At 38.6% G+C, this 142,500-nt stretch overlaps 2 protein-coding genes across 4 annotated transcripts in view; one reads left to right on the top strand and one right to left on the bottom strand.

Annotated features, from left to right (window-relative positions):
- The first annotated feature begins 28,831 nt into the window (after positions 1–28,831).
- Positions 28,832–84,236, top strand: rgs9a (regulator of G protein signaling 9a). Of its 2 annotated transcripts, XR_012051147.1 has the most exons (18): positions 28,832–28,993; positions 29,278–29,374; positions 44,550–44,600; positions 44,688–44,794; positions 45,675–45,726; positions 48,147–48,205; positions 48,492–48,568; positions 48,738–48,819; positions 58,133–58,201; positions 60,375–60,404; positions 60,544–60,605; positions 66,810–66,923; positions 67,140–67,255; positions 71,413–71,500; positions 71,604–71,742; positions 77,501–77,583; positions 80,145–80,483; positions 80,550–84,236. XR_012051147.1 is itself a non-coding variant. In XM_061981615.1 (17 exons), exons 1-17 carry the CDS (start codon positions 28,925–28,927, stop codon positions 80,299–80,301), a joined length of 1,452 nt encoding a protein of 483 aa, XP_061837599.1. In that variant the 5' UTR covers positions 28,832–28,924; the 3' UTR covers positions 80,302–80,531. The 2 variants fall into 2 exon arrangements, 1 of the variants encoding a protein (XP_061837599.1); XM_061981615.1 differs by lacking the exon at positions 80,550–84,236 and having other exon boundaries at positions 80,145–80,531.
- Positions 84,237–96,085: 11,849 nt separating this feature from the next.
- LOC133620273 (uncharacterized) overlaps positions 96,086–142,500 on the bottom strand; it is a 94,137-nt gene continuing 47,722 nt past the window's right edge. The window contains exons 7-19 of one of the 2 annotated variants that reach the window (XM_061981610.2): positions 140,585–140,724; positions 134,034–134,203; positions 133,864–133,967; positions 133,662–133,799; positions 128,443–128,504; positions 119,849–119,918; positions 119,750–119,777; positions 119,153–119,177; positions 118,828–119,082; positions 118,634–118,765; positions 111,049–113,553; positions 109,131–109,251; positions 96,086–96,966 (exon numbers count right to left, since the gene is read on the bottom strand). In XM_061981610.2, coding sequence (XP_061837594.1) covers positions 96,349–96,966; positions 109,131–109,251; positions 111,049–113,553; positions 118,634–118,765; positions 118,828–119,082; positions 119,153–119,177; positions 119,750–119,777; positions 119,849–119,918; positions 128,443–128,504; positions 133,662–133,799; positions 133,864–133,967; positions 134,034–134,203; positions 140,585–140,724 — 4,368 coding nt within the window. In that variant the 3' untranslated portion in view covers positions 96,086–96,348. The remainder of the gene's footprint in view (positions 96,967–109,130; positions 109,252–111,048; positions 113,554–118,633; positions 118,766–118,827; positions 119,083–119,152; positions 119,178–119,749; positions 119,778–119,848; positions 119,919–128,442; positions 128,505–133,661; positions 133,800–133,863; positions 133,968–134,033; positions 134,204–140,584; positions 140,725–142,500) is intronic. The other variant, XM_061981611.2, reaches the window with a different exon arrangement.

Genomic DNA, 142,500 nt, shown 5'->3' with positions numbered 1-142,500 from the left:
AAGTTAAAGTGACAATGATTGTCACACACACACTAGGTGTGGTGAAATTATTCTCTGCATTTGACCCATCACCCTTGATCACCCCCTGGGAGGTGAGGGGAGCAGTGAGTAGCAACAGTGACCGCACCCGGGAATACTGCCCAAAACAGCAATTCAAATCTGCTGAAACAGCTACATAAATGTAAATGGGTTATACTTGTATAGCTTTTCTACCTTTTTCAGGAACTCAAAGCGCTTTGACACTATTTCCACATTCACCCATTCACACACACATTCACACACTGATGGCGGGAGCTGCCATGCAAGGCACTAACCAGGACCCATCAGGAGCAAGGTTGAAGTGTCTTGCTCAAGGACACAACGGACGTGACTAGGATGGTAGAAGGTGGGGATTGAACCAGTAACCCTCAGATTGCTGGCACGGCCACTCTCCCAACTTCGCCACGCCACATAAGCAACATGCTTTGACGAAGCTAGTAAAGAGAGACACAGACTCCGATGCCACTTCACCTCCACCTAAGGATTTTAACGGAGGGACTGCTAGCCAGGACAACCTTGATAGAGCCATTGCAGCGTATGTGCTAGAAGACATGCAGGCTATTTCTACAGTGGAGTCACCCGTTTTCTGGCAGCTAAATAGCATGATACCGGCATCAAACAACAAATGGCACAGAAAACATGTTCCAAGTACCTGGACAGTGAGTACATAAACATGGAAAGCGAGCTAAAGAAAACACTCCAAACTCTGCCTCTGCTCATTATTGAAGGTACACACTGTCAATTCTCTTATATACTATTTCATTCTAGACTTCTAGAGTGTTTGATTATCACATCACTCTAAATGTATAGACTATAAAGTTCACAAACATAAAGAGGGATGCTAGTGGGCCAGGCCAATCTTTCATTTTCTCTAAACTAAAACTGGGGAAATGTGTAGAGTCTTCTGGGCTTCACTACAGTGTTGATCTCCTGAATACATGATTTTATTTCACAATTCCTTGAGAGAAAAAAAATGCCTGATTAGGCTTTGTGTATGTCATGTGTGCCTTCCTTGGGTGAAGCCAGCTTTACAGCTATGTTGTTATTATGCGGTTTGTTACTTATGTATGTTATGTTGCAGCTATTTAAAATAGTTTTGTCAATTTGTTGTGGCCTGAAATAAATTGGCCCTTTGAAACATATCTTTGTCATTGTGTGTTGTATGTAGACCACATTGCTTAGCAGAGTTCAGTGATGCAAATGCATGTCAAGTTGATCAACACATTGTATTATTCTCCAGTGCCATAACAGTACTGAAACGAAGGCTAAAAGGGCATTAATGGGAGCCTTAAAAAAAAGGAGAAAAAAATAAGTAACTAAATAGTTACTTTTCACAGTAACGCATTACTTTTTGGTGTAAGTAACTGAGTTAGTAACTGAGTTACTTTTGAAATAAAGTAACTAGTAACTGTAACTAGTTACTGGTTTTCAGTAACTAACCCAACACTGTATATATGTATATATATATATATATATATATATATATATATATATATATATATATATATATATATATATGTATATGCATATATATATATGTATATATATGTCTTAATAAGGTTATCCAAAAAATAGTGCTCGATACCGTAGTAGAGCGCAATATATGTATGTGTGGGAAAAAAATCACAAGACTATTTCATCTCAGAGATGAAATAGACTTGTGATTTTTTCCCCACACATACATATATGTATATATATATATATATATGTATATATATATATATATATATATGTATATATATATATATATATGTATATATATATATATATATATATATATGTATATATATATATATATAATGTGTATATATATATATATATATATATATATGTATGTATATATATATATATGTATGTATGTATATATATATATATATATATATATATATATATATATATGTATGTATGTATGTATGTATGTATATGTATATATATATATATATATATATAATATAGCTGTATGTATGTATATGTATGGGGTGGGGGGGAGTTTGGTGGTAGCGGGGGGGTGTATATTGTAGCGTCCCGGAAGAGTTAGTGCTGCAAAGGGTTCTGGGTATTTGTTCTGTTGTGTTTATGTTGTGTTACGGTGCGGATGTTCTCCCAAAATGTGTTTGTCATTCTTGTTTGGTGTGGGTTCACACAGTGTAGCGTATATTTCTAACAGTGTAAAAGTTGTTTATACGGGCACCCTCAGTGTAACCTGTATCGCTTATGACTAAGTATGCCTTGCATTCACATGTTTGTGCATACAGACGCCGCACATATTTTGTGATCGGGTCGGCATGTTGTTAGAATGGATGAAAATCAGACGTGACGACAGCTCGTAGTCGACGTTAAAGGCAGTGCCTTTAAGGCACGCCCTCAAGACTGTGGTCCCAGCGGACTACGAGATATAATGACTGATGAACACCTTCGTTCGATAATGAAGGTTGCCTCAGCTTTAATGAACTAGCATCCGAGAAAAGATGGCAGGTATCTGGCTTGGGCACATCAGATTAGATCAGTGTGTTGCAAACTGAGCAGTTTAAAGTCCTGAATGGTTGGTTTATTCATTGTGATTTTATTTTCAAATTTATTAGCCTGTGGAAAAAGTTAATGTTGATATTTACCTCAGAAGGCTGCAAATAGAAAAGAGGCATTACATTTTTATTTAAATTGTATTTGATATGCCATTGATATTTTTTAATTATTATCGTTGTTATTTGAAACTCGATTTTGCATGTCTCTATAAAGTTATATAAGCCTTGCTTGTTCAATATTCAATGCAAAACTTGTTTGGGTCCCTATTAAAAGGTTAATTTGTTCAACCTTGGCCCGCGGCTTTGTTCAGTTTTAAACTTTGGCCCACTCTGTATTTGAGTTTGACAACCCTGCTTTAGAGATTTATTACTCAAGTAAAAGTAAGAAGTAGTCACCCAAATATTTACTTGAGTAAAAGTAAAAAGTATGTTGTGAAAAAACTACTCAAGTACTGAGGAGCTCAGTACTTGAGTAGTGTAGTGTGGAGTGTGGAGTAGTGTGGACAATGCTGAAGAAACAAGTCCATGTCAGAAAATCAACAAATTTAGCTGAACTGCACCAATTTTGTCAAGAGGAGTGGTCAAAAATTCAAGTAGAAGCTTGCCAGAAGCTTGTGGATGGCTACCAAAAGCGCCTTATTGCAGTGAAACTTGCCAAGGGACATGTAAGCAAATATTAACATTGCTGTATGTATACTTTTGACCCAGCAGATTTGGTCACATTTTCAGTAGACTCATAATAAATTCATAAAATAACCAAACTTCATGAATGTTTTTTGTGACCAACAAGTATGTGCTCCAATCACTCTATCACAAAAAAAATAAGAGTTGTAGAAATGATTGGAAACTCAAGACTGCCATGACATTATGTTCTTTACAAGTATATGTAAACATTTGACCACGACTGCTTCCGCCCGATTGTAGCTGAGATAGGCTCCAGCGCCCCCCGCGACCCCAAAGGGAATAAGCGGTAGAAAATGGATGGATGGATGCATATATATATATATATATATATATATATATATATATATATATATATATATATATATATATATATATATATATATATATATATATATATATATATATATGTATATATATATATATATATATATATATATATATATATATATATATATATATATATATATATATATATATATATATATATATGTATATGTATATATGTATGCAGGAACAGAACTCCATTAGCTGTTGCCCGTTCTCATTGACCTTGCCAACTCCGAAGGCTACCGGAGTTGTGTTCCTACCATAACCTTTGCGTGACCAACTCCTACTTTCAGACGAAACCACAGCACAAGGTGACATGGCGCCATCCCCGCTCAAGGCATTTGCATCAGCTAGACATGATCCTGATCCGACAAGCCAGCCTCAAGTTTGTGCTCGTTACTCGTAGTTACCACAGCGCAGACTGCGACACCGACCATTCACTCGTCTGTTGCAAGATCAGGCTACAACCAAAAATGTTTCACAAATTTAAACAGAAAGGCAAGCCCCGCATTGATTCCACCAGCATGCATCTTCCAGAGAAAGTAGAAGAGTTTGCCAAGTCCCTCAACAACATCCTATCTGAAGAACACCAGCACTACTCCGCCTCTGAGAAATGGGGCCACCTCAGGGAGGCCATTCCGAAAACAGCCCTTGCAACTAGGGATGTGCGATAATATTGGACTGCCGATATTATCGGCTGATAAATGCTTTAAAATGTAATATCGGAAATTATCGGTATCGGTTTCAAAAAGTAAAATTTACGGAGTGGTACACGGACGTAAGGAGAAATACAGAGCGCCAATAAACCTTAAAGGCACTGCCTTTGCGTGCCGGCTCAATCACACAATATCTACGGCTTTTCATACACACAAGTGCATGCAAGGCATACTTGGTCAACAGCCATACAGGTCACACTGAGGGTGGCCGTATAAACAACTTTAACACTGTTACAAATAAGCGCCACACTGTGAACCCACACCAAACAAGAATGACAAACACATTTCGGGAGAACATCCGGACTGTAACACAACATAAACACAACAGAACAAATACCCAGAATCCCTTGCAGCACTAACTCTTCAAGGATGCTACAATATACACCCCCCGCTACCCCCTACCTCCCACCCACCTCAACTCCCCACCCACCAACGCCCCAACCCCGCCCACCACAACCTCCTCATGCTCTCTCAGGGAGAGCATGTCCCAAATTCCAAGCTGCTGTTTTGAGGCATGTTAAAAAAAAATAATACAATTTGTGACTTCAATAATAAATATGGCAGTGCCATGTTGGCATTTTTTCCCATAACTTGAGTTGTTATTTTGGAAAACATTGTTACATTGTTTAATGCATCCAGCGGGGCATCACAACCAAGTTAGGCATAATAATGTGTTAATTCCACGACTGTATATATCGGTTTCGGTTGATATCGGAATCGGTAATTAAGAGTTGGACGATATCGGGATATCGGCAAAAAAGCCATTATCGGACATCTCTACTTGCAACCTTTGGGAGGAAGATTTTCAAAAACAACGACTGGTTTGTTGCCAAGTCCAGCGAGATGACCCCCGTCATTGAAGCAAAGCGTGCTGCCCTCGCTGAATACAAACGCTCCCCAAATGAGAAGTCCCTGCAAGCACTGAGAACTACAAGAAGCAAAGTGCAAGAGACTGCAAGACATTGTGCCAATGAATACTGGCAACAACTCAGTGAATCCATCCAGTCTGCAGCTACCTCAGGTAACATCAGAGGGATGTACGAGGCCATCAAGACTGCTCTGGGCCCAACACAGAGCAAAACAGCCCCCCTAAAGACCACCAGTGGGGAAGTTATCACTGACAAGGGCAAACAGATGGGTAGTCGCCTCAGCCCTTGATGCCATTGAACAGTTGCCCATCATTGAGGAATTAGATGCTGAACCAACACTTGCTGAACTTCACAAAGCGATTGACAGCTTAGCGACTGGCAAAGCACCTGGTACTGATGGCATCCCCCCAGACCTCATCAAGCGCTGTAAAGACACCCTCCTGCAGCCTTTGCATGATGTCCTCTGCCAGTGCTGGAAAGAGGGAGCCGTGCCGCAAGACATGAGAGATGCCAAGATGGTTACCCTTTACAAAAATAAGGGCAACAGGAGTGACTGTAATAATTACAGGGGCATCTCCCTCCTGAATATCGTAGGGAAACTCTATGCTTGTCGTGCTTGTCCGCCTTCAGAGCGCGTTTACCCGGAATCTCAATGTGGCTTTCGCGCCAAGCGCTCTAGAGTGGACATGTACTCCAACTTCAGGAGAAATGCAGGGAACAACAGAAGCCCCTGTACATATCCTTCATTGACCTGACCAAGGCTTTCGACCTGGTTAGCAGAGAAGGGCTCTTCAGCATCCTACTCAAGATTGGATGCCCTCCAAAGCTCCATTGTCTCATTAGGTCTTTTCATGACGACATGAAGGCAACCATCCAGCATGAGGGTAGCATGTCCAACCCATTTGACATTAAGAGCGGAGTCAAGCAAGGTTGCGTCCTTGCTCCTACCCTTTTCAACATCTTCTTTGCCCTGCTCATCACACATGCTTTTATCTGACGGCCGACTTTTCAACCTAGCCTGTCTTAAAGCAAGGACCAAAGTCCGTGAGACAATCATCCGGGACATGCTCTTTGCTGATGATGCCGCCGTCATTTCGCACACTTAACAAGAACTCCAGTGCCTTATGGACAGATTCTCCCAGGCCTGCAAAGACTTTGGGCTTACCATCAACCTAAAAAAGACCAATGTGCTGAGTCAGGAAGTGGACACTCCACCAGCCATCACAATCGATGAGTACCAACTCGAAGTCGTACACCAATTCACATACCTGGGATCCACCAATTCACATACCTGGGATCCACCATCAGTGACAATCTGTCCCTCGATGGTGAGATCAACAAACGTATTGGCAAAGCTGCCACAACCCTAGGGCGCCTCACGACCCGCGTCTGGGAGAACCGGAAGCTGACAACTCCTACCAAGATGGCAGTGTACAACGCCTGCATTGTCAGCACTCTTCTCTATGGCAGCGAAACATGGACAACATACTCCAAACAGGAGCGCAAACTGAACACCTTCCACATATGCTGCCTTCTCCGCATCCTCGGCATCCATTGGAGTGACAAGGTGACGAATGCCCAGGTCCTCGAACGCACTGGTCTTCCTACCATGTTTACGCTGCTATGACAACGCTGGCTGCGTTGGCTCGGCCACATGTGCCGTATGGAGGATGGACGTATCCCAAAGGACATCCTGTATGGCGAACTTGCCTCTGGCAAGAGATCTGTTGGCCGGCCAAAACTGCGCTTCAAAGATGTCTGCAAGCGGGACATGAAAGCCCTGGACATAAACACTGAACATTGGGAAGATGCATCGGCTGACCGCAGCAAATAGCACAGTGTCCTTCACAAACAGCTGAAGACTGGCGAGGAAAAGATCCATGCCACAGCCAATGAAAAAAGAACTAAGTGGAAGACAAGCACTCCTGCAGTTGCGCCTTCCAGCTACATCTGCAGTAAATGCGGCCGTGTTTGCCTCTCCCACATCAGACTCATCAGCCACAGCAGGCGTTGTCGCTGAGTTTAAACTTCACCTCTGGACTGGAGTAGTTTCCATAGTCGTTACGACTGACGGAGGCCTGATGATGATGATATATATGTATATGTGTGTATAAATATATATATATATATGTATATACAGTATACAAACGTAATATATGCATATGTGTGTGTATATATATATATATATATATATATATATATATGTATGTATATATGTGTATATATATCATCATCATCAGCCGTTGTCAGTCCACTGCTGGACGAAAGCCTCAGCATGTTTCTGCCATAGTGAACGATCTCTGGCTGCTCTCTGCCACTGCACTGTTCCCCAATATTTGTCTATTTCATCTCGCCATCTCACTCTCTGTCTTCCTCTATTTCTTCTCCCATCAATGGGTCTCCATGATGTCATTAGGGAAGTCCATCTATTATCTGTTCTCCTACTGATATGTCCAGCCCACTTCCACTTACTTAATTTGATAGTTCTCATAATGTCTTGGACTTGCGTTTGTTTTCTCACCCATTAATTTGTTTTTCTGCTTTATATGTGATTTCGAGCATATTTCTTTCCATGTTGTGTTGTGTTGCTGCTATTTTCTTTTCCATTTTATTTGACAATGGCCAGGTTTCAGCTCCATATGTCATGGTTGGTAACACGCATTGATTAAAGACCTTTCTTTTTAGGCTTAACGGTATTTCTCCTCTCATGATGTTGCTCAGTTTTCCATATTGGCACCAGCCCAATCTGATTCTCCTCCCTATCTCCTGTTCTTGACTCTTTTCTTTCAGGCTAAATCTCTGCCCCAGATAGATATATTCATTAACTTCATCAATTTAATTTCCATTAACAGTCACAGGTCCATGAGGTACCATGGAATTTGCCATAACTTTTGTTTTCTTCATATTCATTTTCAATCCACAACATTTGCTGGCATTTGCAAGGTCTTTAAGCATATCTTCCACTTCACTGATTTGCTCTCCCAAGACAACAATGTCATCTGCAAACCTCAGATGATTAAATTTGTCTCCGTTGATATCAACTCCTTTATCCTCCCACTCCAGAGAGCGAAATATGCCTTCCAAACAAGCTGTAAACAGTTTAGGCGAAATTGTATCGCCTTGTTGGACACCCTTCTTTATGTGGATTTTCTCGCTTGGTTTGTGCATCGTAACTGTGGTAGTGCAGTTTGTGTGGATGTCCTTGAGTAAGTTAATGTACTTATGATGAATTCCTTGATCTTGCAGAGCTTTTAGAACCGACTGTGTCTCCACCGAATCAAATGCCTTTTCATAGTCTATGAAGGCCATACAAAGTGGTTTGTTGTACTCTTGGCATTTTTCTTTGATCTGATTCAATGTATGAATATGTTCCATGGTAGAAAAACCACTCCTAAACCCTGCTTGTTCTCTGGGTTGGTGGCTATTAAGTGTATTTTCCATTCGATTTGTCAGGATTCTTGTAAACAACTTGTATATGTTTGAAAGAAGGCTAATAGGTCTGTAGTTCTTGAGGTCCCTCTTGTCCCCTCAAGGATGATATATATATATATATATATATATATATATATATATATATATATATATATATATATATATATATATATATATATATATATATAAAATAAATTTTTAATTACAAAAAATTATTTAAATTTTTTTTTGGAATCAATTAAGAATAATTACAAATAAGAATCGAGATTTGATCGAAAACCAATATATAATACATTTGTAATTACAAAAAATTATTATTATTTTTTTTTTTGGAATCAATTAAGAATAATTACAAATAAGAATCGAGATTCGATCAAAAACCAATACATTTTTTGACACCCCTATTATTCATATATATATTTTTACCAACCCTTACTGAGAAAAATTCTGCCCCTCTGACAAATGCAATTTAGTCAAACTTTCACTTGTTGACTGCAATTAAAATCCAACTAGAAAGAAGTTGTGTCGTCGGCAGAAAAATGTTTGCTATAGAATACCTTTTTTTTGTCATTGTAAAAGAAAAAAACATAATTCTGTGTAGTGCATCTTTTATTTATTTGTGTACATACAGTATATATAGATTTATATATATGTGTGTGTGTGTGTGTGTGTGTGTATATATTTATATGTGAATGTGTATATATATGTATGTATATATGTATGTATGTATGTATGTATGTATGTATGTGTATATATATATATATATATATATATATATATATATATATATGTATATATATATATATATATATACTTTTCATACAAGCAAGTGGCAACACAAAGTACGTTAAACCAAAAAAAGAAAAAAGGAAGACACACATACAGAACTATTGACAATAACAACATATTGAAAAACGGCACCTTTTGAGGCGAACGCCATCTAAAAAAATTGTATAAAACATTTTTTAAACAACATGTGAAAAACTATATATAAATAATACATTATTAAATGAATAAAAACATAACACTGAGAGAATAATAGCTGAAATAATAGCAGTAAATACAATAGAAAGTAACAGACTAAAACTAAAGGACATAAGAAAAGTTGAACATGATTAGAAAAAAGGCTAATTAAAAATTAAGAGAGACACTGTGAGAAAGATGCAGATAAACTAGTTTGTACATTAATGACGATCCTCTCTGCTTCAGCACTCAACTTTAACCTTGAAACTCTTTTCAACCTGCGCGAACAGGAGCTCCTCTTTGGGACGTGAAGTCCTATTACGTTGCAACTCATCTCCACGTACGTGGTAGGACGATTGTATGCCAGTTGAACCACATTTTTACTTCATTGCTCACTGGATCAAAGCGTACTTGGTACACTTTTCATTTATTGGCTCGCACCGGAGACTCAAGATGGGGCTTTCCGAAAAGGGGTTTATTGCCACCAATAATTTAAAAGGTTACAGATTGCACTGAGAATAGTTAGGCACCCCTTAGGAGGAAAAAAAAATGTTAGAAATGGTATCCACACAGGTAAAGGTGTGTGAGAGGGTGTTGCCCGTGCTAGTGTGCCTGCGTGTGTTTTTGTTTCGACGGGCCTGATGGACCACATTCCTGCCAAAAGAGCCTTTCTCACAAAGCTGTACATTCTACAGCAAGTGGTGCATTCTTAAGTGTTTACATTTCCAAAGGCCAAGCTTTTTTTCTGCTCACAATGAAACTGTGTCACTCACACTGACGCAAACGCTGATAAAAGATGTTCTGATCATGTTCCAAATCTCTTATTCATGCCAATATTTGAAAGCGGGGCAATATCCTTGCATCAGATGAAGTAAATACAATAGGGATACAGTCGGAGCTTTTTGTCCTGTCACTCACACATACATACCTGGAGAGGCGCAGCTGTGACACACGGTGACCTGCTCAGAAAAAAATTGAGACGCTAATTAGGGCGAGGCAATATGAACAAAATCTGATAACGCAGTGTTTTTAGTCCAAATGATGGTATACCGTATACAGGCCTCCAATTTGAACTTTTTAAGGTCAAGGCAAGTGTTGCACCAAGTCAAACATTATTTTCTTTCGAGGCATGCATATACAGTGTATATACATACATATATATATATATATATATATATATATAAATAGATAAAACTGCATCATGTATTGACAAAAAGCGGACAAGTTGTTATTAATAATGAATAAAAACAGTTTATATATGTATAAATATATATATAAACTTTTTTTAATATATAAACTTTTTTTTAAATTCATTATTAACATCACTTGTCAGCTTTTTGTCATTGCATGATGCCTTTATCTCTATTTTTACATTTCGATAGAGGGAGGTATTTCTTTTTATTCCATCCATCCATTTTCCTCCGCTTATCTGAGGTCAGGTCGCGGGGGCAGCAGCCTAAGCAGAGAAGCCCAGACTTCCCTGTCCCCAGCCACTTCGTCCAGCTCCTCCCGGGGGATCCCGAGGCGTTCCCAAGCCAGCCGGGAGACATAGTCTTCCCAATGTGTCCTGGGTCTTCCCCTTGGCCTTCCTGCCGGTTGGACATGCCCCAAACACCTCCCTAGGGAGGCGTCCGGGTGGCATCCTGAGCAGAAGCCCGAACCACCTCATGTGGCTCCTCTCGATGTGGAGGAGCAGCGGCTTTACTCTGAGTTCTTCCCGGATGACAGAGCTTCTCACCCTATCTCTAAGGGAGAGCCCCGCCACCCGGCGGAGGAAACAAATTTCGGCCGCTTGTACCCGTGATCTTGTCCTTTCGGTCATAGCCCAAAGCTCATGACCATAGGTGAGGATGGGAACGTAGATCGACCTGTAAATAGAGAACTTTGCCTTACGGCTCAGCTCATTCTTCACCACAACGGATCGATACAGCGTCTGCATTACTGAAGACGCTGCACCGATCCGCCTGTCGATCTCACGATCCACTCTTTCCCCACTCGTGAACAAGACTCCTAGATAATTGAACTCCTCCACTTGGGGCAAGATCTCCTCCCCATCCTGGAGATGGCGCTCCACCCTTTCCCGGGCGAGAACCATGGACTCGGACTTGGAGGTGTTGATTCTCATCCCAGTCGCTTCACACTCGGCTGCGAACCGATCCAGTGAGAGCTGAAGATCCTGGCCAGATGAAGCCATCAGGACCACATCATCTGCAAAAAGCAGAGACCTAATCCTGCAGCCACCAAACCGGATCCCCTCAACTCCTTGACTGCGCCTAGAATTCTGTCCATAAAAGTTATGAACAGAATTGGTGACAAAGGGCAGCCTTGGCGGAGTCCAACCCTCACTGGAACTGTATCCGATTTACTGCCGGCAATGCGGACCAAGGTCTGACACTGATCATACAGGGAGCGGACCGCCACAATCAGACAGTCCGATACCCCATACTCTCTGAGCACTCCCACAGGACTTCTCAAGGGGCACGGTCAAATGCCTTCTCCAAGTCCACAAAGCACATGTAGACTGGTTGGGCAAACTCCCATGCACCCTCAAGGACCCTGCCGCGAGTATAGAGCTGGTCCACAGTTCCACGACCAGGACGAAAACCACACTGTTCCTCCTTGATCCGAGGTTCGACTATCCGGCGTAGCCTCCTCTCCAGTAGACCTGAATAGACCTTACCGGGAAGGCTGAGGAGTGTGATCCCACGATAGTTGGAACACAACCTCCGGTTCCCCTTCTTAAAGAGAGGAACCACCACCCTAGTCTGCCAATCCAGAGGTACCGCCCCCGATGTCCACGCGATGCTGCAGAGTCTTGTCAACCAAGACAGCCCCACAGCATCCAGAGCCTTAAGGAACTCCGGGCGGATCTCATCCACCCCCGGGGCCTTGCCACCGAGGAGCTTTTTAACTACCTCGGCAACCTCGTTGTGGCTTGTGCAGCCCTTTGAGACACTTGTGATTTAGGGCTATATAAATAAACATTGATTGATTGATGGATTGAACCTCAGCCCCAGAAATATATTTTTATTATTTCATAATTTTTTTAAGTTATGTACATTTATATATACATGTAGATGCTGTATCCGGACAGATTTATTAAGAGTTTGAGCAGGAATATGTGGTATCGGACTTAACTTTCCACAATAAAACATTAACAAAATACTGTGTCACATGAATGGTTTTTGAAGTAACACCTTTGTGACATGAAAAAAACACAAGGAATGTAAAAAAAACCATGGTGTTTACTTTTTGATATGAGTTTTGAGTTTATTTGGAACATGCATTCATACAACGTGATACATCACAATTTCCAGTTTCTCTATTCAACATGTTCGAAAAGGAGTAGGAAGAAGCAGAGCTTATTTAATCCTACCCCATTTCTTTTACATAACAGTTGCTAAATCTTTTGTTCACTTCCTGTTCTCAATTTATTCCACAATATACTCCATAAATAATCACAATAAAAATAAATAAATAGTACTCTGTGAAGTAAGTTGTATTTCAGATGGTGAGATGAGTAAGATTATCTTGAAAATGAATGGATGGATGAAATAAATTCAGAATGTGCATCATGTTTCTTCTTCTATGTACTTTGTAAAAACTTTAAGTTTACAGAGTTTCTTGAAGTGGATCATATTACTACATTGTTTGATTGCTTTGCTTAATCCATTCCATAATTTAATTCCACATACTGATATACTAAAGGTTTTAAGTGTTGTACGTTCGTACAAATGTTTTAAATTACATATTTCTGTAAGATTATATTTCTCCTCTTTTGTTGAGAAGAATTGTTGTATATTCTTGGGTTATAGTTTGCTTTGTGTATAATTTTAGCTGTTTGCAAATTCACTATGTCGTGGAATTTCAGTATTTTCGATTCAATAAATAAAGGGTTTGTATGTTCTCTATAGCCAACATTATGTATTATTCTAACTCATCTTTTTTGTAACACCGTGGTAACACTAGCGAGCAGTAGAGAATATGAATTGATTTTTGGTCTAGAACATGTTTTGCTTTATTCATTATTGACGTGTTTCTTGCTACTTTGTTTTATATGTTTTACATGACATTTACAGTTCAATTCATCATCAATCATTATACCTAGAAATTTGGTTTCATTTACTCTTTCAATTTCGATTCTGTCTATTTGTATTTGGGTTTGACTTTCTCTTTACTGTTACCAAATAGCATTATTTTAGTTTTACTGAGATTCAAAGATAGTCTGTTTTTGTCAAACCATCTTTTTAATTTGTTAATTTTTTCTGTTATTTGTATTAGCTTCTGTGTGTTCGCTCCTGAACAAAACGCTGTTGTATCATCCGCAAATAATACTAACTTTAAATCTTTTGTAACTTTACAAATGTCATTTATATAGAGATTGAATAATTTTGGTCCTAGTATTGATCCCTGAGGTACACCACAAGATATATTTAGCGTTGTAGATGTGTGTTCGCCTCGCTTCACGTATTGTTTCCTGTTCGTTAAATAACTTCTTATCCAGTTTAAGACTAACCCTCTGATGCCATATCGTTCTAGTTTTTTGATTAAAATATTGTGATTAATTGTGTCAAATGCTTTAGTTAGATCCATAAACACTGCTGCCGCACATTTTTTACTATCTGTTGCATTGGTAATTTCTTATGTAATTTCAATTAAAGCCATCAAAGTTGAAACATTAGCTCTGTATCCATATTGGTTCTCTTCGAGTATTCTATTTTTGTTTGTGAAACTCTCTAATCTGTTATTGAACAGTTTTTCAATGATTTTAGAAAATTGTGGAAGTAAAGAAACCGGTCTATAATTTGTAAATTGGTGTTTGTCTCCAGTCTTAAAAATTGGTGCAACTTTAGCTATTTTCATTTTGTTTGGAAATGTACCTGTTTGAAATGATAGGTTACTAATATACATTATTGGTCCTGAGATCACTTCAATAACCTTTTTTATCGTTTCCATATCAATTCCATTACAATCAGATGAAGCCTTAGATTTGCATTTTTTCACGATTTTAACTATTTCCTCCTGTGTCACATTACTGAGGAACATGGAGTTGGGATTTCTCTCTATGGTATCATTATAGTCCTCGATTGAAACTGGGTCTGGAATCCTTTCTTCCAATTCTGGTCCAATATTTACAAAGTAATTATTGAAGCTTTCAACTACTTCCTTTATGTTGTCATTATTTTTGTTTCCGTCTAAGAAGTATTGGGGGTAATCCATCTTAGTGCCATTTTTAATAATGCTATTGAGGATGCCCCATGTTGCTCTCATATTGTTTTTGTTCCTGCCTAATAATTGACTGTAATATTCTTTTCTACATGTTCGTAGTATGTTTGTTAACTTGTTTTTATACTTTTTTTACTTATTTTCTGCCTCTGTAGTTCTTTGTGCTATACATTTTCTATATCATGTATTCTTCTTATTACAAGCATTTTTTAATCATTTTGTCATCCATGGTTGATTATTCTTTCTCTGCTTTCTACTGAGTTGTATCCATGGACAATGTTTGTCATAAAGTATTATGAACTTGTTTAAGAAATGTTCATATGCTTCATCAACCTCATTTTCATTGTACACATTGTCCCAATTTTGCTTTTCTAGCTCAATTTTGAAAGCAATCATCCTCTTCTCTGTGCAAAGTCTTCGAAATGTCCTTTTGTCTTCCTTGGTCTTCTTGTAGTTTCCATCATATATTGTGAAAACTGTCAGATGATCACTAACGTCGTTTATGAGTAGACCACTTGTAGTGTTATTATCAAAATCATTGGTAAAAATATTATCAATAAGCGTGGCACAGTGTCCTGTGATTCTGCTTGGCTTTGTAATTTTAGGATATAAACTGATGCTGTACATTGTGACTTTTGCTTGTTAGGGTTCAATACGTCAATATTAAAGTCACCACATAAGAAAATTACTTTTTGACCATTGTCCATGTAATTTGCCTTGATCCATTCTTCAAATGTTTCTATACTTGACTTAGGTGATCTATATATAAAACTGATGAATATTTTTTTGCTTTTTTCCTGACATATTTTAATGGTTATACATTCTAAGATATTATCTATAGCAAATGAAATGTGTTTTTTTTTACCACTTTGTAGTTCAGGTTCTTCATCCCGTCCACAGCTGCTACTCCTCCATTTTTGTTGGTTCTGTTGATGTAGTTTAGTTCATATCCTTCCAGATCAAAATCTCTTCCTTTTTTATCATCAATCCATGTTTCTGTGACAGCGATCACTTTGAAGGGTTCGTTGATGTGTTCCAAAAAGTTCTTAATGTTGTTATAATTTGCATACAAGCTTCTGCTATTAAAATGAATAATTGTCAATTTGTTATCACATTTAAAGTTGCTATTATATTGTTCATCCGTATAATAAAAACAATTATTACTGATGTGGGAGAAACAATTTGTATCTGGATCTATATCATTTTCCAAATCCTGGTTTTTGTGATCTTTGTTGCAGAAGTTTTTTAGTTCCATATTTTCTTGTTCAACAATCTTTGATGTTGTTTCAATAATCTCTATAAGTGTAGGTTGATGCAATCCTGAATCTAGGTCTTCTTGTTTAGTCGTCCTTTGGAACATATTAGGGTTGATGTTGAATTTAGGTGTTTGTTTTCTGTCAGAGTCCATTATCATCGTTGTTGTGGAAGCTGTGTAAACTTTAAAATGTGTCCAGGTCCTTGATGTCATGGACAACAAGTGCTTTTGCTTCTGGACTTCCATTCAGCTTGATGTAGATTTTACAGTTGGCGCTCCAAGTTTCTCAAGTCGCGTGCATTCTTGGCGATTTCAGCTTTACGTTTTGTGAGATGCTCATTCATGTACACATTTGTTCCCTTCAGCTTCTTTCCCTGTCTCAGCAATGCCATTTTAGATTTTCTGTTTACGAGTTTCACGGGGACGACTGGAGTGGCGTTGTTTCTTCCGTTCAGTGGGATGCATGTTTCGATGGTATTAATGTCGATTTCAATTTCCTTTGATTGCAGAAAGTTGACCACATGCTGTTCTGCTGAGACAATATCCATTTCATCTGGTTCACCTCCATTATTCATAGCTTTTGCCTAGGATCTTGGTTTAATTCGGTGACCTGTCACACTGATATCATTCATTCGTTTATCCTGATCCATTTCATCTATGATATTCCACAGCATGTTGTTGTCTTCTTGAAGGGTCCTCATTTGTTGGCGCATTTCATAGAAGTCCTTTTTTATGTTGTTATTCTGAGTTTGCAGACGTTCTATGTTTTCCTACAGACTTTTCAGATCGTGTTTGTGTTATGTTGTTGCTTTTCTCAGATCTTCTTTAATTTCTTAAATTTCTTCTCTTTTTTCATTTCTCTCATTGCTTTTTCCACTTTTCCAAAGTCATGGATTAGGTTTTGTAGTATCCTTTCTTGATTCCCATCATGTCCTGTGTCCAACCTCAAATCTTGTTCCCCCTTGTGTCCTGTGTCAGCTGACACCGAACGTTTCGGGATTTCAGTTTTTCCTTTAGCTTTTGGCATCGCGGCAGGTCGCTGACATCAGTGCCTCTTGTGTCTTAAACGGCAGTTGCTTCTTTAGTGACTTGCGGCACTTTTAACTTGTTTGATTCAACAATTTCGTACCTTGTGCCGTTCAGAGATCAATTTGAGGTGTCAGCCTGTCAACTTATATCACTCTGCGTCGTCGGAAGCACTTTTAAACAGCTATAAGCTCGCCGTAGCTTGTGGTTGCTAGGCAACCGCTTTGAATTGCGGTAAGGCGTCGTTGGCTTGAGGCTAACGGCTCTTCCAACTCGCCTTATTTCAGCGTATCAGTGCCTCTCAACTGACCAAAATCAGGTTAAAGATGCCAGGTGACTCTCCTGTGGCTGTGATCGCAAATCAGCAGTCAAAATCTTCAGACTTAACAAAAACTCCGGTAGCAAAAGAGGAGCCTTTTTCTTTGCGTCCTTTCTCATTGATAGGAAGTGAAGCCTTTTGATATCCATATAAAACTCAAAGCGGTTTGGCTAATGAAGATGAAGTCTAATAAACAAGTTTTGTTCTTCTCCAACAACGCCTCCTTTGTGGTTCAGTACAACAGTTTGACCAACAAAAATAAAGAGGAGTGACACCTCTTACATCGAATACACAATCTTCACAGCCTGTGTTCAGTTCAATGAGATGACAAAGCATTTGAACACTGATAGTTTGCAGTTAAATAAAGGACGAATGAACATTCCAGTAAACAAACTAAAGACTTTATAAACAAATTGTGACAAAGTTCACGACACATCGCCTGCTGAATGTTTCCTCACCTTATTAACTCTCAGTCACAGCATCTGAAGGATGCTGTATTGAGAAAATAAAAGCAACTTCAAAAAGCAGACATTGCACACATGTGGTTTAACATAATTAAACATAAGGTGTAGCTTTATCGACCTCTGCTGGTCAACTTCAGCGCTACATGTATTCGCCAGCGTTAAACAGGCAAAAACAACATGACCACAAATACAAAAGACATCACTGTGGAGGTCTCTCTCCTCCGGGTTCCTCGGACCACCAAGCACTGACATGACCGTTCCGTTGCAGGGTTAGAACACTGTTTTATTTTTCAATATTTCATTCTCTTCGGTGCTTTTCAACAAATGTCTTTTTCCGGTTGTCTCTGTCTCTTGCTCTCGCTCCAGCTTTACCACCCCTCTCCTCCACGGCTGCTGCCTTTTAACAGAGCGACAGGTGATTAGACAAGCAGGCCCAGGTGGGCCATCTACGCACCTGTTGCTGATCTCGAAGCCGGTCCTGGCACACCCAGCTTCGCTGCAGGTCCGCAGGCCACGCCCCCCTCCACAATCACAAAGTCAGCAATGTCAATACATTTCAATACAGTCGCTGTTAAAAGTCAGATTTTCGCGATTTATTTGGATTTTTTTCTGGGTTGATAGAACCATCGTCTTCTACTCACCCACTGTTGCTTCATTGCAACACATATGCTTCACTGTTGCCCCCTTTTGGGTGCCGGGAGCACTGTATACACAGTGTTGGTGGTAGTTGGGTGTTGTGGCCTGCGGGCCGGCAGTTGAATAGCCCTGGAATCCCATTGCTTTGCAAAGGTTTTTTTTCTATTACATTTGGAGCATCTTCTGCCATAAGCTGGACATTGTCGGGGCTCATGTTTATAACCACACCGTTTGCAGGAGTATTTCACATCATTTGTATCAGTCTTTGGTGCCATATTTCTTTTCACTTTGTTCTTGACCACAGCTATTCTTGCGTAATTGAATGTGTATTTCTGGTCTTGTCACCCCTTCCCGGGTAGAAGGGCGACACGGCCGTGCGGCCGGATCAAAAGAGACGTCGGAGACGCTTTGCTGAACAAAAAGTTGCTTTATTACAAGCGAGCATCAATATACAGGACTGCAGTACCCAGAGGAGGTCAAGTCAGAAAATATGTCTCTCCTAACCTGGAGAAGCCGAACCACAGTCTTATATTCCTTCTTCCTGCATCTGGGTGTGTGTTCATTCAGAAGAACACAACCTGACCATGTAAGGAGATGTTCATGTGAAAGTGTCTTCAAAACAACTGATTTAAGTCATTACTTAAATGTTGGATTTGAGCTAGACAGGTAGTCTCTTCTCGATCACATTTGCATTCCGAAGTCCCAATTAGAGCCTCTTTTCCTACGAGAAGTTATCCACTGAAATACCACTATTTAATTAAACTTGGTGGTTTGCCTTCTCCAAGTTGGATGTAAATCTTCACCATAAGCAAAACATGATATGAGTTAATGAATTCACTTCAGCAGCCTTTCCCTTTTCCGCTTATCATAAAGGCCAAACACAATTGGATCGAGGATCGTAGAGTCTTTTAAATTTCCAAACTCCCATGACAACGCTTTTAGCTTCAAATCAGTCACAAGTCTCAGCTATTTGTTTCACACGTACCTCTCAAATACGGTGTTCTTCAGTGGCAAACAATATGCGTCAATCATTCCTGTGATCGCTCTACTCTCAAGTGCAACAGCCAACAAATCTATCTTTGCCAGACCTGGTTTCCTGGAAAACTGTGGTTAGTGACAAATGTCCTTGTTATGATTGTAAGGAATAGGTACAGTTTGACTTCAACCACGTCACATCCAGTCCTCAGCATGCGCGAGCAAATGGCAAAGCTGAAAAAGGGTGTGCATGCCATCTGTAAAACAGTGCTCAATACATGGATGTAGAGTAAAGTGAGGACGAGACAAAGGGACTACAGGTACCAGCCCCTGTGTGTGATATGTGTGTAACAACATAGTGTGTGATATGTGTAACAATGTTGTGTTTCTCACTGACAGGTGGAGAGAGGGTGTTAAAGTGGGTGGAGTCTAAGATGCAAAAATAGTGTCTGACTCAGCAGGTATATAAACTCTTTGAATGCAGAGAAAGTACACTTCATTTGACTCTGCCTTCTCTCACTGACTATTACCACGTATTCCTCATTATTGTACACGGTTAGACATTTCTGACTTGGTCATTTGTATGCAGAGTTTCCCTTCCAGTAAACATTGGACAGAGCAAAGTGCTAACTCGGACACTTGCTATCGTGTTGTTGACTTTGCACCAATGCCAGATTACACATCCGAAATAAAGGTCGAAAATGCTTATCTTTGACTAGCAAACAGGTGTGACATAGGGAACATGCTTTTTCTTGCCATACCAGAATTCGATGAAGCGTATGGAGCACTTGGCTTCACTGTAACCACGGTGGGAGCTGATTGAAAAGCCAGCACTTCAAGTGTTATGCAGAGGTATAGTTCTAACAATTTTATAGACAAGTTATACTATTTATACTCATGGTGGAGAGTGGGTGGAGCGCAAAATATTTTCTTCTTAATGTGGTGAGGTGGCGTAATGGAAAATAATTGAGAAGCACTGGTATAAGCATACTAATCTGCCAACAGAACAATTACATTTGTTTTGCAAAGCCATGAGAAAAGTAACCACCTGAAATAAGTAAAATAACTACATACCAATACAGCTGAAATAAGTAAAATAACTACAGTACATACCAAAGCACCTGAAATAAGTAAAACAACTACAGTACATACCTAAACACTTGAAATAAGTAAAACAACTACAGTACATACCGAAACACCTGAAATAAGTCAAATAACTACAGTACATACCTAAACACTTGAAATAAGTAAAACAACTACAGTACATACCAAAACACCTGAAATAAGTCAAATAACTACAGTACATACCTAAACACTTGAAATAAGTAAAACAACTACAGTACATACCAAAACACCTGAAATAAGTCAAATAACTACAGTACATACCTAAACACTTGAAATAAGTAAAACAAACACATACCAAAATACCTGAAATAAGTAAAATAACTACAGTACATACCTAAACACATGCAATAAGAAAAATAACTACATACCAAAACACTTGAAATAAGAAAAATAACTACATACCTAAACACCTTTTAATAAGTAAAATAACTGCAGTACATACCTAAACACATGGAATAAGAAACATAACTACATACCTAAACACCTGAAATAAGAAAAATAACTACATACCAAACAACCTGTAATAAGTAAAATAACTACTGTACATACCAAAACACTTGAAATAAGTAAAATGACAACATACCTAAACACTTGAAATAAGAAAAATAACTACATACCTAAACACCTGTAATAAGGTTAAGGTCCAAGGTTTCTCATAGTCATTCACATCAACGTCCCACTGGGGTAAGTTTATCCTTGCCCTTATGTGGGCTTTGTACCGAGGATGTCGTTGTGGCTTGTGCAGCCCTTTGAGACACTTGTGATTTAGGGCTATATAAATAAACATTGATTGATTGATTGAAGTAAAATAACTACAAAGGAATCAATAAAGTACTATCTATCTATACCAAAACCCCTGAAATAAGAAAAATAATGACATACCTCAACACCTGTAATAAGTAATATAACTATTTGCCTAAACACTTGTAACAAGTAAAATAACTACAGTGCATACCTAAACACCTGTAAAAAGTAAAATAACTACATACCTAAACAGCTGTAATAAGTAAAATAACTACATAGCAAGACTGTGACGATCTGTCACATCACGTTTTGTTATGCTTCCTTAGTTTGTGTTTTCCTGTGTAGCACGCTTATCGTCACAAAAACACCTCTAAAAATAGAATAACTACATACCAAAATACCTAGTTCAAGAAAAAAATACTATATACCTAAGGACCTGAAATAAGTAAAATAACTACATGCCAAAACACCCAAAATAGGTAAAATAACTACATACCAAAATACCTTGATTAAGAAAAAATACTATATACTTAAGCACCTGTAATAAGTAAAATAACTACAGTACATACTTAAACACCTGTAATAAGTAAAATAACTACATACCAAAACTCCTAAAAGAAATAAAATAACTTCATACCAAAAAGCCTAAAATCAATTAAAATGACCAAATGTCTGAAATAAGTAAAATTACTACATACCAAAATACCTTGATTAAGAAAAAATACTATATACTTAAGCACCTGTAATAAGTAAAATAACTACAGTACATACCTAAACACCTGTAATAAGTAAAATAACTACATACCAAAACTCCTAAAAGAAATAAAATAACTTCATACCAAAAAGCCTAAAATCAATTAAAATGACCAAATGTCTGAAATAAGTAAAATTACTACATACCAAAATGCCTGAAATAAGTAAAATTACTACATATCAAAACACTTGAAATCATAAGCAAAACAACCACATACCAAAAAGCCTAAAAACAGTCAAATGATCACGTACCAGAACGCCAAAACCAATTAAAATGGCCAAATGTCTGAAATAGGAAAATTACCACATACCAAAACACTTGAAATAAATTAAATAACTACATACCAAAACACCTGAAATAAGTATAATAACTACATACCACTGCGATGAGGTGGCGACTTGTCCAGGGTGTACCCCGCCTTCCGCCCGATTGTAGCTGAGATAGGCTCCAGCGCCCCCCGCGACCCCAAAAGGGAATAAGCGGTAGAAAATGGATGGATGGATGGAACTACATACCAAAAAGCCTGAAATAAGTAAAATAAAGACATACCAAAACACCTGAAATAAGTATAACTACATACCAAATAGCCTGAAATAAGTAAAATAACGACATACCAAAACACCTGAAATAAGTAAAATAATTACATACCAAAACACTTGAAATAAGTTAAGAAAAAACTACATACCAAAATACTTGAAATAAGTTAAATAACTACATACCAAAATACTTAAAATATGTTAAATAACTACATACCAACATACTTGAAATAAGTAAAATAACTACATACTAAAACACTTGAAATAAGTAAAATGACTACATACAAAACACCTGAAATAAGTAAAATAACTACATACCAAAACACCTGAAATAAGTAAAATAACTACATACCAAAACACCTGAAATAAATAAAATAACTACATACCAAAATACTAGAAATAAGTAAAATAACTACATACCAAAACACCTGAAATAAGTAAAATAACTACATCCCAAAACACCTGAAATAAGTAAAATAACTACATACCAAAACACTTGAAATAAGTAGAATAACCACATACCAAAAAACCTGAAATAAGTAAAAGGATTACATAACAAATCACTTGAAATAAGTAAAATAACTAAATACCAAAACATTTAAAATATGTTAAATAACTACATACCAAAATACTTGAAATACGTAAAATAACTACATACAAAACACTTGAAATAAGTAAAATAACTACATACCAAAACATCTGAAATAAGTAAAATAACTACATGCCAGAACACTTTAAATAAGTAAAATAACTACATACCAAACACCTGAAATAAGTAAAATAACTACAAACCATAACACCTGAAATACATAAAATAACTACATACCAAAACACTAGAAATAAGTTAACCACATACCAAAACACCTGAAATAAGTAAAGCATACCAAAACACTTGAAATAAGTAAAAAAAAAACCTTCATACCAAAATACTTGAAATAAGTTAAATAACTACATACCAAAACATTTAAAATATGTTAAATAACTACATACCAAAATACTTGAAATAAGTAAAATACAGAGGTGTGGACTCGAGTCACATGACTTGGACTCGAGTCAGACTCGAGTCATGAATTTGATGACTTTAGACTCGACTTGACAAAATGTAAAAAGACTTGCAACTCGACTTAGACTTTAACATCAATGACTAGTGACTTCACTTGGACTTGAGCCTTTTGAATTGACATGACTTGACATGACTTGCTACTTTCCCCAAAACCCAAAGATGAAAAAGTTATTCGGGAGCGCTTCGTATTTTTCATTGTGTACTTGTCTATCAGCGTTGCGTGTGTCAGCTGGTGTGCTCTAGAGCACACCAGCTGTTGTACTGAGCTCAGTACAACAGCCAATCAAATTAGATCTACTTTGTTTTCATCACACAGCATTCATCCAATCAAATTGCAGGACAACCAACGAAGAAGACATGTCCAAACCACACGCCAGTGAACAAAAAATGATACCTAAAATAATTTCGTTTGGGTATAGAAATTACGAGGTGGTCAACACAAAACGGTTTGCAGTATGCAACACATGCGGTTCGAAAATTACTGATGGAGAGGCAACAACTTCCAACTTCGTCCGGCATTTGAAGTTGCACAAAGAACGGTAAGTTTTGAATGTAAGTACGTTTATTGGCTAAGTAACGTGACTTTTATTTGCTGTGTAGTTAAATCAGTGAGGCTGTAAACTCACTGCTAACGTTATAACGTTATTGCAAACTCGGGAATCTGTTGCAGTTCACTACCTTATTCATACTTTTTGTTCAGTGATTTTTTTCAAGCAGGGTTACGTTAGTCAATATATCACACGTAACGTTAGACGGCGGTCAGCAGCACCGCGTATTTTAGCCACCTAAAAAAAGACAAAAATAGTAAAATAAAGGTAAAATAAATACTACGCCCCCATCGTGCACAAATGACTGACAGACTCTTGGCTAATTTGGTCTTTTGCAAATGCAATGCAGCATAGGGCCCTGACATATAAAAAGTACAACTTTTTTGTTATGTTCACGTATATGTCATGTTTTTTCAATGTTAACACTTTTGTACAAATAAGTACATTTGCACTTTATTTTTTAATGTGTTTGTTCTGTAAAGGAATGAGTTAATGTTTAAAATGACTGGTTAATAGTGCTATTATAAAGTGCAATGTCAGCACAATTTTCTTTCCTGCAATTTAAAATGCACTTGTTTTAATAAATAAATACAGCGTTTGAAAAGCATACACAATCTGTGTTAATATATTAGTCTGTGGTTAAAAGGACTTGAAAGGACTCGAAACTCAAAATGCAGGACTTAGGACTTGACTTGAGACTTTCCAGTCTTGACTTTGGACTTGACTCGGGGCTTGCCTGTCTTGACTCGGGACTTGACTCGGACTTGAGGGCAAAGACTTGAGACTTACTTGTGACTTGCAAAACAATGACTTGGTCCCACCTCTGGTAAAATAACTACATACTAAAACACTTGAAATAAGTAAAAGGAGTACATAACAAAACACTTGAAATAAGTAAAATAACTACATACCAAAACACTTGAAACAAGTAAAATAACAACATACCAAAACACTTGAAATAACCACATACCAAAAAAACTGAAATAAGTCAAATGAGTACTTACCGCTATCATATTCAATTAATATGAAAGCATGTGTTATTCACAAAGATTATGATCAAGGTTTGGGTCAGTCTGATTACAAAATTAATAATTAAATGTACTGCAAAAGAAGGGACTCGAAAAAACTGATACAAATAAAATGACATACAATTATGCATTGCTAGAGTAAATAAATTAGAACTAAATTGATTTTTTAAAAAAATTCGTTTTTTGAATAATCTATCAATACAATTTAAGTGCAAATTAAAACACAGCTTCACCACTTTGTCATAATGTTTGCACTTGTAGGAAGCTTCTCTATCACTTTAGCTCCAGACTTCTGTTGTTAGTTTGTCATTACTGCCACAAGTGGTGGAAAAGTGTATTACATGTCAAACGAGAAAGGCCCTCCTCAGGAAAGAATCACGCGTGACACAAATGAAAGAGGTCCCTAAAACAATAAATCTGTTGCATTCTCTGTGGGTTCTACTTCCATCTCTTCCTTATCTTTTGGTTCATTTCAGTTTAGGAAGACACGTGATCTAACTCTACGGATGGAACCATGTTGCCACTAAACGCAGCGTCTTAACCTTATTTGGTACACATAAGGTTAAGGCCTAGGTCTTCATTTTTAACCCCGCATCTATGGATGGCATCTGCTTCAGGGTTTCCTGTTGCAACTGGTCCAGATACCTGCTCACAGAAATGACAATTATATTTATAGAAAAAGTTATTTGGACTTACAGATCCTTGATCACGGAACAACTGCCTGTGGTGCAGCACTGGCCCCTAGCTGCTGGATGGCTTCATTGCTGTTTTGTGTGAGTCTTGCTGCAGTTGGTCTTTGCAAGGCCTCATCTGCTGTGCTGCTGTTTTAAGCAAAGCCATTTTATGGCTCATACTCTGCAAAACCCTCGTTTCTGGCCTGTGGGCACCTGTTGTGTGATTAAGATCCCCCATAAGTGCCAAAAATATCAAGTCCAACCATGGAGGCCTTGAGGAATAATTTATAAAACGCGTATGCCTTGTTCTAAACAAGTCGCTTGAGTTTTGCCAGGATTTTTAACTAGGGATGTCCGATAATGACTTTTTGCCTATATCCGATATTCCGATATTGTCCAACTCTTTAATTACCGATACCGATATCAACCAATACCGATATCAACCGATATATACAGTTGTGGAATTAACACATTATGCCTAATTTGGACAACCAGGTATGGTGAAGATAAAGTACTTTAAAAAAAAATTAATAAAATAAAATAAGATAAATAAATTAAAAACATTTTCTTGAATAAAAAAGAAAGTAAAACAATATAAAAACAGTTACATTGAAACTAGTAATTAATGACAATTGGTAAAATTAACTGTTAAAGGTTAGTACTATTAGTGGACCAGCAGCACGCACAATCATGTGTGCTTACAGACTGTATCCCTTGCAGACTGTATTGATATATATTGATATATAATGTAGGAACCAGAATATTAATAACAGAAAGAAACAACCCTTTTGTGTGAATGAATGAGGGAGGGAGGTTTTTTGGGTTGGTGCACTAATTGTAAGTGTATCTTGTGTTTTTTATGTTGATTTAATAAAAAAAAACTAAACGATACTGATAAAAAAACAAACCGATACCGATAATTTCCGATATTACATTAGGTCGATATTATCGGACATCTCTATTTATGACATAGTTAATTTAAGTCAGCGGATATTTCCATATATGGTAGCATGCATACTTGTAACTTTGTGGACTGAAAGCTAATAAGCTTACTTTTTAGACGTTTTCATCGCCTTGGTTCTGAAGTTGTTGGTCTTCTATTTTAGCAAAGTTATTTTACGAAAAGGAAACATGGTTGGCTTTAGGCCACGAGGCGCTAGCAGCTACACAACAGCTCAGCACACGGTAGCACACACTGTGTATTGAACTTAGTTTGTATCGTATCAGATGGTATCAGTGATGGTAAATAAAAACAGAATACAATGATTTGTAAATCTTTTTGAACCTATATTCAATTGAATGGACTGCAAAGACAATATATTTCATGTTTGAACTGGTAAACGTTATTTTTTGCAAATATTAACTCATTTGGAATTTGATACCTGCAACATGTTTAAAAAAAGCTGGCACAAGTGGCAAAAAAGACTGAGAAAGTTGAGGAATGCTCGTCAAACACTTATTTGGAACATCCCACAGGTGAACAGGCTAACTGGGAACAGGTGGGTGCCATGATTGGGTATAAAAGCAGCTTCCATGAAATGCTCAGTCATTCACAAACAAGGATGGGGCGAGGGTCACCATTTTGTCAACAAATGCGTGAGCAAATTGTCCAACAGTTTAAGACCAACATTTCTCAACCAGCTATTGCAAGGAATTTAGGGATTTCACCATCTACAGTCTGTAATATCATCAAAAGGTTCAGAGAATCTGGAGAAATCACTGCACGTAAGCGGCAAGGCTGAAAACTAACATTGTATGCCAGTGACCTTGGATCCCTCAGGCGGTACTGCATCAAAAAGCAACATCATTGTGTAAAGGGTATCACCACATGGGCTCAAGAACACTTCAGAAAACCACTGTCAGTAACTACAGTTGGTTGCTACATCTGTAAATGCAAGTTAAATCTCTACTATGCAAAGCCAAAGCCATTTATCAACAACACCCAGAAACGTAGGCCCAAGCTCATCTAAGATGGACTAATGCAAAGTGTAAAAGTGGTCTGTGGTCTGACGAGTCCACATTTTAAATTGTTTTTGGAAACTGTGGACGTTGTGTCCTCCAGACCAAAGAGGAAAAGAACCACCCGGACTGTTCTAGACGCAAAGTTGAAAAGCCAGCATCTGTGATGGTATGGGGGTGTATTAGTGCCCAAGGCATGGGTAACTTACACATCTGTGAAGGCACCATTAATGCTGAAAGGTACATACAGGTTTAGGAGCAACATGTGTTGCCATCCAAGCAACGTTATCATGGACGCCCCTGCTTATTTCAGCTAGTCAATGCTAAGCCACGTGTTACAACAGCGTGGCTTCATAGTAAAAGAGTGTAGACTGGCCTGCCTGTAGTCCAGACCTGTCTCCCATTGAAAATGTGTGGCGCATTATGAAGCCTAAAATACGACAACGGAGACCCCGGACTGTTGAACAACTTAAGCTGTACATCAAGCAAGAATGGGATAGAATTCCATCTGAAAAGCTTCAAAAATGGGTCTCCTCAGTTCCCAAATGTTTACTGAGTGTTGTTAAAAGGAAAGGCCATGTAACACAGTGGTAAAAATGCCCTTGTGCCAATTTTTTTGCAATGTGATGCTGCCATTAAATTTTAAGTTAATGATTATTTGCCAAAAAAAATGAAGTTTCTCAGTTCCAACATTAAATATCTTGTCTTTGCAGTCTATTCAATTGAATATAAGTTGAAAAGGATTTGCCAACTCCACTGGTTTTGGGTTTTGTACAATAAAGTATTAATATCATAAAGTAAGATGTTAACAGTGATTCTGCTACCAAATGATGATATTGTTTAGTAGCATAAAGGAAGCATTTTGCCTTGAAGAAGAGTCCAACAGGCTTAGTGATGAGAGCAGCTGATTAGTGGCTAAATCCTCCTGCTTCATAATCCGCCCGAAGGACAAGTGTGTCTATTCTGTTCTCTCATTCCAACTTTCACCTTTCTCTTTGTCAAGTTCTCCACTCGTGTTTGGTTTTCACTTCGGCACAGCTATGACAATCAGAACAGCCCGCCCAGACCGGGCAGAACATTTTCGCCCGCGTATGCATTGCCTCAAAAAGGTGAGTGATAGTCATCATAATTCTTGATAAATATAAATCATGCAGTTATTACTTTACCTTCTTCTTAATCGCCAACAAGGTCCTTGTAGTTCCTTTTATGACAAACAATTGAACTTTGACATAATGTATTCATAATAAAGCTCAATTGATACAATATAAACAGTGATAATTCTTAGCATTGGTTTTGCCAGGGAAATCATTCCACTTCTTAATAATCCTGTTGGAAAATCAGTGTTTTCCTCAATGGAAATGGAAATCTACGAATCTTTAATTGTTCTTTCCAGTTGGAGGCGGTTGTGGTTGAAATGCAGGACCCAAAATGTGGGCTCAAGGGCTCCGAGCAGAAACTCAACGTCACCACCATTCCACACGCCATCGCAGGTGAGATGCCTACAATCATGTCTGACACCTTTTGAAAGGAATCAAAATCTATTTAAAAAAAATGTTTGGATTGTTTTTGTTCCCGTCTTTATGATTTGTACATTTTGAAGAAGCAGTATAACGGAAAAACAAGTTGACTTGATATGCTAAATTGTGTTTCTTTGTATCCAATAAACCATATCCAGTTGTATTTACAATCCGCAAAGTGTGAGAAAATACCGTCTAAAAATGGCACAAAATTCCACAAATTCAGTCGGCCATTTTGAATATTCAGCACCAAATATCTTTGGTAATTTCCGTAGATTCGTAGTCGGATGACGTCCCGAGAGTAACGCTTCTGCACTCTGACCATATTATTAGATCAGTCATACTGGAAATACGATGTGCTGTTTATAATACACAATCTTTATGTAAGACATGAACACATATTTTTATTATTTTGTGCATTGGAAATCCTAAATAAATAGCTAACAATTGAGTCATTATACTCTCTAAAAATATCCGGAAACCGCCGACAATACTCCATTTACATGTCGTGACCTGAAAATGAACCAAATATGAGCAGTGTTGGATTAGTTACTGAAAACCAGTAACTAGTTACACTTTATTTCAAAAGTAACTCAGTTACTAACTCAGTTACTTACACCAAAAAGTAATGAACTTTATAGTCTATACATTTAGAGTGATGTGATAATCAAACACTCTAGAAGTCTAGAATGAAAGAGTATATAAGAGAATTGACAGAGTGTATGTACCTTCAGTGCTGAATGATGAGCAGAGGCAGAGTGTTTTCTTTAGCTCGCTTTCCATTTTTATGTACTCATTGTCCAGGTGCCATTTGAGGCCCGGTATCATGCTAATTAGCTGCCTGAAAGCGGGTGACTTCACTGTAGAAATAGCCTGCATGTCTTCTAGCACACACGCTGCAATGACTCTATCAATGTTGTCCTGGCTAGCAGTGCCTCGTTAAAATCCAGCTGATGTTGCTTCGGAGGTGTAGTGTGTCTCTCTTTACTAGCTTCGTCGAAGAATGTTGCTTTTGTAGCTGTTTCAACAGATTTGAATTGCTGTTTTGGGAAGTAGATAGGATCTTTGATCCAAGACACAACGTACATTTAACTAAAATGTTCTTTTCTTTGTGGTCGACAAAAGAAAAGTACCGTAGTGAGAATATCTCCATGTTAAGAAATTCCGCTTCGGCTTCGTCATGATGTCTTGTTAGTAAACACAGACACGCCCCCCTCCCACACACACACATACACACACACAGAGCGCGCCTCTTGTCCGTCGCCTCTTCTGCAGCTTTCCAGTAAAACACACTCAGATCTTCTCAGTTTCTAGCCGATACTATATAAAAAAATCACGTAAAATAACGCAGTAACGCATCATGTAGTAATGGTGACTGAGTTACTGAATATAAAAAATAACGCGTTTGATTACTATTTACCGCCGGAAGTAACGTTTGTAACGCGTTAGTCCCAACACTGAATATGAGTGATATTGTTATTATAAGCGCTAACGCAGACGAACTATTTTAGCGGCGCATTGATAGCAGTGAGCTAACGCTAGCTTACGCTGCAATTGTTGACACGCTGCTTCTGCTTGGTCTCAAACTTGCTAAAAGGAAATTCTAGATTGTAATTCATGGATCTCTCACCTGCGAGTAGACAAATGTGGCCGTGGAGATGTCGGAAAAGACACAAAAAGAGGATGGATGCGGCAACTTTCTTTTAACCCTTCGTGAGGATTGCGATTGAATCTTCATCTAAACAGTATTATGTGAGTATACCGTCGGTCCACATCCCAGCGAGAGTGGAAATATTACAGTATTTGTTTTGTTATGGTTTATGATGGTTAGTTTGTATGTTTAGCACCTAACAATGCTGCTAATGCTATAATGTCACAATAGCAACAGAAGAATAAGTGATTATTACATTTTAACAGAGGTGTAGATAGAAACATGTTGCAACAGAAATAAACAGATATTAACAGTAAATTATCAAATAAATGAATAATAGTTTTGATAAAAAATAATGTAACCGGAACTGCTAAAGACCTTTGTAACCTGTTTTAAAATGTTTATATTATCATCTAATATATTGTGATCTGTGTGGTTATCGCAGGAGGCTGCAATATCGCAATATGGATTATATATACTGCATATATATATATATTAGAGATGCGCGGTTTGCGGGCACAACCGCGGAGTCCGCGGATTATCCGCGGATCGGGCGGATGAAATTTAAAAAAATTAGATTTTATCCGCGGGTCGGGTCGGGCGGTTGAAAAAAATAGATTTTAAATAGATTCAGGCGGGTGGCAGTTAAACCAATTCGGAAATATATATACATAGTTAAATGTTGTTACCCACATACGAAAAAGGAGCAGGCACCTGCAGCATATGCCACAACAGAAGAAAAAAAAAAGAAGAGATGGACACTTTTACGGAGCGGAGAAGGGACGCCTCGCCGGGGTCCGGGACCGAGGCCCCTTCCCCCAAGAGGGCCCCACCGGGAGCCGTAGCTGAGGCGATCCGCGAGAAGGGCCCGACACACGTCCAGGGTCACCACCGCGCCCACCGCACCGACACCCCGCCTCGTCCGCCTTCGCCGCGGCCGGCGTCACGCGCAGCAGGTAAGCAGCTGACCTGCCCGCCACCCCCGTGGCCGGGGGTTCGTAACAGGGGTCACTCCGCGCGCTCCGCCCGCGCAGCTTACCTGTCCGCCACCCCTGTTGCCGGGGGCGCGTAACAGGGGTCACTCCGCGCGCAGTGCGCTCACGAAAGGGGTGGGGCTCACCCTGGTTGATATAGACAGCAGGACGGTGGCCATGGACGTCGGAACCCGCTAAGGAGTGTGTAACAACCCACCTGCCGAATCAACTAGCCCTGAAAATGGATGGCGCTGGAGCGTTGGGCCCATACCCGGCCGTCGCCGGCAGCGAGACGCGCTTGGAGGTGCGCTCAGCGCGACTCCCATATGATTGCGCACTGGTGTGCGTCTGGGTCGTGACAGCGTGGCACGCGAATGTCTGTGCTGCATTGGATCAGTCTCCTTTCTTTAACAGGCAAAAGCTTTATAACCTCACTAATGCCTTGCATCGTCTATATTAGATATATAACAACGGGCGGGTGCGGGCGGATGCGGTTCTGATCAAATGTTACATCGGGTGGATGGCGGATGGTTGACGACTTTCTGATGCGGTTGCGGATGAAATAATTGCCTATCCGCGCATCTCTAATATACTGTATATATAAATATATGTATGTGTGTATATATATGTATATATATATATAAGTGTGAATGTATATATATATATATATATGTATATGTGTATATATACGTAAACATATATGTGTGTGTATGTATATATATATATATAAAAGTATATATGTATGTGTGTATATACATATATTTATGTATAAGTGTGAATGTATATGTATATATGTATGTGTGTATATATGTATATATATAAGTGTGAATGTATATATATATATATATATATATATATATATATATATATATATATATATATATATATATATATATATATATATATATATATATATATATGTCCCTGGTTCAATCCCCACCTAGTACCAACCTCGTCATGTCCATTGTGTCCTGAGCAAGACACTTCACCCTTGCTCCTGATGGGTGCTGGTTAGCGCCTTGCATGGCAGCTCCCTCCATCAGTGTGTGAATGTGTGTGTGAATGGGTAAATGTGGAAGTAGTGTCAAAGCGCTTTGAGTACCTTGAAGGTAGAAAAGCGCTATACAAGTACAACCCATTTATTTATTTATTTATATATATATATATATATATATATATATATATATATATATATATATATATATATATATATATATATATATATATATATATATATATATATATATACTGTATACCGTATTTTTCGGACTATAAGGCGCACTTAAAATCCTTTCATTTACTCAAAACATGACAGTGCGCCTAATGTACGAAATAATATTGGTTATGCTTACCAACCTCAAAGCTATTTTATTTGGTACATGGTGTAATGACAAGTGTGACCAGTAGATGGCGGTCACACATAAGAGATAAGTGTTGATTGCAATATGATGGCAGTCACACATAAGAGATACGTGAAGACTGCAATATGATGGCAGTCACACATAAGAGATATGTGTAGACTGCAATATGACTCAAGTAAACAACACCAAAATGTTATATGTTCCATTCACCATATAGAACATTACACATAGCGCTAAAAAATCTATCAAAATGTTTTAGTACGACTTTAGTAAGCTATGAAGCCGCACCGCTTGATGGATTGTACTGTGCTTCAACATACCAGTATTATTATGGTGTGTGTATAAGGTAAGACATATTATCTGGCGTTTTGTTTCGCAATATTATGCAAAAGCAACTTTTCTTACCTTCTGGTACCTGCTGATCTGTATTTGGGATTTGCATAAGTCCTGAAAATGTGCGCACGTCCGCCTTTGTAGTCCGTACCAACACTGTAGTGGATAAGCTTCTTCTTTTTCTCTATCTTCTTGTTATGTGACATTCATCCTCCACTGTTGCCATTTCTAATACAAAGTAGTGTAAAGTTCTTACTTATATCTGTCAGTAAACTCGCCACGAAAGCGCTAAAACACACCGGTGTAGTGAGTTTACATTATTCACCCAAGGAACTTTAGTTATTAGAGAGTTCCTGTCGGACGGTTTTTCCCCGGCCACATTTCCAGTGTTGTTATTGCACTAGTGAGCCACGGATGAGGAGATACTGCTCCGTTATTGATTGAAGTAAAGTGTGAATGTCATTAAAACAGTTAGCTCCATCTTTTGACACTTCCACTCCCGTCCTTTCACGCTACACCCATACTTGCCAACCTTCCCGATTCTTCCGGGAGACTCCCGAATTTCAGTACCTCTCCCGAAAATCTCCCGGGGCAACCATTCTCCCGAATTTCTCCCGATTTTCACCCGGACAAGCAATATTGAGGGCGTGCCGTGATGGCACTACCTTTAGCGTCCTTTACAACCTGTCGTCGCGTCCGCTTTTATCCATACAAACAGCGTACCGGCCCAGTCACACGTTGTATGCAGCTTCTACAGACACACGCAAGTGACTGCAAGACATCTTAATCAACAGCCATACAGGTCACACTGAGGGTGGCCGTATAAACAACTTTAACACTGTTACGAATATGCGCCACACTGTGAACCCACACCAAACTAGAATGGCAAACATTTCGGGAGAACATCCACACCGTAACACAACAGAACAAATACCCAGAATTCCTTGCAGCCCTAACTCTTCCAGGCTACAATATACACCCCCGCTACCACCAAACCCCGCCCCCCCAACCCCGCCCACCTCAACCCATCTCCCGAATTCGGAGGTCTCAAGGTTGGCAAGTATGACTACACCGCTACAACAAAGATGACAGGGAGAAGATGCTGTCGAAGGTGAGCCACGTAAATAAGACCGCCCACAAAATGGCGCATCCTGAAGTGACTGTCAGAAAGCGACTTGAAGATGATCTGTAAAACATCATCTATGCAACATTTTGACCAAAGAACCACCATTACATGTTATGTAGACCACAAGGAAGTGTTTTACATTTAAGAAAAAAATATATATATTATGACCCCTTTAATGCGCCCTATAATCCGGTCCGCCTTTTGTATGAAAATAGACCTGACGAGACCCTCTCATTGGCAGTGTGCCTTATAATCCGGTGCGCCCTATGGTCCGTAAAATACGGTACATAAGAAGTGTTTCTTAGTCATTCAGACTTTGCACAATTTGGTTAATATCTTTGAGAAATGTTTGTGACATATTAAGACCCATATTTAGTTGCGCTTAATCACTTGCATAATTTCAGTTTACCTAAAAAAAAGGGACCCCATTATTTGGACACAAATGCAATTTCATTGTCAGCGTGTGATACAAGGACTTTTTTTAAAATGGTAGCATGCTAACCTTAGCATGGTACCATGCTTTTGACACTCGGCATCAAGGGTTGTAATTGGGGGTTAAATCACCAAAAATGATTCCCGGGCGCGGCCACCGCTGCTGCTCACTGCTAACCTCACCTCCCAGGGGGTGATCAAGGGTGATGGGTCAAATGCAGAGAATCATTTTGCCACACCTAGTGTGTGTGACAATCATTTGTACTTTAACTTAACTTTTAGCTGATTTTGCAAGTACGCGCCTAACAGTCAAACTTTTATCGAGCCGACGAGCTAACTGTTAGCATTTAAGTTGGGCTTTGACTTTTTACCATTAACACGCAATTTCTGCCCAAATTGTATTTTGTAGTTGCTTTTCATTCATTTCCTGTGCATTCTAGGAAGCAGAGAGAGAAGACAGCTTGTCTCAGGTGTCTTAGCCACAAGCTAAATAAGGAAAAGCCCAATTGGATGAGACACTAAGGCACTTATTCAATGCCATTTGGGGTTTTAATCAAGTCAAAGAGCAGGGAGTGAAAGGTCATCTTATCCACGCAGGCCAAATCCACCATATGGACAGTGGGCGGGATTTAGCAGTTGACTCAGATTATAGTTTGAAACTAACCTAGTTCAATGTGGGACTGTAGTAAGTCCCACATTCTTCAACCGTTCCACCAGAAGTACAAAACTAGTACTGTTAAATGTACCGTGTTGTCGTAGAAAGTACACAACTAGTACTGTTAAATGTACCGTGTTGTCGTAGAAAGTACACAACTAGTACTCAATTATAGTTGCTCTTCTGTGTCTGTAAAACATCCTGAGCCTGATCAATGAATATAGAAATTAATAACATAATTACTTTGCTGTATTGATGGATTTATGTACAATTATTCACACAATCACAAGCGTCAAGACATTTCACTCATTTTGGAAATTCAAGCCTAGACTTTTCTGACTTTCAAAAATTTCTGGTTTTATCAGAGTTCCACATTTTCAATACCACTTTTTTCACAATTTTTTTTTATTTTTTATTTTTTTTACTTCTCCCACATTCTTCAACCGTTCCACCATTGTTACAGGGTGATTGTATTGACGTACTGCGCCACCCTGTGGCAGCCACAGAGCCCCCACCTATAATAATATATCCCTACGTCACGTGTGTTTTTCTGAGTTGTATTTCCTACATGCAGCCTGAATACACGGCACTGAGACACAGCAGGACTCTTGTCATCTTTATAATGCACCACACCATATAACATGGTGTCAGAAGTCAGAGCAGGACCCGATTACGCCCCACATTCTGTCCGTTGTTGAGACAGCATGCGTTTATTTGTTTTGGTGAGTTTTAGCAGTTTCAGTTAGCCTGTTAGCTTTAGCACCCCGTTGGTATAATGGCTTCCAACATCCCGCCTCCGGAGCCCATGAAGATGGCTGGGGACACTCACGGCAACTGGAAAAACTTCCGAGCAGAGTTTGAGGATTATCTGCTGGTGACCGGGCTCAACGAGAAGGAGAACCCCGTCCAAGCAGCGGCGCTGAGACGGCTAATGGGGAACGACTGCCTCCATGTTTACAAATACAACCTGGGACTCACTGCCGACCAACAGAAAGATGTGGGTGCTATTCTGGAGGCACTGGAGACATACTTTACCCCCGCAAAGAACGTCACATTCGAGAGGTACATTTTTGGAAACTTAAAGCAAGAGGAAGGAGAACCCATAGATGCTTTTGTTACAAGGCTGAGAGAAAAGGCTCCCTCTTGTGAATACGGAGCTATAAAAGATGAACTCATAAAGGACAGGCTTGTCCTTAGCATTGCTGATGAGGGCGCCAGACGTCGTTTACTAAGAGAAAATGATCCCAAATTGGATCAGGCAATCATGATCTGCCGTGCAGCCGAGGTCATGGACAACAAATTAAAGACTATGTCACTGGGCAACTCTGAGCCTGGAGAGAGCATCAATGCCACGCAGGGGGGACAAAGATATGGATGCAGGCCTGCCGGTAGGCCATCTGAGCCCACCAACACCAGTTCACAGCCCCAGGGCATGAGAGACACAGGGAAATGCAAGTAAAGTGGCACAAGGCACAAACGTGGGCGAGACCAGTGCCCTGCATTTGGTAAATCCTGCCGCTTTTGTGGCACTGCCAACCATTTTGCTAAAGTATGCATGAAGAGAGGTCAGCACGCACGCCAGTTGAACGCTGTGGGTGACCCGTCGACAGGGGAACAGGAGGACAGTGATGGAGGTGAGAGAGATGTGTACACAGCAGAGAGCGTTGGAGCTATGAATACGCAAGGAAAGAAGTGGTTTGTCAATCTGCCACAGCAACAGGGGGTCCAGAGGTGCCAGCTTGACTCTGGGGCCACCTGCAATGTGATGAGCATGAAGGAAGATGAGACTGGCGCCCAGAACGCCTCTCCAGAAGAGTCTCACCAGATTGAAGCTCTACAACAGTGATTGGATGAACTCGCTGGGGTTGTACAGCACACAGTGTGTCATTAGGGGCAGAACACACAAGCTGGACTTTGAGGTTGTGCATACAGGCCAGAGGCCCTTGCTTTCAGGGGAGACATGTGAGAGACTGGGCCTGATACGATTCACCATTCCTGAGGAGCTAAATAAGGTGGAACACTGCAGGATGGGAGACCTGATCAAAGAGCGTCTCATCAACACATACCACGACGTGTTCACCAGCCCTGTTGAGTCCCTGCCTGGTGATGTTCACTTTGAGCTGGACAGCAATGTGGCGCCTGTGCAGTGTGCCCCCAGGAATGTTCCAGTGGCCCTCAAGGCAGCTGTTAAAGCACAACTCGATCGATACGAAAAGTATGGACATTGAACCACAGTCACACAGCCCACAGACTGGATCAGCAATCTGGTCATAGTGAAAAAAACGGATAAATTGAGACTATGCATTGACCCGAAGCCACTCAACCGAGTCCTGAAACGGTCCCACTACCTCATGCCCACTCTAGATGACGTGCTGTACAAGCTGCCAAAGGCGCGTATATTCACGCTGGTGGATGCGCGTGATGCATTCCTGCAGTGCCGACTGGATGAGGAGAGCAGCCTGATGACAACGTTCTGGACACCATGGGGCAGAAAACGGTGGTTGAAGCTTCCCTTTGGTGTGTCAGTTGCTCCGAAACTGTACCAGAGAAAGCAACATGAGCTCCTAGCTGGATTAACTGGGAATGAGCCCATAGCCGATGATATCCTCGTAGTTGGCTGCGGTAATACGGACAATGAGGCCAACCGCGACCATAACACAAACCTCATTGCCCTGAAGCACAGATGCAGAGAAGTTAAGCTAAGGCTGAGCCTGAAAAAGTTGCAGTTCCGAGTGAAGGAGGTCCGTTTCCACGGCCACATACTGTCCGCCGAGGGCCTCAAGGCTGACCCTGACAAGGTCAGGGCGGTTCTGGACATGCCGAACCCCCATACTTGCCAACCCTCCCGGATTTTCCGGGAGACTCCCAAAATTCAGCGCCTCTCCCGAAAACCTCCCGTGACAAATTTTCTCCCGAAAATCTCCCGAAATTCAGGCGGAGCTGGAGGCCACGCCCCCCCCAGCTCCATGCGGACCTGAGTCCGCTTTCCCACGATATAAACAGTGTGCCTGCCCAAACACGTTATAACTGTAGAATGATGGAGGGCGAGTTCTTGGTTTCTTATGTGGGTTTATTGTTAGGCAGTTTCATTAACGTCCTCCTAGCGCGGTAACAACACACAACAACAGCAGTCATGTTTTTGTCTGCCGTAAAGCAGTTCGTCTGCCGTAAACAGCAATGTTGTGACACTCTTAAACAGGACAATACTGCCATCTATAACATCAATAACATATACGGCTTTTAGAGAGTGCAGTGCACAACTGCGCTCACAACAAGGAGACGAAGCAGAAGAACGAGGAAGATACAGCCATGGCGACGCCGACGACGAGTAAGATGAAGAAATATGCTTTGTTGCACCTTTCCTGCCTGAGTCCGGCGATTAGTTTTCAAATCTTGCTTTATTGATTGCTTGCACACAGCCAATCCAACACAAAACAAACTAGTCCCCGCCCGCACTCACGCTACCGCTCCCTCTCTTCTCTCGCCCACACACTCACTGACGTCACTCACCTCACATGCTCACCTATTAAAGGGCCACACACACACATACGCTACTCTCATAACAGCTTGTAAGTTCCAAGCCACAGCTGCGATTGGACCTGGATATCCTCCAGGAAGAAGTAGTGGACTACCAAGTGCTTGGCACTGAAGATCTTCCTCAGGAAGCAAAGATTGACCGGTTTTGGGCCATGCTAGGGAGAGATGGAAGATTCCAGACTCTAATGCATTTGATGAAAGCACTTTTGTGCGTGCCACACATCAATGCATCATCAGAGAGGATGTTCAGCATGGTTAGAAAAATAGTGACAGAGAATAGAACAAGGATGGACAATTCAACCCTTCACTCAACAATGAGTAGATGAGTGTTATGTGTGTGTATATGTGTAAATAAATGAACACTGAAATTCAAGTATTTCTTTTATTTATATATATATATAACCTTGAGACCTCCGATTTCGGGAGGTGGGGGGAGAGGGATAGGGTGGGCGTGGTCGGGGGTGGGGCGGGGGCGTGTTTAAGAGGGGAGGAGTATATTTACAGCTAGAATTCACCAAGTCAAGTATTTCATATATATATATATATATATATTATTATTTATTTTTTTATATGTGTAAATAAATGAACACTGAAATTCAAGTATTTCTTTTATTTATATATATATATATATATATATATATATATATATATATATATATATATATATATATATATATATATATGTATATATATATGTATATATAAATAAAATATAAATATATATATATATATATATATATATTTACACATATAAAAAAATAAATAATAATATATATATATATATATGAAATACTTGACTTGGTGAATTCTAGCTGTAAATATACTCCTCCCCTCTTAAACACGCCCCCGCCCCACCCCCGACCACGCCCACCCTATCCCTCTCCCCCCACCTCCCGAAATCGGAGGTCTCAAGGTTGGCAAGTATGCGAACCCAACAGACGCTAAAGGGGTCCAACGGTGGCTTTGTGAACTATCTTTCCAGATTTATGCCCCGCCTGTCAGAGGTATGTGAACCATTGAGGAGGCTGCTAGACAAAGACGTGACGTGGCACTGGCTGACAAAACATGATGCTGCCATGAAGGAAATGAAGACACTGGTCACAGCAGTACCGGTCTTGCGTTATTATGATGCCATCAAGCCAGTCACCATACAGAGCGACTCCAGTCAGACAGGCCTGGGCTGCTGCCTGCTACAGGAAGGGCAGCCTGTCACTTTTTCCTCCCGCGCCCTGACCCAGCCGGAGCAAAACTACGCACAGATAGAAAAGGAGTGCCTGAGCATCGTGTTCGCCTATCAACCCTTCCACTACTACCTACATGGACATATGGATGTGACAGCAGAGACCGACCACCGCCCATTGGTGTCCATCTTCAGTAAGCCCCTCCTCAGTGCGCCCAAGCGCCTACAGAGCATGCTTTTGACACTTCAGAACTACTGCCTTACGGTGGTGTACAAGCCAGGCCCTGAAATGTACATAAGTGACACACTTAGTAGAGCCACCACCCGCCACGGAAAACAGACACACTGTACCGACGAGAAATTGTCTGCAGCATGCAACAGGAACAGTGTGACGCAGCGGCCATTCAGCAGGCAGACTACCTCAATGTCAGCAGCCAGCGCCTGGCACAGATCCGAGCACACACAGAGGAGGATGTGTGTCTCCAAACGCTCAAGGCAGTCGTACTGCAGGGATGGCCAGAACACAAAGAGGAGGTCCCCCTACTCATCAGGGACTACTGGGCCATCAGAGATGAAATAAGCGCACAGGATGGGGTGCCCTTCAGGAGCCAGCGCGTCATCATTCCGAAAGCCATGCGTCCGGAAATGCTGAGGAGGATCCACTACAATCATGTGGGGGGTCGAAGCATGCTACAGACATGCCCGCGATACATTGTACTGGCCCGGCATGCAAGGGAAAGTCAAAGACTATGTACTGCAGTGCTCTGTGTGTAACGAGTATGCGCACGAACAACAGAAAGAGACCATGATGTCACACCCGCTCCCCACACGTCCATGGCAGCTGGTAAGCACAGAACTTTTTGCTCGTGGTGGACCACTACTCTGACTTCTGGGAGATCGACCTGCTCCCTGACTTGTCGGTCGACACCACAATCCGACGAATCAAGGCACAGTTTGCACGTTATGGCATCCCGGACAGAGCCTTTTCAGATGGAGGAAGCCAGTTTGCGTGCAGTGAATTCCGGGCATTTGCGAGGGAGTGGGGCTTCGAACACGTCATGTCCTCACCGTGGCATCCAAAAGCTAATGGCAAAGCAGAGTCAGCAGTAAAGATTGTGAAAGGCTTGTGCAAAAAGGCTGACCCCTGGAAGGCCATTCTGCATTGGCGAAACACGCCCACTGAGGGCATGCATTGCAGTCCAGCACAGCGGCTCATGTCACGTAGGCTGAGAACCCTTCTTCCGGTGGCCGACCAGCTCCTTGCACCTCATGTCATCACAGGGGTTCCCGACAAGCTGAGGGGGAAGCATCAGGCGGCGAAGTTAGTGTATGACAAATCGGCGAGGGATCTGCCGGAGCTGAACGTCAGCCAGCCCATCAGGATGAAACCGCTCCCGGAGGACGGGCAGATGGAGGCGAGAGGTGTGCCTGCAGTAGTTGGGACTCCGGTCCTATCTGGTCGACGTAGAAGGGACCATATATCGATGCAACAGAATTGATCTTCGACCAGCCGAGGCAACCCCTGCCCAACCGTCGGCTCGACCAGAATTGACCCCAGAGCAGCTTGCGAGTGGAGGTGGCAACAGAGACAGTGTTGGCGGTGCTGGGGAGTCTCCAAGGTCTTCACCTGCCCCAAGGTCACCGCCGTCTTCTCCGCAGGCCAGAGACACACCACAGCGTGTGCTACAGGGCCGGGCTTTCTCCCGGAGTGGGAGGCTGATTAAGCATCCTGACAGACTTGACCTCTAGGTCACACATGGACTGTGACACGCACACACACACACACACACACACACACACACACACACACACACACACACACACACACACACACACACACACACACACACACACACACACACACACACATACACACTGACATACACTCGAATAAAACAAGGACTGTGTGCACTTTCAAACGGATGGAAAAATGGACTGTGAATTTTGTTGAATTAAAAAAAAAAAAAGGAAATGAGTGAAGTAACAAAAAAAAAAAGTGATGTTCTGATTGATGGTGATTTGATGACAGGTGTCTCTTATCCTGCTACTATGTAGTGTCACATTCTATTGCTATATATTTGATATAAATCTGATATTTGATGTTGAACCAGGTATTGCTATCTGAGGTTGAATCTGGTGTTACTAGTATGATGATGGTCTACAATTGATCTACAGGCAGCATTGTTCCAGTGTGGATAGTTTACTAAAGGAAGGGAGGTGTTACAGGGTGATTGTATTGACATACTGCGCCACCCTGTGGCAGCCACAGAGCCCTCACCTATAATAACATATCCCGAGGTCACGTGTGTTTACCTGAGTTGTATTTCCTACATGCAGCCTGAATACACGGCACTGAGACACAGTCGGACTCTTGTCATCTTTATAATGCACCACACCATATAACAACCATTGATGCATTCCACTTACAATCGCGATCAAAAGTTTACATACACTTGTAAAGAACATAATGTTATGGCTGTCTTGAGTTTCCAATCATTTCTACAACTCTTAATATTTTTGTAATAGAGAAATTGGAGCACATACTTGTTGGTCACAAAAAAAAATCATGAAGTTTGGTTCTTTTATGAATTTATTATGGGTCTACTGGAAATGTGACCAAATCTGCTGGGTCAAAAGTATACATACAGCAATGTTAATATTTGGTTACATGTCCCTTGGCAAGTTTCACTGCAATAAGGCGCTTTTGGTAGCCATCCACAAGCTTCTGCTTGAATTTTTGACCACTCCTCTTGACAAAATTGGTGCAGTTCAGCTAAATTTGTTGGTTTTCTGACATGGACTTGTTTCTTCAGCATTGTCCACACGTTTGAGTCAGGACTTTGGGAAGGCCATTCTAAAACCTTAATTCTAGCCCGATTTAGCCATTCCTTTAGCACTTTTGACGTGTGTTTGGAGTCATTGTCCTGTTGGAACACCCAACTGCGCCCAAGACCCAATCTCCGGGCTGATGATTTTAGGTTGTCCTGAAGAATTTGGAGGTAATCCTCCTTTTTCATTGTCCCATTTAAAGCACCAGTTCCATTGGCAGCAAAACAGGCCCAGAGCATAATACTACCACCCCCATGCTTGACGGTAGGTTGGTGTTCCTGGGATTAAAGGCTTCACATTTTCTCCTCCAAACATATTGCTGGGTATTGTGGCCAAACAGCTCAATTTTTGTTTCATTTAACCGCAGAACTTTCCTCCAGAAGGACTTATCTTTGTCCATGTGATGTCAGATGAAACAAAAAGTATGTATACTTTTGACCCAGCAGATTTGGTCACATTTTCAGTAGATCCATAATAAATTCATAAAAGAACCAAACTTCATGAATGTTTTTGTGACCAACAAGTATGTGCTCCAATCACACTATCACAAAAAAATAAGAGTTGTAGAAATGATTGGAAACTCAAGACAGCCATGACATTATGTTCTTTACAAGTGTATGTACACTTTTGATCGCGACTGTATTTCCTTTGCTTTTCAGTGACACTTATTTTCTATTAAAGTGTTACTGCTTACACATTTATCCATTAACTGGAACTATTCTAAAGTCAAAATGCTCATTGCTAATGTTAGTCAATTGCTAGCATGCTAAATAACGTCAGGTACAGTATATGCGTCAAAGTCATACACCATGCTACTTGACAGTTGCTAACTGTTAGCATGCTAACTCTATTTGCTAATCTTTACAGGTCATACTCGTCAAAGTTGTGTATTTTGTTACTCGACGGATGCTAACTGTTAGCATGCTAATTCTATTTGCTAATCTTAACAGGTATACATGCACGTCAAAGTCATCTATTTTGTTACTCGACACAGGCTGTTTGTTAGCATGCTACCTTAAATGTTAGCAGATTTTGTAGCTCTTTTAACCTTTGTTTGTGCATTCTTACAGGCAATGACATAGTTTCCTGGATTGCCAACAAGATGAAAATCCCTACAGAAGGTAGATATCAACTCCTTACAGGACAGAATCACCGTATAACACCTCAGCCTTTATCCATAAAAGTTCCCTTTGCTGTTCCCTTTGCAGAAGCTCTGGTCTTCGGCACCATGTTGGTGGCCTACGGTTACGTCTATGGTCTGCAGAACCACAGGAAGCTGGTCATGTGCAATGACGGCAGCCTTTATCGCTTCCAGGCAAGAGTCTTGTTTCAGTTCAGAGACCATTATTTACTCCAAATGCTGGGACTGGGCCTGTGTTGTCGTAGAAAGTACACAAGTAGTACTGTTAAATGTACTGTGTTGTCCTAGAAAGTACACAACTAGTACTTAGAGATGTCCGATATTATCGGCCGATAAATGCGTTAAAATGTAATATCGGAAATTATCGGTATCGTTTTTTTATTATCGGTATCATTTTTTTTTTTTTTTTTAATTAAATCAACATAAAAAACACAAGGTACACTTACAATTAGTGCACCAACCCAAAAAACCTCCCTCCCCCATTTACACTCATTCACACAAAAGGGTTGTTTCTTTCTGTTATTAATTTTCTGGTTCCTACATTATATATCAATATATATCAATACAGTCTGCAAGGGATACAGTCCGTAAGCACACATGATTGTGCGTGCTGCTGGTCCACTAATAGTACTAACCTTTAACAGTTAATTGTAGCAATTTTCATTAATTACTAGTTTCAATGTAACTGTTTTTATATTGTTTTACTTTCTTTTTTATTCAAGAAAATGTTTTTAATTTATTTATGTTATTTTATTTTATTAATCTTTTTTAAAAGTACTTTATCTTCACCATACCTGGTTGTCCAAATTAGGCATAATAATGTGTTAATTCCACGACTGTATTTATCGGTTGATATCGGTATCGGTTGATATCGGTATCGGTAATTAAAGAGTTGGACAATATCGGAATATCGGATATCGGCAAAAAGCCATTATCGGACATCCCTACTAGTACTGTTGTTATATGTACTTTGTTGTCATGGAAAGTACACAACTTGTACTGCTGAATGTGCTCAAGTTGACATTCTTACTTTATTGTCAATCCTCCTTTTTAGACGCCATACTTCTGGCCCATACAGAAGTGGGTTGCAGATGACACCGACTACGGTGAGCACATGACACACTTTCTGTTGAAATGTAAACGTGCAAAGTCCTTCTCACAAATCATGAAACTTATGATTGATTTGGAAGTTTTCTAAGCAGCGCATGTTTTTAGGTGGCAAAAGTCCACACATGACAGAGTCAAAGATTTACTGAAATCAGTACTTTTATCGATATCGATCGAATTCACATAAAATCAAACAGTATTATATTTCGATACCTTTGTTGCACGTGATGTCATGTCCCGTTACGTACTCGCCACCAGCTCAAACACTTGGCGGGCAAACAAGCCTATTTGTAGCAGACTGCCCCTAAGTAATGTTGTCATTTTCCATGCCAACAGAGGAAGCATGTCTTTTAGAAATCACCCAAAAGTAGGGCTGCACTTGTCAAAGTGCACTAGCTATCTTGATGCTAATTTACTATGGATTGTTAATGTTCATGCTACTGATTAGCATTAGTGATTTTACATGGCAATTTCAACATCTCCAAACGTGTCAATGAAAAGTACAACTAAGATGCGCGTTACAATCAAACAGCTGGTGTGTAATAAGTACAATACGTACAGTATAAACACTTTGTAGGACTCAACCAAAGACAAGGCTGGCACATTCAACTTAATGGCAAAGACTACTTCTTGACTATGGCATCACACCTAGGACAAAGTGAAATGAATGCATGCTTGCAAATAATACTTAAAAGTGTAAGAAAACTAAAGGGATGGATGGATGGACTGATGATGCCTGGCTGGATGGAAGGAGGGATAGATATATGGATGGATGATGGCTAGATAGATGGATGATAGATGACGGTTGGATGATAGATGGATAGATGACAGGATGAATAGCTTAATAGATGGATGATTGATGTGTGGATTGATGGTGTGGAGGGGGCGTGGCCTGCGGGCCTGCAGCGAAGCGGGGTGTGCCAGGACCGGCCTCAAAGTCAAAAGTCTGTATAAGCAGCAACCGGGGGGAGACACGGGGTGGAAGCTGGAGTAAAAGCACGAGCGAGAGCGCGGACAGACAGAAGAAGAGTGACGAACAGACAACTGCTGGAAAGCAACCTGAGAGGCATCAACACAAAACAAACTTTATTGTAATCCTGAACCGGGCTCTCATGTCGGTGATTGGTGGTCAGAAGAACCCACTGGGGGGCAACCTCCACAGATGGATGGATGGATGGATAAATGGATGTCTGTGTGAATGGATAAGCGAATAACAGGTGGATGGATAGATGGATGGTGGATTATGAATGGATAGATAGATAGATGTATTGATTGATTGATGGATGGATGAATGATAATGGATGGATGATGGATAGAAGAATGATAGGTGGGTGGCTGGCGGATGGATGGATGATGCATGATGATGAATGAGTGGATGAATTGATGCATAAATTGTTGATGAATGGATGGATAGTGGGTGGATGATAGAGGGATGGATGGATGAATGGGTATATGATAGGTAGAGGATGGATGATAGGTAGATGGATGGATAATAGCTTGATGGATGGATATACTGTAGGTAGATGAATGGATGATAAGTAAATGGTGGATGCATGGATGGACGACAGGTAGATGGATGGATGGATGATAAGTAGATGATGGATAATTGATAGATGGACGGCAGGTAGATGGATGGATGGATGATAAGTAGATGATGGATAATTGATAGATGGATGATGGATGGATGATAAGTATATGATGGACGATAGGTAAATGGAGGATGGATGGATGAATAGATGATAAATGGATGGATGTAATGTAATATTAAATATGATATCATATTATGATCTACTTTCATGTTATATTAAATATTATGTATTATGTATTAAATATGATATATTATGTGGTCAGCACGGTGGAAGAGGGGTTAGTGCGTCTGCCTCACAATACGAAGGTCCTGAGTAGTCGTGAGTTCAATCCCGGCCTCGGGATCTTTCTGTGTGGAGTTTGCATGTTCTCCCCGTGACTGCGTGGGTTCTCTCCGGGTACTCCGGCTTCCTCCCACCTCCAAAGACATGCACCTGGGGATAAGTTGATTGGCAACACTAAATTGGTCCTAGTGTGTGAATGTGAGTGTGAATGTTGTCTGTCTATCTGTGTTGGCTCTGCGATGAGATGGCGATTTGTCCAGGGTGTACCCCGCCTTCCGCCCGATTGTAGCTGAGATAGGCTCCAGCGCCCCCCGCGACCCCGAAGGGAATAAGCGGTAGAAAATGGATGGATGGATGGATATATTATGTATTACATATGATGTATTATGTATTAAATATGATGTATTATGTATTAAATATGATGTATTATGACTGATCACTAGAAGCGGACACAACAAACAAGTTGACTGAGATATTTCTATCTTTGACAAAATGATGAAACTTTGATTGTTTTTTTTAATTAAATTGACTCTTTGTGTTCTTTCTAGCTGTTTATCTGGCCAAGAGAAACATCCGCAAACAAGGCTTGCTGGAGCCCTATGAACAGGTACATCTGTAGAAGACATTTAATGGAATTATATCTTTCAATATTTCAATTTAAGGAGATTTATCATGATCTTAATGACTTAGAATAAATAATTAATGTTGCAGTTATTGTTATTATTATTATGAAATAAAACCCAAATCATCAGCCATCAATGGTCAGAACTGAAGAAGCTTTTATTCCAGTCCAATAGTTGTTGGTCCAGTTTTTATTACAGCACTGCTAGGAATGATTGAGACCTACTGAGGGTGAGAATTGGACTAGCAACCTGTGTGTGTGTTGTAAACAGGAACACTACAACCACCTTCACAAATGGCTGAACCCCAAGTGGGACTTTATTGTGACGCAGGCCACGGAGCAGTACAAGTAAGTCCTTCCTCTTTGCTCACTAACACTTCATCAAAGTCCTTCACTCATAGCTTCATATTGAATCCTAACACTTTTACTTTTGCGTGCGTGTGTGTGTGTGCGTGTGCGTGTGCGTGTGCGTGTGCGCGTGTGCGGGTGCGTGTGTGTTTGTTTGTTTTCATGCCAGGGCCGGTAGAGAGAGGAAGAAGCCAGATCGTGTGGTGTTTGATTGCCAGGAAAGAGCTTACTGGATATTGAACAGACCACCGGTAATGTTAGTGCTGCACATGAATATCATGTCAATAAGATGACACATGAATATAACATCAATAACATGACACATGAATATAACGTCAATAAGATGACACATGAATATAACATCAATAAGATGACACATGAATATAACATCAATAACATGACACATGAATATAACGTCAATAAGATGACACATGAATATAATGTCAAAAGGATGACACATGAATATAACGTCAATCAGATGACACATGAATATAACATCAATAAGAGGACACATGAATATAACATCAATAAGATGACACATGAATATAACATCAATAAGATGACATGAATATAATGTCAATAAGATGATACATGAATATAATGTCAATAAGATGACACATGAATATAACGTCAATAAGATGACACATGAATATAATGTCAATAAGATGACACATGAATATAACATCAATAAGATGACATGAATATAATGTCAATAAGATGATACATGAATATAATGTCAATAAGATGACACATGAATATAACGTCAATAAGATGACACATGAATATAATGTCAATAAGATGACACATGAATATAACATCAATAAGATGACATGAATATAACGTCAATAAGATGACACATGAATATAACGTCAAAAAGATGACACATGAATATATCATCAATAAGATGACACATGAATATAATGTCAATAAGATGACACATGAATATAACATCAATAAGATGACACATGAATATAATGTCAATAAGATGACACATGAATATAACATCAATAAGATGACACATGAATATAACATCAATAAGATGACACATGAATATAACATCAATAAGATGACACATGAATATAACGTCAATAAGATGACACATGAATATAACATCAATAAGATGACACATGAATATAATGTCAATAAGATGACACATGAATATAACGTCAATAAGATGACACATGAATATAACGTCAATAAGATGACACATGAATATAACGTCAATAAGATGACACATGAATATAATGTCAATAAGATGACACATGAATATAACATCAATAACATGACACATGAATATAACGTCAATAAGATGACACATGAATAAGATGACACATGAATATAATGTCAAAAGGATGACACATGAATATAAAGTCAATCAGATGACACATGAATATAACATCAATAAGAGGACACATGAATATAACATCAATAAGATGACATGAATATAATGTCAATAAGATGATACATGAATATAATGTCAATAAGATGACACATGAATATAACATCAATAAGATGACACATGAATATAACGTCAATAAGATGACACATGAATATAATGTCAATAAGATGACACATGAATATAACATCAATAAGATGACATGAATATAACGTCAATAAGATGACACATGAATATAATGTCAATAAGATGACACATGAATATAATGTCAATAAGATGACACATGAATATATTATCAATAAGATGACACATGAATATAATGTCAATAAGATGACACATGAATATAACATCAATAAGATGACACATGAATATAACGTCAATAAGATGACACATGAATATAGTGTCAGTAAGATGACACATGAATATAACGTCAATAAGATGACACATGAATATAACGTCAATAAGATGACACATGAATATAACGTTAATAAGATGACACATGAATATAACATCAATAACATGACACATGAATATAACGTCAATAAGATGACACATGAATAAGATGACACATAAATATAATGTCAAAAGGATGACACATGAATATAAAGTCAATCAGATGACACATGAATATAACATCAATAAGAGGACACATGAATACAACATCAATAAGATGACACATGAATATAACATCAATAAGATGACATGAATATAATGTCAATAAGATGACACATGAATATAACATCAATAAGATGACACATGAATATAACGTCAATAAGATGACACATGTATATTATGTCAATAAGATGACACATGAATATAACATCAATAAGATGACACATGAATATAACGTCAATAAGATGACACATGAATATAGTGTCAATAAGATGACACATAAATATAATGTCAATAAGATGATACATGAATATAACGTCAATAAGATGACACATGAATATAACGTGAATAAGATGACACATGAATATAACGTCAATAAGATGACACATGAATATAACATCAATAAGATGACACATGAATATAACGTTAATAAGATGACACATGAATATAACATCAATAAGATGACACATGAATATAACATTAATAAGATGACACATGAATATAATGTCAATAAGATGACACATGAATATAATGTCAATAAGATGACACATGAATATAACGTCAATAAGATGACACATGAATATAATGTCAATAAGATGACACATGAATATAATGTCAATAAGATGACACATGAATATAACATCAATAAGATGACACATGAATATAACGTCAATAAGATGACACATGAATATAACGTCAATAAGATGACACATGAATATAACGTCAATAAGATGACACATGAATATAACGTCAATAAGATGACACATGAATATAATGTCAATAAGATGACACATGAATATAACGTCAATAAGATGACACATGAATATAATGTCAATAAGATGACATGAATATAACGTCAATAAGATGACACATGAATATAATGTCAATAAGATGACACATGAATATAACGTCAATAAGATGACACATGAATATAACATCAATAAGATGACACATGAATATAACGTCAATAAGATGACACATGAATATAATGTCAATAAGATGACACATGAATATAACATCAATAAGATGACACATAAATATAATGTCAATAAGATGATACATGAATATAACGTCAATAAGATGACACATGAATATAACATCAATAAGATGACACATGAATATAACGTCAATAAGATGACACATGAATATAACATCAATAAGATGACACATGAATATAACATCAATAAGATGACACATGAATATAACGTCAATAAGATGACACATGAATATAACATCAATAAGATGACACATGAATATAACATCAATAAGATGACACATGAATATAACGTCAATAAGATGACACATGAATATAACATCAATAAGATGACACATGAATATAACGTCAATAAGATGACACATGAATATAACATCAATAAGATGACACATGAATATAACGTCAATAAGATGACACATGAATATAATGTCAATAAGATGACACATGAATATAATGTCAATAAGATGACACATGAATATAACGTCAATAAGATGACACATGAATATAACGTCAATAAGATGACACATGAATATAATGTCAATAAGATGACACATGAATATAACGTCAATAAGATGACACATGAATATAACGTCAATAAGATGACACATGAATATAATGTCAATAAGATGACACATGAATATAACGTCAATAAGATGACACATGAATATAACGTCAATAAGATGACACATGAATATAACATCAATAAGATGACACATGAATATAACGTCAATAAGATGACACATGAATATAATGTCAATAAGATGACACATGAATATAATGTCAATAAGATGACACATGAATATAATGTCAATAAGATGACACATGAATATAACATCAATAAGATGACATGAATATAACGTCAATAAGATGACACATGAATATAACGTCAAAAAGATGACACATGAATATAACATCAATAAGATGACACATGAATATAACGTCAATAAGATGACACATGAATATAACGTCAATAAGATGACACATGAATATAATGTCAATAAGATGACACATGAATATAACATCAATAAGATGACATGAATATAACGTCAATAAGATGACACATGAATATAACGTCAAAAAGATGACACATGAATATATCATCAATAAGATGACACATGAATATAATGTCAATAAGATGACACATGAATATAACATCAATAAGATGACACATGAATATAATGTCAATAAGATGACACATGAATATAACATCAATAAGATGACACATGAATATAACATCAATAAGATGACACATGAATATAACATCAATAAGATGACACATGAATATAACGTCAATAAGATGACACATGAATATAACATCAATAAGATGACACATGAATATAATGTCAATAAGATGACACATGAATATAACGTCAATAAGATGACACATGAATATAACGTCAATAAGATGACACATGAATATAATGTCAATAAGATGACACATGAATATAACATCAATAACATGACACATGAATATAACGTCAATAAGATGACACATGAATAAGATGACACATGAATATAATGTCAAAAGGATGACACATGAATATAAAGTCAATCAGATGACACATGAATATAACATCAATAAGAGGACACATGAATATAACATCAATAAGATGACATGAATATAATGTCAATAAGATGATACATGAATATAATGTCAATAAGATGACACATGAATATAACATCAATAAGATGACACATGAATATAACGTCAATAAGATGACACATGAATATAATGTCAATAAGATGACACATGAATATAACATCAATAAGATGACATGAATATAATGTCAATAAGATGACACATGAATATAATGTCAATAAGATGACACATGAATATAATGTCAATAAGATGACACATGAATATATTATCAATAAGATGACACATGAATATAATGTCAATAAGATGACACATGAATATATTATCAATAAGATGACACATGAATATAATGTCAATAAGATGACACATGAATATAACATCAATAAGATGACACATGAATATAACGTCAATAAGATGACACATGAATATAGTGTCAGTAAGATGACACATGAATATAACGTCAATAAGATGACACATGAATATAACGTCAATAAGATGACACATGAATATAACGTTAATAAGATGACACATGAATATAACATCAATAACATGACACATGAATATAACGTCAATAAGATGACACATGAATAAGATGACACATAAATATAATGTCAAAAGGATGACACATGAATATAAAGTCAATCAGATGACACATGAATATAACATCAATAAGAGGACACATGAATACAACATCAATAAGATGACACATGAATATAACATCAATAAGATGACATGAATATAATGTCAATAAGATGACACATGAATATAACATCAATAAGATGACACATGAATATAACGTCAATAAGATGACACATGTATATTATGTCAATAAGATGACACATGAATATAACATCAATAAGATGACACATGAATATAACGTCAATAAGATGACACATGAATATAGTGTCAATAAGATGACACATAAATATAATGTCAATAAGATGATACATGAATATAACGTCAATAAGATGACACATGAATATAACGTGAATAAGATGACACATGAATATAACGTCAATAAGATGACACATGAATATAACATCAATAAGATGACACATGAATATAACGTTAATAAGATGACACATGAATATAACATCAATAAGATGACACATGAATATAACATTAATAAGATGACACATGAATATAATGTCAATAAGATGACACATGAATATAATGTCAATAAGATGACACATGAATATAACGTCAATAAGATGACACATGAATATAATGTCAATAAGATGACACATGAATATAATGTCAATAAGATGACACATGAATATAACATCAATAAGATGACACATGAATATAACGTCAATAAGATGACACATGAATATAACGTCAATAAGATGACACATGAATATAACGTCAATAAGATGACACATGAATATAACGTCAATAAGATGACACATGAATATAATGTCAATAAGATGACACATGAATATAACGTCAATAAGATGACACATGAATATAATGTCAATAAGATGACATGAATATAACGTCAATAAGATGACACATGAATATAACGTCAATAAGATGACACATGAATATAACATCAATAAGATGACACATGAATATAACGTCAATAAGATGACACATGAATATAATGTCAATAAGATGACACATGAATATAACATCAATAAGATGACACATAAATATAATGTCAATAAGATGATACATGAATATAACGTCAATAAGATGACACATGAATATAACATCAATAAGATGACACATGAATATAACGTCAATAAGATGACACATGAATATAACATCAATAAGATGACACATGAATATAACATCAATAAGATGACACATGAATATAACGTCAATAAGATGACACATGAATATAACATCAATAAGATGACACATGAATATAACATCAATAAGATGACACATGAATATAACGTCAATAAGATGACACATGAATATAACATCAATAAGATGACACATGAATATAACGTCAATAAGATGACACATGAATATAACATCAATAAGATGACACATGAATATAACGTCAATAAGATGACACATGAATATAATGTCAATAAGATGACACATGAATATAATGTCAATAAGATGACACATGAATATAACGTCAATAAGATGACACATGAATATAACGTCAATAAGATGACACATGAATATAATGTCAATAAGATGACACATGAATATAACGTCAATAAGATGACACATGAATATAACGTCAATAAGATGACACATGAATATAATGTCAATAAGATGACACATGAATATAACGTCAATAAGATGACACATGAATATAACGTCAATAAGATGACACATGAATATAACATCAATAAGATGACACATGAATATAACGTCAATAAGATGACACATGAATATAATGTCAATAAGATGACACATGAATATAATGTCAATAAGATGACACATGAATATAACGTCAATAAGATGACACATGAATATAACGTCAATAAGATGACACATGAATATAACATCAATAAGATGACACATGAATATAACGTCAATAAGATGACACATGTATATTATGTCAATAAGATGACACATGAATATAACATCAATAAGATGACACATGAATATAACGTCAATAAGATGACACATGAATATAACATCAATAAGATGACACATGTATATTATGTCAATAAGATGACACATGAATATAACATCAATAAGATGACACATGAATATAACGTCAATAAGATGACACATGAATATAACATCAATAAGATGACACATGAATATAACGTCAATAAGATGACACATGAATATAACGTCAATAAGATGACACATGAATATAACATCAATAAGATGACACATGTATATTATGTCAATAAGATGACACATGAATATAACATCAATAAGATGACACATGAATATAACGTCAATAAGATGACACATGAATATAACATCAATAAGATGACACATGAATATAACGTCAATAAGATGACACATGAATATAACATCAATAAGATGACACATGAATATAACGTCAATAAGATGACACATGAATATAACATCAATAAGATGACACATAAATATAATGTCAATAAGATGATACATGAATATAACGTCAATAAGATGACACATGAATATAACGTGAATAAGATGACACATGAATATAACGTCAATAAGATGACACATGAATATAACATCAATAAGATGACACATGAATATAACGTTAATAAGATGACACATGAATATAACATCAATAAGATGACACATGAATATAACATTAATAAGATGACACATGAATATAATGTCAATAAGATGACACATGAATATAATGTCAATAAGATGACACATGAATATAACGTCAATAAGGTGACACATGAATATAATGTCAATAAGATGACACATGAATATAATGTCAATAAGATGACACATGAATATAACATCAATAAGATGACACATGAATATAACGTCAATAAGATGACACATGAATATAGTGTCAATAAGATGACACATGAATATAACATCAATAAGATGACACATAAATATAATGTCAATAAGATGATACATGAATATAATGTCAATAAGATGACACATGAATATAACATCAATAAGATGACACATAAATATAATGTCAATAAGATGATACATGAATATAATGTCAATAAGATGACACATGAATATAACGTCAATAAGATGACACATGAATATAATGTCAATAAGATGACACATGAATATAACATCAATAAGATGACACATAAATATAATGTCAATAAGATGATACATGAATATAACATCAATAAGATGACACATGAATATAACGTCAATAAGATGACACATGAATATAGTGTCAATAAGATGACACATGAATATAACGTCAATAAGATGACACATGAATATAATGTCAATAAGATGATACATGAATATAACGTCAATAAGATGACACATGAATATAACATCAATAAGATGACACATGAATATAACATCAATCAGATGACACATGAATATAACATCAATAAGATGACACATGAATATAACGTCAATAAGATGACACATGAATATAACGTCAATAAGATGACACATGAATATAACGTCAATAAGATGACACATGAATATAACATCAATAAGATGACACATGAATATAACGTCAATAAGATGACACATGAATATAACATCAATAAGATGACACATGAATATAACGTCAATAAGATGACACATGAATATAACATCAATAAGATGACACATGAATATAACGTCAATAAGATGACACATGAATATAACATCAATAAGATGACACATGAATATAATGTCAATAAGATGACACATGAATATAATGTCAATAAGATGACACATGAATATAATGTCAATAAGATGACACATGAATATAACGTCAATAAGATGACACATGAATATAATGTCAATAAGATGACACATGAATATAACGTCAATAAGATGACACATGAATATAATGTCAATAAGATGACACATGAATATAACGTCAATAAGATGACACATGAATATAACGTCAATAAGATGACACATGAATATAACGTCAATAAGATGACACATGAATATAATGTCAATAAGATGACACATGAATATAACGTCAATAAGATGACACATGAATATAACGTCAATAAGATGACACATGAATATAACGTCAATAAGATGACACATGAATATAACGTCAATAAGATGACACATGAATATAACGTCAATAAGATGACACATGAATATAACGTCAATAAGATGACACATGAATATAATGTCAATAAGATGACACATGAATATAATGTCAATAAGATGACACATGAATATAACGTCAATAAGATGACACATGAATATAACGTCAATAAGATGACACATGAATATAACATCAATAAGATGATACATGAATATAATGTCAATAAGATGACACATGAATATAACATCAATACGATGACTTGACATAAACATTAAGTCATGATCACATGATTGTGTTATGATGCATATTTTGTACTTTCATTTCTTATTTGTTTGCAGCGTTGGACTCACAGTGCTTTGGATAGTGGACCAGACCGCCTCATGGATCCCAATGCAGATGAGACACAGGTCACTATTCTCTCATTCACTCACTCACTTTCTTCCTCACTCACTACACTCACTCACTCACTTTCTTACTCACTCACTACACTCACTCACTGCTCTCACTCACTCACTCACTCACTCACTCACTCACTCACTCACTCACTCACTTTCTTACTCACTCACTCACTTTTTTACTCACTCACTGCTCTCACTCACTCACTCACTCACTCACTCACTCACTACTCTCTTTCGCTCACTCACTTTCTCACTCACTCACTCACTCACTTTCTTAGTCACTCACTCACTCACTGCTCTCAGTCACTCACTCACTCATTTTCTTACTCACTCACTCACTCAATCACTCACTCACTTTCTTACTCACTCTCTCACTCACTCACTACTCACTCACTTTCTTAGTCATTCATTCACTCACTCACTCACCCACTCACTCACTCACTGCTCTCAATCATTCTTTCACTCACTACTCTGTCACTCACTCTCTTACTTACTCACACATTCACTCACTACTCTCTGTCACTGACTTTCTTACTCACTCATTCACTCACTCAGCCACTACTCTCTGTCACTCACTTTCTCTTACTCACTCACTCCTTACTCTCTCACTCACTCACTCACTCACTCCCTACTCTCTCACTCACTAATTTTCTTAATCACTCACTGACTCACTCACTCACTCACTCACTCAATACTCTCCCACTCACTCATTTTCTTAGTCACTCACTCACTCACTACTCACTCACTCACTGCTCTTACTACTCACTCACTCACTCACTCACTCACTCAATACTCACTCACTTACTCACTCGTTCCGCTCACTCACTCTCTAACTCACTCACTCCCAATTCCCATACTGTCACTCACTCACTTTCTAACTCACTCAGTCACTCTTTTACATACTACTCTCTGTCACTCACTTACTCACCCACTACTCACTCACTCACTCTCTTTCACACTCTCACTCACTCTCTGTCACTATTGTCACTCACTCACTCACTTTCACACTCTCACTCACTCTCTGTCACTATTGTCACTCACTCACTCTCTTTCACACTCTCACTCACTATCTGTCACTATTGTCACTCTCTCACTCACTTTTGCACATATTGAATAAAATGTGTACGTCTGTAACTTTTCTCTGCTCTCTGGTACGTAAAGTAAGTCCATACAGCCAATGAGGTTTTTAGTGTTGTGCGTGCATACCTGTTAGCTCGATGCTAATTTACATTGGATATGCCATATACATGCTACTGATTAGCAATTGCAATTTAACATGGCGATTCAACACCTCCAAAGGTGTTAATGAAAACTTCAACTAAGATCAAACAGCTGGCGTGTAATAAGTACAATACTTACAGTACCGGTATAAACATTTTGTAGGACTCAACAAAAGACATTTATGATGAATGCATACTTTGTCATATATTACTAACTGAAAACATAGAAACTTATCTTCAGTTTTGTTGGCTGTATTTTTTGGACTGTATGAAAACATGAATGTGAAGGGAGATGAATGTCTCCATGGTAACAGCTGGTAGTAAACACAAAATCCTCATTTTACTCGGGAGGTCTGCACTAGTAAACGTATATCACGCGCTGGGGGCCCAGTGATATGTGGGCGGGGGCCCGTTGTGCGTGAGAAAGTGCATATAAAATATCCATTAATGAAAGACAGGGTGCTTCATATGACTTTTTAGCACAAACATATTCCAAGTCCCTTCCTGCTCCATCACTGATAATAATAAAATGCCCCTTTATGTTTTCACTGTGGTGCGCAGCGTTAGTGCTGCTCTTGTAAGGCAGGTTTAGTGGGGTCCAAGCCCCGGTTAGACTATCAATTGGCAAGATTTTCAAATCTATGTTTCAAATATTATGTTAAGTTATTGAAGGTGAATTTGTTTTAGTACAAAACATGCATCAAGTTTGTTTAAAAAAAGTATAAAAATAATTTCACATAGATATAAAAGAGTGAGCAAATTTTGTAGAAGGGGCCTTCCAATTTAGCCTGGGTGGCCGTGGGCCTGCATCACTTTTACACATGTTATCAATTACAGTCTTACTAGATCACTTGCAACACCCACAGGAGTAGTACGCACATTTGTATAGTTTGCACACACTACTTAGCCCATGTTATTTGGCATTTTGATAGATTATCATTTTCATGTATTTTGTCTTCCAGAAAATAACATTTGACCAATACAGACGTATGGTAAGTATGACTGTAGTACATTACTGTGTTGACTACATTCTGCTATGTTTACACTACATCATGTACTCTGGGGTTTGCAAGTTACATGTTCAAATGAACATGAACATCAACGTTTGATGGATATTGCCATTTGTTCTAGAACTTGTTCTACCAACAAGCCATCATGAGGTCAAAGGTGAAATCCAGTGTGTCCCTTGGAGCGTAAGTTGGATTTTCCAGAACTTTATTGTCATGAGAAAATATTTGTAATATTACAAGGGAAAAGACACCACACTGAATGATTGGATCAGCATGTTAAAGATGGTACAATAGGTATTATTTATGTCACATTTGGTCTTATTTATGTCACATTTAGTCTTATTTATGTCACATTTGGTTTCATTTACATTTGGTATTATTTATGTCACATTTGGTTTCATTCACATTTGGTATTATTTATGTCACGTTCGGTCTTATTTATGTTACATTTATTTCACATTTAGTGTTGTTTATGTGACAGTTGGTCTTATTTGTGTGACATTTGGTCTTATTTATGTCACATTTGGTTTTATTTACATTTAAATCTTATTTATGTGACATTTGGTCTTCTTTATGTTACATTTGGTCTTATTTATGTCACATTTGGTTTTATTTACATTTAAATCTTATTTATGTGACATTTGGTCTTATTTATGTTACATTTGGTCTTATTTATGTCACATTTGGTTTTATTTACATTTAAATCTTATTTATGTCACATTTGGTTTTATTTACATTTAAATCTTATTTATGTCACATTCGGTCTTATTTATGTTACATTTGGTCTTAATTATGTCACATTTAGTCTTGTTTATGCAACAGTTATAATAAATGATAAATGGGTTGTACTTGTATAGCGCTTTTCTACCTTCAAGGTACTCAAAGCGCTTTGACACTACTTCCACATTTACCCATTCACACACACATTCACACACTGATGGAGGGAGCTGCCATGCAAGGCGCTAACCAGCACCCATCAGGAGCAAGGGTGAAGTGTTACATTTGGTCTTATTTATGCCACATTTGGTTTTATTTACGTTTGATCTTATTTATGTCACATTCGGTCTTATTTATGTTACATTTGATCTTATTTATGTCACATATAGTCTTGTTTATGTGACATTTGGTCTTAATTGTGTGACATTTGGTCTTATTTGTGTGACATTTGGTCCTATTATCAGCTCAGTGGCCTTGTGGTTACAGTGTCCGCCCTGAGACTGGAAGGTCGTGAGTTCAAACCCCGGCCGAGTCATACCAAAGACTATAAAAATGAGACCCATTGCCTCCCTGCTTGGCACTCAGCATCAAGGGTTGGAATTGGGGGTTAAATCCCTAAATGATTCCCGAATGTGGCGCACGCTGCTGCTCACTGCTCCCCTCACCTCCCAGGGGGTGATCAAGGGGATGGGTCAAATGCAGAGGACAAGTTTCACCACACCTAGAGTGTGTGTGACAATCATTGGGACTTTAACTTGAACTTATTTGTGTCACATTTGGTATTATTTATGTCACATTCAGTCTTATTTATGTTACATTTGGTCTTATTTATGTCACATTCGGTCTTATTTATGTTACATTTGGTCTTATTTATGTCACATTTAGTCTTGTTTATGTGACATTTGGTTTTATCTGTGTGACTTTTGGCCTTATTTGTGTCACATCTGGTCTTATTTGTGTCACATCTGGTCTTATATGTGTTACATTTGGTCTTATTTATGTCACATTCGGTCTTATTTATGTTACATTTGGTCTTATTTATGTCACATTTAGTCTTGTTTATGCAACAGTTGGTCTTACTTGTGTGACATTTAGTCTTATTTATGTTACATTTGGTCTTATTTATGTCACATTTGGTTTTATTTACATTTAATCTTATTTATGTCACATTCGGTCTTATTTATGTTACATTTGATCTTATTTATGTCACATATAATCTTGTTTATGTGACATTTGGTCTTAATTGTGTGACATTTGGTCTTATTTGTGTCACATCTGGTCTTATATGTGTCACATTTGGTATTATGTATGTCACATTCAGTTTTATTTATGTTACATTTGGTCTTATTTATGTCACATGCGATCTTATTTATGTTACATTTGGTCTTATTTATGTCACATTTAGTCTTGTTTATGTGACATTTGGTCTTATCTGTGTGACATTCGGCCTTATTTGTGTAACATTTTGTCTTATTTGTGTCACATCTGGTCTTATATGTGTTACATTTGGTCTTATTTGTGTCACATTTGGTATTATATGTGTCAAATTTTGTATTATTTATGTGACATTTGGTCTTATTTATGTCACATTTGGTCTTATTTATGTCACATTTGGTCTCGTTTATGTAACGTTTAGTCTCGTTTATGTTACATTTGGTCATATTTGTGTGACATTTGGTCTTATCCTTGTGACATTTGGTCTTATATGTGTCACATTGTGTCTTATTTGTGTCAATTCTGATCTTATATGTGTCATAGTTGGTCTTATTTATGTCACATTTTGTCTTGTTTTTGTGACATTTGGTCTTATTTGTGTGACATTTGGTCTTATCTTTGTGACATTTGGTCTTATATGTGTCACATTGTGTCTTATTTGTGTCAATTCTGATCTTATATGTGTCATAGTTGGTCTTATTTATGTCACATTTTGTCTTGTTTTTGTGACATTTGGTCTTATTTGTGTGACATTTGGTCTTATATGTGTCAAATTTAGTATTATTTATATGACATTTGGTCTCATATGTGTCACATTGTGTCTTATTTATGTCACATTGTGTCTTATTTGTGTCACATTTGGTCTCGTTTATGTCACATTTGATCTCGTTTATGTAACATTTGGTCTCGATTATGTCACATTTGGTTTTATTTGTGTTACATTTGGTCTGATATTTGTCACATTGTGTCTTATTTGTGTCACATTTGGTATTATGTATGTCACATTTGGTATTATTAATGACACATCTGGTCTTATATGTGTTACATTTGGTCTTATTTATGTCACATTCGGTCTTATTTATGTTACATTTGGTCTTATTTATGTCACATTTAGTCTTGTTTATGCAACAGTTGGTCTTACTTGTGTGACATTTAGTCTTATTTATGTTACATTTGGTCTTATTTATGTCACATTTGGTTTTATTTACATTTAATCTTATTTATGTCACATTCGGTCTTATTTATGTTACATTTGATCTTATTTATGTCACATATAATCTTGTTTATGTGACATTTGGTCTTAATTGTGTGACATTTGGTCTTATTTGTGTCACATCTGGTCTTATATGTGTCACATTTGGTATTATGTATGTCACATTCAGTTTTATTTATGTTACATTTGGTCTTATTTATGTCACATGCGATCTTATTTATGTTACATTTGGTCTTATTTATGTCACATTTAGTCTTGTTTATGTGACATTTGGTCTTATCTGTGTGACATTCGGCCTTATTTGTGTAACATTTTGTCTTATTTGTGTCACATCTGGTCTTATATGTGTTACATTTGGTCTTATTTGTGTCACATTTGGTATTATATGTGTCAAATTTTGTATTATTTATGTGACATTTGGTCTTATTTATGTCACATTTGGTCTTATTTATGTCACATTTGGTCTCGTTTATGTAACGTTTAGTCTCGTTTATGTTACATTTGGTCATATTTGTGTGACATTTGGTCTTATCCTTGTGACATTTGGTCTTATATGTGTCACATTGTGTCTTATTTGTGTCAATTCTGATCTTATATGTGTCATAGTTGGTCTTATTTATGTCACATTTTGTCTTGTTTTTGTGACATTTGGTCTTATTTGTGTGACATTTGGTCTTATCTTTGTGACATTTGGTCTTATATGTGTCACATTGTGTCTTATTTGTGTCAATTCTGATCTTATATGTGTCATAGTTGGTCTTATTTATGTCACATTTTGTCTTGTTTTTGTGACATTTGGTCTTATTTGTGTGACATTTGGTCTTATATGTGTCAAATTTAGTATTATTTATATGACATTTGGTCTCATATGTGTCACATTGTGTCTTATTTATGTCACATTGTGTCTTATTTGTGTCACATTTGGTCTCGTTTATGTCACATTTGATCTCGTTTATGTAACATTTGGTCTCGATTATGTCACATTTGGTTTTATTTGTGTTACATTTGGTCTGATATTTGTCACATTGTGTCTTATTTGTGTCACATTTGGTATTATGTATGTCACATTTGGTATTATTAATGTCACATTTGGTCTTATTTATGTCACATTTGGTCTTATTTGTGTGACATTTGGTTTCACGTGTGTGACATTTGGTCTTACTTATGTCACATTTGGTCTTATTTATGTCACATTTGGTCTTATTTGTGTGACATTTGGTTTCACGTGTGACATTTGGTCTTATTTGTGTGACATTTGGTTTCACGTGTGTGACATTTGGTCTTATATGTGTCACATTGTGTCTTATTTGTGTCACATCTGATCTTATATGTGTCACATTTGGTCTTATTTGTGTGACATTTGGTCTTATTTTTGTGACATTTGGTCTTATTTGTGTCACATTTGGTCTGATATTTGTCACATTGTGTCTTATTTGTGTCACATTTGGTATTATGTATGTCACATTTGGTCTTATTTATGTCACATTTGGTCTTATTTATGTCACATTTGGTCTTATTTGTGTGACATTTGGTTTCAGGTGTGTGACATTTGGTCTTATTTATGTCACATTTAGTCTTATTTATGTCCCATTTGGTCTTATTTATGTCCCATTTGGTCTTATTTGTGTGACATTTGGTTTCACGTGTGTGACATTTGGTCTTATTTATGTCACATTTGGTCTTATTTATGTCCCATTTGGTCTTATTTGCGTGACATTTGGTATCACGTGTGTGACATTTGGTCTTATGTATGTCAAATTTTGTATTATTTATGTGACATTTGGTCTTATTTATGTCACATTTGGTCTTATTTATGTCACATTTGGTCTCGTTTATGTAACGTTTAGTCTCGTTTATGTTACATTTGGTCATATTTGTGTGACATTTGGTCTTATCTTTGTGACATTTGGTCTTATATGTGTCACATTGTGTCTTATTTGTGTCAATTCTGATCTTATATGTGTCATAGTTGGTCTTATTTATGTCACATTTTGTCTTGTTTTTGTGACATTTGGTCTTATTTGTGTGACATTTGGTCTTATCTTTGTGACATTTGGTCTTATATGTGTCACATTGTGTCTTATTTGTGTCAATTCTGATCTTATATGTGTCATAGTTGGTCTTATTTATGTCACATTTTGTCTTGTTTTTGTGACATTTGGTCTTATTTGTGTGACATTTGGTCTTATATGTGTCAAATTTAGTATTATTTATATGACGTTTGGTCTCATATGTGTCACATTGTGTCTTATTTATGTCACATTGTGTCTTATTTGTGTCACATTTGGTCTCGTTTGTGTCACATTTGATCTCGTTTATGTAACATTTGGTCTCGATTATGTCACATTTGGTTTTATTTGTGTTACATTTGGTCTGATATTTGTCACATTGTGTCTTATTTGTGTCACATTTGGTATTATGTATGTCACATTTGGTATTATTAATGTCACATTTGGTCTTATTTATGTCACATTTGGTCTTATTTGTGTGACATTTGGTTTCACGTGTGTGACATTTGGTCTTACTTATGTCACATTTGGTCTTATTTATGTCACATTTGGTCTTATTTGTGTGACATTTGGTTTCACGTGTGTGACATTTGGTCTTATTTGTGTGACATTTGGTTTCACGTGTGTGACATTTGGTCTTATATGTGTCACATTGTGTCTTATTTGTGTCACATCTGATCTTATATGTGTCACATTTGGTCTTATTTGTGTGACATTTGGTCTTATTTTTGTGACATTTGGTCTTATTTGTGTCACATTTGGTCTGATATTTGTCACATTGTGTCTTATTTGTGTCACATTTGGTATTATGTATGTCACATTTGGTCTTATTTATGTCACATTTGGTCTTATTTATGTCACATTTGGTCTTATTTGTGTGACATTTGGTTTCACGTGTGTGACATTTGGTCTTATTTATGTCACATTTAGTCTTATTTATGTCCCATTTGGTCTTATTTGTGTGACATTTGGTATCACGTGTGTGACATTTGGTCTTATGTATGTCAAATTTGGTCTTATTTATGTCACATTTGGTCTTATTTATGTCCCATTTGGTCTTATTTGTGTGACATTTGGTATCACGTGTGTGACATTTGGTCATATTTATGTCCCATTTAGTCTCATTTATGTCACATTTGGTCTTATTTATGTCCCATTTGGTCTTATTTGTGTGACATTTGGTATAAACGTGTCTGACATTTGGTCTTATTTGTGTGACATTTGTACCAACAGGCTGGTGAAGTACATCACCACTTACAAGAACCATGATCCCTTTTTGGCGCCTTGCCTACCCAGCAACCCCTGGCTGACAGACAACGACTCTTACTGGACTCTCAATATGAGAATGTACGTATGTGCATACATGCATCTACAGTAGGTGGAACCTTCTGGGTTTCATTGTTCACATTCTCTAAAAAAAACTTTGACTCGTGTGAGCAGAACGTGTCTTTAAAGTGACCTTGAAAAGGGAATTAAAGGGTGTGGTTTTACGTAATCAAAATTAGTATCCGTTCACATTGATGCATCTTTTTTGCGAGCTGTAAAAAGTATTTTTGTGAACAGGGTGGACGTGCCGACTAAAATGCGTGTGGAGCGTTGGTCCTTCAGCTTGTTTGAGCTGCTGACTGACCTTCGAGGCAGAGACGACTTCAAGATCTTCCTCAAGAAGGAGTTCAGTGGTAAGTTATATTTCATGATTGAAGTTTCAACCTTCCCACTATTGTCTCATTTTATCCACCCGTCCTTTTTTTTTTTACCGTTTGTCTTCACCACTGAACTTAAATATATCCCAGCTGACTTTGGTAGACTTTGGCCTAGTGGCCTGTCAATCATCAGGCTTGACTAATGTTTATATTTGATCCCAAGTCACTACTTTAACCCTTGGGGATCCCCCAAATGTGATGAGTGTTAAGTCTTAAAAGTAATATATATATATATATATATATATATATATATATATATATATATATATATATATATATATATATATATATATATATATATATATATAAACATATATATATAAAACAATACAAAAATATTGTCATTGTAAGTTATAATACTAACACTGACACTCGTAAACATGTTAGTATACTAACAAATGCTAACAACGCTACCTTGATTACATTACGATAGCACGTACAAATATGCATGAAAACACTCCTACAGACATCACACATGGGACGCTTTAGTAAGTATGAATTGTTTTAGTTATATTGTAAAACTTACAAACGTTGCTTGGAGTGATGAATGAAGAATCCATATGAGTAGAAACGCCATGGACGGCGAGAAGACTGAAAGGCACTTGATAAAAAAACAAAACACTACCGATAAATGGTAGAGTGAGCGAACTTGTCCAAAATATGGCGCCATAGCACAAACAATAAAGCACCCTTTTAATATTTTTGCTTAGTTCTTTATTTTATTTATATAATATTTATAATGTTTTGTCCTGTCCAGCCACTCAGGCAAATCATATAGTTGATGTAGATGATCTAGATCTGCTGTACACATATTTACTTTACAAAAGAGAAGTGTTGGATACTTCTCTTGTTGCCTTATTTGTATTTGACTTTATTAAATGGATTTATTTCATGTTTGGACTGGATCAGGAGGGGATAGAAAGAAGAAAAAAGAGCAAGACAGAGAAGGAAATTGCGGGGATAGAGAGGGGGAAGAGGGGGATAAGACAGAGAGACAACAGCAACAGCAAATACGATATGTTAAAGTTAAGTCCCAATGATGGTCACACACACACTAGGTGTGGTGAGATTATCCTCTGCATTTGACCCATCACCCTCACCCCCTGGGAGGTGAGGGGAGCAGTGAGCAGCAGCGGTGGCTGCGCCCGGGAATCATTTTTGTACAGGTATGATAAGAAAAGTAATAGCAAAGAAGCAGTTAGTGAAGTGAATATTAATAACACAGAAATGACAATGAACATTATTACACTACAAATGGAGCAATACAAATACCAATAGAAGTAGCACTATTGATATTGAATAATAACAATAATTACCTCTATTGTCAACAATACAATGGTTTCAAGTGCAACAATACATATATGTAATGATAACTTGAAATACAAAAGAAAGCAGATAAATGGAGAGGAAGAAAGACAAGCGAACTGTATTAACCTTGTAGATTGTTGTGGTAAAATAGGTTAAGCTTTGTCAGTGCGCCGTGTTTTACCCAGAAACGTGATTATTTGCATGAGTGTATGTATGTATATGTGCTTGTATGTGTACAGTATGTGTATATGTATGTTTGTACAGTGAATGTATATGTACAGTATATATGTATGTATGTATGTATGTACAAAACACAAAACCAGTGAAGTTGGCACGTTGTGAAAATGGTAAATAAAAACAGAATACAATGATTTGCAAATCTTTTTCAACTTATATTCGATTGAATGTACTGTAAAGACAAGATATTTAATGTTCCAACTGAGAAACTTAATTATTTTTTTGCTAATAATCATTAACTTAGAATTTAATGGCAGCAACACATTGCAAAAAAGTTGTCACAAGGGCATTTTTACCACTGTGTTACATGGCCTTTCCTTTTAACAACACTCAGTAAACGTTTGGGAACTGAGGAAGCCAATTTGTGAAGCTTTTCAGGTGGAATTCTTTCCCATTCTTGCTTGATGTACAGCTTAAGTTGTTCAACAGTTCGGGGGTCTCCGTTGTGGTATTTTAGGCTTCATAATGCGCCACACATATTTAATGGGAGACAGGTCTGGACTACAGGCAGGCCAATCTAGTACCCACACTCTTTTACTATGAAGCCACGCTGTTGTAACACATGGCTTGGCATTGTCTTGCTGAAATAAGCAGGGGCGTCCATGATAACGTTGCTTGGATGGCAACATATGTTGCTCCAAAACCTGTATGTACCTTTCAGCATTAATGGTGCCTTCACAGATGTGTAAGTTATCCATGCCTTGGGCACTAATACACCCCCATACCATCACAGATGCTGGCTTTTCAACTTTGCGCCTGTAACAATCCGGTTGGTTCTTTTCCTCTTTTGTCCAAAAACGATTTGAAATGTGGACTCGTCAGACCACAGAATACTTTTCCACTTTGCATCAGTCCATCCTAGATGAGCTTGGGCCCAGTGAAGCCAGCAGCGTTTCTGGGTGTTGTTGATAAATGGCTTTGGCTTTGCATAGTATAGTTTTAACCTGCACTTACAGATGTAGTGACGGACTGTAGTTACTGACAGTGATTTTCTGAAGTGTTCCTGAGCCCATGTGGTGATATCCTTTACACACTGATAGATAGATGGATAGATAGATAGATAGATAGATAGATAGATAGATAGTACTTTTTTGATTCCTTCAGGAGAGTTCCCTCAGGAAATTTTAAATTCCAGCAGCAGTATACAAAATTGAGATGGAATTTAAAAAGTAAAAAGTAAATAATGGGGGACGCATTTGTCGCTTTTTGATGCAGTGCCGCCTGAGGGATCCAAGGTCGGTAATATTATCGCTTACATGCAGTGATTTCTCCAGATTCTCTGAACCTTTTGATGATATTACGGACCGTAGATGGTGAAATCCCTAAATTCCTTGCAATAGATTGTTGAGAAATGTTGTTCTTAAACTGTTGGACAATTTGCTCACGCCTTTGTTGACAAAGTGGTGACCCTCGCCCCATCCTTGTTTGTGAATGACTGAGCATTTCATGGAAGCTGCTTTTATACCCAATCATGGCACCCACCTGTTCCCATTTAGCCTGTTCACCTGTGGGATGTTCCAAATAAGTGTTTGAACTCTCTCAGTCCTTTTTGCTTCTTGTGCCATCTTTTTTTAAACATGTTGCAGGCATCAAATTCCCAATGAGCTAATATTTGCAAAAAAATAACGTTTTCCAGTTCGTACGTTAAGTATCTTGTCTTTGCAAATCATTGAATTCTGTTTTTATTCACAATTTACACAACGTGCCAACTTCACTGGTTTTGTATATGTGCTTGTATATGTACAGTATGTGTATATGAATGTTTGTACAGTGAATGTATATGTACAGTATGTGTATATGTATGTACAGTATGTATGTATGTATGTCTATGTGATTGTATATGTACAGTATGTGTATATGTACTGTATGTATGTATATATACTTGGGTATGTACAGTATGTGTACATGTATGTTTGTACAGTGAATGTATTGTACAGTATGTGTGTATGTATGTATGTATATATGTGTCAAGTTATGTTTTGTTTCTTTGTTTTCTCCCCTAACTTGAAAAGGGTTTGACTTTTTGACCAGGGGTTACACTGGGACTTCACTCTTTGTTTTAATCCAATGATGAGACAAACCTCTGTTTATCCTTGTATATGTACAGTATGTGTATATGTATGTTTGTACAGTGAATGTGTATGTACAGTATGTGTATATGTATGTTTGCATAGTGAATGTATATGTACAGTATGTGTATATGTATGTTTGTACAGTTAATGTATGTGTACAGTATGTGTATATGTATGTTTGTACCTTGAGTGTGTATGTATGGACTGTATTTGTGTATGTATGTGGGAGTGTAAGTACCTATGTGTATGAATGAATGTATTATGTATGTACAGTATATATGTATGAATAATAGTTTGTATGTATGTGCATATGTAGGTACAATATATTTGTCTCCTAGTGTCTCTTGTTACATGCCGTTGTTCCTGCTTGGTCTCCATGAGAAACAAACATAAGTTTTGATGAGGCGCCGCTCAGAGATGATTGGCAATAATAACGCTGACTGGACAACATGTGCGTTGGACAACAATTTGGCGTTAGTTGTTGTGAATTGTTTCTTAGCTGTGCGTGTTTTCCAGGGGAGAATTTAGCCTTTTGGGAAGCAGCTGAGGAGCTGAAGTGGGGGACTGCGTCGTCTATGTCCAGCAAAGCTGAAACCATCTTCAAGTAAGACAAAACTTCTTTTTTAGTAAAGACTGAAATGTCATCACTTCAAATGTAAACATGGGAAAGTTTTTGTCATCATTTGGATGAAATGTTGAATGTTCAGGACCTTCTTGGCCCCCGGAGCCCCTCGTTGGATCAACATTGACGGCAGGACCATGGGTCTGACCGTGAAAGGACTGGAACATCCTCATCGTTATGTTCTGGAAGCTGCCCAGACGCACGTCTTCCTGCTCATGAAGAAGGTCTCATCATATCCTCTGCTTTTCATCATGTTATATTACTAGTATTGATTGACAGTACGGTACATCAATCTTTATTTTAATAATCTATTTATTATTATAATAATCTGTTTATTATTTTAATAATATATTCATCATTGTATTAATCCAGTGGTTCCCAAACTTTTTACCATCCCATACCCCTTCAAACATTGAATCTCCAGCTACGTACCCTCTTCCTCCCCGGTTTTTCTCCTCTGTTTTTCAAGTGAGAGTGATACGTCTCAAGATGTGTTCGCAAGAATGAAGGTTTCATTGAGTTGTGAGATAGTACTTTTGGTATGATGATTCTATGACAGATAAAAACAGCATCTCCAGCACCGGAAATCAAGTTGAAGAATGGTTGAAAAAGATTGACAAGTCTGGTCTGCCTGGGAAATACAAGTGCTGGATCTACCAGCATGGCCTACTCCAAAGACTTATGTGGCTTCTCACCGTGTACAAAGTGGCCATAACAACAGTTGAAGGGTTGGAGAGGAACTTCAACAAGCATCTTCGTAAATAGTTGGGAATACCCCCAAGCTTTACATCTATGGGGCTCTACATAAGGTCGGGTCAGCTCCAGCTCCCCGTGTCTTCAGTTGTGGAGGAGTTTAAAGTCGCAAAATGCAGACTTTCCCTGATGTATAGGGACTCCCAAGATCAACTCATCAGGGAAGCTGGAATAAGAACAAGGTCTGGCAGGAAGTGGGCCGCTAAGACTGCTGTTACCCAGGCAGAATCATCTCTCAGGACCAAAGATACCATCGTACCATCGTACCATCATACCCTTGCACTGGAAGACAGGGTCTAGGAACATCACATTTCCAGCAGTGGTCTAAGTCCACTCCCAGGGAAAAGAGGACCATGATCCAGGATGAAGTTCGAAACCTTGAGGAAGAAGGAAGAAGAGCTAAAGCCGTCGAGCTCGCAACCCAAGGTGCCTGGACAAGGTGGAACCTTCCCAAGAGGACCATGACGTGGAGTGAACTGTGGAGGCTGGAACCGTTTCGTATCTCGTTTCTGCTCCGAGCAGTATACGACACCCTGCCGACCCCAGTCAATTTGCATAGGTGGGGAATGAGGGAGGACCCGCTGTGCAGGTTGTGTGTCGGTAAAGGAACTATGGCGCACATTCTTTCTGGGTGCAAAACAGCATTGACCCAGGGAAGATACAGGTGGCGCCATGACAGGGTGTTGGCAATGCTCGCAGACATCTTAGAGCAAGAGAGGAGAAAGAAACACCCGGCCAAAACTAAGCCACTGCTGAGCACCATCACCTTCGTGAAAGAGGGTCATAGACCAGTTGTCCAAGGCCAAGCCAAGCAAAACTTCCTGCAGTTGGCCCAGGGTTGGGAGATGGAGGTCGACCTGGGGAGGAAGCTCCTCTTCCGAGAGGCGGTACTGTCCACCACTCTAAGACCAGACATAGTTATCTGGTCCCCAGAGGGAAATAAAATCATCCTGGTGGAACTTACTGTCCCGTAGGAGGAGGGATGTGAGGAAGCGGCAGAGAGGAAGAAAACAAAGTACCAATAACTTGTCCAGGACTGCCGGGACAAAGGGTGGACAGCATGGCTGATGACAGTGGAAGTTGGATGTCGAGGATTCCCTGCTCAATCTGTGTGGAATCTGATGACAAAGGTCGGATTGAGAGGTCACTTGAGGAAAACAGCCGTTCGTAGGCTGGGAGAAGCGGCAGAGAGAGCCTCCTGTTGGCTCTGGCATAAAAGAGAGGACAATAGCTGGAAGCCTGGATGAGAGGGGCAGTGATCAGGCCAATCACTGCTGACCCACCAACCGGAGAGTGTTGTGGTTAAGGGTCGAAACACTCGGTGAACGTTGGGGACCACCTGATGACCTCTTGTCCAGGCCAAAGCTTTATCCATTAGAAATGGATTAAAATAGCATCTTTGATGTATTTGCAAACAAAATTGCACACATAACACACTGTGGCCCAATAGACGAACCAGTACCGATACAAGTGAACCCCAAAGCAATGTAGTTCTCATCATATTTGCATCTTTTTGATGATGTCGTTATGATGTCTCTATCCGTATGCTTTCTCATGTCAGGGGGCCGAAGCTCTGCATCATACTCACGGTCACTGTCAGTGGCCATGCTAGTAACTTGGCTAGCATTAATTGTAGTGCTAGCCCTACTGCTTGCACACTCATCCAAGGAAGAGAAACCCGGGTTGCATCCTCGATTGTAAGCCTATTGGTAGACACCGATGATGTCTCTCCGGAGGGGGGGGGGTTTACTCTTTTTAGCCGTTTGTCCATTATTCCGGCGCAGGTATGGCTGTTTTCTATGACTAGTAACTTGACGTTAACAAGTAGCCTAATTGGTTGCTACGCAACAATTGAAACACTGTCTGGAGAAGACTTGAGCGCGGGACAAGTATGTATTTAGAATGCAGGTCTGTAGCGCGGGGTGGTATATTGCCTTTATCCAATAATCATACAAAATAAATGGCTGGGGGAAACAAAACAAAAAGTGAAACCAATGCATTTCTATGGGCTTGCCGTGCAGGATTTTAGAACCGCTTTCTAAGCCTCCGCGGCAGCCGCGTGACAGACGTTTGCATTGGGCTTTTCGCCGTTAAAAACAAAGGAGTTCTAATATTTTGTATTGTCGCTCCGCGTCCAGTCGGCGTTGGCCTTAACGTACCCCCTACAATCACCTCGGAAACACTGTATTAATCTATTTATTATTTTAAGAAAAGATTCATTTTTTTCTTATTCTATTTATTATTTTGATATATATTCATTATTTTATTAATCTATTTCTTATTTTAATAATATATTCATTGTTATTATTCTATTTATTATTTTAATAATATTTTCATTATTTTGATAATCTATTCATAATATTAATAATCTATCCATTATTTCAATAATCATCTATTATTTTAATAATGTATTCATAAAATTAATAATAGATTCATTATTTTAATAATCTATCCATTATTTCAATAATCTATTCATTATTTTAATATACTATCTATTATTTTAATAATCCATCCATTATTTTAATAATATATCCAATAATATTAATAATCCATCCATTATTTTAATAATCTATTCAATATTATAATATATCCATTATTTTAATAATATAACCATCATGTTAATATTAAACCATTGTTTTAATGCATTCATTATTTTAATCATCCATCCATCATTTGAATGATTTCTTTATTATTTTAGTGATCTATTCATATTTTATTAATCTACCCATAACATTAATAATCTATCCATTTTTTTGATAGTCTATTTATTATTTTTAAAATTGTATTTACTATTTTATTTATCTTTTATATCTTTTTTTTTTTTTTTACATTCCATAACATTCCTAACTTATTTACAATCTACTTGGCTTCCTTTAATTTTTTACATTCAAAATACCTTCAATTGTCTTTTTTACATTTCATTTACCTTCTATCTTTTCACATTCTATTTACCTTCTTATCGTTTTATTTACTTTATTTTACCTTTTTTTTTTTACATCCTATTTACTTTATTTTACATTCTATTAACTTTATTTTACATGTTTTTACATTCAATTTACTATGTTTGACCTTTTTTCATTCTATTTACTTTGTTTTACCTTTTTTACATTCTGTTCACTTTCTTTTACCTTTTTTTACATTCTATGTAGTTATTTAATTTTTTGACATTATATTTACTTTATTTAAAAAAAATTACATTCGATTTACCTTTCTTTTACCTTTTTACATTATATTTATTTTTATTTGACCTTTTTAACATTGTTTACTTGCTTTTACCTTTTTTGCATTCTATTTACTTTATTTTACCTTTTTTACGTTATATTTCATTTCTTTTACCCTTTTTACATTCTGTTGACTTTCTTTTACATTTTTTTTACATTCTGTTTACTTTCTTTTACATTTTTTGCATTTCGTTTACTTTATTTTACCTTGTTTGCATTCTGTTTACTTTCTTTTACCTTTTTGCATTCTATTTACTTTATTTTACCTTTTTTTGCATGATATTTACTTTCTTTGACCTTTTTTGCATTATATTTACATTATATTTACCTTTTTTACATTCTATTTACTTTCTTTTACCTTTTTTACATTCTATTTACTTTATTCTACCTTTCTTTTAACATTATATTTACTTTATTTGACCTTTTTTACATTCTGTTTGTTTTCTTTTACCTTTTTTACATTGTTTACTTTCTTTGAACTTTTTACATTCTATTTACTTTCTTTTACATTCTATTTACTTTCTTTCACATTTTATTTACTTTTTTGTACATTATATTTACTTTCTTTACCTTTTTACATTATATTTACTTTTTTAAACCTTTTTTACATTCTGTTCACTTTCTTTACCTTTTTTACATTCTGTCTACTTTATTTTACCTTTTTACATTCTGTTTACTTTATTTTACATTCTATTTACTTTCTTTTACATTTTATTTACTTTCTTTACCTTTTTTAAATAAATGATAAATGGGTTGTACTTGTATAGCGCTTTTCTACCTTCAAGGTACTCAAAGCGCTTTGACACTACTTCCACATTTACCCATTCACACACACATTCACACACTGATGGAGGGAGCTGCCATGCAAGGCGCTAACCAGCACCCATCAGGAGCAAGGGTGAAGTGTCTTGCTCAGGACACAACGGACATGACGAGGTTGGTACTAGGTGGGGATTGAACCAGGGACCCTCGGGTCGCGCACGGCCACTCTGCCACTGCGCCACGCCGTCCCTATATTACATTATATTTACTTTTTTTTAAACCTTTTTTTTACATTCTGTTCACTTTCTTTTACATTTTTTACATTCTGTTTACTTTTGACCTTTTTTTTTTACATCCTATTTTCTTTATTTTACCTTTTTTTACATTCTATTTACTTTCTTTGACCTCTTTACATTCTATTTACCTTTTAACTTTTTTTTTTACATTCTACCTTTGTTTTAAATGGTAAATGCCTGGTCTGTATTACTGTACCATACAATGATACCAAAAGTGCTTTACTTTATGCATCACATTCACACACTAATTTTTTTACATTCCATTTCCCTTCTTTGACTTTCTATTTATCTTATTTTACCTTTTAATGCATTCTATTTACCTTCTTTTACCTAATTTCCCCCCTTTTTTTTTTTTTTTTTTTACACTTTTTTACCTTTTTTTACATCCTTATTTGCTTTTTTTTTAACTGTCATTACCCTATTTTCCCTTTTTATTTAACTTTTCTTTTCTGTAACCTTCTATTTAGTTTGACCTTTGTTTATGCGGTCTGGATTTGATCAATGTTGTTAGTTGCATTCATGAAACAACAGAATATGAATCCAAGTTATTTTCTAATCAATGAATGATTTAATGGATTATTGGCTGCGGCCCTACGAGGGATGAATACAAATAGTAGTAATATTATAGCGTACTTTGTGTAAAAACAGTAGAGCCAACACAATGCTTACAGTAAATATTTATGTGCACCATCAAGAAGAAAAAACAATAAATAAAAAAAATTGACTTTCTCATTGAACTCAACATCAACAATCTGTTAGATTAATAACCATATGTATTTCTCCTTATATTAACGTGTGCTTTCTTTCCTTTTTTTGGTATTATTTTTGTTTGTTTTTATATCATTCACATTTTAGTTTGTGCAAAGCACGTTGTTGTTTTGTAAAAGAAAATAAGGTAGCTCCCGCCAAGTAAAGATTGTCATGTGGATTTATGTTTATGTTTCATACAGGATACTTTCTTCCGTTATCTCAAGTCCCCTGTTTATAAAGACATCCAGAAGAAGGCCATCAACCCAGAAGTTCATAATTTCAGGTTAGTAAAGGAAACATTCACAAACTCTTTACTCGCCACTTAATAATTCACTTATTGATTGCTATCGAATGTTGTTATGATGCCACGCCCCTCCTAGTTTATGACACGCTCCCCACGCTTTTTTCAGGCCAAAAGTCTGGAATTGAAAAAATAGGATTTGAACCTAGAAAAAAACAAAACTCAAAATATCAAAATATATGAAAGTGAAAAATGAAAATCAATCATTTGTTCAAAAGAATTCCCAATGAATCGATCTTTTTTTACCCAGGTAAAAAAAAAAGTGTGCTCTAATTTTTATTTTGAATACACCGATGTATTTTTCAAAATTACATCTAAACATTTATAAAGACTTCAATGTTATGTGCTTAAAAATCATAAAGGGCGTCTCTACTTGGCCACAATTCTCTAACGGCTAACAGAGGCAGCACTTGAACATTCCTTTAAGGTTGAACGCAAATATTATAACTATCTTCTTGTAGATGTACCGGTAAATATTATTTCTATATTATTGTAGTCCATCATAAACATGAGTAAATATTATTTCTATATTATTGTAGTCCAACATAAACATGAGTAAATATTATTTCTATATTATTGTTGTCCATCATAAACATGAGTAAATATTATTTCTATATTATTGTAGTCCAACATAAACATGAGTAAATGTTATTTCTATATTATTGTAGTCCATCATAAACATGAGTAAATATTATTTCTATATTCTTGTAGTCCAACATAAACATGAGTAAATATTATTTCTATATTATTGTAGTCCATCATAAACATGAGTAAATAATATGTCTATATTCTTGTAGTCCATCATAAACATGAGTAAATATTATTTCTATATTATTGTAGTCCATCATAAACATGAATAAATATTATTTCTATATTATTGTAGTCCAACATAAACATGTGTAAATATGATTTCTATATTATTGTAGTCCAACATAAACATGAGTAAATATTATTTCTATATTATTGTAGTCCATCATAAACATGAATAAATATTATTTCTATATTATTGTAGTCCAACATAAACATGAGTAAATATTATTTCTATATTATTGTAGTCCAACATAAACATGAGTAAATATTATTTCTATATTCTTGTAGTCCATCATAAACATGAGTAAATATCATTTCTATATTATTGTAGTCCAACATAAACATGAGTAAATAATATGTCTATATTCTTGCAGTTCATCATAAACATGAGCAGAGGTGGGTAGTAACGCGCTACATTTACTCCGTTACATCTACTTGAGTAACTTTTGGGATAAATTGTACTTCTAAGAGTAGTTTTAATGCAACATACTTTTACTTTTACTTAAGTATATTTATAGAGAAGGAACGCTACTTTTACTCCGCTACTTTTACTCCGCTACTTTTACTCCGCTACTTTTATCTACATTCAACTCGCTACTCGCTACTAATTTTTATCTATCTCTTAATGCACGCTTTGTTTGTTTTGGTCTGTCAGACAGACCTTCAAAGTGCCTGCCTTACTGGTGACGTTCACTTCGTTCCACCAATCAGATGTAGTCACTGGTGACGTTGGACCAATCAAACAGAGCCAGGTGGTCACATGACCTGACTTAAACAAGTTGAAAAACTTATTGGGGTGTTACCATTTAGTGGTCAATTGTACGGAATATGCACTGTACTGTGCAATCTACTAATAAAAGTTCCAATCAATCAATCAATCAAAAGTGTGAAGGAAAAAAGATACTTTTTTATTTCAACCGTACATCCCGTCAAAAGCCTAAAGACTGACTGCACAGTTCCTGTCTTCACAATAAAAGTGCCGCTCCATCGCGCCTGCGCTTTCAAAACAAGAGTCTCCGAAAGCCAGCGCAAACAAGCTAGCAAGCTAAGGAGTTTGACGCCAATATATTTCTTGTAAAGTGTATAAAAACGAATATGGAAGCTGGACAAATAAGATGCCAAAAACCCACCACTTTCATGTGGTATTAGACAGAAAGGAGGAACTTTTCTTCTCCTCCATTTGAAAACGTGGACGTTATCATCACTACTGTCTGATTACAATCAATGCAAGTCATCAGAATCAGGTAATACACCAACTTATATTCTAGTCTTCATGAAAAAAAGGAATCTATATGTTAAACATGCATGTATATTCATTAAAACATCTTTAACATGTAAACAAAAACAGCAAAATAAATACATATAAATTATATACTGTATATATCAATGTATATGTATGTGTATATATATATATATATATATATATATATATATATATATATATATATATATATATATACATATATATATATATGTGTGTGTGTGTATGTTACTCATCAGTTACTCAGTACTTGAGTAGTTTTTTCACAACATACTTTTTACTTTTACTCAAGTAAATATTTGGGTGACTACTCCTTACTTTTACTTGAGTAATAAATCTCTAAAGTAACAGTACTCTTACTTGAGTACAATTTCTGGCTACTCTACCCACCTCTGAACATGAGTAAATATTATGTCTAAATTATTGTAGTGCAGCAATAACATGAGTAAATATTCTTTCTATCTTCTTGCAGTCCATCCCAGCTGGAGCAAAACGCTCGCAGTCGAAGTGCTGGCGTTCATCCTCTGGTGCTCTGGCAGCAGGAAGAGGAGCAAAAGGCCAAAGCTGCTGCAGCTTCTGCTCCTGTTGACGTCAAAGCTATGATGAGCAAAATAGACAGAAAGAAATAACACGACAATATTCAAGATGTTACAAAATGATTTACACTAACAAATACAATCCAGTATACAGTATATAAACTAACCAATACAAGCTAGTATACAGTATATACAGTAACAAATACAAGTTAGTATACAGTATATACACTAACCAATACAAGGTATTATACAGTATATACATTAACAAATACAAGGTAGTATACAGTATATACATTAACAAATACAAGGTAGTATACAGTATATACATTGACAAATACAAGCTAGTATACAGTATATACATTGACAAATACAAGCTAGTATACAGTATAGACATGAACAAATACAAGGTAGTATACAGTATATACATTAACAAATACAAGGTAGTATACAGTAACAAATACAAGCTAGTATACAGTATATACATGAACAAATACAAGGTAGTATACAGTATATACAGTAACAAATACAAGGTAGTATACAGTATATACATTAACAAATACAAGGTAATATACAGTAACAAATACAAGCTAGTATACAGTATAGACATGAACAAATACAAGGTAGTATACAGTATATACAGTAACAAATACAAGGTAGCATACAGTATATACATTAACAAATACAAGGTAGTATACAGTAACAAATACAAGCTAGTATACAGTATATACATGAACAAATACAAGGTAGTATACAGTATATACAGTAACAAATACAAGGTAGTATACAGTATATACATTAACAAATACAAGGTAGTATACAGTAACAAATACAAGCTAGTATACAGTATATACATGAACAAATACAAGGTAGTATACAGTATATACAGTAACAAATACAAGGTAGTATACAGTATATACATTAACAAATACAAGGTAATATACAGTAACAAATACAAGCTAGTATACAGTATAGACATGAACAAATACAAGGTAGTATACAGTATATACAGTAACAAATACAAGGTAGTATACAGTATATACATTTACAAATACAAGGTAGTATACAGTATATACAGTAACAAATACAAGGTAGTATACAGTATATACATTGACGAATACAAGTTATTATACAGTATATACATTAACAAATACAAGGTAGTATACATTATATACATTAACAAATACAAGTTAGTATACAGTATATACATTGACAAATATAAGTTAGTATACAGTATATACATTAACAAATACAAGGTAGTACACAGTATATACACTGACAAATACAAGTTAGTATACAGTATATATATTGTGAAACAAAACGCCAGATAATGTCTGCTAATAGGTGCCATTTTGGGGTCCTTATACACACACCATAGTAATACTGTATGTTGAAGCACAGTACGTCTGACTATGGTAGTCTGACAACAATCCAAGCGGTGCAACTTCTTAGCTTACCAAAGTCCTACTAAAACATTTTGACAGATTGTTGAGCACTGTGTCATGTCCTATATTCTCAAAGGAGCATTAAAAGTTTTGGTGTTTACTGGCATCATCTTGCAGTCCACACCTATCTCTTATGTGTGACTGCCATTTACTGGTCACACTTATCACTACACCTTGTACCAAATAAAAGAGCTTCCAGGTCGGTAAGTACAACCAGAATTATTCCGTACATTTGGTTTTAGTGCGCTTTATAGTCTACAACCTCCACATTTCTTTAGACAACAGTCTATAATGTTGATATGGGAAAATAAAGGTGGCGAAGTCACTGTATGGTTTGAAAATAAATTCTGCACTTAATTTGTTGCAGTGTTTCCATGTTAGCCATAACTAGTGATTTGATGTAGTGCACGACCTTGAAGGTGCCTCCATGAGGTCAAAATTGCTTTTTGGACTTCTCACACAACTCTTCAGTTTACCAGAATGAGACTTGCTTTCCGGGATTTAGGTTTTGATTTTGGATAAATAGAACGAATAAAGCAGCCCTCTAAAATCATATCGGATAGTGCTGACAATGGCATTGGCTTGAACTCTGTCTGTCAGGTTCAAACACCGATGACATCTATTAGACAAGACAAGAAGCAAAGGAAATCAAACAGAGACAGGATTCAATTTAGCTCATGAGGAGAGCGCCTGTGTGCCTGCACCCTCGTACAGCATCACCACACCGCTCTGACGAGGGAGTTCCACGCCTCCTCTTTTATTTGGGCCTTTTCTGATTACATAGCATTACATTACCTTACGCAGCTGCTCCTAAGGGGAGGTGGTCATAAACAGCTGTTGCACTCGGTCATAAACAGTTCAAAGAAAAGGTGCCTGGAGCTGCGTCAGGTCTGCTCCCTTTCCGCTTTGTAGATCTTGGGTCAGGACAAGGTCTTCCTGTGGCTGTCAATAGATCAAAGAAACCGACACCTCCATGTCGCATCCCATCGCACAAAGTGGAGTTTTACAAGCCTTTTGCTTGATGAGATGAAAGACAGCTTTTGTCTTCTCGCAGGGCGAGCTGAAATCATGGGAACACAAAGTTGTGTGATAACTTATATACAATTATTCTGACACTGTCCAAACATTATGTCTGGTGAAAAACATCCCATTTTTCCTCCAGGAAAAAACACACTGAGATTTGTTAATGTTGTTACTTCAAATAATAAAACAATCTTCTTTCGCTTTGGGTATGACCGTGTGTCTAAAGAATGTGATTGTTGACCACCACAAACTCTTCAAGAACTTGTGTCCACACAGAAACGTGATACCAAAGCATCATTTTATGATTCATGATCTGTCGTCGATCAGGATTGTTGTGTGGAGTATGAGCTTTGAGGCCAAGCGTACGTTTTTTAGAGCAGTGGTCCCCAACCACCGGTCCGTGGCGCAATTTCTAGCGGGCCGCACAGAGCCATTAAACAATTTCTCCTACTTCAATTTGGCCAGTCCCAGCAGACACACCAATAAGCTAGTTCTAAAACTCCTGATTTGCTATATCTCTTACATCTTTGTGACATGGGACAACGCACATTAACAAACATCAAGTGTAAAGGTGCCAAAAGTGAGGTTCCATCTGCAGGTTGATGACCTAAGATCAGTAGTAGTTCAAGTGGAGAAGTGCTAAATTGCACATAATTGAATAATAATTGAAATAATTGTGCTGAAGGAAGAAAACACACGTCTCTTTTGACCTCGTCAGTTAAATAGCTGCTATTATTGCACACATATGAATACATAACTTTTAGAATGGAAGTAGAAATCCACAGAAATGTATTCATTTTTCATGCACTTAAAGTCGTGGTCAAAAGTTTACATTAGGATATCGGCCGATAAATGCGTTAAAACGTAATATCGGAAATTATCAGTATCGTTTTTTTATAATCGGTATCGTTTTTTTTGTTTTTTTTTAATAAATCAACATAAAAAACACAAGATACACTTACAATTAGTGCACCAACCCAAAAAACATTCCTCCCCCATTTACACTCATTCACACTCATTCACACAAAAGGGTTGTTCTTTCTGTTATTAATATTGTGGTTCCTACATTATATATCAATATATATCAATACAGTCTGCAAGGGCTACAGTCCGTAAGCACACATGATTGTGCGTGCTGCTGGTCCACTAATAGTACTAACATTTAACAGTTAATTTGACTAATTTTCATTAATTACTAGTTTCTATGTAACTGTTTTTATATTGCTTTACTTTCTTTTTTTTATTCAAGAAAATGTTTTTAATTTATTTATCTTATTTTATTCCATCCATCCATCCATCTTCTTCCGCTTATCCGAGGTCGGGTCGCGGGGGCAGCAGCTTAAGCAGGGAAGCCCAGACTTTCCTCCCCCCAGCCACTTCGTCCAGCTCCTCCCGGGGGATCCCGAGGCGTTCCCAGACTAGCCGGGAGAGATAGTCTTCCCAGCGTGTCCTGGGTCTTCCCCGTGGCCTCCTACCGGTTGGACGTGCCCGAAACACCTTCCTAGAGAGGCGTTCGGGTGGCATCCTGACCAGATGCCCGAACCACCTCATCTGGCTCCTCTCGATGTGGAGGAGCAGCGGCTTTACTTTGAGCTCCTCCCGGATGACAGAGCTTCTCACCCTATCTCTAAGGGAGAGCCCCGCCACCCGGCGGAGGAAACTCATTTCGGCCGCCTGTACCCGTGATGTTGTCCTTTCGGTCATGACCCAAAGCTCATGACCATAGGTGAGGATGGGAACGTAGATCGACCGGTAAATTGAGAGCTTTGCCTTCCGGCTCAGCTCCTTCTTCACCACAACGGATCGATACAGCGTCCGCATTACTGAAGATGCCGCACCGATCCGCCTGTCGATCTCACGATCCACTCTTGCCCCACTCGTGAACAAGACTCCGAGGTACTTGAACTCCTCCACTTGGGGCAGGGTCTCCTCCCCAACCCGGAGATGGCACTCCACCCTTTTCCGGGAGAGAACCATGGACTCGGACTTGGAGGTGCTGATTCTCATCCCAGTCGCTTCACACTCGGCTGCGAACCGATCCAGTGAGAGCTGAAGATCTTGGCCGGAGGAAGCCATCAGGACCACATCATCTGCAAAAAGCAGAGACCTAATCCTGCAGCCACCAAACCAGATCCCCTCAACGCCCTGACTGCGCCTAGAAATTCTGTCCATAAAGGTTATGAACAGAATCGGTGACAAAGGGCAGCCTTGGCGGAGTCCAACCCTCACTGGAAACGTGTCCGACTTACTGCCGGCAATGCGGACCAAGCTCTGACACTGATCATACAGGGAGCGAACTGCCACAATAAGACAGTCCGTTACCCCATACTCTCTGAGCACTCCCCACAGGACTTCCCGGGGTAGACGGTCGAATGCCTTCTCCAAGTCCACAAAGCACATGTAGACTGGTTGGGCAAACTCCCATGCACCCTCAAGGACCCTGCCGAGAGTTTCGAGCTGGTCCACAGTTCCAATTATTTTATTAATTAAAAAAAAAAGTACCTTATCTTCACCATACCTGGTTGTCCAAATTAGGCATAATAATGTGTTAATCCCACGACTGTATATATCTGTTGATATCGGTATCGGTTGATATCGGTATCGGTAATTAAAGAGTTGGACAATATCGGAATATCGGATATCGGCAAAAAGCCATTATCGGACATCCCTAGTTTACATACACTTGTAAAGAACATAATGTCATGGCTGTCTTGAGTTTGCAATACTTTTGACAACTCTTATTATTTTGTGATAGAGTGATTGGAGCACATACTTGTTGGTCACAAAAAAAAATTCATGAAGTTTGGTTCTTTTATGAATTTATTATGGGTCTACTGAAAATGTGAGCAAATCCGCTGGGTCAAAAGTTTACATACAGCAATGTTAATATTTGGTTACATGTCCCTTGGCAAGTTTCACTGCAATAAGGCGCTTTTGGTAGCCATCCACAAGCTTCTGCTTGAATTGTTGACCACTCCTCTTGACAAAATTGGTACAGTTCAGCTAAATTTGTTGTTTTTCTGACATGGACTTGTTTCTTCAGCATTGTCCACGCATTTAAGTCAGGACTTTGGGAAGGCCATTCTAAAACTTTAATTCTAGCCTGATTTAGCCATTCCTTTACTACTTTTGACATGTGTTTGGGGTCATTGTCCTGTTGGAACACCCAACTGCGCCCAAGACCCAACCTCCGGGTTGGAGGATTACCTCCAAATTCTTCAGGACAACCTAAAATCATCAGCCCAAAGTCCTGACTTAAACTTGTGGACAATGCTGAAGAAACAAGTCCATGTCAGAAAACCAACAAATTTAGCTGAACTGCACCAATTTTGTCAAGAGGAGTGCTCAAAAATTCAAGCAGAAGCTTGTGGATGGCTACCAAAAGCGCCTTATTGCAGTGAAACTTGCCAAGGGACATGTAAGCAAATATTAACATTGCTGTATGTATACTTTTGACCCAGCAGATTTGGTCACATTTTCAGTAGACCCATAATAAATTCATAAAAGAACCAAACTTCATGAATGTTTTTTGTGACCAACAAGTATGTGCTCCAATCACTCTATCACAAAATAATAAGAGCTGTCGAAAGTATTGCAAACTCAAGACAGCCATGACATTATGTTCTTTACAAGTGTATGTAAACTTTTGACCACGACTGTATTTGCCATATTTATCTGGCACACGTGGAAGGCCGGTCTGTGAAAATAATGCCTACGTTAAACCGTTCCCTGGTGCAGAAAAGGTTGGGGACCACTGATTGAGTGTATTTCAAAAACATAACCAAATGACTCGCTAAAAGGCATCAGATGACCATCACTGGGAAACCTTCACACACAAACAAAATATGGGCCAATCACATCATTTTGAGAGAGGAAAAAGTAAACAATGAAGAGTTGTGTGAAGGTTGAAGGTGTGGAGTACACACCTGGCCATGATTTGCTTGTCAAATCCTTGATATTCTTCTGCTTGACATTCTTTGGTTGACACAGAAGCAATTCACTGAGAACATACACATTTAAAACATTACAAACCCAGAGAAGGTGTCCGATTAAAAATAACTTTGCGTGAATACTACGAACCATTTGATACTTAAATCTCACGTGGTTCTGCAGATGAACATTCATGTATCGTACCCTCATTTGTTTTTCTAACTGACTGCACGGGACCAAACAGAAATAAATATTATTGGAAATGCATTGTTTTGTTTTTTTGTGTATCTTTTTTTAATTGTAATAGCATGTTTAATATTTAACTATATTAAAAAATGTATTTTAACTCTGTAAAGTGTGGAGCTATATAAACCCTGAAAAATATAGATATTAAATATATCTATCTATATATGTCAAGCGTTGATAAATGGTGTGTTGTGGAGGATGCAGGAGGTTGTTGTGATTTTAGGATGCAGGCGAACGTGCAGTAAAAAATGGATTATTTGTTGATAAAACGAAGAAAAAGCAAGAGCAACGGGGAAGTGCTCTGACAGGCAAAACAAAAGACTTACAGGAAATGTGGAGCAGACGGCGTCCACAAAGTACAAGTGGAGCTGCGCTTGGCATCAAAAGGATGGTCTGTGGTCACCAGTGAATAGAGAATCGATAACAAGGGAGGGAAAAGGATCAACTTAAATTGTCTTGACTGCAAACAGAAAACAGGTGAGGAGAAATGCTCCGAGACAGAAGTGAAGTAGTCAGGGGGAAACGCCAACAAAACCGGAAAAGTCGTCAAAATAAAAGCACAGGACAGGAACTAACACAAAACACCGGAGAACACTGACAAAACGCAATATAATATATATGTTATATATATATATATATATATATATATATATATATATATATATATATATATATATATATAGAGAGAGAGAGAGAGAGAGAGAGAACCGAGATTAATCAGGTGCAATACAAATACAATTTAATATTTTATATCTGTATAGATATATATGTAATATATATATATATCTAATTGTATATATATATATATATATATATATATATATATATATATATATATATATATATATATATATATATATATATATATCTATGCATACATCTATATAAACTATATATATCTATACATATATCTATATTTATATATTTATTGATAGATTTGATTTGAGAAACACCTTGCGGTGCAGCTTGAACACATCATCAGTAAAGAACCAAGGTTCATTGGGTGTTTCGGGTCTTTGATCTCTATACACCCTCGCCTGGGCGACCCAACCGGGGCTGATCAGGCCCCGGCTTGTGTCCAAGCAGCGAACTACTCCATCTGTCTCCCCTCTTGATCCACAACCACCTTGAGGCTTTCTCAGCAGCCTCACTGATATTTCTGGTGGCTTTTCTCTCCAGCAACCCTCTGATTCCAAGAAGTCTGAATGCTTGATGCACAGATTGCCCTAGAAAGCCCCTGCAGCCCACTTCTATAGGCTCACAGCGGGTCCTCCAGCCGCTCTCTCTGCATGTCTCGACCAGCTCAAGGTATTTGGCCTTCTTTTGCTCATGGGCCTCCTCCATCCGGTCTTCCCAGGGGACTGTAAGTTCCAGCAGCACAACTTGCTTCGTTGAGTCAGAAGTTAAGACAAGGTCTGGCCTCAGCGATGTCCTTGCTATGCGCTCTGGAAACTTCAGCTGTCTGCCGAGATCCACCTGAAGCTGCCAGTCATGGGCTGTGGCTAGCAGTCCGGTTGGGGCCTTAAATCCAGCCTGTGGTTTGTCCCCTGCCTTGACGAAGGAGATGTTATGTCTGACTGGGAGCTGATGTTTGTTCTGCTGGATTCCAGTGCCAATGGTGTCTGCTACTGCCTTCAGCACCTGGTCGTGGCGCCAAGTGTACCTCCCCTCTCCCAGGGCTTTAGGGCAGCAGCTCAGGATGTGCTCCAGGGAACCCCGTGCCTTGCACAGTGGACATTCAGGTGTTTCTACTAGCCCCCAGCAATGAAGATTGGATGGACTTGGGAGGACATCATACACTGACTGGATCAGGAACTTGAGTCTTGCTGGTTCTGACTTCCAAAGTTCTGTCCAGGTGATCTTCCGGGTAGATGCGTGGTCCCAATTTGTCCAGGCTCCTTGCAGGCGCATGGCCACTGTCTTGCTCCGGCGTTCCTCCTCAACCTCTGCACGGATCTCTCCCTGCACCATCAGCCGTCTCTCTCGACCCTGGGCTTTGTCGTAGCGTGGTCTTGTATGGCTACCCAGCCCAGCTCGACCGACCGCCACAGCACCTACTAAGACGCCATGTCTCAGCCTTGCTTCTGCCTGGTCAACGGCCTCCTGTGCCTTCCACTTCCTCCCAGTTCTGACCTTGATGCCAGCAGAGGAGACTCTGGTGTCAGATGAGTCTCTGTAAAGTAACACCTCCCTGGCTCTGGTGACTTTAAACTCCTCAGTCAATCCGGTGAAGGGAAGTTGCAGCTTGTTGGTGTTCCCATACAGGGCGATGCTGCTTAGGCTCCTCGGCAAGCCCAGCCACCTACGCAGGTGCTGGCTGATGTTGCGTTCAAAGCCCTCCACAATGGTTACTGGGACTTCGTAGATGAGCAGTGGCCAAAGGATTCTCGGCAGGATGCCATGTTGGTATATCCAAGCCTTGAACTTCCCGGGGAGGCCCGACTTGTCCACTGCTGATAGCCAGGTCTTCAGCTCCACATGGGCTGACTGCACTGCTGCCTTGTCCTTCAGGGTGCTGTCAAAAATCTTCCCCAGACTCTTCACAGGCTTCTCTGACACTGATGGTATGGGGACTCCATCCAGGCTGAAGCGGTGTTTGTCCTCCACTCTCCCCTTCCTCAAAACCAGGGACCTGGACTTGGCTGGCTTGAACATCATTCTCGCCCATGTGATGATCCTTTCCAGTCCGCGGAGGAGCCACCGACACCCTGTCACTGATGTTGTTGTGACAGTCAGATCATCCATGAAGGCTCGGATCGGAGGTTGGCGAATGCCGGAACTGGACTTCGGACCCCTGCATTCCACTTCTGCTGCCTTGACCAGCATGTTCATCGCTAGGGCGAACAGTGCCACTGATATGGTGCACCCTGTGATGATGCCCTTCTCCAGGCGGTGCCATGCAGATGTTATTGCTCCAGAGGTGAATCTCAGATTGAAACTACTGTAGTAGTCTCGTATGAGTTCAGTGATCTTCTCTGGAACATGATGTGTCGTCAAGGCTGTTGTCACGAGCTTGTGTGGAATGGATCCATAGGCATTGGCAAGGTCAAGCCAAAGGACAGCCAGGTCTCCTTGATTTTCCCTTGCCTCCCGGATCAGCTGGGTAACCACTCCTGTGTGTTCCAAGCAGCCTGGCATGCCTGGGACTCCTCCCTTCTGCACTGTGGTGTCGATGTACGAATTCCTCAGGAGGTACTCTGTCAACCTGTTGGCAAGAATCTTGAAAAAGATCTTGCCTTCCACGCTGAGCAGGGAGATGGTACGGAACTGCGTGATGTCACTTGCATTCTCCTCCTTTGGTATCCAGACACCCTCTGCATGGCGCCACTGCTTGGCTGCCTTCCCCCTCCGCCATACTACCCTGATGAGTCTCCACAGCCTCTCCAGGAGTCTCGGGCAATGCTTGTAGACTTTGTATGGCACTCCACTCGGGCCTGGGGCTGCGCTGGTCCTTGCGGCTCGGACGGTGTCCCTGACTTCTGCCAAGGTGGGCTCTTTGATGTTAAACTGAAAGGAGGGTTCTGATGGTGTGGGTAGCCCTCTGCAGGGGGGCAGATCTTCTTCTCTCCTACTGTCGCTGTATGTGTTACTGAGGTGCTGATTGATCTCCTCTTCAGAGCAGACAAGGGTGCCGCTCCGCTTCTGCCCCAGCAGCTGTTTCGTAAATCCAAAAGGGTTTGCTATGAAGGCAGTGCGCTTGCGCGCCCTCTCTCTGCCCCTTCTCCTATGTCCCTCAGCACGTCGGAGAGAGATGAGCTTCTGCTTCAGGATGTCCCTGAGCTCTGACAGGGCTGGTCTTTCCTCCTCACTCTCCCTCTTATACTGATGTTTTAAGGCCTTCAATTCTTTCCTGAGCTGGGCGATCTTGGTCTCCCGCCGGTTTGGCCTGGCGATGTTCTGAGCCTTGGGTTGTTTGATGCCAAATCTCTCAGCACCCATGCTGATGATCAGTGTACTCATCAGCTGCAGTCGCCGATCAACTTCCCCTCTGCATGCTGCATCAAGGGTAGCATCAACATCCTCGTCAAACTGTCGCCATTCAGATTCCTTGTTTGCAGCAGGCCATAAGACCCGGCGCTGTTCAGATGGTTTGCCGGGTACAGCATGTTGAGCATGGAGGTTCTGGACACTGTGGGGTGACTCCGGTTCCTGCTCCTCCTCCGTCTCACCAGGGTCAGTACTAGGCACTGGCTCTGTGCGTTGCTCAGCTTGCTTTCTCCTTATGCAGCCCATCCTGGTCTGGTGGATCCTCAGGCCTCTCAGGTTCTTACAGACCTTGCCACAAAAACAAGTTGCTGTCGTTGTCGATAATCCGTCGCGTATGTCTGGTACCAAAAGATCCGTCAGTTTGGGGTGCTCATCCTCCCCCCCTCTCGGGCACCCCTGGGGGTATCTTTCTTTAGGGCTTTCTGTAGCGTTTTGTGGGTGCTCCCTCACGGGAGCTGCAGTGCAGGGTGCTAACCTTTACTGCCCCGTTGCCGTCTCTCCGGGCTGTCCACTGTCTCTCCAGTCGTCACCACACTTTCACGGTTGTCATCCAGACTTTCCTGGAAGTCACTGGCTAGGCCAGTCATACTAGATTTGAGAAACACCTTGCGGTGCAGCTTGAACACATCATCAGTAAAGAACCAAGGTTCATTGGGTGTTTCGGATATAACTATATATATATATATATATATATATATATATATATACATACATCTGTCTATATATAAATATATATACATCTATCTATATAAATATCTAAATACATATTCATATATATCTTTGAATCTATATATATATATCTACATATATATAAATATATATCTACATATGTATAAACATATCTATATCATATCTATAGATAGGTATATCAATATATGTATATATAACTATAGATAGCTATATATATATATCTATATATGGCAATATATGTGTATATTTAGCTAAATATATATATCTATATATCTGTGCATATATAGCTAAATATATTTCTACGTAGCTATATATCTCTATACATCTATGTAAATATGTATATCTATGTAACTATATACATATCTACATAGATATCCATATATCTATACAAATCTATATATATAGCTATATATATCTATACATCTATGTAAATATATATATCTATGTAACTATATATATATATCTACATAGATATCCATATATCTATACAAATCTATATATATAGCTGTACAGGTAAAAGCCAGTAAATTAGAATATTTTGAAAAACGTGATTTATTTCAGTAATTGCATTCAAAAGGTGTAACTTGTACATTACCGTATTTTCCGCACTATAAGGCGCACCGGATTATTAGCCGCACCTTCTATGAATTACATATTTCATAATTTTGTCCACCAATAAGCCGCCCCGGACTATAAGCCGCGCCTACGCTGCGCTAAAGTGAATGTCAAAAAAACGCTGCGCTAAAGTGAATGTCAAAAAAACAGTCAGATAGTTCAGTCAAACTTTAATAATATATTGAAAACCAGCGTTCTAACAACTCTGTCCCAAAATGTACGCAAATGTGCAATCACAAACATAGTAAAATTCAAAATGGTGTAGAGCAATAGTAACATAATGTTGCTCGAACGTTAATGTCACAACACACAAAATAAACATAGCGCTCACCTTCTGAAGTTATTCTTCATTCGTAAATCCTTCGAATTCTTCGTCTTCGGTGTCCGAATTGAAAAGTTGCGCAAGCGTGGTATCCAAAATGGCCGCTTCCGTCTCGTAGAAGTCATCGGGAGTCAGTGTCGCTGTTGTTCTGTGAATCCTGCCTTCCGGAAAGCTCGGACCACAGTTGTGACCGAAATATCTGCCCAAGCATTTACGATCCACTGGCAAATGTTGGCGTATGTCGTCCGAGGCTGTCTGCCCGTCTTAGTGAAGGTGTGTTCGCCTTCGGAGCTGTGTGAAAAAAGCCACCCGGCCTCTTCGCGTAAACTTCCCTTAACCACTCGCTCATCTTTTCTTCATCCATCCATCCCTTCGAGTTAGCTTTTATGATGACGCCGGCTGGAAAGGTCTCTTTTGGCAAGGTCTTCCTTTTGAATATCACCATGAGTGGAAGTTAGCATGGCAAGCTAGAACCACAGTGAAGGATGACTTCATTCCCTGTGGTGCGAATATTCACCGTACGTGCTCCCGTTCCACAGTGCGGTTCAGTTGCTGTGAAATACGGTAGTAATCCGTGTGCGGATGGAGAGATTGCGTCTTTTTATGAACCGGATCGCTTAGTAGGAGCCATTTTGTGGTCTTTACAGATGTAAACAGGAAATGAAACGTACGGTGATATCCGCGCGTTTTTTCTTCTTCTTCCGGGGGCGGGTGAAGCGCTTCCTGTTCTATGGGGGCGGGTGAAGCGCTTCCTGTTCTATGGGGGCGGGTGCTTTCCTTGGCGGTTGCTTGCGTAGAAGAAGAAGCGCTTCCTGTTCTACCGGGAAAAAAGATGGCGGCTGTTTACCGAAGTTGCGAGATCGAAACTTTATGAAAATTAATCGTAATAAAGCGCACCGGGTTATAAGGCGCACTGTTAGCTTTTGAGAAAATTTGTGGTTTTTAGGTGCGCCTTATAGTGCGGAAAATACGGTATATTTATTCATTGCACACAGACTGATGCATTCAAATGTTTATTTCATTTAATTTTGATGATTTGAAGTGGCAACAAATGAAAATCCAAAATTCCGTGTGTCACAAAATTAGAATATTACTTAAGGCTAATACAAAAAAGGGATTTTTAGAAATGTTGGCCAACTGAAAAGTATGAAAATGAAAAATATGAGCATGTACAATACTCAATACTTGGTTGGAGCTCCTTTTGCCTCAATTACTGCGTTAATGCGGCGTGGCATGGAGTCGATGAGTTTCTGGCACTGCTCAGGTGTTATGAGAGCCCAGGTTGCTCTGATAGTGGCCTTCAACTCTTCTGCGTTTTTGGGTCTGGCATTCTGCATCTTCCTTTTCACAATACCCCACAGATTTTCTATGGGGCTAAGGTCAGGGGAGTTGGCGGGCCAATTTAGAACAGAAATACCATGGTCCGTAAACCAGGCACGGGTAGATTTTGCGCTGTGTGCAGGCGCCAAGTCCTGTTGGAACTTGAAATCTCCATCTCCATAGAGCAGGTCAGCAGCAGGAAGCATGAAGTGCTCTAAAACTTGCTGGTAGACGGCTGCGTTGACCCTGGATCTCAGGAAACAGAGTGGACCGACACCAGCAGATGACATGGCACCCCAAACCGTCACCCAACCATGCAAATTTTGCATTTCCTTTGGAAATCGAGGTCCCAGAGTCTGGAGGAAGACAGGAGAGGCACAGGATCCACGTTGCCTGAAGTCTAGTGTAAAGTTTCCACCATCAGTGATGGTTTGGGGTGCCATGTCATCTGCTGGTGTCGGTCCACTCTGTTTTCTGAGATCCAGGGTCAACGCAGCCGTCTACCAGCAAGTTTTAGAGCACTTCATGCTTCCTGCTGCTGACCTGCTCTATGGAGATGGAGATTTCAAGTTCCAACAGGACTTGGCGCCTGCACACAGCGCAAAATCTACCCGTGCCTGGTTTACGGACCATGGTATTTCTGTTCTAAATTGGCCCGCCAACTCCCCTGACCTTAGCCCCATAGAAAATCTGTGGGGTATTGTGAAAAGGAAGATGCAGAATGCCAGACCCAAAAACGCAGAAGAGTTGAAGGCCACTATCAGAGCAACCTGGGCTCTCATAACACCTGAGCAGTGCCAGAAACTCATCGACTCCATGCCACGCCGCATTAACGCAGTAATTGAGGCAAAAGGAGCTCCAACCAAGTATTGAGTATTGTACATGCTCATATTTTTCATTTTCATACTTTTCAGTTGGCCAACATTTCTAAAAATCCCTTTTTTGTATTAGCCTTAAGTAATATTCTAATTTTGTGACACACGGAATTTTGGATTTTCATTTGTTGCCACTTCAAATCATCAAAATTAAATGAAATAAACATTTGAATGCATCAGTCTGTGTGCAATGAATAAATATAATGTACAAGTTACACCTTTTGAATGCAATTACTGAAATAAATCACGTTTTTCAAAATATTCTAATTTACTGACTTTTACCTGTATATACCATATTTTTTTTTATCTATATCATATATATATAGCTCTATATATAGAGCTATATATATATATATATATACTGGATCTTTATACAGCTATACAACTACGTAATATATATATATATATATACATATATAATATATATATGTATATATATATATATATAAAATCGTAAATATATGTATATATACGATTATATATATATATATATATAATACATATATATGTAACACTTACACATCCATGGTATTTTTCTTCTCCCGAGATGACGTGGCTCTTCCAGGCTTTGTTAATTTCTTTAAAGAAATTATATATATATATATATATATATATATATATATATATATATATAAAAACTATATAATCTACATATATATTCTATATACGTATATTCTCTCTCTATATATTATATACATTATACATATGATCTAAATATATACTGTATCTATATATATTTTGCTATTATCTATATATACACTATATTTATCACATACATATCTATATATAGATATCGATACATATAGAGAGAGAGATCTATATATATATATATATCTATCTACATACATATACCGTATTTTTCGGACAATAAGTCGCAGTTTTTTTTCATAGTTTGGCCGGGGGTGCGACTTATACTCAGGAGCGACTTATGTGTGAAATTATTAACACATTAGCGTAAAATATCAAATAATATTATTTAGCTCATTCACGTAAGAGACTAGACGTATAAGATTTCATGGGATTTAGGGATTAGGAGTGACAGATTGTTTGGTAAACGTATAGCATGTTCTATATGTTATAGTTATTTGAATGACTCATTACCATAATATGTTACGTTAACATACCAGGCACGTTCTGTTGGTTATTTATGCCTCATATAACGTACACTTATTCAGCCTGTTGTTCACTATTCTTTATTTATTTTAAATTGCCTTTCAAATGTCTATTCTTGGTGTTGGGTTTTATCAAATACATTTCCCCAAAAAATGCGACTTATACTCCAGTGCGACTTACATATGTTTTTTTCCTTCTTTATTATGCATTTTCGGCCAATGCGACTTATACTCCGAAAAATACGGTATAGATCTATATATATATTTATTTATATGTTTATTTTATTATTTTTTTTCCAGTGTGGCCCTCAGAGGAAAAAGTTTGGACACCCTGATGTTGCTAATGAGCATAAAAAAAACAATTATTTCGCAACTTTTATTTTATTTCCTTCAAAACAGGAAGAAAAAAAAATGCTGTGTCAGCTCATTAGCAGCAAGTAATTATTTTCCCAAATGATAAGTGGAAATAAGAAAACCCACAGCATGAATACATGAATGATGAATAATCAGTCATTCAGTGATGGCAGTTCAATCATAGATTCATGATTCATTCTAAAGAATAATAAAGTGCAATAAGTTCATGGAGGAATCACAACCAGGGAAGAACTTTTCTCCTTCTGGTGCTTCTTTGTCCTCCTCACATCTTGGCTCATCTTCACGCTGGATGAGGAGCAAAGACTACTCTCCCGTCTCTCACCTTGGTCCTGGTCTTCCTCCGTCCTCGCTCTCTCCTCCTGGCCTTCCTTCAGCATCTTCTCCAGCTTGTACTTCCTCCACTGCTCCTCCCGGCTCTCGGCTTTGGGTCTCACCCTCTCGGCCCTTCGGCTCACAGAGGGTCTTGGAGGCAGACTGGCGGCGCTGGTCTTGGACCAGCTGAGCTCCGAGCGTCCTTGTGGTCTTCCTGAGGCGTGAGAGCGAGGTAGTCGGTCGTGGTGGTGTTCCGTACTTGCTGGATCCTCCTTTGAGTTTCCACCGAGAAGAAGCGAGAGTCCGTCTTCCTGTGCCGAGTCCTGGTCAGCGTGATGATTGGACAAGAGATGACTTGAAGACTCCTCGTCCCTGATGTCACCACCACTAGAGGGACTTGCTTTCTCAGCACCTTCCATGGTGGTCTTCTGGTCCAGACTCTGTGATGATGAAAGGACTTCCTGTTGGTTGTCATCACCGTCTTCTTTCTCGTACTGCAAGAAGGGAACCTGAGAGAAAAGACAAACGTTTACCACCAAGTACCACCTCAATATGTACTGGACTCTCCAAGTACCACCTCACTAAGTACTGGACTCTCCAAGTACCACCTCACTAAGTACTGGACTCTCCAAGTACCACCTCACTAAGTACTGGACTTTCCAAGTACCTTCTCACTAAGTACTGCACTCTCCAAGTACCACCTCACTAAGTACTGGACTCTCCAAGTACCACCTCACTAAGTACTGGACTCTCCAAGTACCACCTCACTAAGTACTGGACTCTCCAAGTACCTTCTCACTAAGTACTGGACTCTCCAAGTACCTTCTCACTAAGTACTGGACTTTCCAAGTACCTTCTCACTAAGTACTGCACTCTCCAAGTACCACCTCATAAAGTACTGGACTCTCCAAGTACCACCTCACTAAGTACTGGACTCTCCAAGTACCACCTCACTAAGTACTGGACTCTCCAAGTACCTTCTCACTAAGTACTGGACTTTCCAAGTACCTTCTCACTAAGTACTGCACTCTCCAAGTACCACCTCACAAAGTACTGGACTCTCCAAGTACCACCTCACAAAGTACTGCACTTAATGCCATAATGAGCCACATTGAAACACAGTAGCATAGTAGGCCCAAGTATTCATTAAAAACAAGTACATTTAACATTTCTGGCCACTGTAACTTTACACACAGTTTGAACAGTAACAATGTTTGAATATTTAATTGTCATTCTTTGGTGTACCACTAGATGGAGCCCACGTACGTCAGTTATTATTATTTATGCTGTCCAACATATTTATTTCCTCAGATTAATCATGATTAATCACAGGTTGCGTATTTCCAATGAACCTAAAAAAGACCATCATATTTGGACACAAATGCTTCATCCAGGAAATTTTTTCACATGTCATTTATTTCCTGTATGTTGGAGTGACATGTACACGCGTCCATCCAGTCTGATCTGAGACCTGATCGCTGACCGTAAAACTACCCACAATGCCGTGCATTACGTGATTCATCTGTGTAAGGTGTAAACCTGGCGCCAGGTCGTAGCCATGTGTGTGTGTGTATGTATATATATATATATATATATATATATATATATATATATATATATATATGTGTCTGTGTATATATAAGTGTGCACGCACACACACGCACACACAAAAAGCACATTCTGGCCAGAGAATGACCTTGTCCGCATGACTCACTGTTCTCCCTTCTCGTTTTCTCTTTTGAAAGTGTCGACTCCTTCATTCCAGTTAACAGTGAACCATTGTCTCCACTGTGTTGCTGTCATATGCTCTCCCCTCCCCTCCAAACTGAGCCTACTCCCTCCCTCCCACCTTTTATGCAGTGTATAAAGAATAACGCATCTCTCTTCCTATTGTGCACTCCTTACATAATTTGCTATGAATGTGACCTGTGCTTTTTGAAAAGCTCGAGCTTCTCAAATCTAAGAAAACATTTTTTGTTTGACTACTTTATTAGAACATTTCCAATACAATTTATTTGTGCCGTTACTTTAAGTTTTTCTGAAATACATTATGTGACTAGTGATGTCATCCACAAAACCTCCACAAACAGGTCCACATTTGTTTGCGCTGCAAAAATGTTTTGTGTAACTATTTATAGTTTTTGTAATGGGGCTGTTTATGAATAACACGTTAACATAAAAACTATCAGAGAAAAAATGTTTGCAGCAGAAACGAACGGGACACGTTCGGGGAGATTTTGACAAGATGGGAGTCACTAGTCAGAAAATATATTTTAGAATGACTTAAAAACCATAAAGGCACAAATTAACATTTTTGCATCACAAATGGATGGCAGTTATAGTTTCATATCTGCAATCATAACCTAATAATTTACACTTGTGTGAAACACTGTGATGTGCGAGCAACTTGGATATTTAATGATCTACATTGGAAAATAAAGCTGAGTGATATATTTATATACAAACCCTGTTTCCATATGAATTGGGAAATTGTGTTAGATGTAAATTCAAACAGAATACAATGATTTGCAAATCATTTTCAACCCATATTCAATTGAATGCACTACAAAGACAACATATTTGATGTTCAAACTCATGAACCTTTTTTTTTTTTCGCAAATAAAAATTTACTTAGAATTTTATGGCTGCAACACGTGCCAAAGTAGTTGGGAAAGGGCATGTTCACCACTGTGTTACAGGAATTCTTTCCCATTCTTGTTTTATGTAGAGCTTCAGTCGTTCAACAGTCCGGGGTCTCCGCTGTTGTATTTTACGCTTCATAATGCGCCACACATTTGACGGGAGACCGGTCTGGACTGCAGACGGGCCAGGAAAGTACCCGCACTCTTTTTTTACGAAGCCACGCTGTTGTAACACGTGATGAATGTGACTTGGCATTGTCTTGCTGAAATAAGCAGGGGCGTCCATGAAAAAGACGGTGCTTAGATGGCAGCATACAGGTAAAAGCCAGTAAATTATTTTGAAAAACTTGATTTATTTCAGTAATTGCATTCAAAAGGTGTAACTTGTACATTATATTTATTCATTGCACACAGACTGATGCATTCAAATGTTTATTTCATTTAATTTTGATGATTTGAAGTGGCAACAAATGAAAATCCAAAATTCCGTGTGTCACAAAATTAGAATATTACTTAAGGCTAATACAAAAAAGGGATTTTTAGAAATTTTGGCCAACTGAAAAGTATGAAAATGAAAAATATGAGAATGTACAATACTCAATACTTGGTTGGAGCTCCTTTTGCCTCAATTACTGCGTTAATGCGGCGTGGCATGGAGTCGATGAGTTTCTGGCACTGCTCAGGTGTTATGAGAGCCCAGGTTGCTCTGATAGTGGCCTTCAACTCTTCTGCGTTTTTGGGTCTGGCATTCTGCATCTTCCTTTTCACAATACCCCACAGATTTTCTATGGGGCTAAGGTCAGGGGAGTTGGCGGGCCAATTTAGAACAGAAATACCATGGTCCGTAAACCAGGCACGGGTAGATTTTGCGCTGTGTGCAGGCGCCAAGTACTGTTGGAACTTGAAATCTCCATCTCCATAGAGCAGGTCAGCAGCAGGAAGCATGAAGTGCTCTAAAACTTGCTGGTAGACGGCTGCGTTGACCCTGGATCTCAGGAAACAGAGTGGACCGACACCAGCAGATGACATGGCACCCCAAACCATCACTGATGGTGGAAACTTTACACTAGACTTCAGGCAACGTGGATCCTGTGCCTCTCCTGTCTTCCTCCAGACTCTGGGACCTCGATTTCCAAAGGAAATGCAAAATTTGCATGGTTGGGTGATGATCCCTTTTTTGTATTAGCCTTAAGTAATATTCTAATTTTGTGACACACGGAATTTTGGATTTTCATTTGTTGCCACTTCAAATCATCAAAATTAAATGAAATAAACATTTGAATGCATCAGTCTGTGTGCAATGAATAAATATAATGTACAAGTTACACCTTTTGAATGCAATTACTGAAATAAATCAAGTTTTTCAAAATATTCTAATTTACTGGCTTTTACCTGTATACCTGTATGTACCTTTCAGCATTAATGGTGCCTTCACAGATGTGTAAGTTACCCATGCCTTGGGCACTAATGCACCCCCATACCATCACAGATGCTGGCTTTTCAACTTTGCGTCGATAACAGTCTGGATGGTTCGCTTCCCCTTTGGTCCAGATGACACAATGTCGAATATTTACAAAAACTATTTGAAATGTGGACTCGTCAGACCACAGAACACTTTTCCACTTTGCATGAATCCATCTTAGATGATCTCGGGCTCAGAGAAGCCGGCGGAGTTTCTGGATGTTGTTGATAAATGGCTTTCGCTTTGCATAGTAGAGCTTTAACTTGCACTTACAGATGTAGCGACGAACTGTATTTAGTGACAGTGGTTTTTTCTGAAGTGTTCCTGAGCCCATGTGGTGATATCCTTTACACACCGATGTCGCTTTTTGATACAGTGCCGTCTGAGGGATCGAAGGTCACGGTCATTCAATGTTCGTTTCCGGCCATGCCGCTTACGTGGAGTGATTTCTCCAGATTCTTTGAACCTTTTGATGATATTATGGACCGTAGATGTTGAAATCCCTACATTTCTTGCAATTGCACTTTGAGAAACGTTGTTCTTAAACTGTTTGACTATTTGCTCACGCATTTGTGGACATCCTTTCTTGTGAAAGACTGAGCATTTTTTGGGAACCTGTTTTTATACCCAATCATGGTACCCACCTGTTCCCAATTAGCCTGCACACCTGTGGGATGTTCCAAATAAGTGTTTGATGAGCATTCCTCAACTTTATCAGTATTTATTGCCACCTTTCCCAACTTCTTTGTCACGTGTTGCTGGCATCAAATTCTAAAGTTAATGATTATTTGCAAAAGAAAAAATGTTTCAGTTTGAACATCAAATATGTTGTCTTTGTAGCATATTCAACTGAATATGAGTTGAAAAGGATTTGCAAATCATTGTATTCCGTTTATATTTACATCTAACACAATTTCCCAACTCATATGGAAACGGGGTTTGCACATGAATGTCACATGTCGACAACAGGAAATAAACAGGAACCAGACGTGCAACACTCGCTTTGTTTCCGTCATAAAAAAACACTTATTTCTTGTGACCAAAACTATCTTGGTATTTTTCAATGTGCTCACAATTTTCAGTACTGAAATCTTTTAATCAAGTTGTATTTAAAAAACAACACATTCAAAATGATTTTCTTTGTAGAACAATCATTATTGTAGATAACATGTTTTTCATGTACAAGTATAAGTCGAAAGTGCACATGAAAACAACACAAGCATTACAAACAAAGTCATATGGCAGAAACTAAATAATAATAATAATGTGAACATTGTGCAAGATGGGACCTGATGGCCACAAGACGTAACTGCACTTTTTGTCCATATAGATAAAAACAGTGTTCATATTTCAGATCCATCCATCCATCTTCTTCTGCTTATCTGAGGTTGGGTTGCGGGGGCAGCAGCCTAAGCAGAGAAGCCCAGCCTTCCCTGACCAGATGTCAGAACCACCTCATCTGGCTCCTTTACTTTGAGCTCCTCCCGGATGACAGATCTTCTCACCCTATCTCTAAGGGAAAGCCCCGCCACCCGACAGAGGAACCTCATTTCGGCCGCTTGTACCCGCGATCTTGTTCTTTTGGTCATAACCTTTCAGTTATCACCAGAAGGACAAGATCACGGATCACGGGTTTATGACCATAGGTGAGGATGGGAATGTAGAAATTGAGAGCTTTGCCTTCCGGCTCAGCTCCTTCTTCACCACAACGGACCGATACAAGGTCTGCATCACTACAGACGCCACACCGATCCGCCTGTCAATCTCACGATCCACTCTTCCCTCACTCGTGAACAAGACTCTGAGGTACTTGAACGCCTCCACTTGGGGCAAGATGGCTCTCCACCGTTTTTTTATTATTATTTGAGATCTCGTCTTACACATGAGGCTGAACAATTACAGCCAAAATAAAAATCACTATCATTTTGATCAATATTGAAATCACGCTTATTAATCAGGATTATTCATCATGTTTGGTAAAACAGTGTTGACACCATCATGTCATTTGTAATATCTAATAAAATGCTATGGATAAACGTTAGACAATATTGTTGATTTTGTTTCTATAATAGTATCAACATGTGAGCTTTTTCCTCATTACATGATGCCTTTATCTCTAATTTTACATTTTCATAGAGAGAAGTATTTTTTAACTTATGTACATTTACATGTACTAATGCAGCGTTTCTCAAAGTGTGGGGCGCGCCCCACTGGTGGGGAATAGAGACATGACAGGTGGGGCGCGAGGAACGGGAGGAAATTTCACTTTACATTTTTTTTTTAAATTATTATATTCTTAGATTATTTTTTTACTATGCTTTCATTTTCTATACACACTGTAAATCACTTTGTGATTCTGTCTGTGAAATCCGCTATATAAATAAATGGAAATTACCGGTACTTATTTTTACTGTAGGCTTTATATTTCTCGGTAGGAACGAAAGTTTGACAGACATAGCAACAGTAACTAATGGGGGCGGGGCTAAGCGGAACAAACTTTCGCGCGGATGGGTAGCAGGCTAATGTGTGGATCACAATTACACAAATATATACATTTGTGACTCGCACCTCAAATGTCGTCGAGCCAGAGCCAGCGCCTGCAGAGAAACAAAAATCTGACGGGCACACACTGTGTCATTCACCGGGAAGCACTCGCATCAAGGCAGCTCAGCCCCGAACTCAATGAGGTTTTAACAGATGTTGTGAGCGCGGTAATTTTGATCAAAACACGACCACTGAAAGCGCGACTGTTCTCTGCACTGTGTGAGGAAATGGGAGCTGATTATACAGCCGTGCTGTTTCACAGTGAAGCAAGGTGGCTCTCCTGGGGGAAAGTGCTGTCACTTGTCCTGTCTTGCCAAATGCATAGCTCCTCCTTTTTTTTTTTGCAAAGATTGCAAAGTGGCACTTTTATTGTATTTATTATTGAACTTGATGCAAGTTATTTGATTTATTATTGAACTTGATGCAAGTTATAACACTTTTTTTTTTATTTATTATTGAACTTGATGCAAGTTATAACACTTTTGTTTTATTTATTATTGAACTTGATGCAAGTTATAACACTTTTTTTGACTTATTATTGAACTTGATGCAAGTTATAACACTTTTTTTGATTTATTATTGAACTTGATGCAAGTTATAACACTTTTGTTTTATTTATTATTGAACTTGATGCAAGTTATAACACTTTTTTTGATTTATTATTGAACTTGATGCAAGTTATAACACTTTTGTTTTATTTATTATTGAACTTGATGCAAGTTATAACACTTTTTTTGACTTATTATTGAACTTGATGCAAGTTATTTGATGTATTATTGAACTTGATGCAAGTTATAACACTTTTATTTGATTTATTATTGAACTTGATGCAAGTTATAACACTTTTTTTTTATTTATTGAACTTGATGCAAGTTATAACACTTTTGTTTTATTTATTATTGAACTTGATGCAAGTTATAACACTTTTTTATTTATTTATTATTGAACTTGATGCAAGTTATTTGATTTATTATTGAACTTGATGCAAGTTATAACACTTTTTGATTTATTATTGAACTTGATGCAAGTTATAACACTTTTTTGATTTATTATTGAACTTGATGCAAGTTATAACACTTTTTTCGATTTATTATTGAACTTGATGCAAGTTATTACACTTTTATTTGATTTATTATTGAACTTGATGCAAGTTATAACACTTTTTTTGATTTATTATTGAACGTGATGCAAGTTATAACACTTTTTTTGATTTATTATTGAACTTGATGCAAGTTATAACACTTTTTTGATTTATTATTGAACTTGATGCAAGTTATAACACTTTTTTTGATTTATTATTGAACTTGATGCAAGTTATAACACTTTTTTTTTTTTATTGAACTTGATGCAAGTTATAACACTTTTGTTTTATTTATTATTGAACTTGATGCAAGTTATAACACTTTTTTTGATTTATTATTGAACTTGATGCAAGTTATTTGATTTATTATTGAACTTGATGCAAGTTATAACACTTTTTGATTTATTATTGAACTTGATGCAAGTTATAACACTTTTTTGATTTATTATTGAACTTGATGCAAGTTATAACACTTTTTTTGATTTATTATTGAACTTGATGCAAGTTATAACACTTTTATTTGATTTATTATTGAACTTGATGCAAGTTATAACACTTTTTTTGATTTATTATTGAACGTGATGCAAGTTATAACACTTTTTTTTATTTATTATTGAACTTGATGCAAGTTAACACTTTTTTTGATTTATTATTGAACTTGATGCAAGTTATAACACTTTTTTTGACTTATTATTGAACTTGATGCAAGTTATAACACTTTTTTTGATTTATTATTGAACTTGATGCAAGTTATAACACTTTTGTTTTATTTATTATTGAACTTGATGCAAGTTATAACACTTTTTTTGATTTATTATTGAACTTGATGCAAGTTATAACACTTTTGTTTTATTTATTATTGAACTTGATGCAAGTTATAACACTTTTTTTGACTTATTATTGAACTTGATGCAAGTTATTTGATGTATTATTGAACTTGATGCAAGTTATAACACTTTTATTTGATTTATTATTGAACTTGATGCAAGTTATAACACTTTTTTTTTTATTGAACTTGATGCAAGTTATAACACTTTTGTTTTATTTATTATTGAACTTGATGCAAGTTATAACACTTTTTTTGATTCATTATTGAACTTGATGCAAGTTATTTGATTTATTATTGAACTTGATGCAAGTTATAACACTTTTTGATTTATTATTGAACTTGATGCAAGTTATAACACTTTTTTGATTTATTATTGAACTTGATGCAAGTTATAACACTTTTTTTGATTTATTATTGAACTTGATGCAAGTTATAACACTTTTATTTGATTTATTATTGAACTTGATGCAAGTTATAACACTTTTTTTGATTTATTATTGAACGTGATGCAAGTTATAACACTTTTTTTGATTTATTATTGAACTTGATGCAAGTTATAACAGTTTTTTTGATTTATTATTGAACGTGATGCAAGTTATAACACTTTTTTTGATTTATTATTGAACTTGATGCAAGTTATAACACTTTTGTTTTATTTGTTATTGAATTTGATGGAAGTTATTTTATTTATTATTGAACTTGATGCAAGTTATACCACAGCTGCACAGTTATTTTATTTATTATTGAACTTGATGCAAGTTATACCACAGCTGCACAGTTATTTTATTTATTATTGAACTTAATGTTATTTTATGTTATTGAGTTCGAATGTATACAACTTGATGTTCAATAAATTTTAAAATGTTAAAGCTTGGCATTAGCGCTCTGTTGGGGCGATGGGGGCAGGTGGGGCTTGAAAACTCCCCCTTGTCCAAAGTGGGGGATGACAAAAAAAGTTTGAGAACCACTGTACTAATGTGTGTACATCATTACTGATAGTGGCGCACCACCACAACAAAAATAAAGTTTACGTGAAAACAAATTAAATATAATGTATTCGAGCCTCCAGAAAAATTCACGCAAAGTCTGACGCAATTTTTAACATTTATTGCCAATCTTATGATAACTAGCCCAATTCCAACATGTTTTACTTCCGGTGCACACACTTTTTAATATATATATATATATATATATATATATATATATATATATATATATATATATATATATATTTATTAGGGGTGTGGGTAAAAATCGATTCAAATTCGAATCACGATTCTCACGTTGTGCGATTCAGAATCGATTCTCATTTTTTTAAAATCTATTTTTTATTTAATTTTTATTTTTAATTAAATTTCTTTTTTTTTTTTAAATTATTCAATCCAACAAAACAATACACAGCAATACCATAACAATGCAATCCAATTCCAAAACCAAACCCGACCCAGCAACACTCAGAACTGCAATAAACAGAGCAATTGAGAGGAGACACAAACACGACACAGAACAATCCAAAAGTAGTGAAACAAAAACTAATATTATCAACAACAGTATCAATAATAGTTACAATTTCAACATAGCAGTGATTATAAATCCCTCATTGACATTATCATTAGACATTTATATATATATATATATATATATATATAAAAATAAAAAAAAGAACAATAGTGTCACAGTGGCTTACACTTGCATCGCATCTCATAAGCTTGACAACACACTGTGTCCAATATTTTCACAAAGATAAAATAAGTCATATTTTTGGTTCATTTAATAGTTAAAACAAATTTACATTATTGCAATCAGTTGATAAAACATTGTCCTTTACAATTATAAAAGCTTTTTACAAAAATCTACTACTCTGCTTGCATGTCAGCAGACTGGGGTAGATCCTGCTGAAATCCTATGTATTGAATGAATAGAGAATCCTTTTGAATCGTGGAAAAAAAATGTTTTTGAATCGAGAATCGTGTTGAATTGAAAAAAAAAAAATCGATTTTGAATCGAATCGTGACCCAAGAATCGATATTGAATCGAATCGTGGGACACCCAAAGATTCACAGCCCTAATATATATATATGTATATATATATATATATATATATATATATATATATATATATATATATATATATATATATATATAAGTATATGTAATATTTTTGGCCACTGTAACACTAAATAAATAAATAAATGAGCAGCACTGTGTTTGAATATTTTATTAAGTGATTACTTATCGTACCACTAGATGGAGCCCACGTACCATTAGTGCCAAGTTTGAGACTCTCTGTTGTAGACACTTTAAAAACTCTCAACAAATAAAATTGTACAATAAGCAGCAACAATTTAAACATATAGCAAAACTATATAATATAAAAATATATGTCAGTACTAATCAATACAAACACAGACTTGTTTTTAAATGTATGTCAACATTTTTTGAGCTTTTTTAAAGAAAATCATATAGAAAATTATGCAAAATATATGGCAACTTTATGGTGCCCACGCCCTCACCCCGCCCCCACAGGTATGTTGGCAATCTAGGGAAAACCCTATACATGTAGATGATGTATCGGGACAGATCCTTTAAGAGTTTCAGCAGAAATATGTCGTATAGGAATTAACTATACACCATAAAATTTTAACAAAATGCTTTTTTCACATGAATGGTTATTCAAGTAATACTGTTGTGACATGCAAAAAACAAGTAATGTAAAACAACATGTTTACATTTTGATATCAAAATAAAACACAAAGCAGTTTGGCTAAAGAAGATAAAATCTAATAAACAAGCTCTGTTCTTCTCTAACAACACCAAGTGGTTCAGTGCAACAGTTTGGCCAACAAAAATAAACAGGAGTTATACCTCCCATGTCTAATACACAATCTCTGTGTTTCACTGACAACACAGCCTGCGTTTAATTCGAAGAGATGACAAAAAATTATAGCTAGTATTGATGTTATTGGAACACTGATAAAGTTAGCAATTAAATAAAGGAGGGGTGAACATCCCAGTAAACAAACTGCAGATTTTATAAACAAGTTGTGACAACGTTCACGACACATCCCCTGCTGCATGTTTCCTCACATCATTAACTCTCAGTCACAGCAGGACGCTGTGTTGGGAAAATGAAACAGACATCTCCTCCACGGTATACTTTTAGTGTGAGACAAATGCCTCCAAACGGTCCACACCTGTCGCCATCTGATAGCAGCAGTGTGCTCTTGAATGCACACCCAGACTCCACATAAAGCAAGTAAAACGTAGTAAAACGAACCGATCGGCTCCGTTTAGTCAAAGGGAAAATCTGAGGAGCGTGTAGTCGCCGCCATGTTTTCTAAAGCCAAACAGTGATAGTGCACATGCGTCGGGGCTGCTGCGACTCCGTTTCCAAGAAGTAAGCGTCAGAATAATTGTATATAAGTTATCACACAACTTGTTTTCCCATGAGTTCAGGTTGACCTGCGAGAAGACAAAAGCTGTCTTTGATCTTATCATGCAAAAAGCCTACCGCTTGTAAACCTCCACTGTGTGATGGGATGCGACGTGGAGGTGTCGGTTTCTTTGATCTATTGGACAGCCACAGGAAGGACCCAAAATCTACAAGCACCGAGGGGGCAAACCTGACACCGCTCCAAGCACCTTTTTGTTTGAACTGTTTATGACCCAATGCAACAGCTGTTTATGGCCCCTCCCCATAGAAGCAGCTGCAGCTATGTAATCAGGAAATGCCCAAATAAAAGAGGAGGCGTGGAGCTCCCTCCTGAAGAGTGTGGGGCGATATTGTACGAGGGTGCAAGTGCACGCGCTCTCCTCATGAGCTAAATTGAATCCTGTCTCTGTTTGATTCCTTGCTTCTTGTCTTTGTTTAATAGATAGTTCGGTGTATGAACCTGACAGTAAACAGTGTTGCCTAAAAAGCATTAATAAATGACGGTTTTTACGGTAATTAGACGGTATTAGTAACCGTCTGGAATTTTTCCGAGGTTCATCTCTGTGTGTGTCCATGTATTTTAAAACGCAACTTGGTTGAAAGATTTCAGGGTAAAAGTACTCTCGGAGCACATTCAACAATACCGCAACATGACGTTGGTAAACATTAAAGAGTCACACACCTGCACGACTTCACGTATGCCGAGGCCTTCATGACGCAGGTGTTGCCGTGGCAGCGTCGTCATGGCAACCGTTGCCTCTGCAAACTCCTCACTTCCTGTGCAGTCCGCTGGGAGAGTGCCGCTGTCGCACAAAAGTTAAAAATGAGGAAGTTGTCATTCGTGCAAATTTAAACACACTCAGAAAATGATTAATGCAATCATGTTGGCCAATCCAATGTTTCCCATAAATTTATGTACTTGTGGCGGTTCCAACAAGTCAACTATTTTGGAGGAGATAATATCAACATTTTAGGAGTTTGCACCACAGTAAGGTAACATTTAATCTTTCAGGTGATATTTATGCTGCTAGCTCCTGCCTATCATGTTCCACAAAACATTAACTACATTCATTGTTTACAAGTTAGAGTTGGCTTCCGTAGTTAGTGAGCACAGAGTGCAGAGCAGCAGTCTAGCCTGGTAGTACAAAGTTAGCATCAATAGTTTAATGAATGTGTTTCTAAGTAGAAATACATTTGTTGTTTCATGCCAAGTTTAATGAAAATATCATTTTAGAATTTTTTTTACAAGTTTAAAACGATCGCAATGCTATTTATTTATGAGCCTGTTAATAGGGTCGTCCATTGTGTTCGCATTAAGCCTACATTACAGCAAACTTTTATCCTGTATGTTTTTATTTGTATTTTTTTTTAGTTTATATCAAACTTTACTGTTAATTTAACATGATTCTTACATGTAGGTGCCCTTCATTTGTATATTAATGTACTTTATTTTACAGCGTATGCTAACTTTCATTGTTAACTTCTATCAATAACCAACCTCAAGATGGAAGTTTTTTCATCTCTTAAATGTTTAATTTTCAGAACCGTTTACTTATCTGCCAAACTAACTTCTAACATTCAAGACGGGCATAATAATACATGGAAATAGTAGTACTAAAATAAAAAACAATTGAAAAATACAGAAATTGATATACTGTAGCAAAAAAATATGTTAATACTCTTAACACAGATTTATCTTGAAATATATTTATAGCCATTTAAAAAAAACTAAAAGATACATAAGTTTAGCCAACTATGCAAATTATCAATGTCATTTTGACACAGCCCCAACCATGCCTCCCCCCACCACATACTATATTGATTGCTGGACCGTGGGAACGATTGTAATCGTCATGATTTCGGCCAATAAGCATTATGATTTTGGCAGATAATCACGGTGATTTTGGCCAGTAATTATCATTTTGGCCAATCATCATTTTTTCCAATAATCAGTCATTTTGGCCAATAACCAGTTATTTTGGCCAACAATCATCATTATTTTGACCAATAATTAATGTCAGTTTTGCCAATAATCATCAAGATTTTTGCCAACATTCTCTGTCATTTTGGCCAATAATCATTGTCAGTTTTGCCAATAATCAAGATTTTTGCAAATAATCAGTCATTTTGGCCAATAATCATCATGATTTTGACCAATAATCATTGTCAGTTTTGCCAATAGTCATGATTTTTGCCAATATTCATCGTCGTTTTTGCCGTTAATCATGATTTTTGCCAAAAATCATCATGATTTTTGCCGATAATCATTATGGTTTTTGCCAATAATCATTGTCAGTTTTGCCAATAGTCATCATGATTTTTCCAATCATGATTTTTGCCAATAATCCTCATGATTTTGTAATCTGGCCTTAAGTGCAGCCACGGGTTCACTTCCTTGATTAGATGTGTGATTAAGGAAAAAGATTGATAAATATTGTTATTCTAAAAAGGTTGCAACTTTCTGCCAAAGCTGCTGAGTAATCAAACATTTGAGGCCGCAACACATCCTGGAGGAACTAATAAATATATATTTATATCTACATTGAGATCAAACTTGCACACATCATCCCAACAGGAGGTTGAAAATAAAAAACACTGACCTGCCAGCTTTGTCTTCTTCTTCACTGGAGTGTGACGTCCTCATCAGAGCATCTTCTTCATGGCTGATCTTCATCATCTTCACTTCCTCTTTCCAGTTTGCTGGCAAGTTTTCCTCACGTGTGCGCTCCTCATCTTCAGTAGTGACACACTCTTGGTCTCCCTTTGTCTCACTCCTGTCCTCTTCCTCCTCCTTCACGCTCTCATCCGCTCTCTCAGCTTCTGGAGTCTTCTCTACTCCTTGCAGCTCATCAGGTGGAAACATCTCCTCATTGCTGCAGTTTTCCACAATCAGTTCTTTGTCAGCTGTAAGTTCCTCCTGCTTGAGAGACATGATGACATCTTCTAAATTGTTTTTGGCTTTTTTCACTTGTCGGCCTGTTTCAGTCTCTTGCTGATGTTCACTTCCTGGAATATTGGCCTCCAACTTGTCACCATCTTCAGTCACTTCCTGCCATTTGCTGATATTCTCCACACTTATTTCTTTGTCAGCTGTAGGTTCCTCCTGCTCCAGTGACAAGGTGACATCTTCATCCTCTTTTTCTACTGCTTTGCTTTCTGGTTCACTTTCTGAAGGTTCTGCCTCCAACTTGTCACCATCTTCAGTCACGTCCTCCACACTTATTTCTTTGTCAGCTGTAAGTTCCTCCTGCTCGAGAGACATGATGACCTCTTCTAAATGATTTTCATCTTCTTTCACTTGTTTGCTTTCTTGGTTGGTTTGAGTCTCTTGCTTATGTTCAGAGTCTGGAATCTTGGCCTCCAACTTGTCACCATCTTCAGTCACGTCCTTTTCTTGGCTGATATTCTCCACACTTATTTCTTCCTCAGCTGTAGGTTCCTCCTGCTCCAGTGACATGGTGACATCTTCATCTTTTTTTTCTACTGCTTTGCATTCTTGTTCACTTTCTGAAGGTTCTGCCTTCAACTTGTCACCATCTTCAGTCGCGTCCCCCTCCTGGCTGATATTCTCCACACGTATTTCTTCCTCAGCGTTAGGTTCCTCCTGCTCCAGTGACATGATGACATCTTCTACCTTGTTTTCATCTTTTTTCACTTGTTTGGTTTCTCGGTCTGTTTCAGTCTCTTGCTGATGTTCAGAGTCTGGAATGTTTCCCTGTGACGTCTCACCATCTTCTTTCTGTCCCACAGTGGATTCTTCCTCCTGCTCTAGTGACATGGTGACATATTCATCATCTTCTCCCAATGCTTTGCTTTCTGGTTCAGTTTCTGAAGGTTCTGCCTCCAACTTGTCACCATCTTCAGTCACGTCCTCCTCGTGGCTGATGTTCTCCACACGTATTTCTTCCTCAGCTGTAGGTTCCTCCTGCTCCAGTGACAAGGTGACATCTTCATCTTCTCCCACGGCTTTGCTTTCTGGTTCAGCGTCTGGAATGTTTGCCTGTGACGTGTCACCATCTTCCATCACCTCCATGTCTTCCTGGGGTTTCTCCACCGTCCTCTCAGAAGGAGACGATTGCCGTATTTGACTTTTTTCTGCGGGCTTCTTCCCGTCCAGATTGATGTTGATGCTAATTTTCTTCTGCGGTTTCACTTTCATCCCCGCCTGCCAGATGTCCGTGGCTCTGACAGGAAGTGCTTTCTTCCCGCCACTCTCTCTGTTCCTTTTCTTCTGGTCCTCCCGTTCTCTCTTTCCGCCCTCAGAGTGCGAGTCCTTCTCCCCTTTGCTGCGACGCCTCTCCTCATCCTGGCCTCTTCTACTTTTCTTTGCACCTTCTCTTCCTTTTGCTTCCTCCTTTCTCTCAGCTCGCAAGTCAATTTGGTCGCTGGCCGCTGTGGACTCGGTGCGACGCTTCTTTATCTCCTTCCTGTCCGTGACGTCCGCCGAAAACGTCTTTTCGTCTTCGTACTTCCTCGTCCTCTTGCGCTCGCCTTTGAAATGTGCGTGGCGGTCCTTCTCGGCACTCCCCCGCCGAGGGGCGGAGCCTTCAGACGGCGGCGAGCTGCAGTCGCTGGAAGAGGCAGACGGCGGAGAGCGACTGGATGAGGCAGAGTGAAGAGAGCGACTCTCGCTGGACGACTGGGACGGAGGGGAGCGGCGGTTCGCCGCAGGGGCGTCCAACCCGCGGCCGGCTTGGTTCTCCGCTTGCTCCGCCCACATGGGATTCGGGGGAGGAGGAAGGGAGAGGAGCGGAGGCGGCAGGTGGTGGTAGTGGCTGACGTAGCTGCTGAAGTACTTCTCGTACCACTCCTTGTACTGGAGCTTCCACTGCTGGTAGTGATCGCCCTCGGCGTCCAGGCTGGCGTGACGCCGCCCGGGGTCGCCCGTCGTCGTCCTCCCCGGCGACGGCGAGCGGTCCGCTCGTCTGCTGGATTTGTGGCTGCTGTGAGAAGACCTTTTGCTGTGATGGCGGTGTCTGCGCTCGGATTGGGAGCCCTGGCGGGGTGAAGATGAGGAGGACGGCGTGGGCGAGCGGGACCTCTTGTAGCCGTAGCTGTAGGAGCGACTGTGCGGGACTTTTTGCCGGGAGTACGAGGACCTGGGCCTGAAGAGAAATATAACCATTAGAGGTCTTTGGGCACCACTTTTGAATCGATGACTCCATTTTAATTGTATTGTGTTTTCCATCTTAATCATTAATATTTCTATTATTATTCTCTTAATATCTTTATTAACTTATTCATATTTGAATTTTTACATATATTTGATCATTTTCGGTATACTATATATATTTTTTTCCTCAAATCCTCAGTGTCATGTTTTGTTTTTGCTTTGTTATTGTGAATAGTGTGCATGTGTTTGTATTTTTTCTTCTCTTCTATTATTTTTGTGTTTGTTTTGTACAGCACTTTGTGTTTCCCTGTCAGATATTAAAACATTTGGGAAAAAAATTATTGACAATGAGAGTAATTTTTGTTCTTAAATTAATTTTGCAAAAACTTAAAAAGGGATTTTTTTCAATGCAGGACAAACGGTCTGGTGCTTGAGCAGTGCTTATTACTATGTACTTTACTAATGATGTACTTCTTTAATGCTAAATAGTGGTATCATAACCGCTGATACGTGTGAGTGGAACTGAAATGCTTGAATGTCCAAGGTGAGTGGAGTGTGTGGATCGGGTGAGAAATGTGGGATATTCAGTAGATTGTATAATGCATACTTGCCAACCCTCCCGGATTTTCCGGGAGACTCCCGAAATTTAGCGCCTCTCCCGAAAACCTCCCGGGACAAATTTTCTCCCGAAAAACTCCCGAAATTCAGGCGGACCTGAGTGACGTGTTGACAACACACAACAACAGTGTCTACCGTAAAGCAGTTCGTCTGCCGTAAACAGCAATGTTGTGACACTTTTAAACAGGACAATACTGCCATCTACTGTACATGCATATGTGACCCACCCATAATGTGTCACATTTTTGTGTTGATTTATTTATTTTATGGTTTGAATTCGTTTTTGGAGCTGTCATTACACATTTATCAGTATTCACATTGGTCAGTAGGGGGCAGTAGGGCGTTTCTTCTCAATTGAATGCTATCGCCTGCAGACCGGAAGTGTCTTGTCATTCTGATGAGCGCGACCAGTCTGTGAACAATTGAAACGTCCTGTGTGCTTTTTCCTTCTGTATAACAGGTTAGTTTTGGTAAATCAACTCACTGAATAATATCCATGTGATCTTTATAAGTTTAAGTACACATTCTAATGGTGGAGCCTAACTCTAAAGTGTTTGTGAGTTGTAGTTTGTAAATGAACACTGAAATTCAAGTATTTATTTTATTTATACATATATATATATATATATATATACACACATATATATATATATATATATATGTATAAATATATATATATATATATGTATATATATATATATATATATATATATATATATATATATATATATATATATATATATATATATATATATATATATATATATATATATATATATATATAGCTAGAATTCACTGAAAGTCAAGTATTTCTTATATATATATATATCTTAACCACACCCCCAACCACGCCCACCGCCCCACCCCCGACCACGCCCCCGCCCCCCACCCCCCACCTCCCGAAATCGGAGGTCTCAAGGTTGGCAAGTATGCTATAATGCCCAATCATTGTCAATGGGCAGAAAATTCCGTGAAAAACTGAAATTTTGAGAAAGGGAAAACATGTGCACTGTTGTGACGAAACGAGAGCTGAGCCAGAAGGCAAAGCTCTCGGTCTACCGAGCTATCTACATTCCTACTCTCACCTATGGTCATGAAGTGTGGGTCATGACCGAAAGAATAAGATCCCGGATACAAGTGGCCGAAATGAGTTTCCTCAGAAGGGTGGCTGGCATCTCCCTTAGAGATAGGGTGAGAAGTTCAGTCACCCGAGTGAGACTCTGAGTAGAGCCGCTGCTCCTTCGCTTGGAAAGGAGCCAGCTTAGGTGGTTCGGGCAGCGTCTCCTTAGGGAGGTCCTCGTTGCACGTCCCATTGGGAGGAGACGCCGCGGCAGGCCAAGGACCAGATGGGGGGTCCCCAGGAGGAAGTTGCTAATGTTGCTCTGGAGAGGGAAGTCTGGGGGTCTCTGCTGGAGCTGTTGTCCCCGCAACCCGATTCCGGATAAGCGGTTGAAGATGGATGGATGGAAGTGTGGGTGGATGGTTGAAAGGTCGGAATCGGGTTTAAAAAAATGGCGCAACATTTTGAGAATTTAGTGTATTGTAGAACTCTGAATATCTTTATTCATTTGAATGGGAATTTCCTGGAAATTTCAGGAAAATAGGACATTTTTAAAAATATTTATCCGAGCGTGTTGACATAGTAAATTTTAAATTGGAAATGGGTATTTCTGAATTCCTGAATTTTCGGGAAAGCCGGGAATTTGTATGAACAAATAGGAGCATTTGTTGTCCTAACTAAGAGGAAGGTTTTGAAGGTGAAATAGACAAAAACGACTGAAAAATGTGGACGACAATTGGCCCGCGGGCCGCGTGTCTGAAACCCCTGGTGTAGATGGTGGAAGGGTTCCAATCGCTTGAGAAATGTGGGATATGTAGTAGATTGTATAATGCCCAATCATTGTCAATGGGGAGAAAATTCAGGGAAAAACTGACATTTTGAGAAAGGGAAAACTTGTTTTGTGTTCAATATATTGGAAGAGTGTGGGTTGGTAAAAAGGTCGGAATCGGGTTTAAAAAATGGCGCAACATTTTTTGAATTTAGGGCATTGTAGAACTCTGAATACATCCATTCATTTGAATAGGGAATTTCACGAAAACTGAATTTTTGAAAATATTAATCCGAGCGTGTTAACGTAGTAACATTTTAAATTGAGAATGGTTATTTCGGAATTCCTGGAAAACCGGGAATTTGTATGAAAAAATAGAAGCGTTTGTTGTCCCAACTAAAAGTAATGTTTTGAAGGTGCAATGGTCAAAAACGGTTGAAAAACGTGGACTGTGAAAAATTTCCAGCACCAAGTGAAAAAAGGGCTTTGGAAAACCGGGAATTCTGGGAATTCCTGGAATTGTTTTGAACTCGGAAAATGGTTGTTTAATTGTCCAAAGTGAGTGGAGTGTGTGGATGGTGGAAGGTACTCCAATGGGGTGAGAAATGTGGAATAAGCAATCAGTCAATGGGGAGAAAATTCCGTGAAAAACTGAAATTTTGAGAAAGGGAAAACGTTTTTGTGTTCAATATATTGGAAGAATGCGGGTGGATGGTTAAAAGGTCGGAATTGGGTTTAAAAAATGGCGCACAATTTTGAGAATGTAGGGCATTGTAGAACTCTGAATCTGTCCATTCATTTGAATGGGAATTTCCTGGAAATTTCAGGAAAACGGGAACTTTTTGAAAATATTGATCCTAGCGTGTTGACGTAATAATATTTTAAATTGAGAATGGGTATTTCAGACTTCCTGGAATTTTGGGAAAACCGGGAATTTGTATGAAGAAATAAAAGCATTTGTTGTCCCAACTAAGAGGAATGTTTTGAAGGTGGAATGGTCAAAAACGGTTGAAAAATGTGGACTGTGAAAACTTTCCAGCACCAAGTGAAAAAAGGGCTTTGGAAAACTGGGAATTATGGGAATTCCTGAAATAGTTTTGAACTCAAAAATGTTAAATTGACAATGACGGTAATTTTTATTCTTAAATTAATAAAATAAAGAAAAATTGGGCTCCAGCCAAAAGGGATTTTTTCCATGCAGGACAAAAGGTGCTTGAGCAGTGCTTACTAATATGTACTTGACTAATGATGCTAAATAGTGGTATCATATGTGTATACATTGTTTCTGCTGATGTAGTTCCTTGTGAAAAAAAAAAAAAAAAAGAGCCTGATACCAATAATTTGCTGATAATCGGTCACTCTCTCGTTTAGAAGCAACATGAGTGTACAAACCCAACAGCCTCAATGTCCACAGAGAAAAAAATACTAGTTTTGAAAATAACTGCAATTACAAAATAAAAATGATATTGTGGCGTGTGCAGCCCTTTGAGACACTTGTGATTTAGGGCTATATAAATAAACATTGATTGATTGATTGATACTGTGGAAATGATCAAAATACAACGTACAGTAAATTATACCATATGCCGCTACTTTTTTCTTACACTTTGAATCCTGTGGTTTATAAGACAGTGCAGCTAATTTATGGATTTTTCCTAAAAAAAAGTGTTTTATTGTTTGTGCTATGGCGCCATTTTATGGATGAGTTTGCCAACTGCAGGTGTCCTTACATTTACGGGTATTTAGTGTTTGTTTTAGTGTTAGTCTCCCAGATATCCATAGATCCATAGCGTTTCTTCTTCATTTATCACTCCAAGTAACGTTTGTAAGCTTTACAATATAACTAAAACAATTCTTACTTACTAAAGCGTCCCATGTGTGATGTCTGTAGGAGTGTTTGCTTGCATATTTGTACGTGCTGATTGATTGATTGAAACTTTTATTAGTAGATTGCACAGTACAGTACATATTCCGTACAATTGACCACTAAATGGTAACACCCGAATACGTTTTTCAACTTGTTTAAGTCAGGGTCCACGTTAATCAATTCATGGTGATATTATAATATGCTGAAGCGAGCATCGTTAGCATTAGCTAATATTTACACATTTACAAGTGTCTGTGTTAGTACTATTAACTTACTATGGCATTATTTTTATATTGTTTCAGTTTCACAAATTCCTCAGTAAATTCACCAAAACGTCACCTGGGAGTTATTGAGTCTGTTTTGGAGAGCTAGCTTGCGCAGCTAGTGGGTCCATGACGATGACTGACATTTTGTCTGATCAACCGTTTTACTGCCGTGTTACAGACATTGTTTGGAAACAATTAAGGTATGTAAATAAGAATATTTTTGTATAAATAACTAATTTCACAACTTATATATCTGCGAATTGTAGTCCGGTGCGGCTAATATATGGAAAATATTTTTTTCTTTGAACATTTTGTGGGTGCGTCTTATATACCGGTGCGCTCTTTAGCCCGGAAAATTTGGTAATTATTCTGTGATAATTACACAATAATGTTCAGTTGGGATGGATACCAACACCCCCAGTATCACCCACTCTTTCTTTACATCTCATGCTGAGCTCTAATCTCCATCAGATCTGTATCAAGTCTCATTACCTTGATCTGCCATGAGATCTGGACCGGGATCGACTGGATCTGCTGGAAGAGCGAGAGGATTTGGACTTGGAACGAGAGGAGTGTCTGCGGGAGGACCGTGCGTGCGAAGACCTGTCGGACGCAGGCGGACACCTGTCGGACGCAGGCGGACAATCTAAGAGGTGAGCATGAAGACGACGTGTCGCCGTGGTTACCTTTCTCTCTCTTGGTGCTGATGACTGAACCAGTCCCTCTGGGTGAGGGGAGGCATGGAGGAGGGCAGGAGGGGAGGCATGTGGGGCACCTGAGGGCTCGGCTGAGTCCAGTTGGGATGACTTGGGTGTCGCTGACCTGAGTGGAAGGGATGGAAGTGATGGCTGGAGAACAGAGGAGGCAGAGCAGGTGGGTGGGATGAGGAGGGGGGTTCAGCGGTGAGTCCAGTGGGACAAACTGAAGACGAGGAGGAGCTGCTGGGAGAAGACAAGTTTGTGGTTGGACTTCAGACTTGTACATAAACTCAAAGACACCAGCTGCACTGACCTGTACATGCTGCCTGGGCCTGGACCTTTCAATGGAGGGAGAAAAAACTGGTTAAATATATTAATTATGCCGTGAAATCACTGCCAAAACTCCACAAACACACTAAAATGTTTTACACAGGCCCAACAATTCACATGCAAAAAGAAATAGCGTTCAATTAAAAAAACAAGTTAAAACTTTTTGGCAGTAATATTCCACCCAGCGTGATCCACTCACAGCACCCGTAATTCACACTCTACAACTACAGGTGGTGCTGCTTTTAAACTTGGGAATCTGTTTTTATTGAAGAAAATAGTTTTTATACCTACAAATCATTTTTAAAGTTGTAGAACATTTTTATAATCTTAAATCGTTTCTTCAATTGAAAAAATAATGTTTTTGTACATGCAAAATGTTTTTACAGGAGTAGAAATTAGTTTTTAAACTTGCAAACCTTTTTTATTTAATTACATTGTTTTTATACTTGCAAATCTTTTTTTTACTTGCAGAAAATGTTTTTTATACTTATGAATAGTTAGACGCGAGTAAAAACCTTTCACTGCATTTTATATTCAATAATAGAAACTTTCCCAGGTGAGTGTTGAAACACGTTCTCACCTGCGTGCTGCTTGGGGTCGGTGTGAACCTGAACACACAAATAGCACATCAAGCACACACTTTAATGCCAAAACAAAGAGGAAGTGAGTGTGTCCTCACAGGTGTGGAAGCTTGGTTTGATGGCAGCACAGAAGGGACCAAAGGATCTTGTCTCTTTGTTTCACTTTCACTAAGGAAAACAAAACAATCATCGTGAACACAACCACTCTGGTCACAGTCAGTGAAGTCAAAGGTAAGAACTGGAATCAGATGCGAGTAGGGGTCAATACAACTTTTCCACTTACTTTCATACCATACCAATATTAGTATCAGCAGGAATCATACATACTTGATTTTTGAGTGTGGAATGTTAGAAAATGTTTGATAAGAGTCCAACAATGGTAGCTATGAAAAACACTAACCTATTTATTATTAACCATCTGGAATGGACTTACGCTGCCTTTAAGTTGAAGTGGAGTGGTAATTGTGGTAATCGCACCCAAATATTCCTCTGTGTGCGAACTAGAGGTGGGAATCTTTGGGCACCTCACGAGTAGGGATGATGTTTGATAAGAAATTATCGAGTTCGAGCCCATTATCGAATCCTCTTATCGAACCGATTCCTTATCGATTCTCTTATCGAATCCAGATAGGTTGTTGTATATGGAAAAAAACACAATATTTGGTTTAACAAAAGCTCACTTTTATTTTATAAGAAATAAATAAAATAAACAAATACATATATACTGTTGTTACCCCCCTAAAAAAATAAAATAAAATAAATAAATATTGACTGTTGTTACCCAAAGTATTTTAAGTGGGATTTTTCAGAAAAACGAATATATACAGTAACACAAAAACAACCTGTCTCTGTGATCACTATAGGTGTATAAATAATAATATAGTGTTGAATAAAATCAGTCCCTTGGGCACAAAACTGAAAATAATACAGCTCTCCAAAAAGTGCACTTCTGCTGCTATTGGAACATACTAACTACACACACTATGACACTAAGAACACCACAGTCATCAATCAACAATTCTTCTTCCAAAAAATTAGCATGTCTGCTTTTTCAGGATCAAGTCTGACCCTCTCTTCGCTAATTGTGTTGCCAAAGGTGGAAAAAACACGTTTCACTTGGCGTGGAACTAGCTTGGACACACAGATAGGTTTGACGACATCCTCCTCCAGTTTGTATCTAAACCTTCTGGGGTCCATCAGTGTGGCCTCCTCCAGGAATGACTGCACGTCCTTGTCCTGGAGGGAAAATGAGGGATAGACATAGCATAGAATTAGGGGGGAAATTAGCTGAATGTGAAGAGTAGGGTGTCTGTTATTAAGTCTTTAGCGTTAGTATGTGGAATTAAATGATGGAATGGACTAAGTAATGAAGTTAAACATGGTACTGATATGGATCCACTTTAAGAGGTTGTTCAAATTAATAGTGCTTACAAAGTACAAAGAAGAATTATGAGAAATACTTTCAACCTTATTGAAAATAAGATATTCTTCCTCTCAGTATATAAATAATGACTGAATTAATTAATTACATATTACAAAACTGTTGTATATACTAATTCACAGATGTTATTTTATTATAAAAAGGTCAGTAAATGATGTATATATTTGTAAACGCTCTGAAGTGCGAAAGAGGTAGGATTAAATAAGCTTTACTTCTTCCTACTCCTTTTCGGACATGATGTAAAGCATGGGTGCCCATTACGTCGATCCCGAGCTACCGGTCGATCGCGGAGGGTGTGTCAGCCACCCAGGCATTAAAAAAATATTCCTAAAAATGAGCGATCATAAATCTTCACTATGACGTCACTTTCGTCACTTGATTGACATTCACGGCACCCGAGGGTCTTCTCAGATGACGCTGGCTGCTGCCAGCTCATTATTAAGAAAAAATTACCGACAGGAAGGCGAGAAACACTTTTTATGTCAACAGACTCAGGAGCCGTACCTGTCGTCAAAACTCCAAAGACCGACTGCACAGTTGCACCATAAAAGCTCTGCTTCATCCTGCCTGCGCTAACAAAATAAGAGTCTCAGAAAGCTGGCGTGCACAAGCTCGCAAGCTACGGAGTTTGCCGCCAATGTATTTCTTGTAAAGTGTATTTCATCCTGTTTTCAAAGCTTTGGTCTGCAGCAGTACATCAACTTCCCTATCAACTGTAAAGGACACACACTTGATCTGGTTTGCTGTTCAGGTGTAAATGTTGTTAATGCCACTTCCAATTCACTACCTTACTCCGATCACCTACTAGTATATTTTACTGTCAAATTAAGTTTTTCTACAATTACCTTTCCCCGCAATATCTGTTTTCGCAAAATCAAGGACATCAACTCTGACACTCTTTCCACCGCCATTTACAGCCTCCCCGACAGTGACTCTCTTTCCTCTCCCGATGAACTGGTCACCTACTACAACAATAATCTTCATCATCTACTGGACATGCTGGCTCCAGAAAAAATCAGAAGCGTCTCTTTCACCAACTCTGCACCCTGGTTTACTCCCACACTCCTCAAGTTAAAAACAAAGAGACGCCAACTTGAACGTCTTTACAAAAAAACTGGTCTCACTGTACACAAGGACATGTACATCCAACACCTTCAACACTACAAAGACTGCCTAAACAACACCAAATCATCCTACTACACAACTCTAATCAGTTCTAATGAAGGCAACTCCAAGACACTTTTTTCTATTCTTGGCAAAATTTCAAATCCTCCGCACTCACTTCCCTCTCATATGGCCTCAACTTCTTTTTGTTGTTCCCTTACGCAATTTTTTATTTCCAAAATCACCCAGATTCACCAACAACTTCCTTCTTCTTCTCCTCAACCCCAGTTCACCCCCCTGCCTCCCTCATCCATTCATTTTCTAGTTTTTCACTGCCTTCTCAGTTGGACATCACTGCACTTATCCGTCGATCCAAGCCATCCACCTGTCTTTTAGATCCCCTCCCTACTGCTTTGGTGAAAGTCTGCCTCGCCTCACTGATCCACCTCATCACCAATATCATCCATTCTTCTCTCACTACTGGAATTGTTCCCTCTGCTTTCAAAACAGCAGCCATAACACCAATTTTGAAAAAACCAGGCTCAGATCCAAATCATTTTAATAATCTTCGTCCAATTTCAAATCTGCCATTCATCTCAAAAATTCGTGAAAAAACTGTCTCCTCCCAACTTCACTCCCACCTACAGTTAAAGAACCTATATGAACAATTCCAGTCTGGTTTCCGCCCCCTGCACAGCACTGAAACAGCACTAGTAAAAATCATAAACGATCTCCTCCTGGCAGCTGATTCTGGTCTTCTCACTATCCTAATCCTCTTAGATCTCACTGCAGCCTTTGACACCATTTCACACACTGTCCTCCTCCATAGATTGCACAGTATTGGCATCACAAGCACACCCCTTCACTGGTTTAGATCATATCTCTCCGACCGCACTCAGTTTGTTCAACTCCGTTCATTTAGATCCCCTCCGTCTCCCGTTTCCTCTGGTGTCCCCCAGGGCTCTGTTCTCAGTCCCCTGCTTTTTATCATTTACATTCTTCCCCTTGCCAATATTTTCCATAAATTTAAAATACATTTTCACTGTTATGCGGATGACACCAAGCTCTACATCTCCACCAAACCAACTGCCTCTCTTCCTCCCTTACTGACTAATTCAGTGAACTCAAGCAGTGGTTCTCATCCAATTTCCTTCAACTTAATAGTAATAAAACCGAAATCCTACTTGTCGGTACAAAAACCATTCTCGCCAAAACCAACAGCCTGTCCATTACTCTCTGCAATTCCTCGGTCTCCCCCTCCTCCCAAGTCAAGAGTCTGGGTGTCATCCTCGACAGCACACTCTCCTTTCAAGCCCACATAAACAGCATTACCCGCTCTGCTTACTTTCAGCTACGGAACATTAATTGTCTTCGCCCATCCCTTACCCCACATACTGCTGCCATACTAGTCCATAGCCTGGTCACCTCTCGCCTGGACTACTGCAACTCTCTCCTGTTTGGTCTCCCTCACAAGTCACTTCACAAACTTCAGCTTCTCCAGAACTCTGCAGCTCGGATAATCACCAGAACCCCTTCAATCCAGCACATCACCCCTGTTCTGCAGCAACTCCACTGGCTACCCATCAAACATCGTATCCACTTTAAAATAATTCTCCTCACTTTCAAAGCCATCCATAACCTCTCTCCATCATATCTCTCTGACCTGATCCATGTCGCCACGCCCTCACGTTCCCTAAGATCCTCTTCATCCATCCATCTTACTGTCCCTTTATTTAAACTGTCCACCATGGGTGCCCAAGCTTTCAGCCGCTCTGCCCCACATCTTTGGAACTCTTTGCCACCAGACCTTCGTAACTTAGACTCAATATCCCTCTTCAAATCAAGACTCAAAACACACCTATTCCTGACTGCTTATTCATTGCAATCATCTTTTCTTCTCTATCTTTGTTGTTGTTATTATTGTTGTTTTTATCCAATTTGATTTTATTGTTTTGATTTTGTACGGTGTCCTTGCGTGCCCAGAAAGGCGCCTTATAAATAAAATGTATTACTATTATTATTATAAAGGAGTATGGAAGCTGGACAAATAAGATGCCAAAAACCAACCACTTTCATGTGGTATTGGACAGAAAGGAGGACTTTTTTTCTCCTCCATTTGAAAATGCGGACGTTATCAGCACCACTGTCTGATTCCTATCAATGCAAGTCATCAGAATCAGGTAATACACCAACTTATATTCTTGTCTTCATGAAAGAAAGGAATCTATATGTGTTAAACATGCTTGTATTATCATTAAACACCTTTAACTTAACAATATTAACTATATGTGTTAAACATGCTTGTATTATCTTTAAACACCTTTAACTTGTTAACAATATTAACTACCGGTATATCTGTTAAACATGCTTGTATTATCTTTAAACACCTTTAACTTGTTAACAATATTAGTAAATATAAATTATATATATATGAATGAGGTAGATCCCCACGACTTGATCAATTGAAAAGTAGCTCGCCTGCAGAAAAAGTCTGGGCACCCCTGATGTAAAGTGAAATGATATGAAACTGTGATGTGTTATGCTGTAAGTGTGTTTATGTACGAAATAAACTAAAGAAAGAAAGAAAGCACTGGTTTATTAGACAGACCTGCAAACTCTGTAGTGGTGTAGGCTACAAGATAACGTTAACGTTATCAGACACATACAAAAAGGCTAATGTTAACGTTACCGTTAGCCACTGACTATGCTTAGGTAACGTTTGTCTAGCTAACATTACTGCAGTCCTGGTTGACATACAGTAAGAGGTAACCTAAAGACTACAAATGAGCAAATATGGAAATTAACCGACAACAGTTAACGTTAGTTACTCACCGGCACTGCAGGTTGAAGCAGAGGAAGAGGGGCTTGCTTCGTCATCTCTGTCGCTGCTTCTCCACGTGTCGAAGACACGCCACGGTTCTCGAACGTTCAGGTTATGTACAGCCTGAACATGTTTCAACATGCTTGTTGTACTTCCTCCCTTACATGAGAGCGAAGCCTGGCAATAATTGCATTTTGCCGTTTCCTCGTCGTATTTGTTTGTAAATTGAAGCCATGCCTTGGAGCGTTTTTTCCGGTCCACTGTTGCTGCTTTTGTATCTGGCGCCGAATGACTGAGCTAGGTCATTTCCTATGACGTGCCACAGGAAATGCGGGAAGGGATTCGTTCCCAGGGATTCAAATAAAGAACCAACTCTTTTTCTTTACTATAGTGGCCTCAATAACGGGAACCGGTTCTCAAAAAGGGATTCGAGTCCATGGAATCGGTTCTTTTCTTATCGAACAACCGGGAGAACCGGTTTCGAACATCATCCCTACTCACGAGTCTATTATGATTCAGGAGCTACGATTGGATTAAATGTTGATTATTGATGCATCTTTAATTTATGTATATTGATGCAGTTTTACATTTATTTTCGTTTCACTAAATAAGCGTAAAAAAAATAATAATTTGGTATTAGAAACTGTTAAATTAATTATTAAATTAATGAAAATGTGTGCAAAACTGGAACATAAATGCCGGATAGTAAAGGAAGTGGTCAGATCTCTCGATGAGGACACATTTTAGAACGGTCTGCTTTACTTTATTTACAATAAATAAATCAATTGACGTTTACTAATCGATTCTATAATCGTCCATGTCCTAATTGCAATGCATCTAATTGATTATTTCCCCCACTTTTAGTGCGAACGCTTCATTCATTCATTTTATGTCCCGCTGGCAGCCATTTTGTGCTAGCTTGTATTAAAGAGACTGAGGAGGCGGGCTTTGTACCACAGCAGGTTTTTCATTGTGATGAGAACAGACTTTGAGAAAAATATGCCAAAGCGGACTTATTTTACAGCGGAGAAGACTACCTCTCGCCTCACTTCTCTCACTCTATCCGTTGTTCCTCTCCTCTTGTGGGCCAAAGGAGCAGCTCATGAGGACATTTGGCCAATATGATTTACTGTAAGTGGATATTACTTCTTTAAAATGTGTATTATTGTAGCAATATGGTTGTTAAAGTTATGGATTTGTGTGATTTCTGATTGTTTGTGAGGACGCCAAAGAGACTTCTGTGTGTGCACGTGTTGGCAGAGCGGCGCACACAGGACAGTTCAGCTTGTCGTTGTTGTTGTTTTGGTTAGTTAATTTAGAGAAGATTGATCTATCGCCTTGTTATGTTTCTTTGATATACAGTACCGTGTATATCACTTTATATTGTGTTCAAAGAGAACACACCTGCACTAAAATACAGACTTGATATTGGATTCACTATACTAACTTTTCGATTTAAGAACCAATTAGGTTTGTAAATCGAGGTTCCACTGTGCTTTCTAATATGCAACTACACTGCTCAAAAACATTAAAGGAACAGTTTTTTTTATCAGGGTATGGCATGAATTCAATTGCACTTTTCTGATAAGGTTTTGGTCAGGTACGTGGCAGAGGGGGTTGTTAATCAGTTTCAGCTGCATTGGTGTTGATGGAATTAACAACAGGTGCACTAGAGGGGCAACAACGAGATGGCCCCCAAAACAGGGCTGGTTTTGCAGGTGGAGGCCATTTCAAGTTCCTCCCTCTTGATCTTTTTTAACTGTTTTTCCACAAGTGTTGGCTTTCGCAAGAGTCATTATCACGACTGGGAGCATGAGGCGATTTCTTAACCCTCCTGAAGTTACGCAGATTGTCCTACTCTTCCAGGATGGCATATCCATGCGTGCTGTTGCAAGAAGATTTGATGTGTCTCCCAGTACAATCTCCAGGGCATGGAGGAGATTCCAGGAGACAGGCAGTTACTCTAGGAGAGCTGGACAGGGCCGTAGACGGTCCTCATCCCATCAGCAGGACCGATATCTGCTGCTTTGTGCAAGGAGGAACAGGTTGAGCACTGCCGGAGCCCTACAGAATGACCTCCAGCAGGCTACTGGTGTGAATGTCTCTGCCCAAACAGTCAGAAACAGACTTCACGAGGGTGGCCCAGGGCACGACGTCCTGTAGTTTGCCCTGTGCTCACTGCTCAGAACCGTGGAGCTCGATTGGCATTTGCCATAGAACACCAGAATTGGCAAGTCCGCCACTGGCGCCCTGTGCTTTTGAGCGCTATACTGCCTGCAACATCCTTCAGCATGACCCGTTCGGTGGTGGGTCAGTGATGGTCTGGGGAGGCATTTCCATGGAGGGACGAACAGACCTCTACAGGCTAGAGAACGGCAGTCTGACTGCCATTAGGTATCGGGATGAAATCCTTGCACCCATGGTCAGACCCTACGCTGGTGCAGTAGGTCCTGGGTTCCTCCTGGTCCACGACAATGCCCGGCCTCATGTGGCAAAAGTATGCAGACAGTATCTGGAGGATGAAGGAATTGACACAATTGAATGGCCCTCACGATCACCTGATCTAAACCCGATAGAACACCTCTGGGACATAATGTTTCGGTCCATCAGACGCCGCCAGGTTGCTCCTCAGACTTTACAGGAGCTCACTGATGCCCTTAGACAGATCTGGGAGAACATCCCACAAGACACCATCCGTCGTCTCATTAGGAGCATGCCGCGACGTTGTCAAGCATGCATACAAGCACATGGGGGCCACACAAGATATTGAAAATAATTTTGAGTTGCAGAAATTGAATTTAGGCAAAATGGACGAGCCTGCCACATCATTTTTTCACTTTGATTTTTGGGGTGTCTATATACTGAGCCCTCTGTAGGCTGAAAACTTTTATTTCCATCAAAAGATGTGGCACCCTTTTGTTCCTGAGACATTAAACTGTCCATATCAGTATAGATTTCCGACATTTTTTTTTCACCATTGAAATCTGATGTGTTTTCAAAGTGTTCCTTTAATTTTTTGGGGCAGTGTATAATTATTTGATACTTGTTTCTATTGACACATTTTATTGTTCAATGATTATTACCTATGTCTAGCTTGTGTGCTATTGAGGGCTTAGCCATTGTGTAGCTGCTAGCTCCTGGTAGCCTATAGCTTAGCATGTTTACCTTTTGTAAGTGACCTGACTACTAAACGTGCTCTGCGATTGGCTGGCGACCAGTCTGCATAGCGATATAAAAAATAATATACAACCCTAGTTCTCGGAATGTAATGACCTTCTCAGGCTCCACAAGGTGCAAAGTGCTGATTGATGTGGTTGCATACGTACTTGGAAGGTAGCTGGTTTGGTAGGCTGACTGCAGAATGAGCCCCAGGCTGGCTGATCTCAGACTGTAGGCAGCAGGGCGTAGTTGAAAAGAAAAGAGGCAACAGGAGATTATTGTCAGTAAAACACAAATTAAATGGCAAGGCAGGTTGTCGAAAGTGCGGCCCAGCACCCATACTTGGTATATGGCACAATAAACAACAACAAATGGTGCAGCATACCAGATAGGCACAATGGAAAAAAAGATGACATTTTGATACAGAGGTACCATAAGAGATTAAAATTATTTCTAAATCCTGTGAAGTCTGCTAAAAGAGGTCAATACTGTCCAATGTTATTGTTGTTGCATTCTATGGCAAAAACATCAGTTTCAGTTGTAATACACTTTTCCACCACTTGTGGCAGTAATGAAAATAAACAAACAGAAGAAGTCTGGCGCTAAAGTCATAGAAGTTTCTTCAGCGCAAAAATTATGACTAAAGCGGTAAAGCTGTGTTTTCATTCACACTTTAATTTTACTGACAGTTTAGTTAACATATATTATTATACATTTTGTTACAATGTATTAACTTTGACCCTTCGTAGTGGTATATAAACATATTTTTCATCAATTGAATAGTCCCTTCTTTTGCAGTATATTTGATTAGTCCAGTGGTTCTCAAACGATGTTCACCAAGTACCACCCTCAGAAAACACTTGGCTCGCCAAGTATCACCATAATCTTAACTTAATCCTCTTCGTCCCTGTCGGGACATAAGGCTTCGACGATCTGCCTCCATCTGGACCTGTCTTGAACAACATGCTGTGTCTTGCCCCAGGTTAGGTTCATCTCCTTCAGCTCAGCTGTCACCATACGCTGCCACGTGTTCTTGGGCCGGCCTTGCTTCTTTTTCCCAGGTGGAGTCCAACGTAGTGCGATGTTCGGGATGCGGTCTTGGTCCATCTTCAGAACATGCCCAAGCCATTGGAATCGGCGGCATTTGATCTCTAGCACCACACTGTTGCACTTGGTCTTCTTGTATAGATGTGCATTGGATATTTTCTCGGGCCAGAAGATTCGACAGTTTCCTGAGGCATCCATTGTGGAAGGCTTCGACTTTTTTCATGTCGTAGGATGTTACTCGCCAGCACTCCGAGCAGTACAACAATACAAATTTTACATTACTGTTGTAAAGTCGGACCTTTGTTCTTAAGCTATATTGCTTGGACTTCCAGATGGTGTGTAGCCAACAAAAGCACCCTGTGCCTTTCCGAGTCTTGCTGTAATGTACTTTTGTGCAGCGTTGTCCTTACTGACGAGACTTCCCAGATAGGTAAAATTCTCAACATAGTCGAGAGCGTGTCCATTCACTGTGATTGGTACATCTGGAGTGGCATTAATGCACATCACTTGTGTTTTGGACACATTTATGTTCAGCCCTACCTGTTGGGCAAATTTGTTCAGTCTGTCAGTTTTCTCCTGCAGATGGATGTGCTTTGGTGCAAGGACAGCAAGATCATCAGCAAAATCTAGGTCTTCAAGTTGGGAGAACAAAGTCCACTGGATACCCCTGGGTCTGTCAGTTGTATTCCGCATGACCCAGTCTATGGCAATTAGGAAGAGAATGGGGGAAATAGTACACCCTTGCCGCACACCAGACTCCACAGTGAACCATGTAGATGGCTCACCATTAACAATGACGCTGCATTCAAAGTGACGGTAGAACATCCCTATGAGAGTGACCAGTTTTGGAGGAACTCCATAGGCCCCAACAATCTTCCATAGGGTGTCACAATGTAGGCTGTCAAAGGCTTTGCGAAAGTCGATGAAGTTGATGTGCAGAGGAGTGTTCCATTCTACACACTGCTCGATAATGTTCCTCAGAGCGAACATCTGATCTATGCAGCCCCTTCCTCTCCTGAACCCTGCTTGTTCCTGCCGTAGCTTCTGATCAATAGTGGAATCGATTCTGCCGAGTAAAATCCTGCAGAAGACCTTAGATGGTACTGATAGCAGCGTGATGCCCCTCCTGTTGTCACAATTTTGGAGGTTTCCTTTCTTGGGGAGTTTGACAATCAGGCCCTTGTCCCAGTCTTGAGGTATTACTTCCTTCTCCCAGATGTCTTTAAAGAGAGATAATTGACAGAGGTGTTAAGGTCAGCTTTCAGCATCACTGCATAGACAGAGTCTATGCCGGCGGCTTTCCCATTCTTCAAGGCTTTGATGGCAAATGTAACCTCTTCTTTACTTGGGGGTGGTGGTCTCGATGTCAAGGAGACTTTCTGCTGATGAAGGGTTGGCAGGATCATCTGGCTCCGGGCAGTTGAGTACCTCACGGAAATGATCAACCCATCTCAAGATCTGGTCACTCTCAGTGGTGAGGATGTTGCCCTGTTTATCTTTAACAGTGGCCGGCTGGCTGTTGTACTTGCCTGCGAGTTGCTTTGTGATCTTGTAAATCGTACTCAACTCACCCTGTGCAGCTGCACACTCAGCTTTCTCTGCTAGACCCTCAACAAAGGCCCTTTTGTCACTCCTTGCACTCTTCTTTACCTGTCTGTCCTTTTCCTTGTAGGCTTTCCGGACCTGCTCATGGAGCCTGTGCGATTTTGTGCTAAGCATCTTGGCTTTCAGCTGTTTTCTTTCTTCAATTCTTTGCCAGGTGTTAACCATTCTTTGTTCCCTCTCTTTCTATAGCCCAAGACTTTGGTGCCTGCTCCTACGTAAGACTTTTTAATGTTCTCCCACTTGCCTTGGGTGTCTGAGTCTTTGTTCGCAGGTTTGGCGAGAGCACTGAGGCGGTTCTTCAGTTCCAGGCAGAACTTTTTGTTGGTCTTGGGGCATCTTAGTTTGGCTACATCAAGATGTTTCCTACGTTGACTCCGCTTTTGCGCTTTCCTTAGTTTCAGCTTGATAATGGCTGTTAGAAGGTAATGGTCGCCGTTGACATCGGCTCCACGATAAACTCGAACGTCTTGGAGAGACCTAGGCCACTTTCCATTGATCAAGATGTGATCAATCTGGTTGGTGGTGGAACCGTCAGGTGACTTCCATGTGAGTTTATGGATTGTTTTGTGTGGAAAGATGGTACCACCGATGTAGGGCTGCAACTAACGATTAATTTGATAATCAATTAATCTGTCGATTATTACTTCGATTAATAATCGGATAAAAGAGACAAACTACATTTCTATCCTTTTCAGTATTTTATTGAAAAAAAACAAAACAGAATACTGGCACCATACTTATATTGATTATTGTTTTTCAGCTGTTTCTACATGTTGCAGTTTATAAATAAAGGTTTATAAAAAAAAAATTAATTTTTTTTTTTTTTTTAAATACAAATAAAATTGCCTCTGTGCATGCGCATAGCATAGATCCAACGAATCGATGACTAAATTAATCGCCAACTATTTTTATAACCGATTTTAATCGATTTAATCGATTAATTGTTGCAGCCCTACACCGATGACGTAGTTGTTGGTCATGCAGAAGTCATCAAGACGCTCGCCATTGTCGTTTGTGGCCCCACGCCCAACCCCCAACCTGGAGTACCAGGTGCTGTTTTTTGTCTGGACTCCTGGAATACCTGCCCGACATGGTTGAACCTGCTGGGGGCATAGTCGGTCTAAGTGTTCATTAAAAAAAAGTTTTATTTAACAAGTATATTTAATAGGGCTTGGAATCTTTGGGCAACACACGATTCAATTCGAAATCGATTCTCGATTCAAAATCAATAGTTTTCTTAATAACAATGGGTGCCAGTTCTATGCCAGCTGTTATCCATAAAATAGATAACAGCTCTGATAAATTTCTATATTACTTAAAAGAAAACTGGTTTTGTTTAATAAAATATGAATAAAATACATTTAAAATACAAGAGAAGTATCCAACACTTCTCTTTTCTACAGTAAATCTGTACAGCAGATATAGATCATTTTGTATGCGGGCAATAACCTGTGATTAATCATGATTAATTGAAATGCATATGCATTTGATCATTAGATTTTTTTTATGTACAACTTGCTTTAAAATCATAAAAAAGGTGACCAGCAGATATTTAACCATTTGTTTTTATCTCACAAAAATAGTTTTGCAATACAGTATATAATAATATAATTGGCACAATCAGATAATATCAAAGTTTAAAATAAGCATTTTTTCCCCCGGGCCTTGAGTTTGACACCTGTGATCTACATCAACAATATGATTAGATTGACAGGATAAATAAAAAAATAAAAAATAAAAATATTAAAAAAATAAAATAAATCAAATTTTAATTTTTTTTGAATCGAATAAGAATCCTTACACCTAAGACTTGCGATTAATTCGAAAATAGATTTTTTTTTTGACAGCCCTATTATCTAATCATTTTGGCCACTGTAAATACACACAATTTGAACAGTAACACTGTTTGAATATAGTAAAATAAAACACTGTACTTTATTAATGAATCAAATCCAATAAATGTTATTTAATGAAATGATTATTTGGTGTACCGCGTAAGGTACCACAGGTGGAGAATCGCCGGGTTAGTGTTTATTTTGGTAACCAGCCTGACATAATCATTGATGATAATCTTTGTATCAGTGGCCTAGTGGTTAGAGTGTCCGCCCTGAGATCGGTAGGTTGTGAGTTAAAACCCCGGCCGAGTCATACCAAAGAGTATAAAAATGGGACTCATTACCTCCCTGCTTGGCGCTCAGCGTCAAGGCTTGGAATTGGGGGTTACATCACCAAAAATGATTCCCGGGCGCGGCCACCGCTCCTGCCCACTGCTCCCCTCACCTCTCAGGGGGTGATCAAGGGTGATGGGTCAAATACAGAGAACAATGACTGTCACACACATGTGACAATCATTGGTACATTTTTTTTTTAAATTTATAACATGCTTTCATATCATTTGACAAAGTCGTAATCGGTAAATAGGCTAAATAGAATTATTGAATACCATTCAAATCAAGAGTAAAATGACTAAGGGTTCATATTAGGGACCTTCTGTAGTGGAAAAGCTGTTGAAGCTATTGTATTGTTTTTCATACAATATTTCTAAAAGTGACTTAAGACATATGTTCAAATTGTGTTTAAATGAATCCGTTCATTTCAATGGGCGGGGCTGATGTGCTGGGCTCGGTGATAGAAGCGCAAGTTGAGGTACTTCTGTACCAATAACGTAGGTCACAAAGTTTTGTCTTTAATAAATAGGTAAGAAGAACATCCAAAAGTGGAGGTGTTGGCTGACCTGCAGTCTGTTGTTCTGCAGGTGGATCTTGTGGGGCACAGGACTCGGTGTTGGCGCGGCACCCAGGGACTGGGGAGCGGCAGACGTCCTTCCCAGACTTCTGCTGTAGCCGTTCTCCTTCTTGAAGTTATTCACAGCCTGGGGGAAGCCACCGTGGAATACAATCATCCGCACTTGGCGAATTACGCTCACACTGCTTTACCTGTCTGAGGAATTTATTGGTGATCAACGAGTCGGGGGAGACGTCCGCTAGGTTGCAGGTGGGACAGACGTGTCCCTCGGACTCCAGCAGGGCGGTGCGAATACCTACCGAGAGAGAAGCGGCTCAAATGCCAAAGTATATTCCAAGAGTGGCGTGGCTGAAGTACTCACAGTCGTCGCAGTAACTGTTCCCGCAGCAGGGAATGACCACGGCGTCCACCAGCAGGTCACCACAGATCAGACACTTCAATTCTTCAGGCACGGCTTGCTTCTCCTCCTCTGGCTCAGGCTCTTGGTGGATAAACGGATGCTTCTCTTTCTTGCCCACGGCGTACGCCTCACTGTGGACACACAGAATTGTCACACCTTGTTCAGTGTTTCTTAACCATGGGGCCCATTGTTGGGACGCTAGCGGAAGTAAGTAAGTACATTTCATTTATAAAGCGCTTTTCACAGATAAAATCACAAAGCGCTGTACAAAACATAGGTACAACAATTCAATGAAAACAACAGGGGCAACATCATAAAAAGGATACAAAGTGGATTAAAAATTATAGTTAAAAGGTGCATTAACTAAAAGCTTTACTAAAAAGAAGTTTTCAAATGTTTCTTAAAAGTTTCAACACAGTCAAGATCACGGAGGGACTGGTGCAAGTTGTTCCAGAGTCTGAAAGCTATAGCCTGTAATGCCAGGTCTCCACAGGTTTTAAAATGAGTTTTTGGGATCTTTAGAAGACCCTGGCCTGAAGACCGGAGGAGTAGGAGCATAACAAGTCACCATGCAACACACAGAAAGTCAGGACTAAAATCTTAAACTCAATGTGGACTTTGACTGGAAGCCAATGAAGACTGGATCAAATGGGGGTGATATGGACTGTCCTGGGTGCACCGGTCAGAAGTCTGGCAGCTGCCTTATGTACCGTCTAAAGTCTCTTTAGCGTTGACTTGTTAAAAAGAGTGAAGAGAGAATTGCAATAGCCAATACGAGATGAAATGAACGTGTGAATGATCATTTCCAGATCCAATTTTGACAGCTAATTTCTCACTTTAGAAATATTTCTGAGGTGATAAAAACAGTTTTGGGTCAGTTGACAACAGTGACCCTCCAAAGACTTGGACTGATCCAACACAACCCCAAGGTTTCTGAAGCTGCTTTTAACAGATGCACCCAGAGCACCAAGGGAGTTCTTGATCAGGGGGATCTTTTTATTGGAAGCAATTATCAGAGTTTACGTTTTGTTAGAATACAAATGTGTTTATTTCAGTTGTAATACACTTTTCCACCCCGTGTGGCAGTAAAGGCAATAACAAACAAAAGAATCTGAATTATTTTTTTTGACAATCCTACTAATTGGTAGTATTTATTTCCGTTAATCAAATACAAACTTATATATGACCTTTATTTAAGTGTATACTTAATTAAAATCAATCAGTGAAGATAAAATATTTTCAGTAGTCATATTCACAATTAGAAATGGTTCATATGGTTCTAACATGTCAGCAGGAGACCACTTCCTGAGGTTCTCAAAGCTCGAAATGGTTCATATGGTTCTAACATGTCAGCAGGAGACCACTTACTGAAGTTCTGAAAGCTCGAGATAGTTCATATGGTTCTAACATGTCAACAGGAGACCACTTCCTGAAGTTCTCAAAGCTCGAGATGGTTCATATGGTTGTAACATGTCAACAGGAGAAGACCACTTCCTGAGGTTCTCAAAGCTTAAGATGGTTCATATGGTTCTAACATGTCTGCAGGAGACCACTTCCTGAAGTTCTCAATGCTCGAGATGGTTCATATGGTTCTAACATGTCAGCAGGAGACTACTCCCTGAGGTTCTCAGAGCTCGACATGGTTCATATGGTTCTAACATGTCAACAGGAGACCACTCCCTGAGGTTCTCAGAGGCCAAGATGGTTCATATGGTTCTAACATGTCAGCAGGAGGTTCTCAGAGCTCTACATGGTTCATATGGTTCTAACATGTCACCAAGAGACCACTCCCTGAGGTTCTTAGATGCCAAGATGGTTCATATAGTTTTAAAATGTCAGCAGGAGACCACTCCCTGAAGTTCTCAGAGGCTGAGATGGTTCATATGGTTCTAACATGTCAGCAGGAGACCACTCCCTGAGGTTCTCAAAGCTCGAAATGGTTCATATGGTTCTAACATGTCAGCAGGAGACCACTTCCTGAAGTTCTAAAAGCTCGAGATGATTCATATGGTTGTAACATGTCAACAGGAGAAGACCACTTCCTGAGGTTCTCAAAGCTCGAGATGGTTCATATGGTTCTAACATGTCAGCAGGAGACTACTTCTTGAAGTTCTCAAAGCTCGAGATGGTTCTTATGGTTCTAACATGTCAGCAAGAGACCACTCCCTGAGGTTCTCAGAGGCTGAGATGGTTCATATGGTTCTAACATGTCAGCAGGAGGTTCTCAGAGCTTGTGATGGTTCATATGGTTCTAACATGTCAGCAGGAGGTTCTTAGAGCTCGTGATGGTTCATATGGTTCTAACATGTCAGCAGGAGGCCACTCCCTGAGGTTCTCAGAGGCTGAGATGGTTCATATGGTTCTAACATGTCATCAGGAGACCACTCCCTGAGGTTCTCAGAGGCCAGGATGGTTCTAACATGTCAGCAGGAGGTTCTCAGAGCTCGACATGGTTCATATGGTTCTAACATGTCAACAGGAGACCACTCCCTGAGGTTCTCAGAGGCCAAGATGGTTTGTATGATTCTAACATGTCAGCAGGAGGTTCTCAGAGCTCGACATGGTTCATATGGTTCTAACATGTCAACAGGAGACCACTCCCTGAGGTTCTCAGAGGCTCAAGATGGTTCATATGCTTCTAACATGTCATCAAGACACCACTCCCTGAGGTTCTTAGATGCCAAGATGGTTCATATAGTTTTAAAATGTCAGCAGGAGACCACTCCCTGAAGTTCTCAGAGGCTGAGATGGTTCATATGGTTCTAACATGTCAGCAGGAGACCACTCCGAGGTTCTCAAAGCTCGAAATGGTTCTAACATGTCAGCAGAAGACCACTTCCTGAAGTTCTCAAAGCTCGAGATGGTTCATATGGTTCTAACATGTCAACAGGAGAAGACCACTTCCTGAGGTTCTCAAAGCTCGAGATGGTTGATATGGTTCTAACATGTCAGCAGGAGACCACTTCCTGAAGTTTTCAAAGCTTGTGATGGTTCATATGGTTCTAACATGTCAGCAGGAGACCACTCCCTGAGGTTCTCAGAGGCTGAGATGGTTCATATGGTTCTAACATGTCAACAGGAGACCACTCCCTGAGGTTGTCAGAGGCCAAGATGGTTAATATGGTTCTAAAATGTCAGCAGAAGGTTCTCAGAGCTCGACATGGTTCATATGGTTCTAACATGTCAACAGGAGACCACTCCCTGAGGTTCTCAGAGGCCAAGATGGTTCAAATGGTTCTAACATGTCAGCAGGAGGTTCTCAGAGCTCGACATGGTTCATATGGTTCTAACATGTCACCAAGAGACCACTCCCTGAGGTTCTTAAATGCCAAGATGGTTCATATGGTTTTAAAATGTCAGCAGGAGACCACTCCCTGAAGTTCTCAGAGGCTGAGATGGTTCATATGGTTCTAACATGTCAGCAGGAGACCACTCCCTGAGGTTCTCAGAGCCTGAAATGGTTGGTATTGTTCAAACATGTCAGAGATGTACTTTGGCACAAGGCCATGAAAAAACTTGTACACAAGCTGGACTGTTTTAAAGTCTGTTCTCTGAGCAAGAGGAAGCCAGTGCAGTGACCTACACACTGGACTAACATGATCGTATTTCCTTGTTCTAGTCAGGACTCGAGCAGCAGCATTGTGGATGTACTGCAGCTGCTTTACAGCTGGTTTAGAGAGCCCAGTGAGAAGAACCGTAGTCTAACCTGCCGGAGAGAGGTGGGTAAAGTACCGTTACTTTATGGCAGTCCTTCTCAAATAGTGAGGCGGGACCCTTACAGTAAAACATTCATCCTGACTTCCTCATTTTGATCAAACAAAATGTTTTATTCATTGTTGTTTTGTAGACTTAAGTGTTTTGTCTCCTTAGTCAATGTTGCTGATCAACTGGAATATATCATTATTTATTGAGTTTATTACATTTTATTTTTCAGCATCAAATGTTCAATTCTTCCAAAAATGTTTATAGTTTAGATAAAGAAATTTCTTGTTCCAGTCGTAAAAACAGTGTTAATAAAGTTATTATTTGTTGATCTTTACTTCTTTCTTGTTTTCCCTTTAATGTTAATAAGGACACAATGTTATGCAGAGGTGCACTGTTTTATAGACAAATGATACTATTTATAGTCATGGCGGATAGATGAGGGGGCGGGCAGAATGTTTTCTTCTTCCTGGGGGGGCATAACACAAACAAACTGAGAAGCAATGCTCTATGGTAATACGACTTAAGTAAAGATAAAAAGTACCGTATTCATTCAGTGGAAAAAGTACTGAGTAACTGGTGATTAACTTCTGATTTATTTAGTAGCTATTTTTATATAATGATGATATCAATAAAGGTAGCGATCAGAATAAAAGTCAATGTGACAAAGCAAAAGTAGCGTAAAAGTAAAAAGTATGTCACTGACAAGTACAATTAAAGGCCTACTGAAACCCACTACTACCGACCACGCAGTCTGATAGTTTATATATCAATGATGAAATCTTAACATTGCAATACATGCCAATACGGCCGGGTTAGCTTACTAAAGTGCAATTTTAAATTTTGCGCGAAATATCCTGCTGAAAACGTCTCGGTATGATGACGTCTGCGCGTGACGTCACGGATTGTAGAGGACATTTTGGGACAGCATGGTGGCCAGCTATTAAGTCGTCTGTTTTCATCGCAAAATTCCACAGTATTCTGGACATCTGTGTTGGTGAATCTTTTGCAATTTGTTCAATGAACAATGGAGACAGCAAAGAAGAAAGCTGTAGGTGGGAAGCGGTGTATTGCGGCAGGTGTTGTGCCGGATAACGCACCCCCACCGTAGAATGCACCCCTTGACTGTTGTGCCGGATAACACAGCCGGTGTTTCATTGTTTACATTCCCGGAATAGATTACAGTCAATCTTTACCATTGGCCTGTGGAGAACTGGGACAACAGAGACTCTTACCAGGGGGACTTTGAGTTGGATGCGCAGATGCGGTGCCGTGAGTATGCATGCAGCTGCGGCTTCCAAACATTTGATCGCTTGCCCGTACGTGCGTGCCGCTATGTGCATGTCACGTACGTAACTTTGGGGACTTTGGGGAAATACATGTGCTGTATGAACTTTGGGGAGGTGAAAGGTACTTTGGGCTGTGGGATTGAGTGTGTTGTGCAGGTGTTTGAGTTGTATTGGCGGGTTATATGGACGGGAGGGGGGAGGTGTTTGTTATGCGGGATTAATTTGTGGCATATTAAATATGAGCCTGGTTGTGTTGTGGCTAATAGAGTATATATACAGTATGTCTTGTGTTTATTTACTGTTTTAGTCATTCCCAGCTGAATATCAGGTCCCACCCTCTTCTCACAGCATCTTCACTATCTGAATCGCTCCCACTGCCCTCTAGTCCTTCACTCTCACTTTCCTCATCCACAAATCTTTCATCCTCGCTCAAATTAATGGGGAAATCGTCGCTTTCTCGGTCCGAATCGCTCTCGCTGCTAGTGGCCATGATTGTAAACAATGTGCAGATGTGAGGAGCTCCACAACCTGTGACGTCACGCTACTTGTCTGCTACTTCCGATACAGGCAAGGCTTTTTTATCAGCGACCAAAAGTTGCGAACTTTATCGTCGATGTTCTCTACTAAATCCTTTCAGCAAAAATATGGCAATATCGCAAAATGATCAAGTATGACACATAGAATGGACCTGCTATCCCCGTTTAAATAAGAAAATCGCATTTCAGTAGGCCTTTAAGTTACTTCAGTAAATGTAACTGAGTAAATGTAGCCACATCTGATTACACTAAACTTACCATACTTGCTAAAAATTAGATCATTTTATTAATCTCATTATGTAAATAACATACTTAACTACTTAATTATTCATTTGTGTTACATATTGAGAACAGGATGTGAACTAAAGTGTTAGTAACTGCTGAGAACTGGAAAAAAAGGTATATGATTAAATAAGCTGTGGTTCTTTCTACTCCTTTTCGGACATGCCATGAGAAAAAAGAAATATGTGAAATATGCGCATGTTCGGAATTAACTTAACCATAGAATGTCTGTTCATGTCCTGATAAGAGGGTACATTTGACATTTGTTTGTTGTTTGAACTTAATTGCTGTTTTTATTCACGCATGTTTTGTACGGCGCTTCATTGTAAACATATAAACACTTACTTACCTGGAAGACAAACACTAAAGCGCTGAATAGTTCCTATTTGACATGATCAAGACAGTTTTTTCACCTCAGGTTTGACTGTCTTACTCAACAGAAGACTATGTAGGTGAGCACCAATCCCAATTTTACAAAAGTCATACCACAATTTCACAACCAAACACAATGTGTTTAAAAATGTTTCTTGGTGGTAAATACTGGAACTCTTTGAATGAAAACAAGGCCTGAAACCGAACGTCAATGGTTGTGTCGCTACATCGCTTCACGCGTGAAAAATACTGCCGATGGTCTGACCTCTTCATTTTGAAAGCATCGACCTTGAAATATCCCACGATGTTGCCAAACACAGAGCTCACTCACGCATCTATGGCAGGGATTGCGTAACGTCCACAGTTGGTCAGCATGGCCCCCTTGGTGGTCGGGTCGTCCACCTCAAACATGAAGGAACGAGGGATGCCCGTGCTCTTCTTCATCTTCGGAGGAGCTTCAAAGTTTTTATCCTGCCGCCAACAAGACATACGTCATACATAGTGAATACTTTGAGTAAACATCAAATGTTTTCTATCAGAATAACTACAAACAAATGAACCATTTCTACCTCTGTGGACAAAAAACCCAATACCAACTCTGTTGGTCACACCAGTGTTTCTTAACCATGGGGCTCATTGTTGGGCCACTAAAAAACATCTGTTGCGGTCCATATGGGCCGCGGCGGGATTCGGTTGTAATACACTTGTCCACCACTTGTGGCAGAAAAGACAATAAAAAAACAGAAGAAGTTTGTAGCTAAAGTCAACATTTTACAAGCGCAAAAATTATGACTGAAGTGGTGAAGCTGTATTTTTTTTTTTTTTACATTTAATTTTATTGACAATTTAAGAAACATTCATTTTTAAGTTTATTTATTTCAGCACTATATAAATTGTATGTAAAAATGTATCTTCTATCAGTTATTTATAAGTCGCAGTAACTTGGTTATTACTTATTTTTGTAATCAGTCTGAGCTAAGTCTAAAAATTTAAATTGTTGAAAAATTAATTGTGATTTCATATCATTTGACGAGGTGGTAAACTGAGTTGGTTAGACATAATTATTGTATACGACGAAAATCTGGAGTAAGATTACTAATTCAGTGGTAACATTTAAGTGGGGCACTCTTTAGTGGAAAAGTTGGTCCTCAAGGTCAAAAGGCTAAGAACTCCTGGTTGACACCCTCCTATAACCACTCATGAATATGAGAAGAGGTGACCACAGTCCTGCTTGGGGTCATTTAAGACAGGGATGTCCAAACTTTCTGACATGGGGTCCGCATTGGGTTAAAAACATTTGGCCGGGGGCCAAAAGCTGACTGCATGTAAAGTAACTACTTATATATAATTATACACACACACACATACATGCATGTATGTATGTATGTATGTATGTATGTATGTATGTATGTATGTATGTGTATATATATATATATATATATATATACACATACATACATATATATATATATATATATATATATATATATACACACACACACATATATACAGTACATATATATACATACATATATACACACACACACACACATATATATACAGTGTTTCCCACACATTCATTTATTTGTGGCGGCCCGCCACGAAAGAATTGCGTCCGCCACAAATGGATTTTTCGGCTTTTGACTCGCTCGACCGCTCATAAAAGCAATGGGACTCTGTCTGCGAATGTACCTTGTAGTTACAACTCCGGTGCAGTAGGTGGCGGTAGCCTACTATGCATTGTAACTCCGCCAATAGCACTTAATTCACCTGGTGGGCCAGAAGAAGAAGAAGAAGACGAAGACGAAGTAGACGAAGACGGACGGACGGACCGGATCAAAATACGAGGGTAATATAGGTTATGGTAGATAGGTTATAGCTGCATCGCTCGCGGCTCGTCATATATTTAACGTTAATCCGCGATTTCACCGAGCGTTTCACTGACGGTGAGCAGCCTGACGCTGCTTCATTAACACCGCCGCTGTTTGACTCTGGGTCCGGGGCAGACGGACGTAATAACAATCATCTGTTTTCATACCGACGAGCTAACGTGTCCAGGTTATAACCCTGTTGTCAAAAAACACACGTGGAGACGGTGCTTCAGATACTACATTAATACTCAAGCTAAAATGTCCACTGTCCACTGCATGTGAATGCAATGAAAAGAATAAAATCTGAGCCAACCAGCTGTTAAAATGTTGTCCAGGTTCATGTTTTGGCCATTAAAGGCCCTTCATTTCAAGATTT

Source organism: Nerophis lumbriciformis, linkage group LG24 (assembly GCF_033978685.3).
Source record: "Nerophis lumbriciformis linkage group LG24, RoL_Nlum_v2.1, whole genome shotgun sequence".
NCBI lineage: Eukaryota > Metazoa > Chordata > Actinopteri > Syngnathiformes > Syngnathidae > Nerophis > Nerophis lumbriciformis.
Note: the sequence above shows the minus strand (reverse complement) of the source record. Positions and strands in the feature narration are given on the sequence as shown.

Bases quoted from the DNA above. Each gene is read 5' to 3' on its own strand.
- rgs9a (XM_061981615.1), top strand. From the start codon at position 28,925: ATGACAATCAGAACAGCCCGCCCAGACCGGGCAGAACATTTTCGCCCG. The intron at 48,820-58,132 runs GTAATGTTAGTG...ATTTGTTTGCAG, and splicing joins GGATATTGAACAGACCACCG to CGTTGGACTCACAGTGCTTT. The intron at 67,256-71,412 runs GTAAGTTATATT...CGTGTTTTCCAG, and splicing joins CCTCAAGAAGGAGTTCAGTG to GGGAGAATTTAGCCTTTTGG.